Below are 144,179 nucleotides of genomic sequence, written 5' to 3' on the forward strand. Positions count from 1 at the left end.
CCATCCTTTATGTGACGCGTGATTCCACCACGATTAATGATGCAACAAACGACACTTTCAATGCTTCCCTTGCAAACTGGTATGATCTAGATTTTCCAGCTTCACTACATTTTGATGATGCCACTGATGTTTCAACAGCACCAGTCATCCCAGCTTTGTCTGCATACAAGGAAGCTGCTGTAGGCTACATTGCAGGATATGTTGTGAAAATGGCTGAAAGAAGGATTTTATGCCCAACTTGCACTTCTGCCATCTGACAGCAGCTTTATATGTGACTTGATCGCCATAAAAGACAGAGGTGGCCTTCAGAAGCCGTCACATGATGTTGTGACTGTTTGCGAGTCAACAGAAAAGTGTTTCCAACGAATTCTGGCTGCAAACAGTGGAAAAGTGCCTCAAGGAAGAGGAATTGTGGACGTGATTACATCTGCTGTTTAGAATGAGGTAGCTATAAACGCTGTATTTGATTCACTTTACCCTCACATGTTTGACTGCACCCCAGAAAACAATCATGTTTTCAGCCTAATTAAATCCTCTCTAGCTGTTACTGTAAAATCCGCATGCACCACATTGCTAAATCACACACAGAGAGGATGACAGGAGAAAAAGTAAGAAAACAGTTTTTGAAGCTAGTTCTCTTAAACACCAGTAGAATGTGACATGTACAGCTAGGCCTACATGTAACTTTATTGTATTGATTCATTTTTTTATTCAGTTGTATTTGCTTGTTTCTATTGGTGTGTGTTATTATCTTTTTATCATATTATATAAACACGTGTACATTTGCATGTATTACATGTATGTAGCATTGTGCCCTGATAGAAGCTAAGAAAATCATAAAATCAACATTCAAATGTAGCATAAAACTATTGTTGAATAATTTACAAGGCTGATTGTAAAATATTGAATTCATCACAATTGATAAGACCAACTAACTGGTTGATATGTTGTAATTATTGTGTATGAGTTTATTGCATAACAAAAATAAAACATTACTTGAATTTTAAACAAATCTGTTATTATTCATTCTGCATAACCAGAAAACAGTTTCATTGTGCATATAGTACTGTACAGTACTGATTACTGGAACCAAAGCAAGTGTCTGGTTTTTACAGTCTAAGTAGTTCGTTAATTTTTTTGCCTGAAGTTGAAGACATCTCTAATTCTCCCCTCTATATTATTGACATAATTATAATAAGCTAAAGACACGCAGAATTTATTTACAAGAAATAATAGTTGAGGCTGTTATTAAGCAGGCCTTCACATAAAACTAAATGCCTAAGCCAAAGCCCGGGACTCTGCACTACTGCTTATTGGGGGCCGTAGTATGGCTGCTAGCCCAGCCCCGCTTACCTCAAAGTTTAGCTGCCCGCTTAGTCAGATGCAACATCCAGGTTCTATTTATAGATCAGTGGTTTAGACCCACAAAATGCTGCCACCTCCACGCTTCACAACACTAGTCCTATGTGTCTTGATGGCCTCCCTCCATAGTCTCTTTTCTGAGTCTTTAACTCAGACAACCTGGTCTCTGATGAATTCTCTGTTAGTGGATGTTTGAAAGAAGCAACGTTAAACTTTCCTGCTGTGGTTTCTGCTCAGTAAAGATGGAGGCTGCTGCTCTCTGTCTTCATTCATCTCTGATTATTTACAGTTTTTAGAAGATGATTCAACCTGACAGAGAAAATCCCCTGAACTCACAGATCAGTTTCATTTTGACTTCATCAGAAACTAAGGTGTGGTTTATTTGTTTATCTTGGCAGACTGTCAGAGTTCAGAGGCAGGGAGCCAAACAGTGAACAGATGGACTCTAACCAGTGATTTGAAATTCCAAACATTTTAGTGATGTTCCAGAGCTTGTTCTCCTGCAGAGTCACATCAGCTCTGAGTCAGTTTAACATCTCAATAGAAGACTGCTTTTCACACAGTTAATGTAGTCTGAGAACAGAAAACTGCTTCTTCTGTCATGCTACTGAGAAAATGTGACACTCAGGACTTTCCATGATACTCAGGTGGTTTTACTGAATACTACAATCTCTTTACATACAGAATAAAAGACTTCTGCTATTTATCGTGCGAAAGAGAACAACACTTCCTGGTTCAGAACCAGAGGTGGGTAGTAATGAGTTACATTTACTCTGTTAGATTTACTTAAGTACACACGTGGACAAAATTGTTGGTACCCCTCAGTTAAAGAAGGAAACCCCACAATTCTCACTGAAATCACTTGAAACTCACAAAAGTAACAATAAATAAAAATTTATTGAAAATTAAATAATCAAAATCAGCCATCACTTTTGAATTGTTGATTAACATAATTATTTAAAAAAACAAACTAATGAAATAGGGCTGGACAAAAATGATGGTACCCATAACTTAATATTTTGTTGCACAACCTTTTGAGGCAATCACTGCAATTAAACGATTTCTGTATTTGTCAATGAGCGTTCTGCAGCTGTCAACAGGTATTTTGGCCCACTCCTCATGAGCAAACAGCTCCAGTTGTCTCAGGTTTGATGGGTGTCTTCTCCAAATGGCATGTTTCAGCTCCTTCCACATATGTTCAATGGGATTCAGATCTGGGCTCATAGAAGGCCACTTTAGAATAGTCCAACGCTTTTCTCTCAGTCATTCTTGGGTGTTTTTGGCTGTGTGTTTTGGATCGTTGTCCTGTTGGAAGACCCATGACCTGCGACTGAGACCAAGCTTTCTGACACGAGGCAGCACATTTCTCTCCAGAATGCCTTGATAGTCTTCAGATTTCATCGTACCTTGCACACTTTCAAGACACCCTGTGCCAGATGCAGCAAAGCAGCCCCAAAACATTACTGAGCCTCCTCCATGTTTCACCGTAGGGACAGTGTTCTTTTCTTCGTATGCTTGGTTTTTGAGTCTATGAACATAGAGTTGATGTGCCTTACCAAAAAGCTCCAGTTTGGTCTCATCTGTCCAAAGGACATTCTCCCAGAAGCTTTGTGGCTTGTCAACATGCATTTTTGCAAATTCCAGTCTGGCTTTTTTATGAGTTTTTTTCAGCAGTGGTGTCCTCCTTGGTCGTCTCCCATGAAGTCCACTTTGGCTCAAACAACGACGAATGGTGCGATCTGACACTGATGTACCTTGGCCTTGGAGTTCACCTTTAATTTCTTTGGAGGTTGCTCTGGGCTCTTTGGATACAATTCCAACGATCCGTCTCTTCAATTTGTCATCAATTTTCCTCTTGCGGCCACGTCCAGGGAGGTTGGCTACTGTCCCGTGGGTCTTGAACTTCTGAATAATATGAGCCACTGTTGTCACAGGAACTTCAAGCTGTTTAGAGATGGTCTTATAGCCTTTACCTTTAAGATGTTTGTCTCTAATTTTTTTTCGGATGTCCTGGGACAATTCTCTCCTTCGCTTTCTGTTGTCCATGTTCAGTGTGGTACACACCTTTTCACCAAACAGCAGGGTGACTACTTGTCTCCCTTTAAATAGGCAGACTGACTGATTATGAGTTTGGAAACACCTGTGATGTCAATTAAATGACACACCTGAGTTAATCATGTCACTCTGGTCAAATAGTTTTCAATCTTTTATAGAGGTACCATCATTTTTGTCCAGGCCTGTTTCATTAGTTTGTTTTTTTAAATAATTATGTTAATCAACAATTCAAAAGTGATGGCTGTTTTTGATTATTTAATTTTCTATACATTTTTATTTATTGTTACTTTTGTGAGTTTCAAGTGATTTCAGTGAGAATTGTGGGTTTTTCCTTCTTTAACTGAGGGGTACCAACAATTTTGTCCACGTGTGTAGCTTTTAGAAAGAAATATACTTCTGAGAGTAGTTTTTCTCTGTCATACTCTTTACTTTTACTTGAGTAGATTTGTGAAGAAGAAACGCTGCTCTAACTCCGTTACACTGGGCTACACTCGACTCATTACTTGTTTTATTTACCACATTAGATCTGCTTTATTTTGCAGAGAAATGTCTCCAGTAGATCTACCACATGACCGTGTTTCACCAATCAGATGAAGCAACAATAATCACATGACTTAATTTCACCAGACGTCACACTGCGGTCACATGACCTCATACGAACGGTGGCGACACAAACTCTCCACACGTAGCAGACATGGAATGAAAAAAACAGGGGCATTTTAGAGAGATTTGATCTTGCTTTGGAGTCCAAAAACATTAGCATAGCATTAGTGTGGAGATCTCTGTCTTCGGCTCTTGTCTTCTGTTTACCAACACGGGTGAAGTGAAGCGTGATGTCAGCCTTGATAGGTCTGTGTGATACACCGCAGCCTATGAGCATGCAGTCTATCTTGTCACTAGAAGTAGTTTGCACTGTTCAAACATACAAACGTTACCTTACTACAGGAGTTTGTTTCAAAGCTTTATGTTGTGAAAACTGAGATTTGGAAATTTGTGTTTTTTGTGCCTTAACTTGTCATTTTTTAAAGATGTTTATTTTTCAATTAGTTTATTTTATTTTTTGGAAATACCAGAATTTACACATTATTTTATATTTTTGTCTGTTTCATCACATTGTTTCTAAAAATAAAAAATAAATCGGACATTACAATCAAACAGTTACTCAGTACTTGAGTAGTCTTTTCACCAAATACTTTTTACCTCTACTTGAGTGATATTATTTGGAAGTAATTTTATTCTTACTTAAGTACAATTTTTGGCTACTCGACCACCTCTGATCAGAACACAGAGCAGCAAAGCTGTAGTTAACTGGTGTTGTGTCACGCCAGTAACATCATTCTGGTTTTTGTGTTGTTCTATAATTATAGACTAATTAGATTCAACTGATTCCAGGTCAGTGACCAGGTTTACTGTCAGCTTTATTAACCCTCTTATATACAAGAAACAATTGACTAGTTCAAAGTCTGGCTGTGATCATTTTACAGCTCATTTATATCTGGTTTTACATAAAAACTCCTGGTCTGAGTTTGTTGTGAACCAGTTCAACAGGTTGTAGTCAGACATGAAGCAGCAGGATCAGAATCTGGAGAAACAACCTTTATGATCACTTCTGCAGAGAAGAAACCAGCTTAAAAATCTACATATATTTACAGAAATTAGAATGAACCACAGATCACTGATTAGATTAGAGTTTAGTGTCAAAATTGAGGTGCAAAAAGCAGCAGAAAAGTTCCTTATTTCCAGTCTGTAACAGGATAAACAATCATTTCTGTGAAGTAACTCAGTTCATTCTATCAGTAGAAGTTCTGTTTATTCTGTTCAACCTTCACTACAGTTCAGTAGCAAACAATGTTATTTTACTACATTTATCTGCAGATTAACAACTAAACATGATACAGGAGGAAGATCAACATCTGTCCAGCTGCTGCTTCGTCAGGAGGAACCGGGAGGTTTGGATTCTATAGATCAGAAAACCAACAGGAACCACAACAAGCGTCCCACCTATTACTGATCCCAGAATGATTACAGTCTTGTGTCTTCCTTCTCCAGTGTTTTCATCCTTGTCTCCTACAGACAGAGGTATCAGAAATATCAGAGGTATCAGGTGTTTGAACATCAGTCAGATCAGCTGTTTTCTCCAAAGTCTCATCAGCAACATCTTTATAAACCACAAACATCTGATCTGAGACCAAGCAGCTTCATCAGAGACACAAACTGAACTCTCAACACAAACTCACCTGATTCAAGAACTACCAAGGTGATGCTGATGGGTTCAGAACTCGATCTCTTCCTGCGGTTTGTTCCTTTCTGGAAAACCCAACACTCATATGTTCCAGTGTCGTTTTTCATCACATTCTTCAGAATCAGAGAAAGTCTCCGTCCTTCATCTCTTTGTCCTGCAGATCCACCCGGTTCTGATAAGATGGATGCTGGTTGTCTGGATAAAAGCGTCCATCTCGGTAGAAAAGAACATAATATTCTGGATCCAGTCCAGGTCTTCTCCACTCTACAGCTTTGATGATGATGTTCTTGGGAGCTTAACATGGTAGAATGACATCCTTTCCACATTCAGCTGTGATGTTTTCCTGAGCTGAAGAAGAAAGAAGAGAGAAGTTAAAGTTGATCCAGATGAGACGAGTTTAACCACTAAACTCCTCCATGAACTCTGAGCTGCTGGTTTCTTTGTTTTCTTGCATGTGTAGCCCAAAGCAGAGTAAATGATGGTGACTAAATACTCCAGCAGGGATCTGTAACTCACTGAATCATGTTATTCTGCCGATAAGCCAGAATTACTAGTCTTAAAGTAGACCCTAACAGAAAAGAATGAGTGACTTTTTTGTACAGAAGCTGGTTCACTGCTGTAAATGATAGTAACCCCCTGACCCCTGTGTCTTCTGCAACGATGGATTATATGATATATGCAATACTTTAAGATTATAGACACAGAGCCGTGAATGCATATTACAGTGTTTTTGGATTGCTAACACGCATTGGTCAAAACTGAAGTCACATCTTCAAAACTCTTAACAGTCTACAAAACAGAAGTCCATGTGGACTGAACTGTGAATCACTTTCCATTGGTTTCACACAAAATGCATTCAGTGACCACAGTCACCAAAATTCATGAACTCTTTTCTCAGTTTCTAGTTCACCACCTGCAGAACACTAGACTTCTACAGCACATTTTTCAAATGCTAACACACTGTGTTCAAAACAGTTAAAACCACAAAACAGAATGATGGGAAAAAACATGAGGAATTTCTGCTGCAGCCACATTGAAATCTGTTGAAAATCATTTCAAAATATTGAAAATTAAAATAAATGAAAAGATTTGGTAATTACACACAGCTGAGTGTAGCTGTCAGCTGAAACCTGATTCAGGTGATCTGTGTTTGGCCTCATCAGAAACCATAAAAATCAAACACTCCAAAAGGTTCTACCCGCAATGCATCTCCAGAGAAGACATCAGATGTAATGGATGGAAACATGAGGCCAAATGCAGACAACAGGGTGTGAATGTTACAGTTTACATGTGTTGTTGGTTTTTGACTTTTATCTCTTGAGTTCTATTCTGCTCCCTGAATTCTGAGATTCTACATTTTATTTTTGTTTACAGTAAACTTTTTATTTTTTGTAAGGTCCCAAAGTTTCATGTAAAGACACAGTAAAAATACGTCAGTGTTGTTGAAGTAAACTGCTGCATTCCTGATTCATTCTTGTTGCAATATATCACAATAATTTAGAAAACTCAGAGTGCAAAGATCTTATTTTATAATAAAATACTAATTTATCTAAAAAGAAATCATTCAAACTTGAAAGATCTCAATTTATTTCATGTAATGCTCTCTGTTGTTGGTATTTTGTGGTTCAGCGTGCTCAGAGTGACAGCGTTTGTTTCCTAAGTGAGACTATTTTCTAGTGTTGTGGTTGAATGAGCTTATTTTGAGACATGAATGAAGTGTTTTGTTGGTGAGAAATAGTTTTGGGGATGAGATTATCTGTTTAGCTGAGATACATGATGGAAATGCGGGCTGTGTTAAGAGTTTTGAAGATGTGATTTCAGTTTGGACCAATGCTTGTTAGCAATTGAAAGAAACTGTGACACATATACCATAGAGATACCTGATCTGAACTATACATAGTTAATGTTGACCCAGTATAGACCAACATGAGGGACAATGACACACACTGGGGATGTCAACACGGTTTTACCAACTTCTTTATTTATGGCGCTCGCTGTCACTATTCTATCTTCATTACAGTTTTTTTGAATTGCTAACAAGCACGCATACACACAAATTTGGACTCATGAACTGAGGACTGAGCTCACATTCACTCACACACGCCCCTTGCCTCCTCCAAGCCTCCTGCACAAGCTTCCCACTCGTGATCCACAGTGGGCAGGAATCCCGTGCACGCAGCATGCCGCTCTATGGCGCAGCAGCTGCATAGGAGACGGACTACTGGGCTGAGCCACCTGTCCCACTACCCCCCATCCTTATCCCAGTTGACCCTGTCTAACATCATGCTTTGTTTGTTGTGGGGGTTTTTTTTTTCAGGTTCCTTCTCAAATTCTCAAACAATATGAGTAATCACATTATTACATAGCTGGTAAATACATTGATTCCTACAAAATAAGAGCCTGTCCAGCTCCATCAGAGGGAGAATTAATAAATATTATAATAAATGAACTTTAGAACTCACCTTCAGAAGAGGAGACCAGGAAACAGATCAGCAGACAGAATGACACAGATCTAAAAGCTGCCATTTTACTGTCTTCTTCCTCTTCTGATCAACACTTAGTCCGGAAAGAACCTGAGACCCAAAGCTTGATCAGCAGACACAAATTAATATTGTTTACAGATTGTTATTTTTGAGTAGAATTCGTGAGGAGCAGCAGAGTAAAGAAACCGGAGAGGAATACCTCTGACAAACTCTAAACTCTCCAGAGCTGATAGAGCAGCAGGGTGGAGCTTCACTGTCACTGTTTCTTAGTGATCACATGACTTCAGGTGAAACAAATTCAGGAACTGGAGGCGGTCCAACAAACAATTGATTTCAACTGGGCCAGGTTCTCTCTAAATCTGGCGACCTTCCAAGTCCTCCAGGTGACTTCTTGTATTTATTCACCTTTTGTCAGCAGCAACTAGCAATACATCCAGTAACTTTCTCTGGTGCTTTGGAGACTGACATGAAGCTCATATCATTCTGCTGTTACTGAGCCCCTCCCCTCCCAAAGCACTCACAGGAAGTCACAGCAGCCTGCAGCAGGCAGAGACTGTAGAGTACAGATTTTATATAATATATATATTAGACGCATAATATAGAATTATATATTATTACATATTATGTGTTTAATATAATATGTCTATCATGTGTTAAACAGTCTATGGAGGAGACCCACACCACTCAGCATCCAGATGACAAATGAACAATGCATGTGCAGCTCTACTGAACATGTGAGTTGACAAAACATTAGAATTATTCTAAAGTCAACACCTCCCTCTACTGGTCACAGAACACACCTGGGGCCTCATTTATAAAACATTGCGTAGGATCCATACTAAAGTTTGCATACGCCGATAATACGAAATTGGCGTATGCCCTTCACCCCTGATTTATAAAACTTTGCATAAGCACAGCTGCACGCAATTTCTTGATAAATCAGACACCATCTGGAAGATTGCACAGGTGGATCCACCTCACATTCCCCCCACAACACACCCACATTTTACCATGAATGGTCAATGCAAAGTAACTCATGAATGTATCTGTATATAAATAAGCTGCTGATCCACGGCATTTCACACAGCGCCCCCTGCAGTCTTTTCACTGCTGTGCATCAGGATGAATGAATCATGTGTTGATCCAGGCCACCCTGCCACTAAATTTGTTATGATCATGTCCGATGAACAAATAATTTGTAAACTGATTGAATGTACATTTTTTCGGTTCACAGACAAATTCATCTTCACTTGGAGGTTGTGGTGTGAAGCATGTGTGCCTGTACAGAGCTGATTAATGGTTGGACGCTCATCCCATTCGGCCGCATATGGATAAATAAACAAAATTCTTTACTTTTTTGCATTTTTACTGTGGTAGTTGCAGTGAAGAGTGACAGGAAATAGGGAGAAGAGTCTGGGGAAGACATGCATAAAAGTGCCGCGGGCAGGAACCGAACCTGGACCACTGCGTCAGAGACCACCCCTGCAAATGGGTCTTCTGCTTTCCCCGATGAGCCATACAGGCGCCGGGTGATCAGTAAGCAAAATTATTTAATAAAGATCACCGCACCGGCCCCAGATACCGGGCCTTCGGTTAAACGACCGAATGAAATAACGTTCAATCCGCTCCTGTTAATATATGAACATAGTTCTATAAATACAGTCGTCGGCCGAATGACGCACTATAGGAACATCTACAACAATGAGGGTTTATGATTATCCGGCTCTACAAGTCTAATATGTGATAACAATAAAGGTTTGAGATCAATCTGGTTTCAATTCACCACTTCACCCTCTGGCACTGCCGTTCCCTCTGTCTCCAAAATGTGCTTAAGCAAGCATCAAAGTTGGAGCACCGGTGCGCACATTCTCACGTCAAGTTTGTTTTAGAAATCACAACGTACACAGCGTACGCCACTTTCTACGCAAGGTTTGTGATTTACGCCCTGTTTTGTGCGTAAAGAAGCATCAAGAATCAAGGTTGGCTCACTGGTGCGCACATTCTCACGCCAAGTTTGTTTTTATAAATCACAACCTTTGCGTAGAAAGTGGCGTACGCCGCTTTCTAGCACTGTTTTGTGCGTACGCAAGCTTTATAAATGAGGCCCCTGGACTGTGCTTTGGGTTCTCTTTCAGCCAATACTTCATCTGCAGCCCTGGAGGATGTACTGACATGACCGCATGGTAAGAGTCCTTCAAGCTGAAACAACACCACCTACCACCCTAGATGACTGCTAAAATGCACAATTTCTGGTTTTTGAGGCTGATCATAAACAAAATACATTTTAATGATTTATTCAAGGATTATTCCACACAAAGTACTTCTTGATGTCCAAATACTTGTAGTTTCAAAAGTTCTTCAGCTAAAACTCCACTTGTAGTTTTAAAGGTTTAATCCACTCAAACAGTACTTTCTAACAAGTTGTGGAATTAAAGGTTTATGCATGACAAATATTGCTTTATGTACAAGTATTTATATTTATAAATGTTGAATCCCTCAGATTAATACTCTCTAACTAATAAGTTATGGTATTAAGGATTTATCTCAAACTACTACTTTATGTACAAGTACTTATATTCATATAGTTCCATTCTGGAACCTGCGCCTGTGAAAGTGGCTGCAAAGTTTGGTGTCTCTTAACTGTTTTCAGTTTGTGCTGTATTTTTGCTATATTTTTTAAATATGTTGTCGTGTTTTATCCGCTGCTGATGGAGGTTTCTGCTGGGAGAAGAATCTATTCAAGAGAGGAGCTTTTTTCATTGAGACAGAACAAATCTGGACTGCAACATCCAATTCCAGTGGACATCTTGAGGTGTTTTCATGGATGCCGTGCTGGTGCAAAGGTGAAGGCTAGAAAATGGAGATACAAGCCCTTTCTTCCATCAGTCATCATGGGAAACGTGAACTCTTTGCCAAACAAAAGTGACGAGCTGGAGACATTGGTGAAGACGGACAAAACATACCGTGAATGCAGTCTCCTGTGTTTTACTGAGACCTGGTTGAATCAGAACATCTCGGACTCAACTGTGGATCTACCTGGCTTCACCCTCATAAGGTCAGACAGAGATGCTAAAGCTAGTGGCAAGAAGAAAGGAGGAGGTCTGGCTTTATTTGTTAACCAGAGATGGTGCAACTCCTCACACATAACGGTAAAGGAGAATTTGTAGTGTCCACATATTGAACTGTTGGCAGTTGAACTTCGGCCATATTATGTCCCAAAGGAGTTCAGTCACATCATAACAATACTTGTATACATTCCACCCAAAGCAACTGACTTGGTTCCATGTGATGTGTTGCATGATACTGTTGCTCAGATAGAGACTCGACATTCTGAGGCACTTGTACTAATATCAGGAGATTTCAATCATGTCAGCCTCTCCTCTCACCTGACTGGATTTACACAGTTTGTTAACTGCCCTACCAAAGAGAATAAAACCCTAGACCTGCTATATGCCAATGTCAAAGAAGCTTACAGAGCTACTGCCTACCACCACTGGGCAGGTCAGATCATAACATAATCAACAGACTGGAATGTGCTCCTGGAAACAGATGGGGACAGTATGAACATTGACAGACAGCTTGATTGTTTTACTGAATACATCAGCTTCTGTAGAGACACAGTCATACCTGCAAAGACTGTTCGCTGTTTCCCCAACAACAAACCACGGATCACAAGCGACATAAAGGCAATCCTCAACCAGAAAAAACAGCTTTTAGAGATGGTGACAAAGAACGGCTCAAAGAAGTGCAAAATGAGTTGAAGAGGAGACTGAAAGTGGCAAAGATGGAATACAAAAAGAAGATAGAGAGGAATTTTCAACACAGTAACATCCGTGATGTGTGGAGAGGAATTAATACCATCTCTGGACAACAACAGTAAAAAGAGGAGGGAGCCAATAGTGGGTGATGTAGAAAGAGCTGATGAACTCAACTTGTTCTTCAACAGATTTGACACTGTGGACACACCTACTTCCACTGCTGCTCTTCCTTCTTCTCCTCAACATATGGAAATCCCCACTATAGCTCCTCCTTCTTCTCCTCCGTCTCCTACACGTCTCCACAGCTGCAGCCACTTCCATTCCAGCACCTATATCCGTCTCTGTCACAGAGACAGGGGTGATGTTGGAGCTTCAGAGACTTTGCTCTGGGAAGGCAGCTGGCCCAGATGGTGTATGTCCAAGACTGCTCTCCACTGGATCTTCAACCTGAGTCTACAGCTGGGGCGGGTGCCTGCTCTATGGAAAACATCCTGTATTGTACCGGTACCAAAAATCAAATGTCCGGCTGAACTAAATGACTACAGACCTATTGCTCTGACCTCACACATCATGAAAACCCTGTAGCGGCTGGTTTTGTGTCTCCTGAGGCTTGAGGTCAAAGACAAACTTGATTCTCTGCAGTTTGCATACAAAGAACACATTGGAGTGGATGATGCCATCCTCTTCATGCTTCACCGTGCCCTGTCTCATCTGGAGGAACCTGGAGTTTATGTGAGAATCATGTTCTTTGATTTTTCAAATGCATTCAACTCCATCCAACCCACCATCCTCAAAGACAAGCTCACAGAGATGGGAGTGGATCCTTCCTGTGTTTCATGGATCACAGATTACCGGACAGGAAGGCCACAGTTTGTGTTTCTGGGACATTAATGAGTAGTACTGGGGCTCCACAAGGAACAGTCCTGGCTCCATTCCTGTTCACTCTGTATACATCTGACTTCAAATACAGCACTGAGTCCTGCCACACTCAGAAATACTCTGATGACACTGCTATCGTGGCATGAATCAGAAATGGACATGAAGCTGAATACAGAGATCTGAGAAGTGCCTTCAGTGACTGGAGTCACAAAAACTGCCTGCTACTCAATGCCTCAAAGACAAAGGAAATGATCATAGATTTCTGCAGATCCAAACCTCCTCTTCATCCAGTGAACACTTGTGGTGTGGACATCGAGATGGTGACATCATATAAATATTTAGGTGTCCACCTTGATAATAAGTTGGACTGGTCTACAAATGTAGACTTCATCTACAAACAGGGTCAGAGCCGACTTTATTGCCTCAGAAGACTTCGATCACTAGACATGTGCAGTAAGATGCTGCAGATGTTTTATCAGTCTGTGGTAGCAAGTGTCCTGTTGTATGCTGCAGTCTGCTGGGAGGCAGCATAAAACAGAAGGATGCAAGGCGTCTGAACAAACTGATCAAAAAAGCTGCTCTGTGGTTGGAATCAGATTGAACACATTGCAGGATGAGGTGGAGAGATGGGCACTGAGCAAGATGGAGGCCATTCTGACAAACATGGATCATCTACTTCACATCTGCCTCAATGAACAACGAAACATCAGTGGACGGCTCCTATCCCTGCGCTGCAAGACCGAAAGATTTAGGAAATCTTTCTTGCCATCAGCAGTCAGGCTATTCAATTCAAAAATTAAACAGATAAGAACCCTGACAACTGAATTTCCCTTCGGGGATGAATAAAGTGATTCTGATTCTGATTCTGATTATAATTATAATTTGTAAGGTTTATTCCCCCAGAATAATAATCTCTAATAAGTTATGGTATTAAGCATCTATTTTAAAATACTACTTTCTGTAATTTAACTTGGTTACTAAAAGTTGCATTTGGACAAATTATGTACTTAGTATACTTACGTTATTATCAGGTAAAGTGGGATTTTGTGGTCTCCAGATCTCAAACGGGAGGGTTTCAGATGTTGGAGAGAGATGTCTGGAGTTGTGTCTGGTGTGGTAGACCTTAGCTATGGACCTTTTGCTGTCTTGATTAGTGTCACCATTACTGGGTCGTAGTTGTTTCATCCTGGATAGTGGTTCTGATGATCACTAGTCCTCAGCCTTCTTCTTCTTTGTTTACAGTCTTGGATGCTGGGCTTGGAGTTAAACCCTTCCTGCATTGTGAGAAACTTCCTTGTTGCTCCCTTCAGTGGTGATCATCTTGCCCCACTTTGAAAACATCTGACCACACTTGTCCAGTCTGAATAGCATCCTAACGTTGTTGCTGTAGGTTCTGGTTTTATGGATCAGTGAGTCAATGTCTTGTTGTGCTGGCCTACAGCCAGGGGTGAAAGTAAGATAAGATTCTGGCAGGAACTGTGCCACTCAAAAAAAATTTTTAGTTTGTGCGCAAAGCGTGCAAGCATCCTACAAGACAGATGTTGATAAATTCTGCTCTTTTCTGACTCCTGTCCACATCCTTGAGTGCGTAATGTAAGATGTTAGACACATAATTTAATATCTGGCAAAACATTTATTTTCTTTAGGGGAAGTCGGGGAGATAACATTAGAACAATAATAACATTATTAGTAGTGCAGTAGCATTACTCTGTGACACCAGCAGGTGATAGTGCTAACCAATGTTTTCCCTGGCCTTTATCTGTTATTTGTACACAAAATAACAGATTGTTGCATTTACGGCACTGTGCCTCATAAATGATAACATGGGAAACGGAATTAGAGATTTCCACAGAGGGCTGTAGTAGTTGTCTTCCTTTTCTTTATAGTGCCAAGCCATGTCTGTAGTTGAGATGGCTGCTTTCCTTCCCTTGGCCAGCCATGTCTTCACATAAGGCATCGGACCCCAATGTCAGAGTTATTAGCCTGCTAAAATTAGACTTCTGGCCTATTTAACACATTTATACAAAAAAAGCAGAAAAATTGTTTATGTAAAATTTTAACAGCAGTGTTTGTTAGTGGCTTTTTTGGCCTTAATTGTATGAAAGGGAGAAAAAGATCAAATCTGATGGTACACAAAAACTAACAATGCATCAAAGTCAGTTTTGTTACAAATCTTTGTTATATCCAACACTGTGATAACAGGTAAAAAAATCTCCAGGCTCCAATAATTTTTTATATTGAAAATCAGTCATTTTGTGTGTTTTTCCCAAAATCAGTGACACCACTTATAAAATTGGCATTTAAAATATTTAAATAAAAAAAAATACAATTAATGTTTAGTTTGATCAAACTGCAGTAAATTAACACATTTACGCAAAATAGAGAAAAAAAATATTTATCTTATATATTTTTACAGCAGTTTTTGTTGGTGGCTGTTTCTGGCCCTAAAGAAAGGATGGGAATTGGAACAGTACTCAAGGGTTAATTCAGTGTTACAAAAAAAAATGTAGGCTATCTCATGCTGCAGCAGGTTAGCTGAGAGCTGCACAGCTGGCTTACAGCCGAGGCCCACAGTGAATGTAGGCTACACAAAAAAAAAAAAAATACAGCCTACTTTTGTGTTCTAGTCTAGTAACATTGTCAGCCATTTTTGACAGAATGACAGATTTCATGGTCCTCTCTGGTCTACTGCATAGCCTACCTGCTCCATGTGCTTCCTCTGCACTTTCCGCTCTCTTTTCCTCAACCTGCCTGTCATCCCTCTTCCTCTTGAAAATATTGTCAACTTTTCTTTGCATTTTTGACTTGTCCTGGTTGTCTCGAGAGGCGGGGATGGGGGGGAAGGGGTACTTACATCACCTAGGCAACCAGCCATCCAATGAAAAGAACGCATTGAGTTTACCTCACTTCCACGTGTGCTTGTTTGCGGAAGGAGTGATGCTGCTCGCATGACAGAGAGACGGAGAGTATTTCACGACACATGAAACTTCACAATTTATTACTTGTGGATTTATGTTTTGTTTATTTTGCAAAAATGACTACCCTGTTGTCTGCAAAAAACACACAACAGTGGACATTGGATTAACGTTACACTACAGCGAGTGACTGCCTACTACAAGCTGCAACCTATCACGGTAAGCGAGTACTGTATGGTACATATGATAGCCTAGTGCTCGTCAGGCGCATTAACCTTGTTCAACACGTCACAGAAGATGTAGTCTGGAGATGAGTTTTATGTATTCATCAATTTTACACTTATTTCGGTAAAATGTTGCTTGAAAAAAGAAAGGGCTCACACACGGGCGTAACCACCATCTCAGAAGTGAGGGGGACAAATTTTTCAGAGCGATTTATCATTCTCTTACATTTAATTGCACCGTCCTTAGTGGCTAAAGAACCACATAATCCCTAACAGCCACAGTACAATACCAGGGGACCAACTAGGCTGGTTCTTTAAACTATAAAGTATAAAACTTTAAACTATAAAATCTAAAGTTTTAGTGGCCAAACTCTAGTTGAGTTGACAACAATGTCCCTTGAACATCTACTGGACGAGTAGCCAAAGGTGCCAAACACTGAACATGAAATGATCAGTACTGCCTGGTTTCTCCCTGCAATAGATATCTTATTTTCAGGAAGTTATAATCTCTCCTTACCTGTAAAGACCCTACATCCTTGTCCCTGCTGCTGTCCTCTGATCCATCTCCTCCCTGACTCTGCTCTTTCTGTTATGGCAATAAACATAAAAAATGTGGTAAGAAAAATTCTGAAATAGCATTAGGAAGTGTAAAAATTGCAGTAGAATTTAACCTCAAAATCACTTTAACCCATAGATACATATTTTTTTCTCAGTCACTTCTATATTTTTTCACCTCTGCAGACCCTGCATGGTCAACATTACTGCTGGCCTCTGGTCCATCTCCTGCCTGACTCTGCACTTTGTTATGGAAATAATCATTAAAAAATCTAAAACTCAAAATTCTGAGATAGAATTTGAAAGAGAAGCAGTAAAAATAGTTGTAAATTTAACCACTTTTATACCATAGATAGCCTATTCTTTTTTCTCCTCCCTGACTCTCCTCTTTTGGGACCAAAAGACTTAAATACATGGAGAGCAATTGTGAGCACATCTTCTGCCCAGAAATGAAAGAGGACTGGGTTTATTCCAAGAATAAACTAATTAGCAGTAATGTAACAGAGGCAACCAGATTTAAATTATTGTTAACTAGCTTAACATATTGATATATTGCCACGTTTTACCTTGTCATCATTTAGCTAACAAGTCTAACATTGTTTGCATCCAACAAGGTCACACAACTTACACGGTTTGTTTGGAAAAAACTGTAAAGTTTTTTGCTTCTTGCTGGCTCTGGCTGGTTTGCTAAACATTACTCCAGACGTACGTTCAGCACTGCTCAGCACAGCAGCACGTCTCCTGTGGAACACTAGCATGCGCTCATGGTGCATTCAAAGACGGCTCGGGAAAACACGTTACTCGACGCTAATAACGGGTTTAGCTGTTGTAACGGCTGAAAAAAGTGCGGGGGTCAGAGGGGACAGATGTGGAAAGTGCGGGGGACATGTCCCACGCGTACCCCGCGTCCGTTACGCCCATGGGCTCACATTGTATGCATGAGTGAAAGTTGCTTTTCAGAGGCGTTCCGGGGCGTTCCGGTAGAAGAGGCCAGTATATTTCTTACCGGCACGGCGTTCCGGTGCGTTCCGGCTTACTTTCACCTGTGCCTACAGCTTGATGTCTTCCATATAGAGGAGGTGGCTGATGGCCTTCCCACTTCAGAACTGGCCTCTGAAGCCCCTCTTGGTGACGGTCTGGCTGAGGGGTTCAGGCCTCTGCAGAGCAGCAGGAACACAGAGCATCTCCTTGGTATATTCTGCACTAAATTCTAATCCATACAGTTTTCCTTGACTGGCCTCTAGTGTTGTTTTGCACAGTTCCACTGAGTTCTTAATGAAGGATCTTAGTGTCATGTTGATGTTATGCAGCTCTAAATAATCCAGAGTCCATATGTGTGGCAGATATTAGCCATGTTTTCCTCTGCTTCAGCTCTGAGACCATCCCTGCTGGTTCCATCTGCCTACTGCTGAAATCTCAACTCCTGCTTTCCAAGTTCCAACCTGGTCAGCTTCAATCCATTCACCTGATCCTCTACCTGCATCCTCCACCTGCCAAGACACCTTTCCTGCCGTTCCTCTGCCATCTGCATTCACTCTTTCTATCTCCCTGTCAGGCTGTGTGCCAAGTTCGCCTTGCTCTCTCTTGGTACACCATGAGGCGTAGTAGTTTTTCATGTCAAGCACTTTGTGAAATCTTCCAGTCTAGTCTTGCCTTTTAACTTTCCAACCTTGATTATACCAAGTCCTGGTTGGTCAGCCTCTGAAAATGGATCAGACAAATTGGAAATTTGTCACAGCAGTGGCAGTGCTCTCACCCTCTCTTCCCTGAGAAAGAGCGTTAGGTGCAGATGTGCTGGAGAAGGCAGGTTACACATCTGAAATCAGCTGATTGGCAGGGAACAAGTGGGATTGGCTCATCGTCTGTGAACCAGCCACAGTCAGTCTCAGACTCTCATTTAGTTTAGCTCCTTGTGTTTTGGCTCTTTTAGTAATGGTTTTGTTTCTGTGCTCTTCCAGCCTGGACCTCACCTGCTCCCGTTTATGCCTGGATCATCCTCCACTGACCACAATACTCTCCAGCTATCTGAACCCTGGTCCAGTCTGGTTTGCATTCCATCATGCCATTCTGGATCCTGTCCACCATGTGTTGAACCCAGTCCTCTCCAGAATTCCTCCTTACGCCACGCCATCTGCATCAGCTTCTCACCACAACATCCCTATTTGTCTTGCTTGTCAGCTAAGTTTCCCCAGTTCTGAGCTATTTATGTTGCTGTTTATAGTTCTTTGTTTGAGTTCAGTGTTGAGTTCTGTTGCTGTAGATTTTTTCCTTATAGTTTTCTGCCATTTTCAGGTATAGTTGTCGCCAAAGTATCGGCTTTCGGCAACTTTAGAATTGTATTGTAGTTTGCATTGCCAGCCGTGAGAAATAATCTGCAGCAGCTGAATCTGTCCTTGTTTTGGGTCATCAATGGCTAGTTTAGATGTTTGAGGACAGTTTCATGATGCGTGGGATCTCCACATGTGGCATCAAATTTGCGTAAAGTAGAAATCTAGTCTACTTTAAGCAAATGAGCTGCAGCCCTCTTTGGGTAAACACACCAGATCACAGCTGGAAATGCGCCGCAACCGGACCAGCATGCAACATGTGGTGAGTGTGGTCTGACTTTCCCTCTTCCTGGTTCTAGTGGAATACAGTTCCTGGATGGAGGGCCGGGGGCTCCGATGTTCTCTGCAGTCTGTACTATGCCCTGTAGTCTGTTTCTGTCCTGTGTGGCTGTTACATACCACACAGAGATGCACAAGACAGATTCAATGACACTAACATCGACACTCAGCTCTGTCTGCAGACGAGACTCTCCAGGACAAACTGAAGATCCTTCACTGTCCCTCAGCATTAGAACTGTTCCAAAGCAAACAGCTCCCTCTGCTGGCCACAGAAACACACCTGGAGAACAGAGACAGGGAACAGGATGCAGACTGGTTTATAGTTAATCATCTGTGTTCTGATCAACAAGGAAATGATGCCAATAAAACAGTAAATTTATTTGTTCATGAAGAAAACAGTGGTTTGTTAAACTCAGAGTAAAGTTTCTACCTGATGTTCCATCTGTGAAGGACCTGAGAAATGTCTGCTGGCAGGAAAGGGACTTTAAATGTAAGATCCAGGAGAGAAATAACAGAATTATCTTGTTTAAAGCTCAGATTCTAGTAAAACTGCAGTTATGTCGACATAGTTATGTCTATTAGCTAGACTAGAACTTTGTAAGTAAATACTTTCTGAGGCTGATTCTGGACTTCATTTGATGGTGATGGATCAGAACATGGGCTGCTCAGTGGTGTAGTGGTTAGCACTTTCGCCTTGCAGCAAGAAGATCCCTGGTTCGACTCCCGGGGTGGGCCTGGGATCTTTCTGCATGGAGTTTGCATGTTCTCCCTGTGCATGCGTGGGTTTTCTCCGGGTACTCCGGCTTCCTCCCACAGTCCAAAAACATGCTGAGGTTAATTGGTTACTCTAAATTGTCCGTAGGTGTGAATGCGAGTGTGATTGTGTGTCTGTATATGTAGCCCTGTGACAGACTGGTGACCTGTCCAGGGTGTCCCCTGCCTTCGCCCGAGTCAGCTGGGATAGACTCCAGCACCCCCCATGACCCTAATGAGGATAAAGCGGTGTATAGAGGATGGATGGATGGATGGATGGATCAGAACATGAATTATATTTTTTATATAATTTTAATTTTTATAAAACATTAATTATATTTAATATTAGTTTAACTAAAAGCTTGAATCTCCTTGTGTCTTAGTGAGAGAGGAAGAACAAACAGAGAGGAAGAGGGCGGGCTTTACATGGAGTCACATTAGAATAAAAACCATCCCTCAGACAGCTCAGTAGCACAATGGAGGAAACGTCTGTACGATGTCTGCTCTGTAAGTAGAGAATCTGTTTGATTTTACTGATGATGGAGGAGGAAACATGAAAGGTCTGCAGAGGAACTTTAACCATTAACAAGGAAAGTGGACACAAAGAAACAGACTGGGATGAACTTAGAGCCATAAAATGTGTCTGCTTTATACTTTTACTGCTTTATACATCCAGTAACTGAAGACCAGCTTCTAATCTCACTTTTTAAAGCAGAATTGTAGAAATTCAATGTTCAGTCAGGTGCTATATTTACTATTAGAAGATTGTTCTGATCTATAGATGACTGCAAAGTAGCACATGGGTCAGCTTTAGGAATGTTCCTTTGTAATCAGTCCATGATCAGAGTGATCAGGAGGCTCTGAGGCTTCTCTGTCCACAGTTATGTTGACGACACTCAGCTCTATGTGTCTGCAGACGAGCCCAGACTGACTGAGCGAGTGTTAAACTGGATTTTAGATAGAAAGGCCTGGATGGAACACATCAGTTTACTGCTGGAAGTTTGGATCAGAGAGAAACTGAGAGAAACTGACCTCCAGACTAGAAACACTCAGACTCAGCTGAAGCTGAGATGGAAGAAGTTTGGGAGTTTAGTTTTAAACTCTATTATTTATACTTTATTTATACTTTAGCATCTAAACTTTGAATCTGTTATTGTTTTATTCAGTTTTAGTGTTAGTGTTTTAAAATGATGGATGCCATTAAAAGTGGATCAAAGTGTCTTCAACTAACAGAAGATGCTTTTAATCAGGATTGTGCTTCAATACTAACAATGTAGGGAAGAAGAAAGCAGATAAAAAGCACTGAAGTGACTTTAAAACCTCAGAGAGATTCTCAGTGGGTATGAGCCAGAGTGTAAATATAAATACTGAAGTGTGCTGATGAAGTTCTAGTTCCCTTTTCCTGACCATTTTAATTGTGTAAAAAAAAAATCTGTTTTTATCAGTTTATAAATAAAGACACCAGACTACTGCCAGAAGACGTCTCTGAGTTCTCTCTCCTTCTTCATGATGTTCTGGTTCCACAGAGCTGCAGGACTTTAGATTAAAAATGAACCACAGTGAAGAAAAATGAGACAGAAGTTGTCATTGTTTCTCTCTCTGGTGTCCATGATGTGCAGGTGAAGGATGTCCGTGACACTGACTTTCTTTATAAGTATTTTATTAAAAGAAAGAGCAGCATCAGTACAGACAGAACCTGCCTGGAAGGAGCCGGCCAATTGAATCCTCCTTGCTGACAATGACCAGCAATCAGGTTTTATAGGTTTTCAACATATACACACGTGGACAAAATTGTTGGTACCCCTCAGTTAAAGAAGGAAAAACCCACAATTCTCACTGAAATCACTTGAAACTCACAAAAGTAACAATAAATAAAAATTTATTGAAAATTAAATAATCAAAATCAGCCATCACTTTTGAATTGTTAATTAATATAATTATTTAAAAAAACAAACTAATGAAATAGGGCTGGACAAAAATGATGGTACCCATAACTTAATATTTTGTTGCACAACCTTTTGAGGCAATCACTGCAATTAAACGATTTCTGTATTTGTCAATGAGCGTTCTGCAGCTGTCAACAGGTATTTTGGCCCACTCCTCATGAGCAAACAGCTCCAGTTGTCTCAGGTTTGATGGGTGTCTTCTCCAAATGGCATGTTTCAGCTCCTTCCACATATGTTCAATGGGATTCAGATCTGGGCTCATAGAAGGCCACTTTAGAATAGTCCAACGCTTTTCTCTCAGCCATTCTTGGGTGTTTTTGGCTGTGTGTTTTGGATTATTGTCCTGTTGGAAGACCCATGACCTGCGACTGAGACCAAGCTTTCTGACACTAGGCAGCACATTTCTCTCCAGAATGCCTTGATAGTCTTCAGATTTCATCGTACCTTGCACACTTTCAAGACACCCTGTGCCAGATGCAGCAAAGCAGCCCCAAAACATTACTGAGCCTCCTCCATGTTTCACCGTAGGGACAGTGTTCTTTTCTTCGTATGCTTGGTTTTTGAGTCTATGAACATAGAGTTGATGTGCCTTACCAAAAAGCTCCAGTTTGGTCTCATCTGTCCAAAGGACATTCTCCCAGAAGCTTTGTGGCTTGTCAACATGCATTTTTGCAAATTCCAGTCTGGCTTTTTTATGAGTTTTTTTCAGCAGTGGTGTCCTCCTTGGTCGTCTCCCATGAAGTCCACTTTGGCTCAAATAATGACGAATGGTGCGATCTGACACTGATGTACCTTGGCCTTGGAGTTCACCTTTAATTTCTTTGGAGGTTGCTCTGGGCTCTTTGGATACAATTCCAACGATCCGTCTCTTCAATTTGTCATCAATTTTCCTCTTGCGGCCACGTCCAGGGAGGTTGGCTACTGTCCCGTGGGTCTTGAACTTCTGAATAATATGAGCCACTGTTGTCACAGGAACTTCAAGCTGTTTAGAGATGCTCTTATAGCCTTTACCTTTAAGATGTTTGTCTATATTTTTTTTCGGATGTCCTAGGACAATTCTCTCCGTCGCTTTCTGTTGTCCATGTTCAGTGTGGTACACACCTTTTCACCAAACAGCAGGGTGACTACTTGTCTCCCTTTAAATAGGCAGACTGACTGATTATGAGTTTGGAAACACCTGTGATGTCAATTAAATGACACACCTGAGTTAATCATGTCACTCTGGTCAAATAGTTTTCAATCTTTTATAGAGGTACCATCATTTTTGTCCAGGCCTGTTTCATTAGTTTGTTTTTTTAAATAATTATGTTAATCAACAATTCAAAAGTAATGGCTGTTTTTGATTATTTAATTTTCAATAAATTTTTATTTATTGTTACTTTTGTGAGTTTCAAGTGATTTCAGTAAGAATTGTGGGTTTTTCCTTCTTTAACTGAGGGGTACCAACAATTTTGTCCACGTGTGTAGGAGGGGTTAAAACAAATGGTTCTTTATTGCCTACCATATGGGGAAAGCAGAGAGCATCCCCAAACAACTCCCCCTTGTCTACAACAGCTGAAGAATCCCTAAATCAGTATTTTAGACAGAAGAACCCTCATAAAAACACCTCCAGCAGGGCTCTGTAAACAGGAGAACACTTTCCCATGGCATGGGTAGAATATAATGCAGGTTCCATCTGTGGTCAGAGACACCAGAGCAGACGTTGCATATAACAAGCAACTCATATCAGATACTAGAACAAACAAAACAGATTCTATACTACTAACTTAATAAGTAATACATGTAACAGATCAGATACCACAAAGTTAAAACACAAAGAATCTGCTGCATGGAGATCAGACATTATGAACTACAGACCTTAGAATTACCCTGGAATGAAGCTTCCTCACTGATATTTTACATTCTGACTGATTCATTTCAGGTTTGTTTACTTTGTTTGTGCATAAATCTTTTTTATATTAAACTCTGATCAACCTGAGTGTGATTTCTCTTTAGTTCTGCTCTCACTGATGAGCTGCAGAACAAACCAGGTGAAGCTGAACCTGAGTCCAAACAGATCTCAGTTTTTTAAAGAAAAGTCTGTGACTCTGAGCTGTGAGGATGAAGACAGATCTGCTGGATGGACTCTGAGGGGAAACACCACCAGAGGAACCAGAACTCAGTGTGGAGATGGATGGGGAAGACCATCTGGTTCCAGCTGCATCATGACCTACATGGTTCCACAGGACAGTGGAGTTTACTGGTGTGAGTCCATGGAGGCAGCAGCCAGTCAGAGCATCAACCTCACTGTTTCTGGTAAGATGAGCTGTGCAGTCAGTGCTGATGAAGCTGTGTGTGAATGGATGAAATGCTGTAGTTTGTCTCTGTGTTGAGGTGGATCAGTGATCCTGCAGAGTCCTGTCCTCCCTGTGATGGAGGGAGATCCCCTCACTCTGAGCTGTCAATCAAACCCCGCCTCCCGCCTCCCAGCTGCTTTCTATAAAGATGGCTCCCTCATCAGGACTGAGCCCGGAGGTCACATGACCATCCTCCATGTTTCCAGGTCTGATGAAGGCCTCTACAGGTGTAACATCAGCAGTCATGGAGAGTCTCCATCCAGCTGGATCTCTGTCACAGGTGAGGACAGGTGTTTTCTGCACCGACTTCAGCAGGTTTCAACATTTATGTGATAATAAATATTAATTATCTCTTCAGGGAAATCCACCACCACCTCTCCTCCTACATCCACCTCTCCTCCTGGTTCTCCTCCTACATCTATCTCTCCTCTTGTCCTGCCTGTTGCATGTGTTTTGGTTCTGCTGGTTTTACTGGTTCTACTGGTGAGACATCGTGTTCTCAGGAGACCTAAAGGTGAGACAAACTCAAAAACGATGTCATCAATTAATTGTTCATGAAGATTCTTTCAGATTAAATTCTGTCTCTTTGGTTGATTTCAGCTGATGGAGGAGAAGCTGGAGGAGATGACATCACATACAGTGACATCAGAGTATTACATCATCAACAGCAGCCAATCAGACGGCACAGAGGTAGAGTTTCACATAGATATGAAGAGTAGATGCACCAGCCCGCTGTAGCAGCCTGTAGCAGTTCTCATTCAAAGCAATGCATGTACATTGAAAATATATCATAATTTGTTCATTTCTCAACCGATTTTCGTGTGGTCTACTTTATTGTCAACGTCAAAACATGTACTATTAATAGAAAATATGTGATCTAAAAAAAACACTGAAAAAGGCTTTCTACACATGTAATCTGCAATTTTAGTTATTATATTATTTAGGTCCAGAGGCCAGGGACTCGTTTCAGTTCAGCCATTACACATAAATGTAAATGCCTGGATACACAGAAAATGTTTTGAGATCAAGAGATGTAATTGTAAATGTAATCTATTTATTTATTTCTTATTAAGGTTAATTGATTATTATTTATATATATATATATATATATATATATATATATATATATATAGGCTATTACACACGTGGACAAAATTGTTGGTACCCCTCAGTTAAAGAAGGAAAAACCCACAATTCTCACTGAAATCACTTGAAACTCACAAAAGTAACAATAAATAAAAATTTATTGAAAATTAAATAATCAAAAACAGCCATTACTTTTGAATTGTTGATTAACATAATTATTTAAAAAAACAAACTAATGAAACAGGCCTGGACAAAAATGATGGTACCTCTATAAAAGATTGAAAACTATTTGACCAGAGTGACATGATTAACTCAGGTGTGTCATTTAATTGACATCACAGGTGTTTCCAAACTCATAATCAGTCAGTCTGCCTATTTAAAGGGAGACAAGTAGTCACCCTGCTGTTTGGTGAAAAGGTGTGTACCACACTGAACATGGACAACAGAAAGCGAAGGAGAGAATTGTCCCAGGACATCCGAAAAAAATTATAGACAAACATCTTAAAGGTAAAGGCTATAAGAGCATCTCTAAACAGCTTGAAGTTCCTGTGACAACAGTGGCTCATATTATTCAGAAGTTCAAGACCCACGGGACAGTAGCCAACCTCCCTGGACGTGGCCGCAAGAGGAAAATTGATGACAAATTGAAGAGACGGATCGTTGGAATTGTATCCAAAGAGCCCAGAGCAACCTCCAAAGAAATTAAAGGTGAACTCCAAGGCCAAGGTACATCAGTGTCAGATCGCACCATTCGTCGTTGTTTGAGCCAAAGTGGACTTCATGGGAGACGACCAAGGAGGACATCACTGCTGAAAAAAACTCATAAAAAAGCCAGACTGGAATTTGCAAAAATGCATGTTGACAAGCCACAAAGCTTCTGGGAGAATGTCCTTTGGACAGATGAGACCAAACTGGAGCTTTTTGGTAAGGCACATCAACTCTATGTTCATAGACTCAAAAACCAAGCATACGAAGAAAAGAACACTGTCCCTACGGTGAAACATGGAGGAGGCTCAGTAATGTTTTGGGGCTGCTTTGCTGCATCTGGCACAGGGTGTCTTGAAGGTGTGCAAGGTACGATGAAATCTGAAGACTATCAAGGCATTCTGGAGAGAAATGTGCTGCCTAGTGTCAGAAAGCTTGGTCTCAGTCGCAGGTCATGGGTCTTCCAACAGGACAACGATCCAAAACACACAGCCAAAAACACCCAAGAATGGCTGAGAGAAAAGCGTTGGACTATTCTAAAGTGGCCTTCTATGAGCCCAGATCTGAATCCCATTGAACATATGTGGAAGGAGCTGAAACATGCCATTTGGAGAAGACACCCATCAAACCTGAGACAACTGGAGCTGTTTGCTCATGAGGAGTGGGCCAAAATACCTGTTGACAGCTGCAGAACGCTCATTGACAAATACAGAAATCGTTTAATTGCAGTGATTGCCTCAAAAGGTTGTGCAACAAAATATTAAGTTATGGGTGCCATCATTTTTGTCCAGCCCTATTTCATTAGTTTGTTTTTTTAAATAATTATGTTAATCAACAATTCAAAAGTGATGGCTGATTTTGATTATTTAATTTTCAATAAATTTTTATTTATTGTTACTTTTGTGAGTTTCAAGTGATTTCAGTGAGAATTGTGGGTTTTTCCTTCTTTAACTGAGGGGTACCAACAATTTTGTCCACGTGTGTATATACATATAACAAGGAGCTAGACTAGAACAGGATAGTTTATAAATTTTTACAATAAACAACTTAAGTATTAATATTAATTAATTTTGATTTAATTATTTCTTTCTCTCTCGAGGCTAAGAATGAGATTAGAACAAGATAGAGGCAGACTGGAACAGAATATAGCTTATTTACATTTACAATACACCGGTACTCATCAAATGTTTAAAATGTTTAAAACTCATCAGGTTTAAATGTTTGCTGCAGAGCACCGACTCATCACTTGAAGCAAACCCCACTCTCCTCAGAGCTGCTTCCACTTCCTCCTCAGCCGAAAGTCTTTGGGAAACCTACATGGAGTAAAGAAAAAGTAGACAGAGAAGTAAATAAGTCTGTACACAACAACATATTTATAAATAAATCATGCTAATAAATTAAGGACAAAGAACAGAAGTAGCCAATATACTGGAGACCAAAGTTACTTAATTTGATCAGTATAACATAGTTTAGTAACATTTCAATTATGTGAGAGCAGTCCTAAAGAACTGGCTGTAATAACAATCATAAAATGGGTTTGGAGGAAGAACATAGATGCTAATCTGGATATATATGAGTTAGGCTTTATAACTACTATTGGTAGTATTGGTGGTATTAATAGTAATGCTACTACTGGTGGTAATACACCAACTACTGCTGCTGATACTGTCACTGCTACTACAACTTGTAATACTAGTACACATGCTGATACTACTTCTACTACTCTAACAGCTACTTATACTACTACTGCTGCGTGTACTTTTAGTATTACTATTACTGCTTGTACAGCTATACTACAGCTACTATTAATCGTCTGGTGTTTGGTTGTCCAGCTGTTAGCTTGCGTTAGTGTTTTGCTAGCGGCTAACTGGTTAGCTCTCATAGACTCTGAACAAGATTTAACAATGAAAAAGAACCAAAAAAATTCTTACCTATGGAAAGTTATTCCAAGTTTCCTTGTCTCCAACGTTCGACGGAGTGTGCAATTAAATGCAGCGCAATGAGCCGGCATTGTTCCTTTTTTTGTTTTCGCCCCATATACATCAATGGAAAATACTGCAATTTTGACCCGACTAGCCTTGTGTCTCTGTAGGAACGCCACTCTGAGGGGCGTCGTATCTACTCCTCATATCTATGGAGTTTTATATCTTGAGTGTGTTTGTACTTCCTTAAAAAGATAGGAGTTTAAGGAAGTCACAGACTGCAAAGCATTCTGGTAGTTGTAGGAATTCCCCCTCAGACCCTCTTCTTTGTTGTCTCTGCTCACAGATCACCAAGATTTAAACTTATTGCAGCTTTAATCCTCCACATCTTTAACAGAACAGTTTCTACGTCTGATGATTTATTTTCAGTGTGTTCTTGGTGTGCTGGACTGTGTGTTGTGTCTCCTGTGGTGAGTCTGTTAAAGGAAACCAGTAGCTCTGTGGTCGTCAAGGTTCCTGTTTCTGATCAGAACTCTTTGTGTTCCACTGCAGGCTGCTCTAAAATATGTTAACTTTCAGTATAATTCACATTTTTTCTTTCAACTTAAACAGAATTTAACCTATCTCCGTACCTTTGTTAAAATTCAGGATCTGACTTTGATAAATTTAATAATTTTATAGTTTTCCTGATACATCGGCCTGTTGACTCATTGATGCATTCATGATGTGGTGAATGTGTGATGATATTATCTGTTAGCTTTAGTCACTATTTTATTCTCTGTTGTGGGAGGAAGTCAGAGCACCTGGTGAGAACCCAGCAGGGAGAACAGAGAAACTCCACACAGAAAAATCCCAGAACCAGATTCAAACTCACTGCCACCTGGAGTAAAAGTTGAAAATGTAAATACTAAATATCTGTAGCATATAGACAGAGGTAAAACTCATCTCCATCAAACTCATCAGTCAAAGCAGATCACCATATAGAGAGAAAACAGGTCAGTTTCACACCACAGCTCACTGGAACCAACAGAAGGAAGCTGCTGCTGTGGTTTTTACCTCCTGAGTTAAATTATTCTGAGAATCCAGCAGCTTTGTGGTCGTCTTCTTTACTGTTTCACACGAATAATGTCCAGTTGTATTTGGGGTGTTAGTCATGAACAGCAGAAGAAGAAGGAAAACAACATTTATAAAGCTCCTAATGAGTCTGATTATAAAGCTACATGGAAAATAATTAGTTTAATACTGTAAAATAACCGTGCTGGTGTCACTGAACTGATGTATTTTCTGTGTTTTATTGTACAGGCGGTGTTTCAGTTGCAGTTTACTCAGTAGTGAGAACAGAAGAAACCAGCTATGGACAAATAGTCATCAGACCAAACAGGAGCAGAGGTACAGCTGATCTTTATTATCTAGTTTAGAAAGAAAGAAGAGAAATGTTTCCTGAAATGTTGAACTGTTCCTTTAAAGTCATCAGGGAGAGAAACCACAGGGATGTCCACGAGTACTCAGACCCTTTAGTGACCTTCAAGAATCAATGCCACACTTCAAAAACATTCTGTCACAGTTTCATCATTTAAAATAATGCTTGGAAAAGTACAGGAGTATTATCTGCAGTATCTGATTATTAATTCTGATGCATCAAATATTCAGCAGTGTTTTACTATCTGAGCTGTTTTAACTGATCAGCCACAACATTACAACCAGCTGTAGAACATCATGCTGCAGGTCTGAGTTTATTCAGACTCAGTTCCAAAACAAAATGCATCTGAAACTAGTGGGGACACTAGAAATAATCGTCAACCACCACAGACTGTTTACCCCCATCTAATATACAGCTGCTTTTACCTGGATATGGTTCACAAAGAATCAATAACTGATACTGATGCACAAAGGAAATGAAAACCTGAACATTGGTGAACAAAGCAGAACAAAAATCTGGATATAAATGCAAAAAATGGTCAACAATTGTTATATAAATTCATAAAAATATTAATAACCTTGGATATAAATGCACAAAAACAAAAAATAAAACAAAACTTGATATCAACCATAAAGATACTGAGCTCTGACATGTTAACAAGGTTTTTACTTCCTGTGGTCATTTTGCTGCATATTAACATGATTGTGTTGTTTTTGTTCAGAGCTGCTTGTTCTCATTCTGTTTTCTCTGTTTGTGTTCAGAGTTTCCACTGGAGCCTCAGGTCATCTACTCATCACTGAAGTAGTCCACCAGGCCAACCAGTGAGCTGCTGGCCTCTAACTGGTCCACACAGCCAGTCACAACACAGTACATTCACTTTTTATGGAGATTTTTAAATGTTCTCACTCAATTAGATTCATACAAAAGAGTGAAGAAACTGCAGAAACTAAAAGACTAAAACCAGAACATCTTAAATGTCTCCTGTTGAACAGAATGTAATGGTAACTAGTCGTTCTGTGTTCTGTTATTTTTATCTTATTTATGCAGCAGTGATCAGGTTTCTCTGCAGGATCAATAGTTTGCTTGATGTTCTTCTCATGTGGTTCTGCAGGTTTCAGAGATGTTGGATGGAAAATTTGACTGGTTCTGGTTGGTTGTGGCTAACCGATGTGTGTGTCTGTTCAGTGTAGATAGCAAAGGACACACCTACAGAAACCACAACCGCAGATTATAAACAGCATCACTCTGAAGCTGAAAACTCTGTACAGAAGTGTTTTTTCTTCATGTGTTTGAAGAGTTTTGATTGTTTAGTTGATGATACATCTCCTTGTTTAGTTCAGAAGCTGTTCAAACTGAGAACGTTCCTGTCAAGAGAAGCCGTAAATGAGCTTCTTATCATGTATAAAATATCCAGAATAGAATAAAACAACACTGTGCAGTTTGATGTTTGTGGTTTTGCTGTGAGGTCTGTTGAGCTCATCATCAGGACGTCTGCTTTAGTCATCCTGAGAACATTCAGAGACATCAGCATCTCAGCGTTCACACATTTATTCCAGTTAGTTTACTGTGATCTTTACAGACAGTAGAAAAGACCATCATCTGCATAGAATGAAACGGTAAATTTAAAAGTTAGACAAAATAGCTACTTCCATGCTTCTTTGCTTTTTTTGTAGAATTAGGTTTCATAATATAACTATTGTGAGTTTGTAGTACTTTTTTGAGAAACATCTTCTGCCAATCAGTGAAAATATTTGGTACAAATAGGAAAGAAAAAGCCTTATATCACTGTTACTGTTACTACTCTGTGTGTAGATAGGTTGTGTTGGTGTGTTTGTCTCTGTTGTTGCAGCTGATGCATCCTGGGAATCCACCAGATTCTCCTATTGACACTCAGTAATCCACCTGGAGTGTAAAATCCAAAGTGTCGTCATGGTGGACAGTGGATCATCTAGCCAGATAGTGAACTTAGATGGTGTTATTGATTCTCGTCTCAGCCAGGAATACGGTGCTTTTCCTGAACTACACATCATTTTTGAGTTTTGTTACTTTATCTGTTTCCTCTTTCTTTAACCTCGTTCATATCAATTGTTTTTTTTCTTCTTCTTTTTTAACTTCTTGCATCCATTAGAGTCACAAGGAAGTAACACATTTAGGACCCTTGTGTAGGATTTCTTCTTAAAGTAGATCAGGAAACTGGTCATTGTTTTATTGCTACATACATACATACATACATACATACATACATACATACGTTTGTGTTTAGTTATCTATTTGTCCCTGGAACTGAAATGGGTTTTGAGCTGCTCCTCTTCACCAGAGCTTCAGATCCAGTGTTCCTGTCGATGGTGTTGATCTGATCATGGAAAATGACATTGTTGGTGTTAAAGTCTCTCCTGTTGTTGAGGTTGTTGATGTTCTGATTTCTGAGTCTGTACAGGACCAGTTGGCTCATAGTGACCTGGACGTATTCACAGTGAGTGTTCTGACCAGAGTTTAGGCAGAACCAGGACGTTGACTTGTGTGACTCACTGCTTGCTTCTGTTCTGTCTGAGGACAGGCTGCCCCCTGTTGGTCAAACAGTGAACTGCCCTCCAAAAGAGGTTCCAGCACCAGTTCCAGACTTGAGAGGGTCTCCTTAGAGAAGTGATCCATCAGTGGCTAAGTATTCCGTTTCAGCTGGTGAAGCCACTAGTGAGTGTAATAAAAAGTCATTCTTCTTTGATAATGGTATGTTAATGGATAAGTGGGTGTCACAGTTAGACAATGCAGCATCTATTCAGGTGAGGACTGGATACAGTGGATCAGACAGTTATCTGACTTTGGAACAGGAGATCAGTGGTTCAAATCCTGGTCAGGGTCCAGTTGTCCAGTGGGGACCCTTCAGCAAGGTCCTCCCTCTTGTTGTATCTACTCTTAGATGTACGTCTCTTTGGATAAAAGCTTCTGCTAAATGAATAGTAAATTGTAATGTGCTGCAGTTGGACAGTTGTCATGAACATCTGTGGTCTGGTTATCAAGGTGTTTCCAAACATATCGCTGAATCCTTCAACATTTCTTCTGATCAAGCATGAAGGCTGATGTACTTTGTCAGAATTTCAGCACTTGTCAGGTTGTGGTAAAACCAGATCAGGTGATGCCCCTCTGAGCCTTTGTTCCTGCTGCTGGTGAGGAATTTGTATTGTAGACCGAATTGGTCAGTTACCCAGAACAAAGTCTGCTAACCAGATTACGTTTGGCCACTAGGTGTCTCACAGTCAGTATCCAGAGTTTATCAGCCAGAGTCACAAGAAGCAGCCGAACGCTGGCATCAAACCTTAACGTCTATGTGAAGGAAATCCTGTTGTCATACAGGGAAAGACTGGGAGGAAGGTTTGCCTTTAGTCCTTCTTGTCATCCCAACAGGATTCTCTGGGGTTCATTCCAGCTGAACTCTGTTAATTGTGAATAAATAACTCTTTGTTTTCCATTTCTTTCTCCTTTTACCTGATTTAAATGTGAGGGTTTTACAAAGAAGTATAAACATGTTGAGCAGAAACAAACCAAGATGAAAGACAACACTGAACTTCTGTTATTGTAATGTAATAGAACCAAACAAACAGCGGTCAGTGGCGCCATCTGCTGGTGTTTTAACGCTATTACACCACATTCTGACTGCAGTCCTTCAGTCACATGATCAAACCGTGTTGTTGATGTTCAGTTGATGTTTGGATCAGAAATCACATTCATTGGTCTGATTCTGTGCTTTTGGTCATTTAACTGGTAAAAGTCATGAAATAAATCTGTTCCTGAAGTAAACAAACAAGAACATTTTCATGGTTTATTCTCTTTTGTAATGTTTTTGTTTTCTGAAGTTTCACTGACTTTTCTGAATGCTTTGTGTCATTTTAATGTTGGATTGTGTTTTACTGTCTTTTCTAATGTTTCATTGAGTTTTAAAGTTTTATTTTCTCTTTCAAATGTTCAATAAACAACCGATGAATCCTGATCAAATTAGATCTCAGCTCTTATTCACATCAGTTTGGATTTTAAGGGGCCACTATTCCATTTAGGAGGATGCAGATAATGTTCTTCTAGTGAATGGTTCTGATTGACTCCAGCTGCTGACTTCTCTGAGCCAATTTAAACAGAAATATGGAAGACTAACTCATCTGGTCACATCCATGTGGTGATTATACAGCATCAAAGCAGACGTCTCCCTCTGCTGGACACATAAAGCTCCTGCAGGCTCCAACATAAATGCTTCCAGGTAACCATCAGACTATTGAACTGTGATTAAACTGGTAAATGGACACGTTCATTGACAAAATCACTGACTGTGGAGACCGGAGTAAACTTTCCACAGAAGTGGAGGCCTGATTTATTAGATTCTGTTTTCATTTGTGAATAATGTGAGAAAATAAACTGACATGAAATAAAATACAGGTTGATAATTTTGATGTGGTCATCTTGGTTAAAGTCAAATGATGTTTAAACAAACATACGTATGTTTTCTAACTTATGAGCCACAATGGACATTTTATATAAGTCCATGGTCTTGTCTTGTTTATTTGTGCACGTTTCAACAACAGGGAAAATCCAAGTGCTTCATTGACAAAATGCACTGTGGTGAGTTTATGATCATATTTTTATTTGTATTTTTTAGTACAGTCATATTTTTACAGTTTATTGGAGCGAAAGATTGTCTGAGCAGTTTAAACAGACAGGTAGACAGTTTTATGTAGAAATAATGATATACAGTCAAGCCTGAAATTATTCATACCCTTAGCAAATTTTTGACTTAAAGTTATTTTTATTCAACAAGAAAGGCTTTTTTTTAAATTGGAAATGACACAGTTGTCTCCCAAAAGATAATTAGACAATATACTAGAGCTATCATTGTGGAAAAAAATATTTCTCAGCTTTTATTTTATTTACATTTAAACAAAAAGTGGCATGTCCAAAATTATTATCATTATCAATAACAACAACAGGTCACAGAGTGCAAGAAAATACCATCCCAGACTGAAACTGTACACTTATAAGAAGTGTGGGAAGAGTGTTACTTTGCTGAGTGCTTTGAAGAGGTATAGAATCATCCACACAAAAGAACGAGAGTACAGACAGTACAGAATTCACAGTAGGGAGAAACCTCGTAAGTGTAAACAGTGTACAAAAACAACAAATTTAGTGTTGTACCACAATGCTCAATAAACAGACCCACATGAGAGAGAAACCCTACAGCTGTGTGATGACTGGGAAGAGAAAGAATGAATCACTGACACGCAAAACAACCACACAGAGACACAACATTAATTCAAAAACACAAAAATAAGAATCACAAAATAACCACAGAGAAACAAAGCAACCACTAATTTATGACTACAAAGAGAAGAAAAGTGGACACTGACCAAAAAATTGCAGGAGCAACACATAACATAATCCCAATAATCCCTGATGGTGACATATATGAATGTGAAGTATGTTGGTATTTTTTTCTTCAGCAATGGCGAAGTTTGACACAGCCGGTTCGGCGGTTCGGGTGCGGTGGGCCCAACGTGACGGCAAAAACAAAGCGCGCAAACACCTACGGTACCATCACACGCGCGTAGTAGTACCGTTACATGCACAGATAAGAGTTCAAAGTGCTGCACTGTTATGCTCTAGTATAAATATACACACAAACTGTTAAAATGGAATTAAAATTACACATAAATTACACATGTACTCTGGATATACTGACGTGCATGTCCTCTTTGTACATTGGAATACATGTACTCTGTATGTGTGCAGTAATGTACATGTACTCTGTGTGTGTGTGTAGTAATGTACATGTACTCTGTGTGTGTGCAGTAATGTACATGTACTCTGTGTGTGTGTGCAGTAATGTACATGTACTCTGTGTGTGTGCAGTAATGTACATGTACTCTGTGTGCAGTAATGTACATGTAGTCTGTATGTGTGTAGTAATGTACATGTACTCTGTATGTGTGCAGTAATGTACATGTACTCTGTGTGCAGTAATGTACATGTACTCTGTGTGCAGTAATGTACATGTAGTCTGTATGTGTGCAGTAATGTACATGTACTCTGTGTGCAGTAATGTACATGTACTCTGTGTGCAGTAATGTACATGTAGTCTGTATGTGTGCAGTAATGTACATGTACTCTGTGTGCAGTAATGTACATGTTCTCTGATTTATTTCCATAACTATACTAACAGACTGTTTCCCTCCAGGAGGCTGTGCAGCATCAGAACCAGAACCTCTAGACTCCATCTGCCTCTCAGTGAACATACTCTTCTATTAGAACTCTGATTCCTTGTCAGGAGTTTAACTTTTACATTTATACAGCCTCACTGATGTCCTCATCTTCTCCTCACGTATAATACTTATTAACTTTCACTACAACTAATACTACTACCAGTACTATTCATATTATTACCAGTACTACTAAAACTACTTTCAATGTACCACTCCTCCCTCAGTAACCCACTTTACACAGATGCTATAAATGCTGCTGTTTATGTGTGTTTATGTTGCTGTTATTTTTATTGTTCCAGTTTATTTCTTTACTACTCTACTTTACTTTTAGTTCTTAGTTTATTTCCCTGATTACTGCACACAGGGCTGAGACTCAGAGTTACATTTCTCATTTATGTGTAAAAACTGGGCCAGTAAAGTTGATTCTGAACTGAGTGATTTCTTTTATCTACTGTTTTATTTCATGCTGTGTTTTTGATTTATTCTTGCTGGAACCAGAACTAGGACCTGTCCAACATGTTGTGCACTGACCTTCAGACCTCATGTTGCAGCTGATAGATCCTGATGATCAGGTTGACCTTTGTGTTAACGTGTTTTACTGAGCTGCTGAAGACGCAGGATTTTCTTTTATTCATGATCATGTCAGACAGAAGAACCAAACAACAAACTGTCATAAATCAGAATCTGTCTTCAGCCTCCAATGTCTGAACTGAAAGGCCAACAGGCTGGTTTTAATGCAGAAGGTTCCAGCAGCTTCATGGAGATCTTTATACTGGGACACAATCGGCAGGAATGCAGTGGTATCAACAAGAATTCAACTACTGGATGCCTCAGTGATTTCTGGATGTTCTGATGGTTCTGATGGACCCAGCAGAACATCTGCTTCAAATGCTTCATAATAAATACACACATTCCCAGTAATAATAATAAAAGACAGCATTTTTTTGACACCAGTAGGTTAATTAAAGCAGAAGAAGGCAGATATATTGATCAGTGATCAGGTTTTTAGCTGCACATGAACTGATCCTGATCAGAAAGTCTATAATTATTAATATTAATAATAATATTCATGTCATGTGGAGCATTAACATGTAATCAGACGCTGAATAAAAGTATTTAACAGCTTTAATTTATCTGGTTTTAACAAGACAGTGTCTATGTATATTATTATACGTTGGTACTGTGGCGAGCGCAGTAGCAGCTAGGAGGGCTAACTTCTAAGTGGAGCTTGACAACGCCACCTTGGGGAGAGAGAGCCCCCAAGGAAAGTCTTTGCCTCTTAAAAGCACGTTGAGGCACACAGGTCCATATATCATGAAACGAGAGACGTGTTGTTCCCGTACAATAATCCAATTTTATTTACACCACTAATTAAAATCAATTAACACATGATAAAATAAGGATAAAAGGGGTGCAAAGGGTCAGAGGTCTGCTTACCATGTGGCGGTGTGTCGACGGAGGGGAGGAACAGGGCCCAGGGAGAGGTCACCAAGTGAATAAAGAAAAAAAATAAATAAATCACACACACGTGCAAAACTAAACCAAAAAACCAGGGTTCACACATCACACGGGGAGGGGGACTACCACCGACGACACCACGTCCCGACCACAGGTACACAGCCTCTGGAACATAGAAGGGAATCAGTGGAGAACACAGAAACAAAAAAAAACTAAACTAATAACCAAATCAGAATGAATATTTTAACCTAGAAAACAAATATCCAAAAAAACAAATAAGGCTCAGAATAAGAACAGAAAAAAACAAATCAATACTAGCTGGACATTAAACCAATAAGGGGCATAAGGCAAAACAGAAAAACAACAAAACCCAACTAATGTCCAACGAATAACACTGTGTCCCCCACTGTGGGCGCAGATAAAAAAAACAGACAAGGCAACAATTAAAATCACAGAGCTAAACACAGTTAAAAATAACCCAGTTCATAACTTGCTTGGTCCAAACCCGGCTGACACCGGATAGAGGTAGGCCAAGCGAGTGAGGCAGAGAGATAACAGCAGCTAGCCCCGGTTAGCCGTATAGCAGGCCACAGATACACGGCCGGGCGAAGCGAAGCACAGCGGTACACATGCAGTACACAAAGCAGCGAGCAAAGCAGCAGTCAAGCAAAGCAGCAGCGGGTCCTTGGTGCTGCCACTAAACAGCATGGGAAAACAGAAGGGCGGTGTTACAAACAGGACAATTAGTTCTGCTCAACACAAAAGAAACTGAACCTACCTCTGTTACAGCAGCGTGACGCGCACACACACACACACACACACAGGACAAGGAGAGCACGTCAGAAGCCGGTCCAGCCGCTATGGCTTCCTACAATGGTAAAAACATTTACCATACAGGCAGGCTCCTGACCGTAATAAACCAGACAAGAGGTAAAGACCCTACCTTTAGCAACCCAAATGTGGCTACACAACACCAAGCAGAGTAACGCGCCGAATGTTTTGAACGCCGGTGAGAGCAGCAGGGCGAGCAGCCGGAAGGGGCGTGTCTTCAGCCTCAGCAGAAGATAAAGAGAGAAAGAGTACAGGGACCCCTCTCAGCTTTTATAGTGGGTGGGCGTGTTCCCATTGGCCCACAGCCCAGCACGACCTGAAAGGACACAAAATGTCCTTAAGCAGAACTCATCCTGCTACAGTACATTAATAAAACTGCAATTAATATTAATTTATTAACTCCACAGTGATTGTTAACATTATTTTACATCTTTACACATTTAATTCACCACAGCAGGTTAAAAACACACAACAGGAAAGTTAGTCTGACTGTTGTCTGTCATAAACTTTAATTCTGTGCAGTTATTTCCTTAAAAAGAGAGAAATAAATGTGTTTAAATACATAAAGTAGCGTCAGTGGGCCCATTTGAACTGCCTTGGTGGTGTTAGGGAAGTCCCAAGTCATGTGACCTAGTTGGAACAACTGGGCTATCCTATTGGTTGCCAAAAACTTGACAGTAGAGATTGGAACAAGCGAGCGACGCAATTGGCCGAGCATTCGCAGCACTTGGAACAAGTGGGAAGCGATGCGAACGGCACCAAGACAGAGGAGAGGAGGCCTGGAGGCAACTTGAGGTTTGTTAAACTAATGGACATTTCTCACCATTTTCAAATGTCAACTATCAAATCATTGGTGATTTATCTATAAGACAAACAATCTTCAGTTACCTGTTGTCTTGCAGGTAGAAGATCAGTTTCTAACCACTGTGGAGACTTTATGCAGCAAAACCTTTTCCATCAAAAAAGCAGCTCGTCTGTGTAATTGGTTTAAAGTTAAAGTACCAATAAAAAGTATTCACCCTCCCCAGATTTTGACCCTATTAGTTTTTGAACATTAAATCATGAACAATTAAATTTTTCTGACAAGAATTTCCAATAAAAAAGACTGTCATGTTAAAATAACAAGTGATATCTACAAAACAATGTCAATTAAGGACAAAATATAGTTCAAATTGCAGAAATATTCATGTCCCAGCCTTAGCCTGAGATCTTTCTGCATGGAGTTTGCATGTTCTCCCTGTGCATATGTTCATTTTCTCAAGGTACTCTGCCTTCCTCCCACAGTCCAAAAACCTGCTGAGGTTAATTAGTGATTCTAAATTGTCCATAGGTAAGTATGTGAGTGTGATTGTTTGTCTCTGTCCCTGTAACAGACGGCTACCTGCCCAGGTTAACCTGACCTTCACCCTAAATCAGCTGGTAGAGACTCCAAACCCCCTCAACCCTAATGGAGATTTAGTGATGTATAGATAATAGATGGATAGGACTGATTCCATCTCAGCTGTTCTGAGTAAATGTTTACAGGAGGGGCTGTAGTTTGAATGTACCTGTAAGTGTCTCTCTCCCTTTCTTCTATATCTTTCTAAGGGATCTATAACTGTGTCCTCTTATACTGAGGGTCATGTGTGGATGTCTAATAACAGGTCCCCAGATGGTAGGCCGTGTGTGTGTTTGTGTGCGTCAAACTCAACAACCACTCAAATTAAATCAATTCACTTTATCGTACACAGAAAAGGTAGTTAACAAGCAACCTATCTTGAAGAGACAAAAAGTCAAAACAGAACACAATGTTAGAGGTAATTAACTGTGCTCCACCATCCAGTTAAATATCAGCGAAACTTCCTCAGTAGAAGTTTAGAAGAAACCAGAGAAATGAGACAAAAACATTTCTGTCATTAAAGATGCAATTTTGTGGAAAAAAACACAAATTATTCTCTGAGACTATGAACTCAAAATTGTGAGAAATATTGAACAAAAAATAGGATTCATCTTATCATTTCCAATTTTATCTCAGAGATATTCCACTGTTTTATGCTTAAAATTTCAACATTAATCTCTTTAAAAAGTGAGAGCTCACTGTCTAACATAGGAAACCATTTGGTTTTCAATTAACTCACTGTTCAAGATTCCAATTAGCAAAGAGAGATTTTTTTTTTTGATTGTGTGGAAGGAGCTAATTAGCCAGCAACAGTAATTGACCATTTAAACTTGCTGCCATCACCAGGAATCCAACACCAAGTATTCAGTGAGAATGTGGAGTTTAACTTTTCAGAGTGATTCACAGATCTGACTGTCACACTGGAGACCACCAGCTCTCTTTAAATTCATCTCAACTCATAAATTGATGCCACAGTTGGGAAATTTTTAGAAATACTTCATAGTAATACTGTGTTGGAAATAACAAGGACAAGAAGATTTTGAAGAAGTATGCCACAAAAAGTGTATAAAGAACACAATGCGCTGACTGGAAGTACGAGCTGTGAAGGATATTAATATAAACAAGGAGAATCCATTTGGAGAATACCAACAGTATATTCAGATGTTTCTGTTCCCTGTTTATTGTTATAAACTTTGCACAAAATAAACAAAAATAGCTAAAAAATTCTCTAATATTGTTCAAGAAGCTCACCTTTTCAGCAGAGTTCGTCTGTCCAAATGTCTTTCTACGGAGTCTCTGAACTCACTGAGTGCTTTTCACTGGGATTTGGTTCATATATATAAACATTAATATGTGCGTGTTCACAGCAGGTGTGAGCAGGACGATGAAGGTGTTTTGTATGAGAACCTGAGGCAGATTTTCTGATTGTTTCATGATAAATTACAACAGACAAATCTGCTAATGAGGCTCCTCTGACATGACGTGTTTTCTCTGCATGATTTTATGATGAATGTACTCATGGATGAACATCAGAGATCACACAACCAAAACACAGACATTTACCTTTATTATGATGTTTGATTACATTAAAATTAAAACACATCACACCAATTGATCCATACATTACATCAACACACCAGCTGATTTGAATACAGTATTTAAATCACCAGTTTGCTGTTTTTATGGGTTTTTTTGCTATCATTTTGAGGACCAGCATACACCGTTGTGGTGAGGACAGACCTGCACTATGAGGACATTTTTGCAGGGCCTCAGAAATTTAATGATCTTGATGGTTAGAAAGTTAAATTTCAAAACAGGTACTTATCATACTAAAAACACACTGCACGTCAGCAAACTGAAAAAGAGAAATCACCATGACAACCTTAGAAACCAGCTAACATCAATTGTACAGTCATCAAAACTACCTGCAAACACTCAACAAAAGACTGTTTTAAAATCAAAATTTTGTTACATTAGTACCTCTCTAACATCAGATTTTTATCACTTTTCATCCAATCATTCTGATTTACTCAAATTTAACCGTCGTCTTCACTCATTGTTTAACAGAAACATGACAGTTTTCCTGTCCTGTGTAGGTACAGCAGAGGTGACACCAAACTGCTGGGAAGATTCAAACAGCCAATCATCATTGCCAACAAACATCCGGCACTGTTTCCCAGCTGAGGTAACATGTTCACACCAAAGGAAATAAGGAGTCCGACAAACCCCAACCACACTGTGACTGATATAACTGTGATGGTGTAGAAAGCTCTCTGCTTTGATTGGTCAACACGACCCTTTTTTCCACTTCCATCACCAGGACCTGGACGAATCAGAACACAGAGAACTGACAGACTGCAGAAAGACATAACTATGATGGAAAAAAACAAAACACACAACAGTGGGTAGAGAGTGGGGTTTGGTAACATTACAGCTGTAACACTGATCAGTCCAAAGCTCAGCAGCCAAACACAGCCAATACAGATGTTTCTGATTCTGACCCCACCAGCATTTCTCAGCCCCATGTAGGTGATGGGGTGAACAACAGCCAGGTAGCGCTCCACACAGCTCAGGACATGAAAGAAACTCTCTCCATATAATGCAATGGTAGTGACACAGATCCCTACTCCTACCATTGGGAAATTATTTGTATATGAGCCACCAAAGTAGCAGAAACTCCCCAAGACAAAGATCAGCTCCATGGCAGCCATGTGGTAGGTGAAGATGTCAGAGTGAGTCGCTGTTTTAGAGGAACGCTGCTGTTTCCATCGATGGTGACCCAGGTAGAGGATGAAGGTGGAGAGAGGGAGGAGGAGGAGGACTCTAAATGCAGTGATGGAAGTCGACATGTAAAAGCTAACTTTGTCAGTGACACAGTTGTAGAGCTGGAGACTGTTTGATGGTGATGAGATGTTAACGGACATATCTGCTGCATATACTGTAGATCTGAGGGAATAAATAAAATAGAACATGTAAAGAAACAAGAAGTACAGACAAATATTTACAAATTTTCTAAAGAATTCTTGTTCACAGTTAATTTATCTGTTTATATCACAGCATCAATTCATATTAAAAACAAGATTTGTAAACTAAGCTCATCTTCAAATTCCAAGAGAGTTACACACAAAGCAGCAACAAATCAGCTGAGAGAAACTACAAACATGGAGGCAGCAGCTGACATTTACAACAGCTACTGTAACAGGTGATTTGGATGGAACCACATCAGTCTCTCATGTTGCCGTCAGAAGGAATGAATCAGTTCAATACGACAGAAAAAACACTTATGACGAAAACATCATATATTAAAATGTCTGAAAACACAGTAAGAGTCAGCTGAAGTTAGTTTGTAGCGGAGGCTGTTCTAATGACATCAGTTTAGAAAATAGACATAAATGTTTGTAGAAAAAAGTGCATTTTAAATCTGTAAAGTGAAAATTAGTAAGTTTTTAAAGATCACTCACTTTGTCTGCAGTGTTGTTTCAGCTTGTCCTGAATTCCTCGTCTCAAACTCTCTGACTGCTGTTCACTCCAAATGTGCAGTGATGTTTCTGCCTGTGTTGAAGATGCTCATGTGTCCCAGCAGCAGCACTGTGTGGGATTTTGATATGATGCAATACAAACAAAGGATCCTGTGTGACTCTATTACTGTAAACCAAAGCATGCAAATCCATCCATCCATCATCTGTCTCTGCTCCACAGAGAATCATAGAGTGTCTGAAGTCTGTCAGCTGATCCTGGCTGAGAAGCAGGTACACCTGGACAGGTCACCACTCCTTCACAGGTCCATCAGACAGACCAGCAGTCAAACCAAACTCTTACTTACAACCAGATTAGAACCAGCTTCTTTCCAAACATGCCTATCTTTTGACTGTTGGAGGAAGCAGGAGAAACAGTTTACAAAATTCAGCAGGAAAATTTTCTCACATATTCTCCTCCAACTCATGAACCAGAGCACAGTTTACTGTCTTGCTGCAGGACATATCAACAGTTTCTAAGCTCAATGGACACTTTATACACCAAAAACGTTTTGATCCAAATATGCAGCTAGTTTGTGTAATTGGTTTTGAGTTAAAGTACCAATTAAAAGAATTCACCCTCCTTGTAAGTTTGACCCTGTTATTGGTTTTAAATCATGCTCAATTAAAAAAATTTTGACAAGCATTTACAACAAAATACTGTCATGTAAAAATAATCAGTCAAATCTACAACATAATGTCAATCAATAACAAAATGCATGATCCATGATGAAGTTCACAAACACGGAAATATTTGCATCCTTACCTGGGAATTTTCTGCATGAAGTTTACATGTTCTCCCTGTGCATACATGGATTTTCACCCAGTTCTCTGACTACTTCCCACAGTCCAAAACCATGATGAGGTTAATTGGTGATTCTTAATTGTCCATAGATGTTAATGCAAGTTTGATTGTTTGTCTCCATGTGTACCCCTGTGATAAACTGTTCCCTGTCCAGGTGTCCCCTGTCTTCACCCTAAATAAGCTGAGATTGGCTCCATCCCCCCACAATCCTAATGAGGATTAAGTGGTGTACAGATCATGGATGGATAGTCCTTTATTCCATTTCAACTGTCCTTAGTAAATGTTTACAGGAGGGGGCGCTATAGTTTAAATGTGCCTGTAATAGTGTCTCCTTTTCCTCTAAAACTTTCTGAGTGATCTATAACGTGTCCTCTTATACCAAAGGTTGGTACACACATGGGTATGGACATCTATGGACAGGTCCCAAGATGGTCGGTTTGTCAGACTAAATGCACACATTTAGGTTGTGAAGGAGTATTAGTTCCTTCCTGCAAAACGGGGACCTAGTGTGTGTGTTTCTGTGTGCTTGACTTGCTATCGCTATCTTTCTGAGGCCCCATTTAAACCATCACAGTGAGAACACATCTGCACTATGAGGACACTAACTGATTACGCAGATTTAATGTTGAGCACAGTCATGAGGACTTTTTACTCTGGAGTGTTGGAGAGTGCACTGACTGGAAGCATCACCCAGTGGTCTGGGAACAGCACTGCTCATGACTGACGAGCCCTGCAGAGGGTGCTGAGGTCAGTAGAACGTATCTGGGTACAACTAACCCCACCCTCCAGGATATCCACAGCAGGAGGAGCCTGGGCCAACAGGATCATGAAGATCCTCTACACCCTCACAACAAACTGTTTCAGTGGCTGCACTCTGGCTGACACCTTCGCCTTATCAAAGTGAAAACAAAGACTCAGGAGGAGCTTCTTCCCTCACGCTGTCAGGACTGTCACCTCTGACCTCCAGTCAGCCCCTCACAAACAAGGACCATAAACACATAACTGTAAATACTGCAGCATTGCACATGCACATCACACAGACTGCACATTCCCTGTATGAATGCACATCCTCATTTTTGCACACCTGCTACATTTTGTACTGTGTGCATTCCATAAATATGTCAGTTTTACCTGTCTGTTTTTCGTATATTTGTATTTTTTGTATTATATAGTTTTTAAATCTATTTTAACATTTTACATTTCTAGATTTTGGTGGAGATGATTTATTGCAGCTGCAGTCATGATAAAGAACTCATTGTTTCAGCTTCAGACTTGATCCTTGGATTTCTCAACGATTAAGGTGACTACTGAAAGAAGTCTATAATACATCTGGACTGGAGTTCATCAGAAGGCATGTGGAAACTCTGATGTAACCTGTGTGAAGGTTCTTTAGCCTGACCAGACCAAGATCCAACATACTAGATGTTATGTTTGGTGGACACCAAACTCTGGACATCAAGCACGGTGGTGGCAGCATCATGATGTTCCTCAGCAGCAGGTCCTGGAAGGCTGGTAAAGGCAGAGGGTAAATGAATGCAACAAAGTCCAGAGAGTTCCTGGACAACAACCTGATTGATTGAATTAATGAGATTTTAACAGTTTTGTTTGAGTCGATTCATGATTCAGCCCAAATATTATTTAATGTCAAAACATTCAAAATGGGAAAGTCAATTAATTCTCCTTTCAGTTTTTCAATGAAATGAGTCTTGGAATGTCATTTAATTTCAGCTCAGCTGTTAAAAAAAATTCACTTCTGTTCATTGCTTCTTCTGCAAACTGTTCAGTGTTATAGAGAAACATTCAATTTAAAATCCATGTTTGCGAGTAATGTTTTAGTTTGATTTGGTTTACACAGTCCGGTTTAACAGGTAACTCATATGTCACAGTGTAGAAAGCTGTGTCAATCAAATTTTCCAGATTCATCTTCTCGTTTTAGCAACAGAACTTGCATGTCAAAAACTCTAGGACCAGGGACACAAAGCAGAACTCCGCAACACAGTAACAGGTGTGCTAAAATCAGCAAAACTTTCCCCAAGAAACACGACAAAGAAAGAAGGAGAAGCCATCAACTCACTCAGAAATGACATCACCATCACTATCCTGCTGGCTGACAAAGGAAGGACAACAGTCATCGTGGACACAGAGACAGATGAAAAACAGTTCAGAACCACGCTAGAAGACAAGAACACACAATAAGATAACACAGGAAGCATATAACCCTCTGATATCCGCAGCCAATGTTACCTTCTGGATGATACATGGAACACCAAAAACACACAAAAAAAGACACACTACTGTGCCCCATAGTATACAGCATCAGATCAGTCATCTACAGAAAACCACTGCAAGAACTTAAAACAACCGGCACAAGATCTCAACAATATTACAGGAGAAAAAGATGAAATCCTCACATCACAAAATGTCATGTCATTATTAACAACAACAACAAAAAAACGTTGACGTCACACTACATATTTTTCAGGAACGACTCAAGAAGGACAGGACACTGAAAAAACACACAAACCTTGCAGTAGATGACATCATCGCATTACCAAAGTGAATTACCAAATCCACCTACACACTGCAGACACACACTCTGGAAAAGGTACATCGACAACATCGTGGAAATCATAAAATCTGGACACCCAAGAACTTGTTGGCCATGTGAACAACATGGACGACACTGGCAGCAGACAATTCACACATGAACAGGAAATAAACTGGATCATGTCATTTTTGGACATGAACATTTACAGGAAACCTGCTCACACGGACCACACGGACCAGGACCTCCTCTGGACATCAGAACACCCACAAAGGTTTGGTCGTCAAACTCCACAAATTGATCAGCATCACAATGAAAAAGACAGACAGGAGGAGGAAAAACACATGAAGAATGCACTCATACTCTGTCAGTATCTGAAATGGAGCATAAACTAAGGAAAACAAGTCAGCAATAAAGAGAAGAAACAAAAAGAAAACAAAATAAAACGCAGGAAAACCGGACAATAAAAATAAAGACATAATCACCATTCCATATATCAGAGAGATACCAGAACCCCTTCAACGGACATTGAAAAAACACAACATCAACACAGCAGGAAAACCAAACACCAAACTCTGACAGTTATTAATAAACCCAAAAGATAAAATAGAACCAGACAACTAATGCAACATCATTTATGAAATACTGTGTAGATCATGCAAGAAAACATACACTGGAGAAACAGGAAGATCATTCAGTGTCAGAAAAAAGGAACACCAGACAGAATGTGAAAAACAGACCACAGAACTCACAAGAACACTGAAAGAAAAAGCTGATGAAGAAAACAAAAAATCAGCCGTCATGGACCACTGCAAGAGTAACGATCACATTATGGACTTGGATAAGGAGAGGATTTTAACATCGGAGACTAACAAGCACAAGAAGTGGATAAAAGAAGCCACTGAGATCAGGAAGCGGGACAACGATTCCATGAACCGGGATGAGCGGGTTAAAACCGTCTCTCGTACCTGTAACTGCAGAAACCACTGGACGATGGAGGATGTGGCCTCTCTGAAGGATTCTGACAGATTGGTCACCTGATGAAAAGACGCATCATGAAACGTCAGATGATGCTCTGAGGAACACGGCAGACGTAGTCGAAACACGTCAGCGAGGTAAATTACTCATCTTTACTAACTTTGTCAGAAAAAAAACAGGGAATGGAATGACAGTTGTGATGGCCGTGGCCACAGCCACACAAAAGGTTGCAGCATTCACTCACCCACAAACACCACTGTCACATGTTTAGTTACTTTGAGCTGCCGTCACTTAAATTATAACACACAGCTGTTTGAAATTGATTTATTAGCATGCACATTCAGTTTTCATATGCCATCATTGTGCTGTTTGTTTGTAGTAATTCATTTCTCCTTTCTTTGAGCTACCTGCTGCTGCGTGGCATTTCCTGCTTGGACAAACCAAAGATGGTGCTGAGGGCGGAGCAGGGCTTTATGCTGAAGGCCCGCTCATGGACCAAACCAAGAGCGATTACATCATAGGGGGGATCAGGGTTTCATTTAGTTGGTTTTATTTGTCGTGTATATAGTTTCCCCCTGGGTATTTAATGTGGTCTGGTCCATTACTATATAAGTTGTCCCAGTGTCTCATTCTGGTAGGTCTGTTGTTTGAGTTGATGTCTCGGTTCTGTCAGTCTTATTTTCAGTAGAGTTGTATTTTGTTGACCTCTTTTAAGGGCCTTATAGCTTTGATTTAATTAGCTTTAGTTATTTGTTTTGTAAGAGTTGCTTTTGGAAAATAAATTCTTCTTTTTTCATCTTTAAACCTGTTATTTTGTGCTTGACTGCTTGGCCCACGACAGCAGTGATTTGACTGATAATAGTGTCACCTGGGGTCACACAAACTAAAAATAATGAGCTGCTACCAAACTTCTCTGTGTGAACACAGTCTGAGTGACATTGCTTCATTTGAATGAACATCCATCTAATGTGACAGATCATTTGAATCCTGTCACATGTAATGGACTAATGAAGTGAATGAATGTTGTCCAGCTGTCAGACCTGTGATGGAGTGGTGACCTGTCCAGGTGTACCTGCCTCTCAGTTTACAGTAATAGAGTCACACAGGATCCTTTGTTTGTATTGCATCATGTGAAAATCCCACACAGTCCTGCTGCTGGGACACATGAGCATCTTCAACACAGGCAGAAACATCACTGCACATTTGGAGTGAACAGCAGTCAGAGAGTTTGAGACGAGGAATTCAGGACAAGCTGAAACAACACTGCAGACAGAGAGTGATCTTTATAAACTTACTGATTTTCACTTTACAGATTTACATTGCACCTTTTTTTCTAGAAATATTTCAGTCTGTCTATATTTTCTAAACTGATGTCATTAGAACAGCCTTCACTGCAAACTAACTTCAGCTGACTCTTACTGTGTTTTCAGATATTTTTGTTTGTTAAGTTTTAGTCAGAAATGTTTTCTGTCGTATTGAACTGATTCATTCCTTCTGACGGCAACATGAGAGACTGATGTGGTTCCATCCAAATCACCTGTTACAGTAGCTGTTGTAATGTCAGCTGCTGCCTCCATGTTTGTAGTTTATCTCAGCTGATTTGTTGCTGCTTCTGTTCTAGCTCTCTTGGAATTTGTGTTTACTTTTTTTGAATTTTGAGTTTAGTTTATGAATCTTGTTATTAACATCAATCCTTCCAGGATGGTGTTTTTCGAGATTGTTGTGACTGTTGTGATTGTTGATATCTTTGAATTTATGAGGCCCTGAAATGTCCCCACAGTGCACATCTGTCCTCACTATGACGGTGTATGCTGGTCCTCAGAATAATAGCAAAACAAACACATACACACAAAGCAAACAGGTGATTTGAAGACTGTATTAAGATTTGCTGTTGTGTCTGTGTAATGTATTGATCTGCTGGTGTGATGTGCTTTCATATTTCTACAATCAAACATCACAATAAAGGTAAAGTCCGTGTTTTGGTTGTGTGATCTCTGATGTTCATCCATGAGTACATTCATCATAAACTGTTGCAGAGATGAGACGAAACGTAGTTAGTAAGTTTGCCTGTTGAAATTTACTGGGAAATCATCAGAAAATCTGCTCCAGCTTCTCATACAAAACACCTTCATCGTCCTGCTCAAACCTGCTCTGAACACGCACATATTAATGTTTAAATATATGAACCAAATCCAGTGAAAAGCACTCAGTGAGTTCAGAGACTCCGTAGAAATACTGTCGGACAGACGAACTCTGCTGGAAAGGTGAGCTTCTTGAACAATATTGCAGAATATTTAGTTATTTCTGTTTATTTTGTGTAAAGTTTATGACAATAAACTGGCGACACAAACATCTGAATACACTGTTGGTATTTTCCAAATGGATTGTCCTTGTTTATATTAATATCCTTCACAGCTCGTACTTCCAGTCAGCATATTGTGTTCTTTATGTATATGCTTTCTTGTTGCATATTTCTTCTTGTCCTTCCCGGCCGTGTGAGTTGAGGTTTATTTAAAGAGAGCTGTGGTCTCCAGTGTGACAGATCTGTGAATCACACTGAAAAGTTAAACTCCACATTCTGACTGAACACTTGGTGTTGGATTCCTGGTGATGAATTCAAGTTTAAATTGTTAGCTACTGTCGTTGGCAAGTTAGTTCCTTCCACACAATCAAAAAATCTCTCTTAGCTAACTGGAATTTTGAACTGAGTTAATCAGAAATCAAATAGGTTCCTCTATGAGAAAATAAACTCTCTCTTTTTAAAGCGGTTAAAGCTGGAAATTTGAGGACAAAACAAACTTGGGGCTGCTCTGGGGGTTCATATGGGTTCTGTAAAGAGTCTTGAGACAATTTTACATGTAATTGGAGCTATATTAATAAAACTGAATTGAACAGTATTAAACAAGGAAAGTTTATTCATCAAAATCTTTAGTCAGGTAAACCCAAGATTACTTTTTCACCCAAAAATACATGTTCAAAGCAGCACAACTGACATCAGACTGAACTGTCACATGATTTTTAGCAGCCTTAATGGAGCACTTCAGTTCAAGTTGTAGATTCAAACTGCTCTTCATGCTTTTGGCCAGCAGATGCCACCAAAGAGGACTGTGTTGAAAAGCTTCAAGTCATGAATCCTTTTTCCAATACAAGCTTTAATGCTGCAGAAAGCTTCATTTGGCCATCACTAGAAATAAAGTCAGAAAATCATCACCTGTCAGAGTGGTGGTGGTTCTTGTCCTGCAGCTTAAAGAGGAAACAGACCTCTACAGCTGCTCTCTTATCGTCTATTGTGACGTGACTAAGCAGACCAGTTGTCTCCATGTTGGTCTGTAATCTAAATCTGACCTTCTCCCAACTCCAATATAAAGCCAAAGATCAGAGAGAATCCTCAGAAGTGCTGCTGGCATTGCTTGCATGTACTGCTGCTCTGTTGGTGTCACTTCTCCTAATATCAGTAAACATTACTCACAACCTAAGTCATCTGAGTCTCCAGTGTGTCTCTCTGGATCTGCCTCCACATCACTGAACTTCAGCAACAAGAGTCCAGTGAATGTTCTTCATTGTGTGGTTTTTAAATATCTACAGATCTGTAGCTGACTTGTATCTGTTCTTTGTGTTAAAACTGTTTTTGCAACTGTAATCATCATAACGATTTCTGTTCATTATACTGGTTTGGTTTTCAATAAAGTTTTGTGACAATAACAAACATTATCATCAGTTGTATCCTTTAAAATGTAAATGAGACTTTTCAGTTTAATCTGAATCTTTATTTAAATATCCAGTCATGCTTTAAACCCACAACTCTTTCTGAACCTGCTTCTGAACCTGTCACGACTCCCTCTTCTCCCTCTCCCACCTGGCTCCCCCAAGACCCTCTCCCTCCTCCTTATTTTCTTTTCCTCCCTCGTTTCTCCCTCTTCCTCTCTCCCTCCCTCCTTCCCTTCCTCACTGTCTCCTCTGCAGGGCGTGATACGGAGTACGGCCACCAGCTGCCTCCCATCAGCCTAATCAGTGTTCCCTGGAGTCCGGACAGCTGACAACCATATCACTAATCACCTACCTGGCAATAAAAGACCGGCTCTCACATCCATTCTCCGCCAGATTGTTGCATTAGACTCATGAGTCAGTTGCTGTCTAGCCACTGTAAATTCTGTTGTATTTTGAGCTTCAAGTTAACGTGTTTTTCTCCTCTGCCTACCTCAGATCTGCTGTCTGGACTCCCATACCTGCCTATTCCCCCCAGAACTGTATGGACCTCGTTACCCCTGAGCTCCCTCCTTGGTTTTCCCCAACCCTCCTGGCCTCCTGGACCACCGAGGATCTGTAGCCGTCAGGGATCCATCCCCAACACCTGTTGCTGCACTCTGCTCCCCTCCAGAGCCTCTACTGCCACTGATTCCCCGGCTTCCTTCTACCAGAACCCTCACCCAACTCGCCGCTCCTCTGAACCCATCTCCTCGTCCACCTCCATCCTTACAATAAAACCAGTTACAACTTCACTTTGCCTCGGTAGCGTGGTTCCCTGCTCGAGTCCTGACCTGCCGTGTGTGACAGAACCAGCTGAGCTGCTACATGAACTCTGGCATGAAGGAAAATATTTACAATCAGACGCAATGAGTCATAAAAGTAAATATAACAAAATATTCACGTGTGAAAATTAAAGTGTCGTTCACTTCACAGTTAACGATTTCATTTAAATGAAGACTGAATGGTTTGAAAGCCTTTTTCTCATGATCTCTTTGGTTAATGAAAAGACAAAGAAATTTAAAACTGAACAAGACAACAAGGACAGAAGCAAAGTTAAGATGCTAAAGTATAAATGAAGTAGAAATAATAAACTTTAAAACTAAATGACTCCCAAACTTCTTCCATCTCAGCTTCAGTTGAGTCTGAGTGTTTCTAGTCTGGAGGTCAGTTTCTCTCTGATCCAAACTTCCAGCAGTAAACTGATGTGTTCCATCCAGGCCTTTCTATCTAAAATCCAGTTTAACACTCGCTCAGTCAGTCTGGGCTCGTCTGCAGACACATAGAGCTGAGTGTCGTCAACATAACTGTGGACAGAGAAGCCTCAGAGCCTCCTGATCACTCTGATCATGGACTGATTACAAAGGAACATTCCTTTTTTTTTGTGTGTGTCCTGTCCGGCAACAGAGCAGACAGAATGAGGATCTGGCTGCTGCATTGTGCCATACAAGTTTGCTTTTCCAAGGGGAGTTCGTAAGTATAAGACTCCCCTTGATACTGTACAGTAATTTATTTAGATTGAATACTTGTTGATTAGTTAAATATACATAAATTTGCCGGACCTGACAGGGGAAAGGCAGGAAGAGAGAAACGAGAAGAGAGAAAGAAAAAAAACAACAACAAGAGGGGATAGTGAAGAGAAAAGGAAAAGTGCAAGAATACAATTATCTTTCAATTGAAACCGACACAACAGATAACAAGCTAGTACACCTTAACAAAGACACACCGGAACGCATCCTACGGGTTTTGTTAGGAAACACAGCTAGTAATTATTCAGATCATCTATGTGAAACACACAAACTGAGGAAACATGTCTTTTGATATTTTGGCACCAGGACAAACTTAACACCCCCCAAGACAACATGGTTGCTATGTCCACATGCAGAGTACGGTGCAATTGTGACTGTGATCATGCAACTATGACCTCTGACCTCCGTGAAGGCCAGAAGCGGGCCCGAGAGCCCACAAGACCCAGGCGAGCCGGCAGCGATCCCAGAGCAGAGATCCGAGCCACCAAACCACGAGGACGACCACGGATCGGCCCGGAAGGGGGCAGAGGGAGAACCCGGCCAGGACCCCCAGCGTCCAGCGGGGCCGGGCCCCAGGCGACCAAGATCGGCGGCCGCCGACCCCGCCAGGGGCCGGAGGCCCAGGGCGGACCCAGCACAGGATCCCGGGCCCCAGGCGCCAAAGAGGCAACCCCCGCCCCCCCAGGCAGAGGGTCAATTTGGCTTTCCAATTTATAAGGATAGTTTTCTTTGCGATGCATAGGCTGGTGAGAACCATACATACAGAGTTAGATCCTATGTTGATTTCACCTAGGTCACCTAATAGGCACAATGCGGGACTTGCAGTAATGTTGCATTTAAACCATAATGACAGGTCTTCACATACCTCAAGCCAGAACCTTTGCACAGGTGCGCAGGACCACATGGCATGGAGGTAACTGTCAGTCATGTTATCACTGCAGTGTGAGCAAATATCCGAATGGGACAGACCCATCCTGAACATCCTTTGTCCTGTATAATGAACTCTGTGCAGAATTTTAAATTGTATAAGTTACATATTTGAGTTCTTTGACATTTTAAAGGTATTTAAACATATTTGTGACCATGCATTTTGATTAAGATTACTGGATAGGTCAGCTTCCCATTTTGCTGTAGGAAGAAAGATTGTATCTTCTGACTTTGATAATATTCTATATAGTTTTTATAATAGCTTTGGGGGACGAAAATTTAAGAATTCTTCTACTCTACGAGGAAGCTGCCAGTGTAATTGGTTGAGAGTGTATTTTTTTCCTATAATCGATTTAAGTTGGTGGTATTCTAAAAATTTTGTGTTGCTAAATTTCATATTGTGAAGTGAGTGTGTGAAATGACAGAAAGTTACCATCTTCTATGATATGTTCTGTTTTATCCCTTGGTTTCTCCAGTGAGTAAAATGTATCATCTTTTTATTTTGTAGAATGTCAGGGTTATTTCAGATTGGAGTAAATTTACATGGAATGACTGAAGACTTACTTGATTTTAGAAATTCCCACCAAGCCATTAAAGAGGAGCTGATATTAATGTTTTTGAAACACTGATGAGATTTAATAGTTGTGCTGATACACACGTGGACAAAATTGTTGGTACCCCTCAGTTAAAGAAGGAAAAACCCACAATTCTCACTGAAATCACTTGAAACTCACAAAAGTAACAATAAATAAAAATTTATTGAAAATTAAATAATCAAAAACAGCCATTACTTTTGAATTGTTGATTAACATAATTATTTAAAAAAACAAACTAATGAAACAGGCCTGGACAAAAATGATGGTACCTCTATAAAAGATTGAAAACTATTTGACCAGAGTGACATGATTAACTCAGGTGTGTCATTTAATTGACATCACAGGTGTTTCCAAACTCATAATCAGTCAGTCTGCCTATTTAAAGGGAGACAAGTAGTCACCCTGCTGTTTGGTGAAAAGGTGTGTACCACACTGAACATGGACAACAGAAAGCGAAGGAGAGAATTGTCCCAGGACATCCGAAAAAAAATGATAGACAAACATCTTAAAGGTAAAGGCTATAAGACCATCTCTAAACAGCTTGAAGTTCCTGTGACAACAGTGGCTCATATTATTCAGAAGTTCAAGACCCACGGGACAGTAGCCAACCTCCCTGGACGTGGCCGCAAGAGGAAAATTGATGACAAATTGAAGAGACGGATCGTTGGAATTGTATCCAAAGAGCCCAGAGCAACCTCCAAAGAAATTAAAGGTGAACTCCAAGGCCAAGGTACATCAGTGTCAGATCGCACCATTCGTCATTATTTGAGCCAAAGTGGACTTCATGGGAGACGACCAAGGAGGACACCACTGCTGAAAAAAACTCATAAAAAAGCCAGACTGGAATTTGCAAAAATGCATGTTGACAAGCCACAAAGCTTCTGGGAGAATGTCCTTTGGACAGATGAGACCAAACTGGAGCTTTTTGGTAAGGCACATCAACTCTATGTTCATAGACTCAAAAACCAAGCATACGAAGAAAAGAACACTGTCCCTACGGTGAAACATGGAGGAGGCTCAGTAATGTTTTGGGGCTGCTTTGCTGCATCTGGCACAGGGTGTCTTGAAAGTGTGCAAGGTACGATGAAATCTGAAGACTATCAAGGCATTCTGGAGAGAAATGTGCTGCCTAGTGTCAGAAAGCTTGGTCTCAGTCGCAGGTCATGGGTCTTCCAACAGGACAACGATCCAAAACACACAGCCAAAAACACCCAAGAATGGCTGAGAGAAAAGCGTTGGACTATTCTAAAGTGGCCTTCTATGAGTCCAGATCTGAATCCCATTGAACATATGTGGAAGGAGCTGAAACATGCCATTTGGAGAAGACACCCATCAAACCTGAGACAACTGGAGCTGTTTGCTCATGAGGAGTGGGCCAAAATACCTGTTGACAGCTGCAGAACGCTCATTGACAAATACAGAAATCGTTTAATTGCAGTGATTGCCTCAAAAGGTTGTGCAACAAAATATTAAGTTATGGGTACCATCATTTTTGTCCAGCCCTATTTCATTAGTTTGTTTTTTGAAATAATTATGTTAATCAACAATTCAAAAGTGATGGCTGATTTTGATTATTTAATTTTCAATAAATTTTTTTTATTGTTACTTTTGTGAGTTTCAAGTGATTTCAGTGAGAATTGTGGGTTTTTCCTTCTTTAACTGAGGGGTACCAACAATTTTGTCCACGTGTGTAAATGGCAAGTCAGAAACGGCTATGTCCTCACATATTGCTTGCTCTACATCTAACCATAACTCATCTACATTACTAGGTTTAGCCATTTGGAAATATACTGCTACTTACTAGCTAGGAAGTAGTGACTGAAGTTGGGTAAATCCAGTCCACCTCTATCTTTAGTCTGTTGTAGAGTCTTTAAACTGATACGTGATGGTTTGTCTTTCCAAAGAAATTTGGATATATATGAGTCTAGTGATTTAAACCAACAGGATGGTTTGGATGGTATCATTGAGAATACATAATTAACTTTAGGTAAAACCATCATTTTAATAGTGGCTACTCTCCCCATGAGTGATATGGGTAAGTCCTTCCACCGTATAAGATCATCCTCTATTGTTTTCAACAACTGAACATAATTTAGTTTTGTAAGTTCTGATATCCTGGGAGAGATATTTATGCCTAAATATCTGAGGTTTCCAGACTGTATTATGATGTTAGATATTCTTGGTATGTCACAATTAATAGGCATGGCTGTAGTCTTTGACCAGTTGATAGAATAATCAGATATCAATGAAAATGTATTAATAAGCGTAATTGTCTGGGAGATAGATGATTTGGAGTTATTTAGGAAAAGTAATACATCATCTGCATAAAGACTTATTTTATGTTCTATATTGTTGGCTTGGATTCCTCTGATGTCTGTATTTTGTCTTATGGCAGCTGCAAGAGGTTCAATAAAGATGGCGAAGAGTGATGGAGAAAGTGGGCAGCCCTGCCTAGTGCCTCTCTGCAAACAGAAACTTGGAGAAGTCTGGTCATTGGTCTTAACACAAGCAGCCGGGTTATTATAAAAGATTTTTATCCAGTCTATAAAAGATGGCCCAAAACCAAATCTGTTTAATGTTGCAAACAGAAATTTCCAATTTACTCGATCAAATGCTTTTTCTGCGTCTAACGAGATGATTGTGGATTCTAAATGATGTATTGTGGAATAATCTATTATGTTAATTAATCTGCGCATATTAGTAGAGGAATGTCTCCCTTTAATAAAACCTGTTTGATCAGGATGTATTATAAGGGGGGTTACTTTTCTATTCTACTGGCGAGAGCTTTGCTGATAATTTTGAGATCTACATTTATTAATGAAATTGGACGGTAGCCAGATGGAAGTGTGGGGTCTTTTTCTGGTTTTAATAACAAAATAATTCTGGCTAAGTTCATATTTGAAGGTATTTTTTGTTTGTTTTTAATTTCTGTTACCATTTTATGAAAGGTGGGAGCCAACGTTGTCCAAAATTCTTTATAGAATTCAACTGGATAGCCATCTGGACCGGGAGCTTTATTGTTCGGCATATGCTGCAGAGATTTGTGAAGTTCTTCGACTGACAGAGGAGAATCCAACACCAATCTATTTTCATGTTGTAGTTTCGGTAGAGCAATTGAACTAAAGAACTGATTAATGTCCTCTTCTGTTGTCTTTATATGTGATTTGTATAATCCTTTATAGAAATCTCTAAAGGTATCATTTATCTTATCTGAGTCATGGCTGATGTTTCCATCTGGGTCTTTGACAGCAGAGATTGTCGTTTTCTCTTTGTTTACTTTTAATTGATTGGCCAGAAATTTACCAGATTTATTGCTATGTTCAAAGTTCTCTAAGCGAAGTCTTTGCACCATGAATTTAGTTTTTTTATCTATAATTTCATTAAGTTCAAGTTTAGCTTGTCTTATATCCTTCAGCGTGTGCTCTTCTGGAGAAACACGATAAGAAAATGAAGAGAAAGATATTATTTTTCCTCTCAAAACTGCTTTTCCTGCTTCCCACAGAACACACGCTGATGTTTCTGACAAGTCGTTATCTTCTAGATATATAGACCATTCTCTTTTAACGTAGCTGATAAAGTCGGGATCTTTAAGTAGTGATGTGTTAAATCTCCAGTTTGTAGATGGGGGTTTATTATTCTTATTTTTAAGGGTAAATAATACAGGTGCATGATCACTAATGGTAATGGGATGGATTTTGATTTCTGAAATGTCATTCATCAGCGTGTTGCTAATTAAGAAATAATCTAGTCTAGAGTAAGAACGATGAGCTGAAGAAAAGAATGTATATTCTCTTACGGTACGGTGATGAGAACGCCACGCATCACAAAGACCAAAATCCTTCATATATTGTTGAACTGTTTCTGAGGATCGCCACACTCGCTGGTTTCCTGTGGTACTGAGCCTGTCCATTCCCGGGTCACACACCATGTTGAAGTCCCCTCCTATAATCAGTGCGTTATTTGAGTGACCATCAAGTGAAGTGAAGAGAGAGTGAAAAAAGGAGGGGTCATCAACATTGGGACCATATATATTCACAATGCACAGTTTAACATTTTGGATGGATAATACCACTATAATAAATCTGCCTTGTGGGTCTGCAATTGTGCTATCAATACCAAAGGTTAGTCTTTTATTTATAAGGACTGCTACTCCTCTTTGCCTGGAATTATAACAGGCTGAGTACACATGTGGAAACTGTGCTGATGGAAGAAGAGCCAATGATGAATTTGATAAATGAGTTTCCTGCAATAAAACAATGTCTGCTTGTAAATTGCTGCTGATTGATTTTCAGTCTCTTTTCCCCTGTACCAGCTCCACGCACATTCCAAGTGACAAACCTCAGGGCGTTCATGACTGAACAACTAAAGTAAGTGCTACATGCATATTAGCAGAGCTTATACACACGTGGACAAAATTGTTGGTACCCCTCAGTTAAAGAAGGAAAAACCCACAATTCTCACTGAAATCACTTGAAACTCACAAAAGTAACAATAAATAAAAATTTATTGAAAATTAAATAATCAAAAACAGCCATTACTTTTGAATTGTTGATTAACATAATTATTTAAAAAAACAAACTAATGAAACAGGCCTGGACAAAAATGATGGTACCTCTATAAAAGATTGAAAACTATTTGACCAGAGTGACATGATTAACTCAGGTGTGTCATTTAATTGACATCACAGGTGTTTCCAAACTCATAATCAGTCAGTCTGCCTATTTAAAGGGAGACAAGTAGTCACCCTGCTGTTTGGTGAAAAGGTGTGTACCACACTGAACATGGACAACAGAAAGCGAAGGAGAGAATTGTCCCAGGACATCCGAAAAAAAATGATAGACAAACATCTTAAAGGTAAAGGCTATAAGACCATCTCTAAACAGCTTGAAGTTCCTGTGACAACAGTGGCTCATATTATTCAGAAGTTCAAGACCCACGGGACAGTAGCCAACCTCCCTGGACGTGGCCGCAAGAGGAAAATTGATGACAAATTGAAGAGACGGATCGTTGGAATTGTATCCAAAGAGCCCAGAGCAACCTCCAAAGAAATTAAAGGTGAACTCCAAGGCCAAGGTACATCAGTGTCAGATCGCACCATTCGTCGTTGTTTGAGCCAAAGTGGACTTCATGGGAGACGACCAAGGAGGACACCACTGCTGAAAAAAACTCATAAAAAAGTGAGACTGGAATTTGCAAAAATGCATGTTGACAAGCCACAAAGCTTCTGGGAGAATGTCCTTTGGACAGATGAGACCAAACTGGAGCTTTTTGGTAAGGCACATCAACTCTATGTTCATAGACTCAAAAACCAAGCATACGAAGAAAAGAACACTGTCCCTACGGTGAAACATGGAGGAGGCTCAGTAATGTTTTGGGGCTGCTTTGCTGCATCTGGCACAGGGTGTCTTGAAAGTGTGCAAGGTAAGATGAAATCTGAAGACTATCAAGGCATTCTGGAGAGAAATGTGCTGCTTAGTGTCAGAAAGCTTGGTCTCAGTCGCAGGTCATGGGTCTTCCAACAGGACAACGATCCAAAACACACAGCCAAAAACACCCAAGAATGGCTGAGAGAAAAGCGTTGGACTATTCTAAAGTGGTCTTCTATGAGTCCAGATCTGAATCCCATTGAACATATGTGGAAGGAGCTGAAACATGCCATTTGGAGAAGACACCCATCAAACCTGAGACAACTGGAGCTGTTTGCTCATGAGGAGTGGGCCAAAATACCTGTTGACAGCTGCAGAACGCTCATTGACAAATACAGAAATCGTTTAATTGCAGTGATTGCCTCAAAAGGTTGTGCAACAAAATATTAAGTTATGGGTACCATCATTTTTGTCCAGCCCTATTTCATTAGTTTGTTTTTTGAAATAATTATGTTAATCAACAATTCAAAAGTGATGGCTGATTTTGATTATTCAATTTTCAATAAATTTTTATTTATTGTTACTTTTGTGAGTTTCAAGTGATTTCAGTGAGAATTGTGGGTTTTTCCTTCTTTAACTGAGGGGTACCAACAATTTTGTCCACGTGTGTATCTGAAAGGGGCCACAGACGTGCATACATGCCAGCTAAGTGTGCATTCTGAATCACCCTGTTTAATATTTTCAAACGTGGTTGTGCTGTTCCAACAAGCTTTAAGTAAATGTGTTTATGTGAGCTGTGTATAGTGCTGATGTGTGTCAACAAATTCCTATTCTCATGTCTGTGTGTGAGGTTTAAGTGATTATAACAGGTGAAATAATGGTGAACTGTGAAAAGGTGAGAAAGAAAAAGAGTGAAAAGTGAAACGAGAAACAGTGAAAAAAATAAAATATGATTTAAAAAGGACATTGGTGCTGTGAGCAGTGCAGTGAAGACGGGAATTAACTTTAGTATTAATTATTTTATGGCAGTGTTGTGTATAATGACATTGTGAGTGAGATCAAGCACTTCACCAGACATCAGAAGAGCCATGGAGTGGTGTTCCGGTCGCGGTACAGTTGACCGTTGATAAATAGTTTGTCCACCGCGATGACAGCACGAGAGCTTTCAGCTATAGCTTTCTTCCTGACGGGAAACAGGGCTCTGCGCCGATCCAGGATCTCTTTAGGGAACTGATCGTTACGCCGAAGTTGGTTCCCTTCAGCTCCCGGCCCTGACGCTTCACCTGCTCCTTCTGCTTGTAGTTAGCAAACTTTGCTATGATGGGTCTCGGCCTGTGCCCTCCGGGTCGTTTCCCTCCGAGACGGTGCGCTCTGAGGAAAGCGATGTTTTTAACGGTTTCCTCCGGGAGCTTCAGGTGAGTCTGGATGAAATTCTTCACCGTCGACTCGGGGTCTTCCTCCATCTGTTCCGGGATTCCAGAGAAGACCAGGTTGTCTCTCATGCTCCGGGACTGGAGATCAATCACAGTTTCTTTGATTTTTTTATTTTCCTCTGATAGTCGGATGAACCCCTCGGTGAGGGATTTTACCGACTCTCTGAGGCTCGTGTTCTCCGTCGTCAGCTTCTCCACCTGCTGCTGGCTGAATTCCAGGGACTGGCGTATAGCTTGGAATTCCTGATGGAGCACTTCCAGCAGGCTCAGACGGGCGTCGAGACTGGACAATTTCTTATCTATAGAGAGAAGAACATCCGTCGAATCGTTCCCAGGTGGAGAAATAGCTTCAGATGAATTATCATCCCGGAGCCTCTCAGCTTTAGCTCCGGCAGGAGTTGAGGTTTGGTTTGGCTTCCCCATGACGAACGTGTGGTAGCAGCGATCTATGAATTCCGTCAGGCTGGCCAAATCTTCCTCGCTGTGCTCCAGAGTGGATCTGAAAGACACTTACTTCCACTTTCTACCGATTATTATTGTTATTATTATTTTAAAGTTGAAGGATTAGGGGAAGTAAATCCGCAAGCAGATGTGTGAGCGCGCTTTGTTTGAATTATCCGTCTTACAGAAAGTGCGTCACTTACCACATCCTACGTCACGTCCTCCCTCAAGACAAGAAATGCACTCTGCCTCACTCCTTAATTAGAGATGTAAACGAGATGCCATATTCATTCAATATTCATTACGGTACTGGATGGTGTAAAAAAAAACAACTTTATTGCAGTATGTCAGTGAATAAAACAAACAATGAACACTGGACCATGATGTATGGATTGTACTTTATTTCATGAGGAAAAAAGTATTTAATAGGCTGCATAAACACACCCACCAGGAAATTACGTCAATTTGTTGATTCTCTAATTAATCGAAATCCAAAATATTAAAAAAAAAGTGATGCAATGTGTCTTTATTAGTTAAAAGACAGGACATTGTAACTGTAAGATGTCATTGATTTACACCTGCATTTTGTGCTTCATGGCGCTAGGTGTGCTGTTTGCATGTTGGACATTGTTTTACACAGACACCACCGAAGAAGAAAGGTGCCGGAAGCGCAGCTTTCACTGCACGTTGTTATGTTGTTGTTCAGAAGAATGTGTTAGCCGGTAAAGACTGCGCCAGAAGAAACTGTGATAAGTGGAATAATTTAATGCACCGTTCTTCAGTAAATAAGAAAGACTGCCCCATTTGGTTTAGCCCGTGGATGCAACCACCACAGCAATGGTGGAAGCGTCCTTAGCAACCACCATAGCAACGGCTAGATCGCTGTGCACTGACTGGTGTATGGATGAGCTCAACAAATGATTGCGGTAAAAGCACGTTCATGGAAATAAATACAATGCAACAATATAAAAATAAACACACCACTTGGTTTCGTCTGTGGTTTCGTCGTCCTACTCAACCAGTATAACGTACAAAATGTGACACTGTCACAATTTAATGCCGTGACGTGAAATTCAGCTTAAAAACAAACCAAACCAAAGATCATTTCCAATAACTGAATGGATAATGTGAAAGTGTTATATATATTTTTTCGCTAAAAATGTCATCAAAATGTTTTTTCTGTCCAAACTATCTTAAAATAATGCATTTTCCACGGAAAATAAAAGGAATAGCCGTCATGTTTTTATTTTGAGAAGCCTGCAGCAAGCAGTCACGTGACCCTTCGTCAGACCAATACAAAAGAATTGGGGGAAAAAACGTGAGCATCTCACAATTTTCAGGGCCAAATTGTGAGATTGTAACGTTTTGCATTGTGGACCAACGTGATTATGTCACAATTTGATGTTCAGGTTTTTGTATTAACAATTTAAAAAGATAATATTCTGAATAAAGCTTCTAAACGGCGTGGGGGAAATGAGCTCTATAACGTACCTGCTGTGCCTACTGGGCATTAATAGCATTGGATCAACTAAATGAATAGGTAATCACAACCTACTGTACCTACTAGTAGGTACAGTAGGGACCTACTGGCCCATTTTTGTGGGATGATTGTATCAGGATTGAGCCTATTCAATAGTATGACAGAACATATAGATTCAAGATGGCGTCGTAAGTGAGGCAGCTGACAACTCTCTCCACCAAAACTCTATTTGCCCTTATACTAACGCACCAATATTGATGAACTTAAGCACTTAACCTGCTGAACTACTGATTTAATACAGACTTCGATTTCTGTGGGGAAAATGACCAAACCAAGGAGCAAAACTCGTGACGTATCAGAGGTTTGCAGTGCTACAAACCAAGCTGCTTGTGAGAGTCACGAACAAACTTCTGTTTCCATGACTGACGCTCTTCTGAAAAGCATTTCAGCGGCGGTTGCAGAAGAAGGACAGCGCATACTTAAGTCCGTAAATGAGTCTATGTGTAAACTTGAGGCTAAGGTGGACAACATGGCTAAACGCATTGATGAAGCAGTAGCCACTACAGCGTCACTTGTCGCCCGTCTGACTGAAACCGAGGCCCGCATTTCCCGGTTGGAGGACGATGTCGCTCCGTTAACAAAGCGACTGGATGCCTTGGAGAAAACTTGCAAGCAACTAAGAGAAAAAGTTATGGATCAGGAATGCAGACAACGCAGAAAGAACATCAGGCTGCTTAACCTAAAGGAGTCTATGGAGGGGAGCGACCTGCTTATGACTTTTGAGGGATTCATTCCCAAGCTACTGAAGTTACCTGTCTCTTCTGTGCCTCTCGATCGTGCCCATCGGGGCTTTGGACTACCGGACGATGGACATCCGCGCCCAGTCGTCGTAAAGCGGCAACACTCCAGGGATATTTCCGTGATAATGGATGCGGTAAAACGGCTTGGAGCTCTCCAGTACGAGGGACGCCCAGTACGGATTGTCCGGGACCTTCCTCCTGATGTCCGGGCAGCAAGGCGAGCATTCAACAAAGATTGCGCGGAGCTTATTAGAAGAAACATACGCTTCAGAATGGCTTATCCAGCCACCTTGTCTTTCAAGGCAAATGATGCGCAAAAAACCTTTAAAGACTCCAGCGAAGCTGAAGCTTTCCTTTCTGCTAACCCGGTAAAGTAATCTGTGTGTGTTTGTACCTTGGTTCTGTTGATAAGTGCTTACAAAGGCCCCTGGACTTATTATATGACTGCTAAATTGTATGGCATTACATTGGGGCTCTCTTTACTTGTCTTTATAGGTGCTACCAATATATGTAGAGAGTTGTAATGGTAACTGATTGGTATGAGTGGCAGTGCTACTCGTTTTATTTTCTTTATTTCTTTTCATTCACTACGTGTTTTTGTTAAGGAAGACAATATTGTCTGTGGTTTGATATACGTTAATGACCTGTACAATCTAATGCATAATATTACAATGAATAAATGGGAATAATTGATGTAAATTGCAGTAAGGAGTATGAGGTATTTAAACAAAACCTTCATATGTCTACCAACATAACTTGTAGTTATTTTAGTCCAGAAGACCTGAAATTAAAGAATGACTTTTCATTTTCCCTAATGCACCTAAATGTTTATAGTCTTAAGAAACATTTTGATGACTTTGTTTCTTTACTTGCTTCCATAGTGACAGTTTTGACATAATTGGGTGCAGTGAAACTTGGTTGAATGAACAAACATATACTGATATTTACAATTTAAAGGGGTATTCAATGTATTCAAAAAACAGGTTGGGGAAAACTGGAGGAGGAGTATGCCTTTATGTAAAAACTAATTATCAAGTAAAAGAGAGAAATGATATTATGATAAATGATGGTGAATCCGATTCATTGTTCTTAGAAGTAATAACAGGTAATTCCAAAAATGTTCTCATTGGAGTAATATACCGACCACCCAGCTCCAGTTATGAAACCTTTAAAGTCCATTTTGATAATCTTCTCCTCACTATAAATCAGAACAGTAAAACTTGTGTTATTATGGGTGACTTTAACATCGACATTTCAAAAAAGGATACAAGAGTTAAGGACTTTTTAAACGTCCTTTACTCTTCTTCATTTCATCTAACAGTTGATAAATATACACGTGTTAAAGGAAAAAGTAAGTCAGTCACTGATAACATAATAACTAAAATTGAAAACATTGGTTGTGAATCAGGTGTCATTATATCTGACACTTCAGATCACTACCCTATTGTATTTTTTTTACAAATTGGGCTAAAAGAGTCCAGAATCCACGTGTAAAGAGGAAAGTAAAAATTCTTAAGAATAAAATCCTGACAAACTTAAATCAACATCTTCTAACTAAAAGTTGGGATGCAATATATAATACCACTGACCCCAATTATGCTTATGATTATTTAATTGATGAAATCATTGACTCTATAAACATAATTATTCCTGAAAAGAATATTAAGCAAAACAAGAAAAAACATCCATGGATTACAAAAGGAATTCTAAAATCTATCAAACACAAGGACAAACTGTACAAACAATATAGGATGGATCCAAACTCCATTAATAAAATGACATACACAAAATACAAGAATAAACTAACAAGTTTAATAAGTTCTAGTAAACAAAACTATTTCACTTACCAACTCAAAAAAGCATCTGGGGATCAGAAGAAATCGTGGAAGGTGTTTAATGAAGTTCTTGCCCATAATAACAAATTGCCTCTTATCCCTGACATTGTAGAGCAACCCCAAACAGATAATTACAATAAGTTAGACTACATAGCAAATGACTTCAATAATTTCTTTGCTACGGTTGGAAAAAAACTATCCCAACAAATTCAGCAACCCAGAGGAGGAACTTATAGAGATTACTTGCAAAATTCTTATTCTGGCTCATGCTACCTCAAACCCACCTGCAAATATGAGATAATAAACATCATTACAAAAATGAAGAGTTCCTACACGGCTGGTGCCGATGGAATCAGTAGCATGATTCTTAAAGCCATTGTGAACGTCATAGCCGAGCCACTAGCACACATTATTAATTTATCATTACAACATGGTATTGTTCCTACTCAGGCCAAAGTGGCAAAAATTATACCAATATACAAGTCTGGGGATAAAAACGACATTCAAAATTATAGACCAATATCAATTTTGCCAACCATGTCAAAGGTACTTGAAAGAGTGGTATACTCCAGACTTGTAAGTTACCTTGATAAATATAGTATATTAACTTCCTCACAATACGGCTTTAGGAAAAACAGAAACACAAGCATGGCTATTTTAGATCTTGTTGAAAAAATTAATGATGCTTTTGAGAGAGGCAAAGTTGGTGTTGGTGTATTTCTCAATCTCTCAAAGGCATTTGACACTATAGATTTTTCAATTTTACTCGGTAAATTATTGCACTATGGTGTCAGGGGTATTGCTCTTCAGTGGTTCAAGGACTATGTCTATGGAAGACAGCAATATGTAAACTTAGAAGATACTAACTCTAAAATGGCAAATATAGAATATGGTGTCCCTCAGGGCTCCATTCTGGGACCTTTATTGTTTATTGCTTATGTTAACGATTTTGTAAACTGCTCAACTGATATTCATAAAATCCTTTTTGCAGACGACACAAATCTTATTGTGTCACATGAGGACATTAACCAGCTTGAAAATAATTTAAATAGGGAATTAGCGAAGGTTAACACCTGGTTTAAATGTAATAAGTTATCATTAAATGTCAGTAAGACCTTTCACATTGTCTTCCGTTCTAGCAGTCGAGTAGAAGATTATGACATGAACATAACTATTGATGGCAGAGCTATTGCTAAAGTTGATTCCATTAAATTCTTGGGAGTTTATATTGACCAATTTATAAAATTTAAAACACATATAAATGAACTTGCTGGTATTTTTTTCAAAATTAGACACTTACTTCCTTTTGATGCTCTTTTATCATTGTATATATCTTTGTTTGAGTCTCATTTGATTTACTGTAACTTTATCTGGAATAATACACATCCTACCTATACAAACAAACTCCTAATATTACAAAAGAAAGCTGTTAGAGCAATTACATGGTCTATGCGAAATTGTCCCTCAAATCCTCTCTTCCATAGATGTGGCCTATTGAAGCTTCCTGAACGTAACATCTATAGCATTGCTTGCACAATGTATAATGTTGTCCATGGATTGAACACTGATTTATGTAAACTCATTCCCATTCACTCATCCTCACACCCATATGAAACCAGAAATAAGCATCTTTTACATGGTAAGGATAGAACAATGACCTGTACTAAATACAGTATATGTTACAATGGTCCACAAATATGGAATGAGTTGGATAACAATCTAACCAATCTAATCTAATCTTGTCTCTATTGTTGCAGCTGAAGCATCCTGGGAATCCACCAGATTCTCCTATTGACACTCAGTAATCCACCTGGAGAGTAAAATCCAGAGTGTCATCATGGTGGACAGTGGGTCATCTAACTAGATAGTGAACAAAGCTGGTGTTCTTGATTCTTGTCTTAGCTAGGGATATTGTGCTTTTCCTGAACTACACATCATTTTTGAGTTTTGTTACATTATCTGTTTCCTCTTTCTTTAATCCCGTTCGTATCACTTGTTGTTTTTCTTCTTTTTAACTTCTTGCATCCTTTACATTCACAAGGAAGTAACACTTTAGGACCCTTGTGTAGGATTTCTTCTTAAAGTAGATCAGGAAACTGGTCATTGTTTTATTGCTACATACATACATACATACGTGTGTGCATATTTATCTATTTGTCCAAGGAACTGAAATGGGTTTTGAGCTGCTCCTCTTCACTAGACCTTCAGAACCAGTGTTCCTGACGATGGTGTTGATCTGATCATGGAAAATGACATTGTTGGTGTTAAAGTCTCTCCTGTTGTTGACGTTGTTGATGTTCTGATTTCTGAGTCTGTACAGGACCAGTTGGCTCATAGTGACCTGGACGTATTCACAGTGAGTGTTCTGACCAGAGTTTAGGCAGAACCAGGACATTGACTTGTGTGACTCACTGCTTGCTTCTGTTCTGTCTGAGGACAGGCTGCCCCCTGTTGGTCAAACAGTGAACTGCCCTCCAAAAGAGGTTTGAGCACCAGTTCCAGACTTGAGAGGGTCTCCTTAGAGAAGTAATCCATCAGTTGCTAAGTATTCCATTTCAGCTGGTGAAGCCACTAGTGAGTGTAATAAAAAGTCATTCTTCTCTGATAATGGTACGTTAATGGATAAATGGGTCTCACAGTTAGACAATGCAGCATCTATTCAGGTGAGGACTGGGATACAGTGGATCAGAGTTATCTGACTTTGGAACAGGAGATCGGTGGTTCACATCCTGGTCAGGGTCCAGTTGTCCAGTGGGGACCCTTCAGCAAGGTCCTCCCTCTTGTTGTATCTACTCTCAGATGTACGTCTCTTTGGATAAAAGCTTCTGCTAAATGAACAGTAAATTGTAATGTGCTGCAGTTGGACAGTTGTCATGAACATCTGTGGTCTGGTTATCAAGGTGTTTCCTTTTTTTTTCTTTTTTTTGTCTGCAAGTCTGCTCAAAAATGACACCAACCAACCATGGTGTCATTGCTTAAGCTTCATGCATTTTTTTTCTTCTTTGTGACTGTGACCATCACCGGCCCTCATGGCAAATTAACCTATCATGTTTATTTCAAGCTGTTTCCTACATTATGCCATTGAGGGCTGTGCACACCCAAGTGAAACATAAAACAAACACAGGACAGACAGAAAGGTGAGGCATAGACAGTGTTCTAAGAGAAAAGGTGCATTTTATTTGTTTGTGCTCTTTAATTCACACCTTAAAACCAGTTACAAATCTAAGACCCTTCTCAAACACCAAATACGACAAAGTCCCAACTGGATCAATCATGAAGATGTCAGGAGACAACAAGAAAGATAGATAAAGCAGAGTGAGATCCACAGACACTAACCCAGCAACCTTCACCATTCTTGAAAGATCACTGAAAGATCTTCACCATTCTTGAGCCTCTCCGCGACTCTGTGGACGGTCATCTGGCTGATGTTCAGCTGCTTGGCTCTGTCAGACTTGTTGTGGCCAGCATGAAGGAGAGCAGATATCTCAACTCTTTTGACTTCCATCTTGATACAACTTCACAGGAGAAAAAAATTGTATTAAGGACACCTGCCTATAAGGTAGAACTTTCAGTTTGTTTAATGGAATTTTTCACTCCGACATGTAAACGTCTCTAAAGATCACGAAACCGTGTAACAGAACTTTTGCAAAGCCCAGTATATATACATTATTTTATAATAAATAAACAAAGCTCTTTTATTTCTCCAGCACTGATCAGAACAGCCAGGGAGTGGTATTGGGGTCCCAGTACAGTTGGCCGTCGATATAAAGTTTATCTACAACCAAAGTAGACCGTTTACCCTTCTGTCTGCTCTGTTTCAGTATGGGAAACAATACCTTCCGCCGCTCGTTGATCTCTCTCGGGAACTGATCGTTCATATCGAAAGAGGTCCCTTTAAGCTCCCGTCCTTTACTTTTAACTAATTCTTTCTGTTTAAAATGCTCAAATTTAGCGATAATAGGACGGGGCTTGTTGCCTCTACGGGCTCCGAACCGGTGGACTCGGTGAAGGAAATATTATTCACCGTTTCCTGGGGGATTTTTAATGCCGCTGTCATGAACTTTTTGATTTCTGTCTCTGGATTGTCTGTGGAGCTTTCGGAAATGCCTGAAAATATTAAATTGTCCCGCATACTACGGGATTGGACATACAGTACAGTCTCTTTAAGCATTTTATTCTCCCTTTTAATCGTCTCCAACTCGGACGTAACAGCTGAAAAGGAAGAACGTAGTTCAGCGTTGTCCCGCTGGAGTTCACTTACCTGCAGGTATGCGTTCTTTAAACTTACCTTCAAGTCCCGGATTTCATCGCGAAGAACGCTGAGGACGTCTAGTTTTTTATTTATGTACTCCAGGATATTAACCGGGATGTCCGCTGTAACTAAGTCTTCCGTATCAGTAGAGGAATCATTCTTCCTCTTTTTAGACGGATTGTCGCGGTTCGGGTCTTCCATGACGGAGCTGTAAAAATATCTGTCAATAAATCGCTCGAGGTCCTCCACGCTGGATGGTACTCCAAATCCGCAGTTTTAGCGTGAAAATATAAATGAGTAAACTCAGGTAATACGGTGATTGAATTAACTTTTGTTTAGAAACAAGAGCTAAGAAGAGCGAATTCTTCTTCAGCAGCAGGGCGCTGCCATGTTGTCTTCCGAAATCTCAAAATCTCACTGGCAGTCTCACGATAGTCACAGCATAGCAGCTCTCCTCCGCCCTATCAAGGTGTTTCCAAACATAACTCTGAATCCTTCAACATTACTTCTGATCAAGCATGAAGGCTGATGTACTTTGTCAGAATTTCAGCACTTGTCAGGTTGTGGTAAAACCAGATCAGGTGATGCCCCTCTGAGCCTTTGTTCCTGCTGCTGGTGAGGAATTTGTATTGTAGACTGAGTTGGTCAGTTACCCAGAACAAAGTCTGCAAACCACATTATGTTCACTGTAATTTATGTTTCCACCTGTTTTTCCTGAGTTCATCCCTTTATGAAAGATTACTGCACCTGCTATTACAAAAGCACTGACCAGGTTCTTCACCACCTTTGGTCTGCCAAACGAACTCAGGAACCAATTTCTGGTCCCAAACATTTCATCAGACTTTTGGCCACTAGGTGTCTCACAGTCAGTGTCCAGAGTTTATCAGCCAGAGTCACAAGAAGCAGCCAAACGCTGGCATCAAACCTTAACGTCTATGTGAAGGAAATACTGTTGTCACACAGGGAAAGACTGGGAGGAAGGTTTGCCTTTAGTCCTTCTTGTCATCCCCACAGGATTCTCTGGGGTTCATTCCAGCTGAACTCTGTTAATTGTGAATAAATAAATCTTTGTTTTCCATTTCTTTCTCCTTTTACCTGGTTTAAATGTGAGGGTTTTACAAAGAAGTATAAACATGTTGAGCAGAAACAAACCAGGATGAAAGACAACACGGAACTTCTGTTATTGTAATGTAATAGAACCAAACAAACAGCGGTCAGTGGCGCCATCTGCTGGTGTTTTAACGCTATTACACCACATTCTGACTGCAGTCCTTCAGTCACATGATCAAACCGTGTTGTTGATGTTCAGTTGATGTTTGGATCAGAAATCCCTTCATTGGTCTGATTCTGTGCTTTTGGTCATTTAACTGGTAAAAGTCATGAAATAAATCTGTTCCTGATGTAAACAAACAAGAATATTTTCATGGTTTATTGTCTTTTGTAATGTTTTATTTTTCTGATGTTTCACTGACTTTTCTGAATGCTTTGTGTCATTTTAATGTTGGATTGTGTTTTACTGTCTTTTCTAATGTTTCTATTTTCTCTTTCAAATGTTCATTAAACAACCGATAAATCCTGATCAAATTAGATCTCAGCTCTTATTTTATTTATTTATTTATTTTATTTGTTTATTTTGAGCAGACATTTGTTAAGTTAATAGGGCGAGTTCACATCAGTTCACATCAGTTTGGATTTTAAGGGGCCACTATTCCATTTAGGAGGATGCAGATAATGTTCTTCCAGTGAATGGTTCTGATCAGTGATGGGAATAACGGCGTTAAAATAAACGCCGTGACTAACGGCGTTACTTTTTTCAGTAACGGGTAATCTAACTGATTACTTTCTCTACTGTTACAACGCCGTTACTGTTACCAACACGCTGTTTATGCGGTACTTTATTGAAGCTGTCATCCGACTTATCTTTTTTTTCCCTCCTTTGGTGATGGTGGGAAGGGAGGGGCACGATAACTGCCTTCGTAATGATGATTGGCTAAGGTAGAGTAAGAATTCATGTTCAGCCAACCAGAGACATCAGGTGGGCAGGTGCTGCTTTACTCACAAACCCAGCAGCACATAGCAGCACACATACACACACAAACTATGATGAGATGGCGAGTCTGGAGTTGGGAGGAAAGACGACGTTTTCAAGATGAAAATACAGACACTACTTCAACCTCATCGAGGTAAAAGGCAAAAATGTACATGTTGAGTGTACATTATGTCGTCCCAGAGTAAAGAGTTTGTCAACGTCCAATAAAAGCAACTCAAATTTAATGAAGCACCCCTCGACTGCACACGCTTCTACTACGCTAGTGGCTAAAAACACCGTTGACCCCGCTAATGATGGCAGGCCAGGTGCTGTTACCGTGAGCTCCGCCAACGAAGGACACGGAGCCGTCCGAGCAGCCAAAGCTGGATTTTTCTGCCCCAGCTCCACAGAAACTTGTGACACAGATGGAACTTAACGAACTGATAGGCCGTTAATGTTGCTGAAAACATGCTGCCGATGTTTTTGCTGTTCCATTCTGTGCACCCGGCTTATGAAACCCGCTCTGGGTGGGGGGATGTGCAAATTCTTTGTTGTTAAACTTAAAACAAAAAAGTAACGTAATAATTACTTTCCCTGGTAACTAGTTACTTTCATAGTGGAGTAAGTCAATTACTAACTCAGTTACTTTTTTTGGAGAAGTAACGAGTAACTATAACTAATTACTTTTTTAAAGTAACGTGCACAACACTGGTTCTGATTGACTCCAGCTACTGACTTCTCTGAGCCACTTTTGACATAAATATGGAAGACTAACTCATCTGCTCACATCCATGTGGTGTTTATACAGTTTCAAAGCAGACGTCTCCCTCTGCTGGACACATAAAGCTCATGCAGGCTCCAACATAAATGCTTCCAGTGAACCATCGGACTATTGAACTGTGATTAAACTGGTAAATGGACACATTCATTGACAAAATCATGGACTGTGGAAACCGGAGTAAACTTTCCACAGAAGCGAGGCCGGATTTTTTTAGATTCTGTTTTCATTTTTGAATGAAGTGAGAAAATAAACTGACATTAAATAAAATACAGGTTGTAGAAAAGGCCCCAAAGTTCATTCATGTTCTCACTATGTTACGTTTCTTTCAGCTATTCTGTGTCATTGGGGTCTTTAAGGGGCAGGGCATTGCCCATGTGAAACGAGCATGATGAGTGATGTCATGTGATGGTATGCTGCATGATAGAGGAGTGAGTGATGCATGAGAGTATGGCTTATGGCAAGCCGTTTTAACATTTAATGCCTAGATTGCACTATCCGGAACTAAGACTGCGGATATCCACAACTCCATTCTGACTAGGCGTTAATGAATTTTGGATATCCGGAATTTTTGTTAAAGATATCCATAACGTAATTTTGACTATCCGAAAGGACAGATAGAGATATCTAAATCTCAGTTTCACCTAGTGGAAACTGAATTACGGATATCTCTAATGACGTAACTGAAACGTCATGAAACGCGTCACATATCCTAAATGAAAATTACAGATATCTGTAATTCCGTTTTCACTAGGCGAAATGTAAGTTAAAGATATCTTAAACGTCACTATGACTCGTCAGAATAACATTGCTCTATTTTAGGCCGAGGCGGATTGAACGTTATTTCATTCTAACGTTTGACCGAAGGACCGGTCCACATCTGGGTCGGTGCGCTGGTATTTATTAAAGAATTTTACTTACAGGGTATCTGGTAGCTCCATGTATAGCTCATTGGGTTAAGCAGGCGCTCCATGTGCAGCGGCTCAGGTTCAATTCTTAACTGCGATCCTTTTCTGCATGTCTTGCCCCTACTCTTCTCCCTTTTACCTGTCACTCTTCACTGCCACCATCACAATAAAAAGGCAAAAAAGTTATAAAAATAATTTTGTTTATTTATCCATATGCGGCCAAATGGGATGAGCGTCCAACTATTCATCAGCCCTGTACAGGCACGCAGGCCCACATGCTCACACCACAACCACGCTCATCCCATGGGGAGATTGCAGTGTTAGGTAAAGGTAAAAATGAAAACATGATACATAGATCGATCAAACCTGTCCATCAGGTTGATACTTTATTGATCTCCAAGAGAAATTGGCATTTACAGTAGCTCAAAAAGGGGAGAGATAAGTATAGTAAAGACGCATGCAAGTTTTAAACTACATGAAGATATAGAGTACATTATAAAGCAAAATGGAAATACAAAACTTACATTTCCTATACATTGAAGATGTGCATAGTGACAGTGTGCACCATACAGTGGTGCAAAGGGCAGTTCGTACACAATTAAAAGACATTTATATAGATGTGAATGTAACCCACACAGTAAACCAGCAACTCATAGAACGCATGTTACTGTCCCTTTAAGACGCTAGACGCAGCACCTAGGCAACCGCAGAAACAGAGACCTGAGGGAGAGAGCAGAGAGCAGAGATCGGGAACTCTGATTGCTATTTATTGAATCAATTATAGCCAGAAAATGAAATGAATTTAGCCGCGCTTTTGCTACTTTGCTAGTTCGGTGGTATGTAGCCTATGCTGGCAACACTTACTCCGAAGGAGTTGGGGTTGACGGCAAAATAGCCGTCTCGTTGCATCCACAATATTATCCGTGTCTCTTGCTGCCAGTTCCTGTCGAGCACGGGTAGTTGTACTGAAAAGTCTGTCAAAAAGGGAAACGTTGTCCAGCCGGGAGGCCATGGTCGCGACAGACAAAAAAAGTCGGCAAAAAAAGGCGTCAAAAGTTCAAATCCACCGCTTTCCGCCTGAAAGTGGGAGGACTAATAGCACGACATTACAGATATCTGCAACGTCAGACAGTCAGAACTGTCATTCAAGATATCTTTAATTATATTTCGCCTAGGCAGAATTGTAATTACAGATATCTCCAGTTTTAGATATGTCTATCAAAATTCATTAAAGAGATCGCTAACGTAATTTTAGATATCTACAATCAAGTTTTGTCTATCCGTAATTCCCATTTGAGATCTCTAGAACGTCATTTTGACTAGGCGTCACTTTAATTTAAGATATCTACAACGAATTCCGCCTAGTCAAAACTGAGTTATGGATATCCATAAAGAAACATGTAGATATCTGTAATAGAGGAGGGGTTGGAGATATCTTGAATTGGAATTTTGACTATCTGTAATTCAGTTGTAGATATCCGTAACTCATATTGCGGATATCTACAACTGAATTATGGATAGGCGCAATGAAGTAACCCATAGACATGAATGGCAAAAGTGACGTCATTTCTCCTAGGAAGAACGTATTTGTGGATATCTGAAATGATAATTACGGATAGGAGACATAGAGTTGTTGATATCTCTAACGTTCTTTTCAACTCGGAAGAACTGAATTACAGATATCTGTAGCGAATATCCTGTCTGGGCATTAAATGTTAAAACGGCTTGCCATATGAGAGAGCAGTTGGGACTGGGAGAGTCAGCTCGTCAGACGTGGTTGTGCGTGCATGTAAAGTAAGTATTGTCTGAGTGATATATGTGATGTTGTGTCTAGTTAATGTTAGTGTCAGGTTCATTTTCTGTGTTTATTCCTTGATCCGAACACTGTCCTTCGTTAAGTTATGCTTGTGACTGGAAGAAGTGTATTTTCGCCATCTGATGTTGTAGCGTCAAGTTGCTGCTGCGCTGAGCGCATCCGTGGTACTTCCGGTTACACAATAAGAGCACGTCTATGTATATATATTAAGGATATTTTATTTTGAAGGCCAAAGAGGAAGTAGTTTGTTAATATATGCCGAATAGCGGCACTATGTGTGTTCGAAGATGATTGTGGATAAGTTTATAGATATAGAGCTTTAGTTTAGATTTCTGTTTCTATTGTTTGTGTATTTAGGTATAAACCATCAAGATGTGTTCATTATTATTATTATTATTTCTTGTAGAAAACCACAACCACAACTAAAGTTCCAGTAAGTAACAGTCAACGATGTCTCTGTGCCTTTTATTCATACTCTGAAGAAACCTGGCCTTAAGTGGTGTTCTGGCCATCACCTGTGTGAATACGGTGATAACACAGAACCAGTGCTGAATCCAAGTCAGTTTAGGAAATCTCCCTTGCACAGGTTGATAATTATGATGTGATCAACTTGGTTTTAGTCAAATGATGTTTAAACAAACATCACTCGTACGTTTTTTTTAACTTATTAGACAGAATGCACATTTTATATAAGTTCTTGGTCTTGTCTTGTTTATTTGTGCACATTTCAACAACAGGGAAAATCCAAGAGTTTCATGAGAGACAAAATGCACTGTGGTGAGTTCATGGTCATGTTTTTATGGTCATGGTGATGGCAGCGTCATGATGCTGCCTCCACCGTGCTTTACAGCAGGAGTCATATGTGTCTTGGTGTCCTCCTTCACTCGTCTTTTTTCTTGTGTCTTTAACTCAGACAACCTGCAGCAAATCTGGTCTCTGATGAATTCTCTGTAAGTGGATGTTTGAAAGAAGCAACGTTAAACTTTCCTGCTGTGGTTTCTGCTCAGTAAAGATGGAGGCTGCTGCTCTCTGTCTTCATTCATCTCTGGTTATTTACAGTTTTTAGAAGATGATTCAACCTGACAGAGAAAATCCCCTGAACTCACAGATCAGTTTCATTTTGACTTCATCAGAAACTAAGGTGTGGTTTATTTGTTTATCTTGGCAGACTGTCAGAGTTCAGAGGCAGGAAGAAGACAAAAGACGGGGAGACGAGACGAGACGAAACGTTGCATCCTCATCAACATTTAATGAGGTTCCAGAGCTGGTTCTCCTGCTGCACAGATCTGTGTGATCAATAAAACAGTCTTTATCCAGCAGAGTTAATGAGGTCTGAGAACAGGGAACTGCTTCTTCTTGTTTGTGTTAAAAACTCAGAGCTGAACTACAGGAAGATGAACTAATGTCATATTTAACCTGTTGTATTGAAGTCTGGGGAAATTGTTATAAGAGCAACTTAATGCCTTTAATTGTCCTACAAAAGAGAGCAATAAGAACTGTACATAGAGGTCAGTACTATGATCACACTAATCCACTTTTTTTAGTCATCTGCTCTAAAACTGATCTAGTAGACTATAAAACAGCAAAGATAAAGTTCAAGGCCTCTAAAAACTCTCTTTCTGCAAACATACAGAGCCTGTTCCATGACAGAGATGCTCATCACATTTATAATCTTAGAGGAAGTAAAAAACTTCATCAACCAAAAGTAAAATCCACCTTAAAATCCATGTCAATGTCTGTCCAGGGAGTTAAATTATGGAACGGGTTAACAGAGAATGACAGAGCTTGTCCAAACATTTATCAATTTAAAAAAGCATTTAAAAAAATGTGAGGTTGAAATATTTGCAGCAGAGAGACTGATGTCCTCAGCCGTTTGTGTGGAACAGCTGTTACAAACACACACATGATTAGGGATCAACATTCTTTATAAACTGAAATCTGCTTAAAAATATTGTTATTATTGTTCATATTAGTTAAAAACCAAAGGGCTCGTACTGCCCGGTGTGTTTGATGGAGAGGGGTTGGTTTGGGGTCAGAGAAGGTGGACCTGTCTGTGTGTCTGTGTCTTCTTGTTGTTATTGTCTTTATTTTTTTATTGTGTTGTAATGTGTTATTTAATGTGTGTAATGGTGAGTGGGGGGGATTGGAATTTTAAAAGCTTTTGCTTCATCCATCCCCTTTCAATGTCATGTTGTTTTACTGTTTTGTTAAATGTAGTTGTGTGGGAGTTTGAAATAAACTTTCTGAATCTGAAATCTGAACTTTCATAATAAACCTAAACTCTCTTTATCTTTAGCATGGTGTGTCCAGAGGGACATGATCTGTGTTCAGACAGACTGTCTCTAAAGTCTCTGGTTGTAGAAACAGATTCTACAGAGCAGCAGGAAGTTCTGGTAAACTACAGTCTGGATGTTTTCTACACTAATCAGATCTATGGAGAAACACAACAACCAGTCACACATGGTCAGTTCAACCATCAGCAGAAAAGTGGAGTCAGACGTTTCTGCTGTTTCTTCTTCTATTATTAGTGGTTTTCTAGAATCTATTAGAGAAACTCCTGGTCTGAGTTTGTTGTGAACCAGTTCAACAGGTTGTAGTCAGACATGAAGCAGCAGGATCAGAATCTGGAGAAACAACCTTTATTATCACTTCTGCAGAGAAGAAACCAGCTTTAAAATTCTACATAGAAATTATAATGAACCACAGATCACTGGTTAGACTCAACTTTATTGGTATTGTTCAGAAGACAAGTTAGTACTAGACAATGTAACAGTTTAGAATAAAAGCAGAAGTGAAAAAACAGCAGTAAAATGAATTCTTTACTGTAAAATTCATTAGTTCCAGTGTGTTATAGGGAAAACAGTCAATCATTTCTGTGAAGTAACTCAGTTCATTCTATTAGTATAAGTGTTTACATGTTAAATAAGTGATGATATGGTACAATGTTTACCCTGATGTTTCTGGACCAGTCTGCCAATAGAAACCCTAGCAGGAGCTGAACTCCAGACAGCAGAGCTCCCAGCATCCTCTGAGCTCACAAACCCTCCACCACCATAAGGTGGCAGCTAAAGGAGAGACCACATGGTTGGTCCACACCTGGATTCTCTTAGTTCTGCTGCTGCTGCTTCCATCAAAGTTACACAAGCTCTGGTTTGTTCTGATGCTGTTCAGAAAAACTTTCATGTCTTTGTTTCATAACATCTTTTCAGCTGCTGCTTCATCAAGAGGAACTGGGAGGTTTGGATTCTTCCTCGTGTGTCGTCTATTGATTGAAAAACTCAACAGAAGCCAACACAGCAAGAAGAAGAAGTGCCTCAGTCACAACGACACAATGTCCTCTACTGTTTCTATCCTTGTTTCCTGCAGACAGAAGTATCAGAGGTATCAGGTGTTTGAACATCAGTCAGATCAGCTGTTTTCTCCAAAGTCTCATCAACAACATCTTTATAAACCACAAACATCTGATCTGAGACCAAGCAGCTTCATCAGAGACACAAACTGAACTCTCAACACAAACTCACCTGGTTCAAGAACTACCAGGTTGATGATGCTGATGGGTTCATTATTTCCTCCCTGGAAAACAAGACACTCGTATGTTCCAGTGTCGTTCTTCATCAGATCCGTCAGAACCAGAGAAACTTTTCCATCCTTCATCTCTTTGTCCTGCAGATCCACCCGGTTTTTATAAGATTGATGCTGGTTGTCTGGATCAAACTGTCCATCTCTGTAGTAAAGAACATATTCTGGATCCTGATCAGGTCTCCTCCACTCTACAGCTGTGATGTCGTCATTGTTGGGAACTTCACATGGTAGAGTGACATTATGTCCAAGATCAGCTGAGATTTTTGCCTGAGCTGAAGAAGAAACAACAGAGAAGTTAAAGTTCTACCATATACAAAAAGTTTAACCACTAAACTATTCCAGGAACTCTGAGCTGCTGTTTTTACCAAGAATAATTGTTATGTTGTTGTCTGACTTCAGTATAATTACAGTGAAGCTGCTACAACTAAAAGTATGGACTCTGATGATAGTTATAGTGTCAAGGAGGAAACTATTTCAACATCCAGGCACAAACTAAAAATGTAGAAAACCCCTGTATTATACTATATATGTACTATATCCCTGTATTATATTATTAATGTACTGTAACCCGTTTACTATACTATATATGGACAATACCCCTGTACTATACGAAATATGTACTAAACCCCTGTACAATTCTACATGTGTACTAGACTCCTGTACGATGCAATATATGTAAAATACGCCTATACAATCCTATATATGTACTATACCCTTGTACTATACTATATATGTCCAATACACCTGTACTATACTATGTATGTACTATATCCCTGTACTATTCTACATATGTACTAAACTATATATGCACTATACCTGTGTACTATACGGCATTTGTGCAATACCCCTGTATTATACTATATATGTACTATACCCCTGTACTATACGATATATGTACAAAAACTCTGTACTACGCTATATATGTACTATACCTCTGTACTATACTATATATGTACAAAAACTCTGTACTACGCTATATATGTACTGTACCTCTGTACTATACTATATATGTACTATACCCCTGTACTATTCTATATATGTACTATACCCCTGTACTATACTATATATGTACTATACCCCTGTACTATACTATATATGTACTATACCCCTGTACTATACTATATATGTACAAAAACTCTGTACTACGCTATATATGTACTGTACCTCTGTACTATACTATATATGTACTATACCCCTGTACTATACTATATATGTACTATACCCCTGTACTATACTATATATGCAGAGATGGGTAGTAAGGAGTTACACTACCAGGCAAAAGTTTGGACTCGCCCCTAATTTTGCTGTATTTTTGTCAAAACAGCCCAATTAAGAGCTAACTTCAGCAATTTGTTATTTCTAATTATTGCAAGAACATTCATGAGTATGCTATGAACAAAATTTAATCAAGTATGGCACTCAAGTAGGGATACTCATAAGCATTTATTGATGAAAGTATTACTTGAAGGTTTCGGTAGCAACAATACCCTATCTTTTGTTTGGTTAAAACACTTAAAATATCTTTACAAAGGGTTGCATGTCCCCTGTAATAACTATGCTGTCGCAATAGAATGTTTTTCACACCTTGATTCACAGTTCTTTACACTGTTCACAAATATTTTGTGTTACCTTTTTTGAGTTGATATTAAAGACTGACAATTTCTGGAATTAGGAATGTCTTTAGCTAAATGGAAAGATTTAGAAATCTGAAGTAGCACAAAAATGGCAAAAAAACCACCTCAGTTAAGCAAAGATAAAAGGATTGAAATTCGGGTTTTGAAAAAGAAGGCTATTCTACAAGATTGCTCAGAAACTTAGTCTCACAAAGTGGAGTTGCAAAACCATAAAAGAGATATGAAGAGAAACAGGTTGACATGAAGACAGATTTGGTTCTGGTAGAAGCAGAGTCACGTCTAAAGCTGAAGATAAGTTCATCAGGGTCACCATCCATCCATCCATCCATCCATCCATCCATCCATCCATCCATCCATCCTCTATACACCGCTTTATCCTCACTGGGGTTGCGGGGGGTGCTGGAGCCTATCTCAGCTGACTCGGGTGAAGGCAGGGGACACCCTGAAAGTGTGAATCTGGTCTGAAAGGCAGGGTAGATACTAGGAAACCACTGCTAAGAAAGCAGAACATGAAGAAGAGACTTCAATGGACAAAAGAACACAGAAACTGGACTGTAGAAGAATGGAAAACTGTTCTGTTTACAGACGAGTCAAAGTTTGAAATATTTGGATCAAAACGGCGCAAGTACGTTCGACGTAGGGTTGGAGAATGCTTGACTCCTGCGTGTGTTGTTCCCACAGTAAAGCATGGTGGAGGTAGTGTGATGGTCTGGGGCTGTTTTACAGGGCGTCAGACTGGTGATCTACAGAAAGTCTCAGGAATTCTAAATCAGCATGGATACCACAGTATCTTACAGAGGCATGCCATTCCCTCTGGGCTGCGTTTAGTGGGACAGCCATTCACACTACAACAAGACAACGATCTAAAGCACACCTCCACACTGTGTCAGAAGTATTTGGCCAAGAAAGAAGAGGAGGGGAAGCTAAGGATTATGACTTGGCCAGCTCAATCCCCTGACCTTAACCCCATCGAACTTCCATGGGATGAACTGGACAGAAACATCAAGAACAAGCAACCTACAAGTGCTGCAAACCTTTATGAGACGTTGGCAGAAGCATGGGAGGAAATTTCAAGTGATTTTCTCCTGTCACTGATTGCAAGAATGCCTCGAATTTGTCAAGCAGTTATCAAAGCTAAAGGAGGCTATTTTGATGAGTCACAGATTTAGACAGTATATGAACAGTATTTTATGCTCGATGCTTCAACTTTGTTTTCAGTGTTCTTATCGATAGTTCTACTGTGATTCGAAATGAAACATGGCTAAATGTAGGCATTTTCCAAAAGGCCTCTGGAATTCCTGAGGCATGACAAACTCAGATAAGCTCCCTCCAATGCTGGACTCCTTTTACCCATTCCTACAGGAAGATTGGGACAGTGAATTTCTATATGTTTTCATCCACAGGAGGATGGAGCTCCTGTGAACATTGAACACCTGGAGGAACCTTTTCTTTCTGATGGACAAGGATTCTCAATTATATGCTATGGATGTCTTGTTAATGAACTTTCATGCTAAAATCCCTTTTCAGCTTTAGGAGACCCTCAGCCGGAGACGTCTCTGCATTCCACGGATCAGATAACAAGTCATAAAAACTTTATGGCTGAAAGCTGGAGTCACCCTCTCACTCTCTTTGACCGAAACAAAGAGACTGGAACTGAACTGAAACAAAAGAACACTTGCCAAATTAATATTTCTGATATATATTTGGTTTTTCCAGATTTACCACAGTTACTCACAGTGTTTCATCTATGACATATTCGAAAATCACATTTACATGTCTTATAGAATCAATTTATTAATTTGTGATGTTAACCATTTCTTCCCCAGGATACTATGATTTTGGAATGAATTCCAGTATTAATCTCTGAATTTCCTCTCTATTTAGGTTGAATGATGACCATTGTATTTACCTGTTACCAAATCTCTGACTTGTTGTTATATTTTCACTGTGATACATATTTTTAATGTCATAAACATAAACATGTAATTATGAATGAAATGATTCACATAATATGAACATATGTATTAATCTACACATTTAGGAACATGTGTTTCACTTTCACACAACTGAAATATGGTGGGATAGACAGATCGTTTACCGTTCTAACGTCACATACTCTTTATCCATTTTGGATCATTTCCTTTTTCTGGCGCTGAAAGTTTCTTTCTCCACCTCTGACCTTTATAAGCCTAAGCAGCCCCCACCTTCGCTCTCTTCTTCTTCTTTCTGCCCTAGACCACACGTCAGGGCCTCTCATTATTTCTCTTATCTAAAGCGCGTTTTTACCTATCTTTTGAAGTTCCTTCATTATCAAAGTTTAATTATTTTATCCTTTGATTTTTGTAACTTAATTTAGACCTTTTGCTCAATTTTAAGCTGACTTTACTCGTTTTAATCTGAAGAACAGATTCAGAACCAGCATTTATTTTCCTTAATCTGAGCAGTTTTCATCAACACCCGTTTTTCTTGGCTAAGCCTGACAGCCATCATTTTTAAATCAAGCAGCATTCAACCCCGGCGCCATTCAGCTGTGACCTCCGTAGACCTGTTGGACCAGGTCCATTTGGGCGGAACCGATCAACCAATAGCAGGACAACGAAACGGTGCCAGGAGACCATACCACCTTCGGGAACCAAAGATGTCCAGAGGCGTGGTACAGCGTTACAGGCTCGTATAGTCCCAGCTCAAGACGGTTCCACTTCAATAACTCCAGCTGAGTTTGCTCTGATTCCATTCTATGGGTGATGTACTAACCGCTTGGTAAATTAATTCATTTAATCAGTTTATTCGTTTACAAATGATTAATTCTTAATCCAAATTACCGATTACCTCGTCAGGTTAGCTCTGGCTAATCCTCACCATATTTCCTTCTCTCTCACACCTACTTCCACATCTTTCACACACGCACACACCACACACACACTCCCACATTCCACACATGCACGCACACACACATGTAGTCCTGCACACACACACACACACACACACACACACACACACACACACACACACACACACACACACACACACACACACACATCATATCTACATTGTATATAGTTCACTTGTCATTATTTTCATAGAATAGTTAATAAATACTTAATTTTAGATCAAACTACAGTTTTAAGTGTTTCTTTGTGTAGAATGTGGTCAATTTAACCGAGGATTCAAGACTTTTTGATATGAGATTGATCAAAATTTTTATGAATATTAATAATTTTATTAATGTTAATTAATAAATGTCCTAGCAATTAGAACGCTAGGTGGTGCCCCAATTATTAATAACGAGAGCTATAAAATCATAACGTAGTACCGCTACATAAACTGCACTCAACATAATTTAGGTAATAGGAACCAATCACAGAAAAATTAGGGGCGAGTCCAATCTTTTGCCTGGTAGTGTAAATTTACTTGAGTAACTTTTTGGAAAAAAATGTACTTCTGAGAGTAGTTTTTCTCTGCCATACTTTGTACTTTTACTTGAGCAGATTTGTGAAGAAGAAATGCTGCTCTTACTCCGTTACACAGGACTACACTTGACTCATTACTTTTTATTTTACCACATTAGGTCTGCTTTATTTTGCCAGAGAGATGCCCCCAGTGGGCCACATGACTGTGTTTCACCAATCAGACGAAGCAATAATAATCACGACTTCATTTCACCAGACGTCGCACTGCAGTCACATGACCTCATACCAACCGTAGCAGCATAGCGGCACAAACTCTTTATACGTAGCAGACAAGGAATGAAAAAAAACGGGGGCATTTTTGAGAAATGTGATCTTGCTTCGGTGTCTGACAACATTAGCACAGCATTAGCATGGATATCTTCAGCTGTTGTCTTCTGTTTACTAACACAACTGAAGTGAAGCATGACGTCAGGCTTGGTAGCCCCACGTGATACAGCGGGGGGAAGGAGAGGGGGGACTACAGCATGTAGTATATCTTGTCACTGGAAGTATTCTGCACTGTTCAAACACAAAACGTTACCTTACTACAGGAGTTTGTTTCAAAAGCTTTATGTTGTGAAAAACTGAGATCTGGAAACTTGTGCTTCTTGTACCTGAACTTCTCATTTTGAAAAGATGTTATTTATTTTGCTATGTTTTTTACATTATTATTTGGAAATACCAGAATTTGCACATCAATTTACATTTTTGTCTGTCTGATCACATCATTTCTAAAAACTAAATCGGACATTAGAATGAAACAGTTACTCACTACTTGAGTAGTCTTTTCACCAAATAATTTTTACTCTTACTTGAGTAATTTATTTGATGACTACTTTTACTTCCACTTCAGTGATATTATTTGTAGTAGCATTACTCTTGAGTAAAATGTTTTGCTACTCCACCCACCTCTGTATATATGTACTATACTCCTGTGCTATACTATATATGTACAATACCCCTTTCCTATGCTATATATGTATTGTACCCCTGTACCATACTGTATATTTCTTATACCTCTGTACTCTACTTTATATGTCCAATACCCCTGTACTATACTATATATCAAAGTCATGGAATTGCGCATACGTGGTGTTGCAGCACATGAACAAAGGCGCTACATAAGTCTGGAAGATAACAAAATATATTAAGGTAACTACTGACTTTGTCTGTACAAAAATCAGTCTGACGTCGGTGTAAAATATGATGGGTAAAAGTCACCGCTCCACTGTCTACAAGGCTGAAAGAAAAGAAAGAAGTTGACAATAACGACATGAATGCCATCATGGCGGAACTCGGGTTGCACCATGAAGCGTTTAACACACTTCAATCACAGAGTGACTCTCTCAAATCGTAGATAAACGAAGTGCATACCTGTCTAGAAAAACTTTTGGACTGCAAAGTGGGATGCATGGAGCGCCTTGGACAACAAAGTAAGGCAAATCCAAGACAATCTTAACCTGGATGTTGGACAACTTTTTGCTAAACGGGAAAGGCTGGAAGCAAAGTTGGAGGAAGCTAAACGCACAGCCTTTGGATTCCACTTTGATGTGTCTGTTATCAGTGTCGGCCCTCCGTTTTATTGATGGAGATATCCTCCTGCAAAGAGTGAAATCTTTACTGTTGGAAGGGCTACACTGTGACCCTGTACCGGAGATTGTTAATGCTGAGCGTATGAAACCAAGAGGACGGGGGCCAGGTGTGATTAAAGTGGAGCTGCGATCTCAACAAGATAAAGTGGCTGTGCTTCGTCAGAAAGGGTCATGTGTGGGGAAAACCCACACATGACCAGGGAGAACATGTAAACACATGTAAACTCCGAATGAAGCAAGATGGCGGCAGGCAGGTCGGGTGCGACAGGAGCTCTCCTAACACTGTTAACTTTTGGACTCATTTTAAATCTAAACCCTCTCGACATGGGTCCTTTGTTTCACCCTGAGGAAAACGTAGGCAATCTCACAGTTAAGTTATGGAGCAATAGGAGTGCCAAATCAAAATATAAATAAATAAATAAATAAATAAATAAATGTGGAAATATAAAGATAAATAAATAAATAAATGTGGAAATATAAAGAGAAATAAATAAATAAATAAATAAAAGGAAAAAACAGAAAAGGTAAAAGCAAAGACAAAATTTTCCTTTTTATTTATTTATTTATTTATTTCTCTTTATATTTCCACATTTATTTATTTAATTATTTATTTCTCTTTATATTTCCACATTTATTTATTTAATTATTTATTTCTCTTTATATTTCCACATTTATTTATTTATTTATTTATTTATTTATTTATTTATATTTTGATTTGGCACTCCTATCGCTCCATAAACAGTGACTAGGCCAAACACTTCGGGTACGGCAAATATAGGACATAATGTGCGGGTGACGGTTGTTTCCAGCAGGGCTGTCTGTCGAGCGGACGCCGGTGACCGAGGACCTGCCTGACCAGCGGCTACCATCTTCACGAGGCCTCATGGGCCTGCTACCTGAGCAGCTGATATCAGCAGCAGCAGCTGAAACAACAGCCAGGCTGCGGCAGCAGTCCTTCCGAGGGTACATGCCGATGGCAGAGTGCAGAGCAGCTGGTGGATCAGCAACTGCTCTTGCTGGCACGCTAGCCGAGCAGCTAGCTCCCGCACCGATGGCAGAGTGTGGAGCAGCAGATGGAGCCCCCAGGAAAACGCAAGTAAAGACATACTGCATTAACAAAGCTATAGCCAAGCACCGGGAAAGGAAGGTTTTTAATACAGTAAATAACTCTAGACTAGTTTGGGATCCTCACAGCAAACCCAAAGGACTTCTAGGTGGACATATAAACATTAGAAGTATCCTCTCTAAATGTGAGCAAGTACAACATCTACTGTATGAATCTAATGTGGACTTCCTCGGAATGTCTGAAACTTGGTTAAATGGAAACTCGCCAACAGCCGGTTTGAATGTGCCTGGCTTTAACAATTCTAGAAATGATAGAAAACAAGGAAAATGTGGTGGGGTTCTCTGCTATGTAAGGGACACAATTTGCTGTAATGAGATTAAGTTTGCAAATTGTGAACTGGAATGCCTTGGTTTAAATATGGTACTGTCGTCATCAATGTCATTCACTCTTATAGTGATTTACCGTCCCCCTTCAGCAAATGGTAGCTTTTATGAGAAGTTTAGAGAACTATTACTTCAATGTAATTTTAACAGAGAAGTTCTCGTAATGGGTGATCTAAATGTTAATTGGCTAAACAGATCCACAGGGAACCATTTGAAACAGGTTACTGATAGCTTTAATCTAAAACAAATAATCGATGGACCCACTAGGCTCACCAATTCTTCCTCAACCCAGATAGACCTTCTTTTTAGCAATAAGCCTGAAAGAATAAGCAACTCATACAATCTTCTAACAGGGCTGTCTGACCACAATATGATTTTAATGACTCAAAAACTACATAGAAGGATCTCTAATGCAAAATTGAATTTAGAATGTATAAAGATACCAAATAACAACAGGGAAGATTTTAAAAATGCCGTAAAGGATATTAATTGGGATGATCTGTTTGTATCCAACAATTTGAAGTATACTAGTGAGTGCCTTACAGAAAGACTAAATAAAACAATCAGGGACTTTTCAAAGAAACTTAGAAGTAAATATAAAAAGGCCTCTCTCCCATGGATAAACCAGAGTTTAGATCAATATATGAAGGAACGAGATCGGGCTCTAAAAACAGCATTGAAATCAAAGCTGACAACGGGCTTAAATTCACATCATTAAGAAATCAAACGACCAGAGAAATTAGGAAAGCCAAGGCAAATTACTTTCTGGAAATAATAGAGAATTCTAGAGGAAACCCCAAAATCATATGGAAAGAAATTGAGAAACTAATTAGACAAAATAATTTAAGAAAACAGATCGAATTAAGGATTGATGATAACGTAATAAGTAAACCGTTTGTGGTGGCTGAATCTTTTAATGAGTACTTTGTTGATTCTGTAGCTGGCATTGCCAGCAGCTTTTCAAATCCTTATATTTACAACATCACTGCTCCAAACCCAAAGCAAAATAGCTTTAACCTTGAAAAGGTGACAGAATCACAAGTGCAAAAATTAATTGACTCGCTTAAAACCAAAAAATTTAGAGATGTGTATGAAATGGACTCTGCTATGATCAAGGACTTGTGCCCTCTGGTGAAGAAACAGATAACCCACATTGTAAATATTTCACTTTCAGAGAGTCAGAGTGGTTTCCCAGAACACTGGAAACCAGCTGCTATCGTTCACATCCTCAAAAGTGGCGACCCTGAATTAGTATCGAATTATAGGCCCATAAGTATACTTCCTGTTATATCTAAGGTAATTGAAAAATTGGTGGCAGAACAATTAATCTCTCATCTTAATACTTATCAACTATTATGTCATATGCAGCATGGCTTAGTGCCAATCACTCCACAGAAACTGCAACTGTTTACTTCGCCGAGAGGGTCAAATCCTTGATCGTCCGAGGTGGTGTAGTTGGTGCTGTTTTTCTTACCTTAGGAAAGCGTTTCACACAGTCAGTCATACTGGCTAAACTAAGTCAATTTAATTTTTCTATATTCACATCTACTTGGTTTAAATCATATCTCTCCAATCGAACTCAGTGTGTTAAAATCCATAATTCAATGTCCAGCTATAAAATCATTATGTCAGGTGTTCCACAGGGATCAGTCTTAGGCCCAATCCTTTTTAGTCTTTACATCAATGACCCTCCATCCGCGTGACAGGACTGTGAAATCTTCATGTACGCGGATGGCACGGTCATTTTTGTAAAAGGTAGAAACCACAGAGAAGCTGCTACACTACTCACAAATACCATGGTCACAGTAAGTGAGTGGCTGAACAACTGTTGCCTACAACTCAACACTACTAAAACAGTTGCTATGTTCATCGATAAAACAAAAAAGCATATGTAGAACCTGAAGTGTTATTTGCTGGACAGAGAATACAAATAGTAAAGGAATACAAATACTTAGGCATTGTGATTGACTGTAATCTCACATTTAAAAATCTTGTTTCCAAGATCTGTAGAAACATAAGGTCTGCTTTGGCAAATTTTCGTCATCTTAGAAATCATATGACTACCAAAGCTGCAAAAATGTACATGTTCTCTCTTATACTATCCCATATAAACTACTGCTTATCCACTTGGTTCACTGCTAACAGCACTACCTTAACACCAGTCATGTCTCTATATAAACAAGCTCTCAAAATCTTGGATAAAAAACCTAGAGAATACCATCACTGCACCATATTACACAAATACAGACTGTTAAGCTGGGAAAATCTCATTATCTTTAAAAATTGTTGCCGAATGTTCCAGATACATCAGTGCTCTGCACCCCCTCCGCTCTGTGATTTAATACACTTTCGATCCACAACAAACATTGTAACGAGAGGAACAGTCAGAGGTGACTGTAAAATTCCTCTCCGAAAGAGTTCATTTGGACAGTCTGTGTTCTCCTACACGACAGCCCAAGAATGGAATAAGATCCCACAAAGCATCAGGGGGTATATGTACTATACCCCTGTACTACAGTGCCTATCATAAGTATTCACCCCCTTTGATGTTTTACCCTTTTATTGCTTTCATAAATCAATCATGGTCAATAAAATTTAGCTTTTTTAACAAAAAAAATTATTGGAAAAAACTCTTTAATGTCAAAGTGAAAACAGATTTCTATAAAGTAATGTTAATGAAAGAAAATTATATCAATGAAAATAATTGTTTGCATAATTATTCACCCCCTTCAAGTCAGTATTTAGTAGATCACCTTTGGCTGCAGTCACAGCAGTGACTCTGTGTGGATCGGTCTCAATCAGTCTGCACATCTGCCCACTGCAATTTTGCTCCATTCTTCTTTGTAAAACTGCTCAAGCTCTGTCAGGTTCTGCGGGTATCGGGCATGAACAGCCCTTTTCAAGTCCAGCCACAAATTCTCTCCAGGACTGAGGTCTGGGCTTTGACTCGGCCACTCCAGAACATTTACCTGGTTCTTTTTTAACCATTCCTGTGTAGCTTTTGCACTATGTTTTGGATCATTGTCTTGCTGGAAAATAAATCTTCTCCCAAGACGTAGTTCTCTTGCAGACTGAAAAAGATTGTCCCCCAGGATTTCAGTGTATTTTGCAGCATTCATTCTGCCCTCTATCTTTACAAGCCTTCCAGGTCCAGTTGCTGAGAAACATCCCCACAGCATGATGCTGCCACCACCATGCTTCACAGTGGGGATGGTGTGTTTTTGGTGATGTGCAGTGTTTGGTTTCCACCAAACATGACATCTTGTCTGATGGCCAAAAAGCTCAATTTTGGTCTCATCAGACCAAAGAATCTTCTTCCACTTGACCATGGAGTCTTCCACGTGCTTTTTGGCAAACTCTAGTCCAGATCTAATATGACTTTTCTTCCACAGTGGCTTTCTCATTGCCACTCTCATAAAGCTTTGACCGGTGAAGAACCCGGGCAGCAGTTGCTACATGCACAGTCTCTCCCATCTCAGCAGCTGAAGCTTGTAACTCCTTCAGAGTAGTTGTAGGGGTCTTGGTGGCTTCTCTCACTAGTCTCCTACTTGTAGGTCACTCAGTTTATGAGGGCGGCCTGATCTAGGCAGATTCACACAAGTGCCATATTCCTTCCATTTCTTGATAATTGATTTCACTGAACTCCGGGGGATGTTCAGTGCCTTGGAAATGTTTTTGTAACCATCCCCTGAATTGTACTTCTCAATAACCCTTTCCCTGAGTTGCTTAGAGTGTTCTTCTGTCTTCATGGTGTAATGGTAGCCAGGAATACTGATCAACCACTCTCTGGACCCTTCAGACAGCTGTTTTACAACTCAATCACTTCAAACACACCCACACCACTCAGCTGATCTTCATTTCACTAATTGTGAGACTATTGGCAACAATTTGATGGACCTCTATTGAATTAGACCATTAAATTAAAAAGGGGGTGAATAATTATGCAAACTACTATTTTTATTTATATAATTCTCTTTCATTAACATTACTTTATAGAAATCTGTTTTCACGTTGACATTAAAGAGTTTTTTCCAATATTTTTTTTGTTAACAAAGCTAAATTTTATTGACCATGATTGATTTATGAAAGCAATAAAAGCGTAAAACATCAAAGGGGGTGAATACTGATGATAGGCACTGTATACTATATGTACTATAATATGTATATACTATACTATATATGTACGATGCTGTATGTACTATACTATATATGTGCTACACTATATATGTACTATACCCCTGTACTATACTAAATATGTACTATACAATGTATGTGTTGTACTATATGTATTATACTGTATATGTACGAAAGTATAAATGTACTATATTATAAATGTACTATACTATGTGTATTATACTATATGTGTACTATAATTTTCTGTACTATACTATATGTGTAGTATATTATAAATGTACTATACTGTATCTGTACTATCCTATAAACCTGTTAACTCTGAGGTTTAGTTTTTGTCGACTCACACATAGAAAGTCTGACTGTTAAACTGTCTTCATAGTTCAGCCTCTGATCTGATAAACGTTGTAAACACTAGAAAAGCTGCTCTGGTTAAAACAGAAGCATCAGATTTAAATTCCACTCATCATTATTGATTATAGATCTGGGTCTGTATAGATTGTAGACATCAGAGACAGTTAGTGACCTGGGGCCTCATTTGCGTACGCCACTTTCTACGCATTGTTGTGATTTCTAAAACAAACTTGGCGTGAGAATGTGCGTACCGATGCACCAACTTTGATGCTTGCTTACGCACATTTTGGAGACAGAGGGAACGGCAGTGATGGAGGGTGAAGTGGTGAATTGAAACCAGATTGATCTCAAACCTTTATTGTTATCACATATTAGACTTGTAGAGCCGGATAATCATAAACCCTCATTGTTGTAGATGCTCATATAGTGCTCCATTCGGCCTACGACTGTATTTGCAGAACTACGTTCATATATCAAACTTCCATCTTCAAATGATATAGAGCGGTGAGTGGCACTGATTGATTACTAATTTGGAAAAGGCCTGTGACAATCAGTCCAATCGCTGATCAAGCGGATAAATAGCGGGTGACAGCCGTGCGTAATGTGGCACAATGGATGAGCTGGCATTGCTGGAAGATCACGTTAAGAATGGAGAGAGATTTTAGGGATCATGGGGATTTCCTGGACGATGACTGGCTAATAAGCCTATTCAGATTCCCTAGAGCAGTACTCTTGGATCTATGTGCTGAACTGGGCCGTCTTAGACCGACCCACCCGCCCAAACCACGCCATCCCGGTACAGACACAGGAGCTGACGACTCGGGGGTTTCTGGAGACACCGGCTCCTTCCAGCGTTAAGTGGCCGACAGGTATGTGTTTTATATGAAGAATATATGAGGTTACATTTGTTGTCTAAATCCTATCTGGGTCTGATAAACAGTTAAATGATGTCCTTTAGGTCTGGGATATCACAACCATCCCTCAGCGCAATAATGCCAGCTGTTTTGGATGACATTATAAACATGACCAGTCAGTACATCAGGTTTCCTTACACTGTGGGTGAACAGGCCAACATTAAACGGAAATTTGCAGCGATGTCCGGTTTCCCAAATGTAATCGGTGTAACTGACTGCACTCATGTTGCTGTAAGGGCTCCGAGTGAAGATGAATTTGTCTATGTGAACCGAAAAAATGTACATTCAATCAGTGTACAAATTATTTGTACATCGGACATGATCATAACAAATTTAGTGTCAGGGTGGCCTGGGTCAACACATGATTCATTCATCCTGACGCACAGCAGTGAAAAGACTGCAGGGGGCGCTGTGTAAAATGGATCAGCAGCTTATTTCTATACAGATACATTCATGAGTTACTTTGCCTTGACCATTCATGGTAAAATGTGGGTGTGTTGTGGGCGGAATGTGAGGTGGATCCATCTGTGCAATCTTCCAGCTGGTGTGTGATTTATCAAGAAATTGCGTCCAGCTGTGCTTACGCAAAGTTTTATAAATCAGGGGTGAAGGGCGTACGCCCATTTCAGATTTTCAGCGTACGCAAACTTTAGTATGGATCCTACACAATGTTTTATAAATGAGGTCCCTGGTCTCTAGGATGGAATGGATTAAACCAAACCTCCATTCAGAGAAATTAGCCTCCAGGAATTTTAGTCATTGAATTATTGAAATAACCCGAGGGATCGTTTCAGTCCTAGTGAAGAAACAAAGTTACACTACAAATGAGTCTACTTGGATGTTTACATTTACAGATCTAGAAATCATAAAAAATTCTGAGTCAGTAGAAGTTGTTACATCCTTAACACAGACATGAATACATCCAGTTGTTGATTTCTACAAAATAAGAGCCTGTCCAGGTCCATCAGAGGGAGAATTAATGAATTTTATAATAAATGATCATTATAACTCACCTGTACAGGAACAGACCAGGAAACAGATCAGACAGAAGAACTCAGATGTTCCAGCAGACATTTTACCGTCTTCTTCCTCCTCTGATCACGCTGGTAGTCTGGTACAAATATCTGACAAAAAACAAAAAATTCAATCAGTAAATGCAAACTGATGTCATTTACTAAATATCACTTCAGAAAAGAATCTGTAAAGCGAAAAGAAATGGGAGAAAAATGGCCCTGAATCTTGTTAAACTCCACCTCAATAACGGAACTTCTCTATTTCCAGTATATCACTGACGTCAGACCGCAGACAGAACAGGAAACAGAGCAAACAGCTGAATGACGATGTTTAACCGTATTCTTCTTCTTAATATTATTATTCAGTTCTTAGTTTGATATAAATATCTAACATAAAAGGTGAACTAGTAAACTCCAGTTCATATCTGATCATTACTGAAGCTGTTCAGAGAAATAGTTTCTGTGTTTCTGCCTGAGGGTGGAGTTTGTGCGCTACATCTTTAAGAGTGGAGCGCATTTTAAGGTTCTAAAGACTGCAGTCAATTGTTTTCATATAATTCAAAGCGAAAACTCATGATTGTGTTTAGTGGTTATTTCATTTTGTAGCCCTGCTGCTTTGTAAGTGGCTCACCGGTTCAGTGCCTTCCTGTCTGATCATCCGCTGTGCTTCAGCTGCACTTCTCCTTTTATAGCTTCTTCCTCAGTGTTACACATCAGGGAGGAACACACTGACAGAGACACAGAAGAAATTACAGTTGTACTTCCGCCACGATGACATACAGCGATGGTCCTCTGACACTCGAAGCTTTGACACATGCGCAGTAGCTCATAAAGCACATATATCAAACCACTATGCTGAGGCGTGGTTTGGTCACATGATTTGTGACATTTGATGCACTTGAGTGATGTTTGTCAATGAATCACCTGAACCCGCTCTGCCAAAATCCATGATAATCTGTATTTGCTACAGCCCAGAAGATTACATCAGTATGGACTTGTCGAGCACATCTTGTCATGTAAATGTTTCATAGCACAAAATATAAGTGGAGAGTATATAGAGTTACAAACAGACACGCCAAATAAGACACATGCTCTTCAATAGTTATTGTTATTATTATCACAATCATCATTATTGTTATTATTGTATCCACTGGTAACCATACAGTCATCTAGTGTAGTCCAACATGAATGTGCATGGTGAATCAAATCCATAAAAATCCATGACCCAATTAACATGTCTCCTTTGCATTTCATTTTGTTGACCACTAGATGTCCTACTGAAGCACTGTGTGTCACTGGACCCTCGAGTTATAAACCATATTTTGAATGAAGTATTGAAGCTTCAGCAAATCCTTGATCAGCCATCAATAGATATAGCTGCTGAACCTGTCTGCCTGTTTGGCACCGCTGAGTCACGTGACGTGCAACATCCAATCACAAGAGTGAGGAGGAGCCAGGGCCATTTCTCAATAGTAAGAATGGAACTGAGAAGTGTGGCTGTGTCCCATCATGCACCAGGATGAGTCCTGAAATGACAAACCCTGGTTCACCTCGAAACTCAGACAGTTCAAGCTGCAGAAAGAGGAGGTGTTCAGGCAGCTTTGAGGAACTAAAGTTCAGGTTTATGGAGGCGCTGATGGAGGCTAAACCACTCTGCTTCTGTCTGGAGGAGCTCAGACTGATCAACTATACATCAAAAACTCCACCTGAACCAGTTCTGCTGTAGCTCTGAAAGACAGTGGAACAGTCCTGTACCCCAGCGACCGTCAGCTCCACCTCATGAGCAGTGATGTAGTCCAGGGTATACGGCGGTATACGGCGTATACCCACTTATTTTTCAGTTAGCATTGCGTATACCCACTTCTAATGCTCCCTGGTGCGCATCATTCAGTAATATCTGTGTGCCAGGTAGCCCTCTTTGAAGCCATGAACAACCCTCCTCTGCCTGTAATTGGCTGGTACATGCTACCTTCACTGATTCGATTGGTTAACTTTAGGGATGAGCCAATCAGAGGCAGAGTAGGGCGGGCCATACAGAGGAAAATTTTGCTAACACCTCTGTGGCACTCCAGTTGATTGACAAGTCTGCTTGAAAGATGCGCGGAAATGCGAGAAAGTCAGAATAAACACCTTTCAAGTGAGTGACACGTATCGAGCGAACCTACTTTCATGAACGATATAATTCTCAGGTAAGTTTTAAGGTGGTTTCCAAATGAATCATTGTTTTAAACTACTGGCAACATGACTGCACATTTCAAGGAGAGGATATTTTGTCGCCAGTGGTTAAAGCTACAGTCAATTCCAGCCATTTTCAGTACAAAAAAATCGCTAATATTCTATTTGTAAATAAAAATATGACGAGAAATACAGGGAATATTGGACGCGCATCGCAAGGTGCATTTCCTCGAAAACGACCTATTCGTGGATCATATACCGACTTCAAGACATGTTTTGGACAAAATAGTTTACTGGCTTGTGTTGTCTGGATGTAAAAGGTTGGATTATGGCCGTTTTTATGTGGAATATTTTCATCTGTGTGTAATAATGAACCTGCAAATGTGAGTCGCGCTGTGTACATTGAAGCCGTGTACAGAGAACGGATGGATGGATATTCGTTGTTTGTTGGACAAATGTGTTTATATTACCCGCTGTGGTAATCGCATCTGAAAGTGGTTTATACCGGCGGATTCCTGAGAATCTAAGCTTTCCATCGGCGTATAGTGTTTGTATAATCGCGTTTGCAGTTTTAGACATTTAGCAAATTGCTTATGCAGATCTCAAAGTGTACCGCGGGCGGGACACTGAAGCGCAACTGAAGCGCAACGGGTTAAACTGAGTGTCGGGCCGAGTCTGACTAACGTTTTGAAAGGCTAACGTTATTGGTTGATGCTAGAGGTACGGACCTGTACCGGTAGCATCTGTACTAGAGGTACGGACCCGTTAAGGTCACTGAAGAGCTGGCGCCGGTTAACTACTATTTGCTGCACATTACAGGCAGTTTATATGAATGACTTTGACGGCGAACATTGTATAATTTAACCAAAAATACACCGTCTCCTCTCACACTTTAGACATTGCAGTTTTTACGCTTTTAGACGCCGTGTCTAAATTGTTTGAAGTCCAGTTCCTATTAATTAGTTTACCGCGTTCAGTGGTGGAAGCGGCTGACGAACTCCATTGCAAATGTTCCCATTTAATTTCGGACGCTAATTTACAAGATAAAATTAAGGATGTCGAATATGAAACAAACACTCGTGAATGGTGAGGAGCAGCTCTTTAATTCGGCTTGAATTAAAAAAACCACAAACTCGATTTACTGTGATATTGTGAGATTTGTTTGTGGTTATGTAACTTAGCCATTCAACAGAGTCCGCTAACATTAAAGTGACTGACGTGCAGTGTCTGTGTTGCCAGACGTAGAAAATACGTCAGGGTTTTGTTTAGGTTGTTAATATGTAATAGTCTGTCGCTACTTTTGAAGGTAAAAAAATACTTGTAGTTTGCTGGCTGTTAGTTCCGCCATTTGTTTTGTTTGCTGTCTGTGCTTTATTAGAACAGGGTCACGTGAATAAAAAGTTTTGCTGTTTTTAATAGTAGTGCTGATTTCAACCCCCAAATGTCCATGAATAAGACTGACATGACAGGCTCCGCACGCAGATTCACCTCGAATCAGGAAGCGCCTTCATCAGCGTAGCCGGCTCATTAATATTTATGTCCGTCGGATTACCAGCCAATCACGAAGCGCGTTCATCAGCCGGCTCATTAATATTCATGTTCGTCTCATTAATATTTATGATAAGGGAAAGTGCCGTATCCGTAGGCCACAGGCTGTGGGTACGGGTCCGTATCTGTAGACACTACCAACGTTATTCTAACGTAAGTCTGAAGCTAGCTAGATTGGGATAATGTGGGAAAACCTCTAGGCTGGTAGTTGATTTTAAAGTAAGTAAAAACACAAGAATGGGGACAGGTAGTTTAAGATTCGACCTAAAACAATATTGAGGTTTTATTCATGATGAAATATGAACAAGGATGCACTGTCAACTTCATATTTGAAGTATTTTATTTAAATAAATGTTCAAAAGTAACTGAAACACCATGTTTGCCTCATGATAAATACATGTTACATTAATCCAGTTTGCTTGTGTGACCAGTAATAACGACAAACTGCTCCTAATGAAGTCATGATAATTTTATAATAGTGGGCAAGTAGAAATGACTGAATAAATTGAATAGAGTAGTCTTCTATGTCACTGTTTCTAAAACAAGGCGTTTTTCTGGACTAATTAAAAAAAAGGTGAAAATTAAGAGTATACCCACTTCTCCAGGGACCACTACACCACTGCTCATGAGGAACCTGGACACCTCCACAACATCCAGGCCAGGACTGGCAATCGGGAGAGGCGGGACTTTTCCCGGTGGCCTGCCTCCTTATTGGCCTGCCTGGACAGGCCAGCCACGGACTGGCAGGCCAATGAAAAAAAGTTGATCGGCTTTTTGACAGACAGGCCAGAGACAGCAGCGCTAGAAGCCTTACAGAGTACACGCCCACCCTCCTGTCACTCACACTAAGCAAGTGCTCTGAGCTCTAAATCAGAAGGATAGGGATTGGTCAAAGTGACATTTTTTTAGAAGAAACGTGCCATGATTGGTTAGTTGCTTTATGGCCCGCCCCTTCATAGCGAGAACGGGGAAGCAGCACTGCAGAGCGGTGAGGCCAGAGAGTGGAAGGAGTGAAGATTATGGAGCACCCTGAGAAAGCTGGCGGCAAAAAACGAGAAAAGACGAAGAGAAAAGGTGGACATGAGAGGGAGATGGAGAAGAATAAAAGGTTGCTGGAGGAGGAAGGGGCAAAGTGTTATAAAATAACACACGTTTCATCAACCCCCGCCCAGGTCCAGCAGGGTACAGTTGAAAATAAATGATGCTGCTACTTCAAGTAAGTTTACAAACGGTCGGTTCTTCTCACAAATGCATCATCAGACTTCAAAGGCCAAAATATAATAAAAAATGTCTGGCCCAAATAAGCTCCACAGGTGTCAGGTGGGTTGCAGGAAGCCTGAAAACGTTTGAGACCCCCTCTTCAGGTAGGATAGGCAGTTGACTTACAATTTTCAGTTATAAAATGAACATTGGTGTTTGCATATACTATTAGCTATGACCAGCTGACATCTAAATGATTTGCTGACAAAATAATAGATATTTTTTAATTCCACGTTATATAAATAATAGGAAAAGGAAAACATTGTAAAAATTGGTGAGGGTAGTGAAGAGATTACAGAAGAGAAAAGTTCTGGACTGTATGGAGCTGTCGTTATGGTTGTGTTTAATAGACTTACTGTCTGTTTAGTAGTGTTGTAATTGCTATAACATAACTGTAAAAGGCATATTTTTGGAAGGAAAAAAAACAAAATTTTGGTCCATTATCCCACGTGACACAACCCTTGCGGTGGCAGAAGTGGCCTGACTGATTGGAAATCTCCCAGCCTGAATTTCGTTCCCAGTCCGGCCCTGACAACATCTCACCTCAGACTCCGTCCTCCACCACAGAGACTCTTCTCATATCCTGGACAGAGACGTCAACAGACTCTTCTAGAGACAGAACCCTCACAAAGCAGCCACATTCTGTCTCCATCCACCTTGAAGAACTGTTCTGACCAGCTGTCTTCAGATATCTTCACCTTGTTAGCCTGCTTCAAGACCTCCACCATCAGCCCCTCCCAAAGAACCCAAAGACCACTGGACTGAACGACTACAGACCTGCTGACCTCTGTGGTGATGAAGTCTTTAGTTAGACTTCATCACTTCATTACAGCCAACAGGTTTGTAGACAGTGCTGTCAGTGTAGCTCTGAACTTCTGAACTATTTCTAGCTGTTCCATTACAGACTAAGTAACTTTGTGCGCACGCACACACAAATTTTGAACACACCTTCTCATTCAATGGTTTTAATTTATTTTAATTATTTTCTACATTCTTGATTAATACTGAAAGCATCACAACTATGAAAGACCAAATGACCACACACGTACGCACACGCACACACACACACACACACATATATATATACACCAAGGTCAAGGTGTCTTTATTGGTCAAATTTGTCTTAGACAGAGGGGCAACACAAACTACTCATACAATAAAATGTACACATGGGTAAAATAAAGATCCAGAATAAGAAATAAATAAATAAGTAAAATAAAAGCACAATACATTATCACGTTGGTTAAAAATAAAAGTGCAATGTGCAAACTCAGCATTATCTATATAAAAATACGACAGATACACCCTTACACTGTTACACACAGTTATCTGGATGACCTGACTAACTTCCTGTCCTGTTCATCTTAGATGATCTGCTCATTGATGAGCTTCACTGACAGGGGGATTAATGAATGTTTGTACCGGTTGTGTCTACATAGTAGGACTCTGTACCTTCTTCCTGAGTTTAGTAAAAGGTATTCAGGGTGCAGTGCATGAGACGTGTCTGATAAAATATTTTCTGCTTGTCTGAGGGCAGTTTGTTCCAACAGGTCTTGAGGGGTTAGAGGTGCTGGACTACCAATGAATTTCGCTACTGTTTTTAACAGGTGACGTACCTGCGTTTTTGACTTTACGGTCAATTTTTCCAAACCAGCTGGTGATTCCATACCGTAACACAGACTCAATGGTGGCGCTGTGTAAAAAAAAAAAACAACAAAAAAAACAGCATAATATTTTTACAGACACCAATCAGTCTGAGTCGACGGAGGAAATGCATGAGCTTTTGGATTTCAGCACAGACACCTGACACATGCATGTTCCAATTTATGTCATTGTCGATCCTCTCACCCAGGTATTTATATGACCTGACCTGCTCAATGCTGTATCCATGTATGGCCACAGAGCTGTGATCTCCCGTTCCCAGTGGCATGCACAGACATTTTAGGGGACAGGTGCTCAGTGGAGAAAAAAAGGGCACCTTGTGCAGCATGTAAAACCACTGGCTGCCATAATATAACGGTGTGAGATTTGAAAAAAAAAATCAGGAAAAAATTTTCTGTAACAGCATTTATATTAATATCTTAACATACAAAGGGTCAATAAAATATTGCACCATAACAGTGTAAATGACATGTAGTTCCCTTTCTTTGTCTCTCTTGATCCTTTCCCTTTTGGGCATGCTGCAATTGGTAAATGAAAAGAGATCGATAATATCAAGACTGGTTCCTGACATGAGGCTACAACAAGGCAGAAAGCTGCTTTTTCTTTTTGTTATTTCACAAATAAGTCACAGCAAGTGTTGCCTCTACCTAATGTAGGCTAATAAACTACACAAACTAAATATTCAGTTATAGTACACTGATCATATGCTGTACCAATTCACCAAATAACATTGGTTGTGTGGTCATCACATTATGTCCATTAACTGATTATTATGGGGAGCTCGTTAAGCAGGCGGGCTAAAAAGGAGAGAGGGTCTCCAGGTGGGCGGTTTCAGAGTGGAACAGGTATGAGGTGTTCTGGTTAGAGAACAGGCAGCCAGACTTTCCAGGCTATTGGTATTTATTGCTGCATAACTCAAAAGGCTGTTGTACTATAGACAGCTGTGACAGATAGTTGTGCTGTGACTCCTAAATATTACAAACAGGAATAATAAATCAGTGACACATTTGCCAAAGGTACAGCCACAAATAATATACTGAGAAATAACATAAAATGCACATAAACACAACAGCATAAACTGCAAAATATTGTGTATGGCTTAGCATTTCAATCACATTAATTCAGATAACCTCAGCAACACAACCAGACACGCTGATAGTCGACAACGTGATGGGCTAAAGGCTAAGCTAATGTCAGTCACAAAGTATCAATAACAATCAACAGGTAACCAAGAACAGTGAACGCTCTACACTGGGGAAACACAAGACCACTCACCTTTGGTCATTTACACAGCAAGTAAAAGGGAAATGCAACATGTCAACAAACTGCAGCTATAGAAAAAACACTGCACTTGAGGTGCGTTCAGGGACATTACAGGACATTCGATTAACTCAGCAAAAGAGGAAATGCACATATATAACAACCCAGACAATATTCCGATAAAAATATGAGGGTTTTCTAACAAAGGCAGTTGGCTAATTTTGTTACAGCGGATATAGGAGGCTCAAAAGGAGGAAATGAGTGCAGGACATAAGAGTAATGCAAAGCTTCTTTATTACCAAGACAAGTAGTAACACAATAAACTACAAACAGAACTAACTCAGGAAATGGGAATCGCAAAAGGCAAACTCTGAACTCTAGTGGCGGGGAGGACTAATGAAAACCTAGGAGATAAACAGTTAACCCACTATTGATAAAACCAAGGTAGGAAAACAACAAAACCAAGGGAAAAACAAAAACCTAAACCTAGCCTACACTAAAATTGAAAAATCCAGAACAAATCCCAAGGCCTCACTAAACCTGGGTGTCAGCTTCACTTTAACAGAGGGGATATAATTCCTGGGCTGCCCAATGGAGTAGTGGTTAGCACTTTGGCCTTGCAGCAAGAAGATCCCCGGTTCAAATCCCAACCTGGGTCTGGGGTCTTTCTGCATGGAGTTTGCATGTTCTCCCTGTGCATGCGTGGGTTTTCTCCGGGTACTCCGGCTTCCTCCCACAGTCCAAAAATATGCTGAGGTTAATTGGTTACTCTAAATTGTCCGTAGGTGTGAATGTGAGTGTGATTGTGTGTCTGTATATGTAGCCCTGTGACAGACTGGTGACCTGTCCAGGGTGTCCCCTGCCTTCACCAGAGTCAGCTGGGATAGACTCCAGCACCCCCCATGACCCTAGTGAGGATAAAGCGGTGTATAGAGGATGGATGGATGGATGGATGGATGGCATAATTCCTCTCCTTCCAGCATCCAGATTGCTCCACAAGGGGTTTGGCATCCAGAGGATCTTCTTGGGAGTGAAACGGGCCAAGGTGGAAAGGCGACTTCCCGAGAGCCAACAGGTGTTTTAGGGTTGGTAGGTGTTAAAGGCAAGTATCCTTGGTCACCGAATCCAGGTAGCAGACAACCGAGCAGGAGGAACCGGGACACCAACAGCAGGCGGAAGTCAGCATTAAAAAAATAACAAACAGAATTATAAGGCTAGGACTGAATGGCACAGACTACTCGACACACAGAACTAACTGTGGGACGAAGACGGTCCGGCAACAGACAACGACTGGAGCCCACTTTTAAATGACGCCAGAATGGATGGCCTGCTGGCTTCCACCTGCCGCTAATTAATCGTCTACACCTGGTGCTCATTAGGAAGCCCCACACCTGTGGAGAGAGAGAGAGCATGAACGGAGGAGGAGAGAGCACTGCCACAGCCCACAGCTTAAGCTGTGGCCATGACAAATTTAGGAACGGTTGTTTAGCGCTGCATGAGACAGGCTACTTCACAACAGAGACAAATAAATGCACCGTGTGGCAACCAAAACTTATGAACAATACACTTGATTCATTTACGTGTTACCTGGTTGGTGGCTACAGTCAGGGTGGAGATGCCTGTGGGCTGTGCAGCTGCTGCCACACACGTGTCTGCTCCTCATATTCACGTTATGAGATGGGAGAGGGAGAGTTGCGACACAGCACTGGTCGTGTGTGTGTTTAAATCAACTTTGTTTATATAGCACTTTTCATATAGTTAAAAATGCAAAACAAGGTGCTGTACAACATTTAAAAACATTTAAAAAATAAAATTAAAAAAACAAAAGGCTGGTTCAGAAGCCGGCAGTCTGGCGGCACAGCAAATGCGCAGCGGAGAAAGCTCCGGGAGTGAGCTGGGGTCTCAAAAGAGAGAGTTCCAAGAGAGTGGCCGGTCAGGACCGAGCAGACCTGGGCAGAGCGGCTGGCAGGGAGCCAGCAGAGACAATGGACCAGCGGCGGCTGGTCGGGTGAATTGGGCTTTAAATGCTGCTGATGACTGATTGGACAGAGCTGCGCTCTCTCCGCAGCTGTGTCCAATCGACTGGGATCGTCCACTTGCCAGGGGCGCAGTATCGAGGAAAGAGGGACCATGGCATTTCCACTGGTTGTCCTGTGTTGATCTGCAGTTGGTGGGCATCACACCAGTTCACAAACCCATCCACTCCAGATCTGTGGCTGCTTAAGTTGTCACTCGTTTTTAGCAGACTAAGTATCAGTGTCTTCTGACAATTTCATCAAGTACTGGTGCTGCTGGGAGCTGACACAGTCATTAGTGAACAGTGTAAATAAAAATGGTGAGCTGACATCCCCAATGGGCCCCAGTGCTGCTGAGTGCAGTATCAGAGAGAACAGAGTTAATTTTTACCTGTTGTGGCCTGTTAGACAAAAAGGAGTGATACCACTTGAATATAAAGGGGTTCACATCCAGCTGAGTCAGTTTTTTAAGAAGGATGTGTGGTTGAATACAATTAAAAGTAGAGCTAAAATCGATAAAAACTAATCTGGTATATGCAGAGGGACTCTCAAGGTTTTTTAAAACCAGGTGCATTACAGTTAAAATGGCATCATTTGTACTCTTGTTCCTTTTATATGCAAACTGATACTGATCCAGATGTGGCTCCACCTCCATACCAAGCTCCTGAATGAACAGCTTCTCCAGTGATTTCATGACATTGGAGAGCCACTGGCCTAAAATCATTGTTCCCCTGGGGGCATGCTTTCTTAGGTACCAGAATGATGATTGAGCTTTTCCATAGCTCTGGTACTGCATGAGTGTCAATGAAGAGCTGGAAGTGTTGATGCCAAGCAGGAGTGAGTTCCTCTGCAAATGTTTTTCAAAGAAAAGCATTTTTTTTAAAAAAAAAATTCTGGCCCTGCTGCTTTGTTAGTTTGTGATGATTTAAAAACCTGAGTAACTGATTGTGGATCAGTGAAAATTCTGTTCTTGTGCTCATTAAAACTGACCCCCTCTAAAATTTCTCTGCATTGCTCCTGATGATTCATTTCAAAACGTAGATAAAAGTCATTGGAATGACTTATTTCATCTGCTGCCTCTGCGACCTGGTGCCAGATCAGTGGAAGAAAATGGATGGATTTTCTTTTTCTTTTTTCAGTTTAGGCCATACTTTTTTGTACTTCACATTTTAAGTTTTTGCTTAAAATCTGAAGTACAAAAAAGGACTGTGGTGTTTTTTGTATTCACTTTTTGCTCCTTAAATACCTGCTGTTTGCATCTGCATTTTGGTCCTTCATTCATTTATTTATGATTTGTAATTTAAAAATAAAGCTTGAATCTCCTTGTGTCTTAGTGAGAGAGGAAGAACAAACAGAGAGGAAGAGGGCGGGCTTTACATGGAGTCACATTAGAATAAAAACCATCCCTCAGACAGCTCAGTAGCACAATGGAGGAAACGTCTGTACGATGTCTGCTCTGTAAGTAGAGAATCTGTTTGATTTTACTGATGATGGAGGAGGAAACATGAAAGGTCTGCAGAGGAACTTTAACCATTAACAAGGAAAGTGGACACAAAGAAACAGACTGGGATGAACTTAGAGCCATAAAATGTGTCTGCTTTATACTTTTACTGCTTTATACATCCAGTAACTGAAGACCAGTTTCTAATCTCACTTTTTAAAGCAGAATTGTAGAAATTCAATGTTCAGTCAGGTGCTATATTTACTATTAGAAGATTGTTCTGATCTATAGATGACAGCAAAGTAGCACATGGGTCAACTTTAGGAATGTTCCTTTGTAATCAGTCCATGATCAGAGTGATCAGGAGGCTCTGAGGCTTCTCTGTCCACAGTTATGTTGACGACACTCAGCTCTATGTGTCTGCAGACGAGCCCAGACTAAAAATTATGCTTTTACACTTTGTACTGTGGGTGAATTTTTTTGATTGATTCTTTTCCATGTAAATAATGTTGACTGTGATAAGTAATTCTTCTTCATATGCTGCAGATTTCTACTCTTTAATCCTCTGAAGACCAAAACCTGCTGGTGGCTTTCAAACTTCATGTTACCTTTAAAATGAAAACAATGACATCATTTATCAGCAGAACAGAAGAAATGTCAGATTTTTACCTTTGTGACTTAGGTTTGAGCAAACATCTAGAACACACTGTTACATGAGAAAACTTCCCTGAATCTGAGATTAAAATTGTGGCGTTACATTGTAAGGTCTTATTTTTTTAAATTCGCAAAATAATCCATTTACTCCTACCTGATTCTGTAAAAAACAAAACAAAAAAAAACATCTGTTTTTATCAGTTTATAAATAAAGACCCCAGACTACTGTCAGAAAACATCTCTGAGTTCTCTCTCCTCCTTCATGATGTTCTGGTTCCACAGAGCTGCAGGACTTTAGATTAAAAATGAACCACAGTGAAGAAAAATGAGACAGAAGTTAAAACACAAAGAATCTGCTGCATGGAGATCAGACATTATGAACTACAGACCTTAGAATTACCCTGGAATGAAGCTTCCTCACTGATATTTTACATTCTGACTGATTCACTTCAGCTTTATTTACTTTTCTGTACATAATTCTCTTTTATATCAAACTCTGATCAACCTGAGTGTGATTTCTCTTTAGTTCTGCTCTCACTGATGAGCTGCAGAACAAACCAGGTGAAGCTGAACCTGAGTCCCAACAGATCTCAGTTTTTTAAAGAAAAGTCTGTTTCTCTGAGCTGTGAGGATGAAGACAGATCTGCTGGATGGACTCTGAGGAGAAACACCACCAGAAGAACCAGAACTCAGTGTGGAGATGGATGGGGAAGACCATCTGGTTCCAGCTGTAACATCAGTGTGTTACGCCAGTGGGACAGTGGAGTTTACTGGTGTGAGTCCATGGAGGCAGCAGCCAGTCAGAGCATCAACCTCACTGTTTCTGGTAAGATGAGCTGTGCAGTCAGTGCTGATGAAGCTGTGTGTGAATGGATGAAATGCTGTAGTTTGTCTCTGTGTTGAGGTGGATCAGTGATCCTGCAGAGTCCTGTCCTCCCTGTGATGGAGGGAGATCCCCTCACTCTGAGCTGTCAATCAAAGCAGGACTCCCACCTCCCAGCTGCTTTCTATAAAGATGGCTCCCTCATCAGGACTGAGCCCGGAGGTAACATGACCATCCTCCATGTTTCCAGGTCTGATGAAGGCCTCTACAGGTGTAACATCAGCAGTCATGGAGAGTCTCCATCCAGCTGGATCTCTGTCACAGGTGAGGACAGGTGTTTTCTGCACCGACTTCAGCAGGTTTCAACATTTATGTGATCATAAATATTAATTATCTCTTCAGGGAAACCAACCACCACCTCTCCTCCTACATCCACCTCTCCTCCTACATCCACCTCTCCTCCTGGTTCCTCTGCTTCTCCTCCTACATCTATCTCTCCTCTTGTGGTCCTGTCTGTTGCATGTGTTGTGGTTCTGCTGGTTTTACTGGTTTTACTGGTGAGATGTCGTGTTCTCAGGAGACCTAAAGGTGAGACAAACTCAAAACAATGTCATCCATTAAATGTTCATTAAGATTCTTACAGATTAAATTCTGTCTCTTTGGTTGATTTCAGCTGATGGAGGAGAAGCTGGAGGAGATGACATCACATACAGTGACATCAGAGTATTACATCACCAACAGCAGCCAATCAGACGGAGCAGAGGTAGAGTTTTATGTGCTGAGTGTCCAAAGTTCTTCTCACAAGAATTTACAAAGAAAGGTCAAAGAGAAAACAGATTTCTACAATGACAATGAATTAAAAATATAAAACCTAAAATGAACGATGCATCAGTATCCACTGTGCTTCACCACCAGCAGAAGGCAGGATCAGTGTTTCAGCCAATCACAGAGCTGAGGAAGCAGGAAGTAACAGACTGCAAAGCATTCTGGTAGTTGTAGGAATTCCCCCTCAGAGCCTCTTCTTTGTTGTCTCTGCTCACAGATCACCAAGATTTAAACTTATTGCAGCTTTAATCCTCCACATCTTTAACAGAACAGTTTCTACGTCTGATGATTTATTTTCAGTGTGTTCTTGGTGTGCTGGACTGTGTGTTGTGTCTCCTGTGGTGAGTCTGTTAAAGGAAACCAGCAGCTCTGTGGTCGTCAAGGTTCCTGTTTCTGATCAGAACTCTTTGTTCCACTGCAGGCTGCTCTAAAAACTGTTAACTTTCAGTATAATCCAGTTTTTCTGTCAACCAGCACAACATTTTATATTGAACCTATCTCCATATCTGTGTTTAAATTCTCAATCTCAGCTTGATAAAGTTAATCATTTTCTGATTTCCTCACACCTCGGCCTGTTGACACGTTGATGCTTTCATGTTGTGGTTGAACATGTTGATTAAATCTAGCAGCTCTGAGGTCAGTGTTTCCATCCTGTACAGCAGCAGAGGTGTTAAAAAGATAAAAAAAAAAAACTGCTAACATGTGACCTGTACTTCTTTTGTGGTCACTTGTGTCTGCGGTTCTGAACTGATTTTCCATTCCAGCCTCTATGCAGAGGATCATTGTGTGTCTTGGTTCTGTTCTGGTATCAGCTGTAGAACCTGCAGTGATCTGGATCTATCTGACTTTACAGAGAGCGATCCAGCTGCAGTCTACTCGGCAGTGAAAGGAAGAGAAGACGTCACTTATGGACAGATGGTCTTCAAAGACGGTGGAGGCCGATCAAAGAGCAGAGGTACAGCTGCTCTTTGTCTCCATGGTGGTTCAGCTGCAGAACAAGAGTCCAACAGTTGTAGAGACGACCAATAGAGGACACTGGTAGCTTTATTCACAGCTCAGAAACACAGCTGCAGCTGGGTTTTTGTGGTTCTGGGAAAAGTCTGTCATCAATAACCTGAACTTAAATGTAATTAAGTGTTGAAAACCTGGATAATAATTCACAGAAGTGTCCAAAACTGTGATCCTATCATACACAAGTATAAAAACACCTGGATATTAATGCATGAAAATGTCAAAAATCTCAATATTGACAAAAACCTGAACTTAGGTGCACATTTTTTTTCATTCTTTATTTTACCAGGTAAGATCAGTTGAGAACAATTTCTGATTTACAATGATGACCTGGCAAGAGGCCCCAGCAGGAATAAAGATAACAAATTTACAAGTACATATATAAAAACTACACACGTGTTTTAAAGAGAAATTTAAAAAAACCTAAATAAATGTTGAAACATTGGATAATAATTCACAGAAGTGTCCAAAACTATGACACTAACATGCAATAATATAAAAGCACCTGGATATTAATGCATGAAAGTGTCAAAAACCTCAATGTTAACAAAGGAAAGTCTTAAAAACCTGTATATTAACCCTTTACGCTTCAGTGTACCGCCGGCGGTACACCTACTAATTTGCATAGGAATTTCAAGAATGTCCGACGGGTGCAAACGCGATTATACAAACACTATACACCGATGGAAAGCTTAGATTCTCATGAATCCGCCGGTATAAACCACTTTCAGATGTGATTACCACAGCGGGTGAGAAAAACACATTTGTCCGACAAAAACAAATATTCATCCATCCGTTCTCTATACACGGCTTCAACGCACACAGCGCGACTCACATTTCCGGGTTCATTATTATACACAAAAAAAAAGATTCCACAAAAAACGGCCATAATCCAACCTTTTACATCAGATGACACAAGCCAGTAAACTATTTTGTCCAAAACATGTCCTGAAGTCGGTATAAAATCCCCGAATCGGTCATTTTCAAGGAAATGCACCTCGCGATGTGCGTCCAATGTTCCCCGTATTTTTCGTAATTTTTTTATTTAAAAATAGAATATTAGCAATTTTTTGTACTGAAAACGGCTGGAATTGACTGAAGCTTAAAGGGTTAATCAACAAAAGTGCCAAAACCCTGGATATTAACACACAAAGACATAAGATGTCATGGTTCAGGTCTGAACCCAAAGTGCAGACACTCAGCAGACAGAAATGGGTTAAAGTTTTTTTGGCCTTTTTGTGGCTTTATTTGATAGGTTAGTAGAGAGACAGACAGGAAAGTAGGCAGAAGAATGGGGGGAAGACCTGTAGTTAAGGGCTGTGAGCTGGATTTGAATCCAGGCTGCTGAATCGGGGACTATAGCCACTGTTCATGGGTCACCTCCTCAACCAGTAGTTGAGCTATCTGGGCACCCAAAACAAGTTTAAGTTTAACAAAGCTTTTATTTAACAACCAACAAAGAAACAAGCTGAACAGTGACTGGTTCAAATAACCAAGGTCAATACAAAAAACAAGGAATTCACTCTACAAACCAAAACCTAGACTTTAACTTGGAACAAAGCGGGACTAAAAATACCAAACGCTAGCTTAACTAAGAATCAGTAAAAGGCCAAACTTACAAAACTCATAACAAGCAGGGCGAAGGGGTCAGGCAGGCCTGGGGGGTCAGTGTCCAGGGAAATGGTGTGCCAGTGTGGGCAAGAGGGTCCACTGTGGGTGGAGAGGCAGAGGACTGGGGCAAAGAACAAGCAGCAGCCCCACATTCAGGCAGAGGCCGTGAATTTGACCAGAGAACCGGGGACAGCAGGCAGGTAGTGGGCAGAGCAGACCGATGGGAGATGACTGAGGCTGCTGACGTCATGAGCTGGCGAGGAGTGGAGAGACGAGCCAGACTTCATTGGATCAAAGATCAGATGCAGGAGTCTCCACAGCTGCTTCCAATGAGTCCTGATCACCAACAGCCAGGAACTCAGTAAGAGGAGGGAGAGAGAGGAAGAGAAGAAGACAGAAAGCGGGGGCCAGGCAAGAACCCTAACAGTACCCTTCCTCCTCTATGTGCTCCTCCTGGTTCACAGCTAGGCCGGTCAGGTTGCTGGTGGAGAGTCCCTGATGAGGAGGGGGAGTCTAGGGGCAGGTGGAGGTCAGACTGGTCGGGGAACCGGAACCGTCTGGTGGACGGCCAAGAGGCTGGTCAGGAAGGCAGGGCCAAGGGTTGTAGTCCCCTAAAGGCCAGGCTGTGGTCCACAGCGGTGGAGGCGGAACCCCTCTGGAGGCCGGACTGGGAACCAGTGAAGGCCAGGATGTAGATCAGATACAGGTGTTGGTTGGCAAGACCTCAGCGGAGCAGTGAGGTCAGTGGGAAAGGAGAGGCCAGGCAGAGATCCTGACAAAATAATCTGGATGTTTCTGAAGAAATGTGTGAAAAACCTGGATATTGATGTCCAGAAGTACCTAAAGGAATCTGTGGGTTTTTCTTTTCCTGACAGTCATCTGGCAGGCAGAGCTTGACTCTACTGATTTATTCACAGATGTTTGTGTTTAATTTTACTGTTTTTGTGGTTTTGTTGAACAGACAATCTAGATATCAGCACCTTTGCATAAAAATGTGATTCTAAGACGATGTAAAAGAGCAGAAGGACCGATTCTCAAACTGGTCTGAACACAGAAAGAGTAAAAACTCATCTGATACCAGACAGACCAACAGAGAGTCTCAGAATAAACCCACAATCATCAGCCAAAGCAGACCACACTGTAGCTAGAAAACAGAACAGTTTGACACCACACCTCACTGGAACCAACAGAAGGAAGCTGCTGCTGTGGTTTTATCTGCTGAGCTGAATTATTCTGAGAATTCAACAGCTTTGTGGTCGTCTTCTTTACTGTTTCACACGAATAATGTCCAGTTATATTTGGGTTGTTAGTCATTAACAGCAGAAGAAGAAGGGAAACAACATTTCTAAAGCTCCTAATGAGTCTTATCATAAAGCTACATGGAAAATAATTAGTTTAACACTGTAAAGTAACCGTGCTGGTGTCAGTGAACTGATTTATTTTCTGTGTTTTATTGTGCAGACAGAGATCCAGCTGCAGTTTACTCAGCAGTGAGAACAGAAGAAACCAGCTATGGACAAATAGTCATCAGACCAAACAGGAGCAGAGGTATAGCTGCTCTTTATTCTCTACTTTGGAAAGAAAGAAGAGAAATGTTTCCTGAAATGTTGAAGTGTTCCTCCCCTTAAGCCGCACGGGCCCGTATTCGGACCCAAAATGGCCGGCTGAAGTTTAACGGCAAAAGCATTTTTAGCTGCAAACGCGATGATAGAAACACTATACATCCATGGAAAGCTTAGTCTCATGAATACAAACCACTTTCAGATGTGATTACCACAGCCGGTAATATAAACACATTTGTCCAACAAACAACAAAAGTTTAAAGGGACACATAAAGGGCATAACTTACCTTTGGACAGTCTGTTACCGGTCAACGATAAAATAATCCACAAAAACCGGCCATAATCCAAGAGTAGTCATCCAGACAATACTAGCAAGTATCATATTTTGTCCAAAACATGTCTAGAAATAAGTAAATAATCCACAAATAGCTCAGCTCCGTGCGCGTCCACGTGGCGCATGGTGGCGCTGCGCGTTCCATAAGTCACTGCATTTTTGTCCATATTTTTATGAAGCATTCACATATCCACGGGGTCTCGGACTGAAAATGGTGACTGAAGCCTAAGCTTTCGATCCCAACCGCATTTCAACCAATCAAGTGACTCATTGCTGCCTCCGAAGCCGGAACAGCCAGCCGTTGCTGAGACCGATGGATCTGGACGTTCCTTATATCATCAGTAAATTCTGAGCAAATCACGTCGGAGGAAACGTTTGACTGACAGGGCATGTAGCCAATGAGCTTGCTGAATAGCCGAGAGGCCTCTTTTAGCGGCCCTGTGTGACTTTTCACACCTCCGGCTCTCCTGCTGCAGCTGCTTTTCTCTGTCTCCGTCTGAGCCTCTGATTCAGATCAAGATCCACACTGAAGCTTATCTGAAGTGATTTTTTGAGTTCTTTATGAGTTTTTGGAGTGAAAATAATGTGAAAAAGGGCTAATAAACGACCATATGCCATTTTTGCAAAGGGTGTATATAGGGTGTCCAAAATTGACATAATTGGGCATATTAGTACAAAAACATGTGTAAAACACTCATTTCTTGTAGCATTGCTCTGAAATTTTGACCTGAACTATGTAAGACCCCAGGCTGTTGCCTTTTTGTCTTTCAAGCTCTTACAGTGCTGCCACACTAATTTTCAGGTGTTTTATTAGGGAAAAATTTAGGCGAGAATAAAAATAATCCTAATTCAGTGTGTTCCAACATAAATAACTCTGTGCCAGTAGCACCTAGAGTAATTCTGACTGCACTGGGTGACAATGCAGGTTGTCAGCTTTCAAAAGAGACCCCAACCATGCCTGTACTCCAAACAGTTCAAGAACAGCATTCAATTTACTTTCTGTACATCTTCAGTAGAAATTTCAGGCGAAAATTGACTGCAGCTTATAGTCATCAGGGAGAGAAACCACAGGGATGTCCACGAGTACTCAGACCTTTTAGTGACCTTCAAGAATCAATACCACACTTCAAAAATATTCTGTCACTGGTTCATCATTTAAAATAATACTCAGAAAAGTACAGGAGTATAATCTGCAGTATCTGATTATTAATCCCGATGCATCAAATGTTCAGCAGTGTTTTACTATCTGAGCTGTTTAAACTGATCAGCCACAACATTAAAACCAGCTATAGAACATCATGCTGCAGGTCTGAGTTTATTCAGACTCAGTTCCTAAACAAAATGCATCTGAAACTAATGGGGACACTAAAAGTCATCTTCAACCACCACAGACTGATTATCACCAGTTAATATACAGCTGCTTTTACCTGGATATGGTTCAAAAAGAATCAATAACTCTGATACTGATACACTCAAGAATAAAAAAACTGGACATTAATGAACAAAGCAGAGCAACAATCTGGACATAAATGCAAAAATGGTCAATAATAGGGATTTTAATTCATAAAAAATATCAATAACCTTGGATATAAATTCACCTATCCTCCAGAAAGATACTGAGCTCTGACATGCCAATTAATAAAGTTTTTATTTGGTGTGATTATTTTGCTGCATATTAACATGATTGTGTTGTTTTTGTGCAGAGCTGCTTGTTCTCATTCTGTTTTCTCTCTTTGTGTTCAGAGTTTCCACTGGAGCCTCAGGTCATCTACTCATCACTGAAGTAGTCCACCAGTCAAACCAGTGAGCTGCTGGCCTCTAACTGGTCCACACAGCCAGTCACAACACAGTACATTCACTTTTATGGAGATTTTTAAATGTTCTCACTCAAGTAGATTCATACAAAAGAGTGAAGAAGCTGCAGAAACTGAAAAACTAAAACCAGAACATCTTAAATGTCTCCTGTTGAACAGAATGTAATGGTAACTAGTCGTTCTGTGTTCTGTTATTAATGTCTTATTTACACACGTGGACAAAATTGTTGGTACCCCTCAGTTAAAGAAGGAAAAACCCACAATTCTCACTGAAATCACTTGAAACTCACAAAAGTAACAATAAATAAAAATTTATTGAAAATTAAATAATCAAAATCAGCCATCACTTTTGAATTGTTGATTAACATAATTATTTAAAAAAACAAACTAATGAAACAGGCCTGGACAAAAATGATGGTACCTCTATAAAAGATCGAAAACTATTTGACCAGAGTGACATGATTAACTCAGGTGTGTCATTTAATTGACATCACAGGTGTTTCCAAACTCATAATCAGTCAGTCTGCCTATTTAAAGGGAGACAAGTAGTCACCCTGCTGTTTGGTGAAAAGGTGTGTACCACACTGAACATGGACAACAGAAAGCGAAGGAGAGAATTGTCCCAGGACATCCGAAAAAAATGATAGACAAACATCTTAAAGGTAAAGGCTATAAGACCATCTCTAAACAGCTTGAAGTTCCTGTGACAACAGTGGCTCATATTATTCAGAAGTTCAAGACCCACGGGACAGTAGCCAACCTCCCTGGACGTGGCCGCAAGAGGAAAATTGATGACAAATTGAAGAGACGGATCGTTGGAATTGTATCCAAAGAGCCCAGAGCAACCTCCAAAGAAATTAAAGGTGAACTCCAAGGCCAAGGTACATCAGTGTCAGATCGCACCATTCGTCGTTGTTTGAGCCAAAGTGGACTTCATGGGAGACGACCAAGGAGGACACCACTGCTGAAAAAAACTCATAAAAAAGCCAGACTGGAATTTGCAAAAATGCATGTTGACAAGCCACAAAGCTTCTGGGAGAATGTCCTTTGGACAGATGAGACCAAACTGGAGCTTTTTGGTAAGGCACATCAACTCTATGTTCATAGACTCAAAAACCAAGCATACGAAGAAAAGAACACTGTCCCTACGGTGAAACATGGAGGAGGCTCAGTAATGTTTTGGGGCTGCTTTGCTGCATCTGGCACAGGGTGTCTTGAAAGTGTGCAAGGTACGATGAAATCTGAAGACTATCAAGGCATTCTGGAGAGAAATGTGCTGCCTAGTGTCAGAAAGCTTGGTCTCAGTCGCAGGTCATGGGTCTTCCAACAGGACAACGATCCAAAACACACAGCCAAAAACACCCAAGAATGGCTGAGAGAAAAGCGTTGGACTATTCTAAAGTGGCCTTCTATGAGCCCAGATCTGAATCCCATTGAACATATGTGGAAGGAGCTGAAACATGCCATTTGGAGAAGACACCCATCAAACCTGAGACAACTGGAGCTGTTTGCTCATGAGGAGTGGGCCAAAATACCTGTTGACGGCTGCAGAACGCTCATTGACAAATACAGAAATCGTTTAATTGCAGTGATTGCCTCAAAAGGTTGTGCAACAAAATATTAAGTTATGGGTACCATCATTTTTGTCCAGCCCTATTTCATTAGTTTGTTTTTTTTTAATAATTATGTTAACCAACAATTCAAAAGTGATGGCTGATTTTGATTATTTAATTTTCAATAAATTTTTATTTATTGTTACTTTTGTGAGTTTCAAGTGATTTCAGTGAGAATTGTGGGTTTTTCCTTCTTTAACTGAGGGGTACCAACAATTTTGTCCACGTGTGTATGCAGCAGCGATCAGATTTCTCTGCAGGATCAATAGTTTGCTTGCTGTTCTTCTCATGTGGTTCTGTGGGTTTCAGAGATGTTGGATGGAAAATTTGACTGGTTCTGGTTGGTTGTGGCTAACCGATGTGTGTGTCTGTTCAGTGCAGATAGCAAAGAACAAACCTACAGAAACCACAACCACGCAGACTATAAACAGCATCCTCTGCTACTGAAAACTCTGTACAGAAGTGTGCCCCCCCAGTACAGAAAATGTGTTTAAACAGTTTGTTTAGTTGATGATACATCTCCTTATTTAGTTCAGAAGCTGTTCAAACTGAGAATGTTTCTGTCAAGAGAAGCCGTAAATGAGCTTCTTATCATGTATAAAATATCCAGGATAGAATAAAACGACTCTGTGCAGTTTGATGTTTGTGGTTTTGCTGTGAAGTCTGTTGAGCTCATTATCAGGACGTCTGCTTCAGTCAGCCTGAGAACATTCAGAGACATCAGCATCTCATCTTTTACACATTTATTCCAGTTCATTTACTGTGATCCTCACAGACAAGTAGAAAAGAGCATCGTCTGCGTAGAATGAAACAGTGAGTTAAAAAAATCGGACAAAAGACCCATTTCCATGCATCTTGGCTCATTATGCAGAATCATATCTGATAATATAACCGTGGTGTGTTTGTAATTCTTCTTTAGAAACATCTCCTACCAATCAGTGGAAGTATTTGGTAAAGATACACCGATCAGCCACAACATTTTGACCACTGACATTTTAATCCCATTCATATCACGTCTTTTTCTTTTTTGTTTTACTTCTTGCATCCATTAGATTCACAAAGAAGTAACACATTAGGGCAACTGTGTCGGAGTTCTTCTTCAAGTAGATCAGAAAACTGGTCATTGGTTTATAGTTTATTGATTAGTAGTATTTCAAAGACCAGTTTTCTCTGTGAGTATTGGTGTTTGGTGAACTGTTCAGCCTTCCTCAGACTAGAGAGGTGAATATCCAACTGAGGGGCTTCAGCTCTTCCACTTGCAGTCTTTTGTTATTTTATTTTTTCTGGGATTAATCCTGGGTGGGGGTAACAGCAGGGGTCCGTTTCTAAACAGCCTTAAGGGTGGGACTGGTTCATAGTAAGTCTTCTACAGTCCAGTCAACTAAAAGTGTCTGATGACTGTTTTAAATCATTCATTTTCTAAGGTTTTGCCTCTCTTATAGTACAGGTTGAGGACCCTGTAATAATGTTATGTGACTCTGTCTGTTTACAGTCATTCATCCTCTCTGGAGTTTTGCTGTTCAGTGCTGAGTCTTCCTGTAATGTAAATGTGGTGGTGAGAGGAACTGAAATGGGTTTTGAGCTGCTCCTCTTCACCAGACCTTCAGATCCAGTGTTCCTATTGATGGTGTTGATCTGATCATGGAAAAGGACGTTGTTGGTGTTAAAGTCTCTCCTGTTGTTGAGGTTGTTGATGTTCTGATTTCTGAGTCTGTACAGGACCAGTTGGCTCATAGTGACCTGGACGTATTCACAGTGAGTGTTCTGACCAGAGTTTAGGCAGAACCAGGACATTGACTTGTGTGACTCACTGCTTGCTTCTGTTCTGTCTGAGGACAGGCTGCCCCCTGTTGGTCAAATAGTGAACTGCCCTCCAAAAGAGGTTCCAGAACCAGTTCCAGACTTGACAGGGTCTCCTTAGAGAAGTGATCCATCAGTGGCTAAGTATTCCATTTCAGCTGGTGAAGCCACTAGTGAGTGTAATAAAAAGTCATTCTTCTCTGATAATGGTATGTTAATGGATAAGTGGGTCTCACAGTTAGACAATGCAGCATCTATTCAGGTGAGGACTGGGATACAGTGGATCAGAGTTATCTGACTTTGGAACTGGAGATCGGTGGTTCACATCCTGGTCAGGGTCCAGTTGTCCAGTAGGGACCCTTCAGCAAGGTCCTCCCTCTTGTTGTATCTACTCTCAGATGTACGTCTCTTTGGATAAAAGCTTCTGCTAAATGAACAGTAAATTGTAATGTGCTACAGTTGGACAGTTGTCATGAACATCTGTGGTCTGGTTATCAAGGTGTTTCCAAACATAACGCTGAATCCTTCAACATTACTTCTGATCAAGCATGAAGGCTGATGTACTTTGTCAGAATTTCAGCACTTGTCAGGTTGTGGTAAAACCAGATCAGGTGATGCCCCTCTGAGCCTTTGTTCCTGCTGCTGGTGAGGAATTTCTATTGTAGACTGAGTTGCTCAGTTACCCAGAACAAAGTCTGCTAACCACATTATGTTCACTGTAATTTATGTTTCCACCTGTTTTTCCTGAGTTCATCCCTTTATGAAAGATTACTGCACCTGTTATTACAAAAGCACTGACCAAGTTCTTCACCACCTTTGGTCTGCCAAACGGACTCAGGAACCAATTTCTTGTTCCAAACATTTCAGCAGACTTTTGGCCACTAGGTGTCTCACAGTCAGAATCCAGAGTTTATCAGCCAGAGTCACAAGAAGCAGCCAAACGCTGGCATCAAACCTTAACGTCTATGTGAAGGAAATACTGTTGTCACACAGGGAAAGACTGGGAGGAAGGTTTGCCTTTAGTCCTTCTTGTCATCCCAACAGGATTCTCTCGGGTTCATTCCAGCTGAACTAGTGTTAACTGTGAATAAATAAATCTTTGTTTTCCATTTCTTTCTCCTTTTACCTGATTTAAATGTGAGGGTTTTACAAAGAAGTATAAACATGTTGAGCAGAAACAAACCAGGATGAAAGACAACACTGAACTTCTGTTATTGTAATGTAATAGAACCAAACAAACAGCGGTCAGCGGCGCCATCTGCTGGTGTTTTAACGCTATTACACCACATTCTGACTGCAGTCCTTCAGTCACATGATCAAACCGTGTTGTTGATGTTCAGTTGATGTTTGGATCAGAAATCACCTTCATTGGTCTGATTCTATGCTTTTGGTCATTTAACTGGTAAAAGTCATGAAATAAATCTGTTCCTGATGTAAATAAACAAGATCATTTTCATGGTTTATTGTCTTTTGTAATGTTTTTGTTTTCTGAAGTTTCACTGACTTTTCTGAATGCTTTGTGTCATTTTAATGTTGGATTGTGTTTTACTGTCTTTTCTAATGTTTCATTGAGTTTGAAAGTTTTATTTTCTCTTTAAAATGTTCATTAAACAACTGATGAATCCTGATCAAATTAGATCTCAGCTCTTATTCACATCAGTTTGGATTTTAAGGGGCCACTATTCCATTTAGGAGGATGCAGATAATGTTCTTCTTGTGAATGGTTCTGATTGACTCCAGCTGCTGACTTCTCTGAGCCAATTTAAACAGAAATATGGAAGACTAACTCATCTGCTCACATCCATGTGGTGTTTATACAGTTTCAGAGCAGACGTCTCCCTCTGCTGGACACATAAAGCTCCTGCAGGCTCCAACATAAATGCTTCCAGTGAACCATCAGACTATTGAACTGTGATTAAACTGGTAAATGGACACGTTCATTGACAAAATCATGGACTGTGGAAACCGGAGTAAACTTTCCACAGAAGCGGATGCCTGATTTTTTAGATTCTGTTTTCATTTGTGAATAATGTGAGAAAATAAACTGACATGAAATAAAATACAGGTTGATAATTATGATGTGGTCATCTTGGTTAAAGTCAAATGATGTTTAAACAAACATACGTATGTTTTCTAACTTATGAGCCACAATGGACATTTTATATAAGTTCTTGGTCTTTTCTTGTTTATTTGTGCACATTTCAACAACAGGGAAAATCCAAGTGTTTTATGTGAGACAAAATGCACTGTGGTGAGTTTATGATCATATTTATATTAGTATTTTTTAGTACAGTCATATTTTTACAGTTTATTGGAGCGAAAGATTGTCTGAGCAGTTTAAACAGACAGGTAGACAGTTTTATGTAGAAATAATGATATACAGTCAAGCCTGAAATTATTCATACCCTTAGCAAATTTTGACTTAAAGTTATTTTTATTCAACAAGAAAAGCTTTTTTTTTCTTGGAAATGACACAGTCGTCTCCCAAAAGATAATAAGACAATATACTAGAGCTATCATTGTGGAAAAAAATTTCTCAGCTTTTATTTTATTTACATTTAAACAAAAAGTGGCATGTCCAAAATTATTCATATAAACAGACCCACATGAGAGAGAAACCTTACAGCTGTGTGATGACTGGGAAGAGAAAGAATGAATCACTGACACGCAAAACAACCACACAGAGACACAACATTAATTCAAAAACACAAAAATCAGAATCACAAAATAACCACAGAGAAACAAAGCAACCATTAATTTATGACTACAAAGAGAAGAAAAGTGGACACTGACCAAAAAATTGCAGGAGCAACACACAACATAATCCCAATAATCCCTGATGGTGACATATATGAATGTGAAGTATGTTGGTATTTTTTTCTTCGCCAATTGTGAAGTTTGACACAGCCGGTTCGGCGGTTCGGGTGCGGCGGGACCGACGTGACGGCAAAAACAAAGCACGCAAACACCTACGGTACCGTCACACGCGCGTAGTAGTACCGTTACATGCACAGATAAGAGTTCAAAGTACTGCACTGTTAAGCTGTAGTATAAATATACACACAAACTGTTAAAATGGAATTAAAATTACACATAAATTACATATGTACTCTGGATATACTGACGTGCATGTCCTGTTTGTACATACAGAGTACATGTACTCTGTGTGCAGTAATGTACATGTACTCTGTGTGCAGTAATGTACATGTACTCTGTATGTGTGCAGTAATGTACATGTACTCTGTATGTGTGCAGTAATGTACATGTACTCTCTCTGTGTGTGCAGTAATGTACATGTACTCTCTCTGTGTGTGCAGTAATGTACATGTACTCTCTGTGTAGTAATAGAATAGAATAGAATGCATTTTATTGTTCACTATACACAAGTACAATGAGATTTAGAGCATCTCCGTCAGTGCAAGATACATGTAATAAAAATCACAAAAAAGGATAAGTTAAAACAGTTAAAAAGGATAAAAAGTGCATGGTCAGTGTGATATTGCACATTAGAATAGTCCGTATTGCACAGTAGACGGTTATGAGGTAGTCTTGGGGGGGGGGGGGGGGGGGGGTTGGGATGTCAGTGCATGTTTGAGTTCAGAGTGGTGATGGCTTTTGGAAAGAAACTGTTTTTGAGTCTGTTTGTTTTGGTTCTGATGCACCTGTAGCGCCTTCCTGAGGGCAACAGGACAAACAGGTCGGAACCAGGGTGGAAGTTGTCCTTGATGATGTTTCCTGCCCTTTTAAGGCAGCGGGAGGTGTAAATGTCCATCAGGGAGGGGAGGGGGCAGCCGATGATTTTCTGTGCTGTCTTAACAACCCTCTGAAGCCCCTTCCTGTCTGCCATGGTGCAGCTGCCGTACCACACTGTGATGCAATAAGTCAGCAGGCTCTCAATGGACGAGCGATAGAAGGTCGTCAGCAGGGTGGGGTCCAAGTTGTGTTTCTTGAGAGCCCTCAGGAGGTGGAGTCGCTGCTGCGCCTTCTTAATGATCGCCGTGGTGTTGTCCATCCAGGAGATGTCGGAGGAGATGAGGACGCCCAGGAACCGGAAGCTGTGGACCCTCTCCACACACTCACCGTTAATGTAGAGGGGAGCTAGGTCGGTGCCGAGCTTCCTGAAGTTGACAATGATCTCCTTTGTTTTCTTGGTGTTCAGAGCCAGGTTGTTTTCTGAACACCAAGCTGCCAACTTCAGGACCTCCCCTCTGTAGGCTGTCTCGTCTTCTCCTGAGATGAGTCCGACAACTGTTGTGTCGTCAGCAAACTTCACGATGAGGTTGCTGTTGTGGGCCGGACGACAGTCATGGGTGTAGAGGCAGTACAGGAGGGGGCTCAGCACACAGCCTTGTGGGGAGCCGGTGCTCAGTGTCCGCGTGGAGGACAGGTGGGGGCCGAGTCTCACAGCCTGGGGCCGGTTGGTGAGGAAGTCCTTTATCCAGGCACATGTGAGAGGGGGGAGGCCGAGAGTGACCAGTTTGGTGATGAGAATGTCCGGAATGATTGTATTGAAGGCAGAGCTGAAATCCACGAAGAGCATTCGGACATAGCTCTGCCGTTGCTCCAGATGTGACAGCGCGGAGTGGAGAGCTACAGCGATGGCATCCTCAGTGGATCTGTTTGCACGATATGCAAACTGGTAGGTGTCGAAGTCTGGGGGGAGATGGTCCTTGATGTGCTGGAGGACCAGTCTCTCGAAGCACTTCATGATTATCGGAGTGAGGGCCACAGGACGATAATGTACATGTTCTCTGATTTATTTCCATAACTCTACTAACAGACTGTTTCCCTCCAGGAGGCTGTGCAGCATCAGAACCAGAACCTCTAGACTCCATCTGCCTCTCAGTGAACATACTCTTCTATTAGAACTCTGATTCCTTGTCAGGAATTTAACTTTTACATTTATACAGCCTCACTGATGTCCTCATCTTCTCCTCAGGTATAATACTTATTAACTTTCACTCCAACTAATACTACTACCAGTACTATTCATATTATTACCAGTACTACTAAAACTACTTTCAATGTACCACTCCTCCCTCAGTAACCCACTTTACACAGATGCTATAAATGCTGCTGTTTATGGGTGTTTATGTTGCTGTTATTTTTATTGTTCCAGTTTATTTCTTTACTCCTCTACTTTACTTTTAGTTCTTAGTTTATTTCCCTGATTACTGCACACAGGGCTGAGACTCAGAGTTACATTTCTCATTTATGTGTAAAAACTGGGCCAGTAAAGTTGATTCTGATTCTGAACTGAGTGATTTCTTTTATCTACTGTTTTATTTCATGCTGTGTTTTTGATTTATTCTTGCTGGAACCAGAACTAGGACCTGTCCAACATGTTGTGCACTGACCTTCAGACCTCATGTTCCAGCTGATAGATCCTGATGATCAGGTTGACCTTTGTGTTAATGTGTTTTACTGAGCTGCTGAAGACGCAGGATTTTCTTTTATTCATGATCATGTCAGACAGAAGAACCAAACAACAAACTGTCATAAATCAGAATCTGTCTTCAGCCTCCAATGTCTGAACTGAAAGGCCAACAGGCTTGTTTTAATGCAGAAGGTTCCAGCAGCTTCATGGAGATCTTTATACTGGGCCACAACAAGAAGGAATGCAGTGGTATGAAAAATAATGTAACTACTGGATGCCTCAGTGATTTCTGGATGTTCTGATGGTTCTGATGGACCCAGCAGAACATCAGGTTCAAATGTTTCCTAATGAATACACACATTCCCAGTAATAATAATAAAAGACAGCATTTTTTTGACACCAGTAGGTTAATTAAAGCAGAAGAAAGCAGATATATTGATCAGTGATCAGGTTTTTAGCTGCACATGAACTGATCCTGATCAGAAAGTCTATAATTATTAATATTAATAATAATATTCATGTCATGTGGAGCATTAACATGTAATCAGACGCTGAATAAAAGTATTTAACAGCTTTAATTTATCTGGTTTTAACAAGACAGTGTATATGTATATTATTATACGTTGGTACATTAATAAAACTGCAATTAATATTAGTTTATTAACTCCAGAGCGATTGTTAACATTATTTTACATCTTTACACATTTAATTCACCACAGTGGGTTAAAAACACACAACAGGAAAGTTAGTCTGACTGTTGTCTGTCATAAACTTCAATTCTGTGCAGTTATTTCCTTAAAAAGAGAGAAATAAATGAGTTTAAACACATAAAGTAGCGTCAGCAGGCTGATTTGAACTGCCGCGGTGGTGTTAGGGAAGTCCCAAGTCATGTGACCTAGTTGGAACAACCGGGATATCCTATTGGTTGCCAAAAACTCGACAGTCGAGATTGGAACAAGCGAGCGACACAATTGGCCGAGCGTTCGCAGCACTCGGAACAAACGGGAAGCGATGCGAACGGCACCAAGACAGAGGAGAGGAGGCCTGGAGGTCCGGGGGGGAAACTGGAACAATTGGAACAGAGAAGAATGGGAATCGATAGGCGCAAAGACCATATTCAGTATTTTGGGTTCTTAAACAGACAGGACATGCTACAAGATGGCAACTTGAGGTTTGTTAAACTAATGGACATTTCTCACCATTTTCAAATGTCAACGATCAACTAAATGATGATTCATCAATAAGACAAACAATCTTCAGTTACCTGTTGTCTTGCAGGTAGAAGATCAGTTTCTAACCACTGTGGAGACTTTATGCAGCAAAACCTTTTCCATCAAAAATGCAGCTAGTCTGTGTAATTGGTTTAAAGTTAAAGTACCAATAAAAAGTATTCACCCTCCCCAGATTTTGCCCCTTTTATTAGTTTTTGAACATTAAATCATGATCAATTAAATTTTTCTGACAAGAATTTCCAATAAAAAAAAGACTGTCCTGTTAAAATAACAAGTGATATCTACAAAACAATGTCAATTAAGGACAAAGTATAGTTCAAATTGCTGAAATATTCATTTCCCAGCCTTAGCCTGAGATCTTTCTGCATGGAGTTTGCATGTTCTCCCTGTGCATATGTTCATTTTCTCAAGGTACTCCGCCTTCCATCTTTAGTTCAAAACATGCTGAGGTTCATTAGTGATTCTAAATGGTCCATAGGTGTGTATGTGAGTGTGATTGTGTGTCTCTGTCCCTGTAACAGACAGCTACCTGCCCAGGTTAACCTGACCTTCACCCTAAATCAGCTGGTAGAGACTCCAAACCCCCTCAACCCTAATGGAGATTTAGTGATGTATAGATAATAGATGGATAGGACTGATTCCATCTCAGCTGTTCTGAGTAAATGTTTACAGGAGGGGCTGTAGTTTGAATGTACCTCTAAGTGTCTCTCTCCCTTTCTTCTATATCTTTCTAAGGGATCTATAACTGTGTCCTCTTATACTGAGGGTCATGTGTGGATGTCTAATAACAGGTCCCCAGATGGTAGGCCGTGTGTGTGTTTGTGTGCGTCAAACTCAACAACCACTCAAATTAAATCAATTCACTGAATCGTACACAGAAAAGGTAGTTAACAAGCAACCTATCTTGAAGAGACCAAAAGTCAACACAGAGCACAATGTTAGAGGTAATTAACTGTGCTCCACCATCCAGTTAAATATCAGCTAAACTTCCTCAGTAGAAGTTTAGAAGAAACCAGAGAAATGAGACAAAAACATTTCTGTCATTAAAGATGCAATTTTGTGGGAAAAAACACAAATTATTCTCTGAGACTATGAACTCAAAATTGTGAGAAATATTGAACAAAAAATAGGATTCATCTTATCATTTCCAATTTTATTTCAGAGATATTCCACTGTTTTATGCTTAAAATTTCAACATTAATCTCTTTAAAAAGTTAGAGCTCATTGTCTAACATAGGAAACCATTTGGTTTTTAGTTAACTCACTGTTCAAGATTCCAATTAGCAAAGAGAGATTTTTTTTGATTGTGTGGAATGAGCTAATTTGCCAGCAACAGTAACTGACAATTTAAACTTGCTGCCATCACCAGGAATCCAACACCAAGAAATTAGTGAGAATGTGGAGTTCAACTTTTCAGAGTGATTCACAGATCTGACTGTCACACTGGAGACCACCAGCTCTCTTTAAATTCATCTCAACTCAGAAATTGATGCCACAGTTGGGAAATTTTTAGAAATACTTCATAGTAATACTGTGTTGGAAATAACAAGGACAAGAAGAAGTATGCCACAAAAAGTGTATAAAGCACACAATGTGCTGACTGGAAGTATGAGCTGTGAAGGATATTAATACAAACAAGGAGAATCCATTTGGAGAATACCAACAGTATATTCAGATGTTTCTGTTCCCTGTTAATTGTTATAAACTTTGCACAAAATAAACAAAAATAGCTAAAAAATTCTCTAATATTGTTCAAGAAGCTCACCTTTTCAGCAGAGTTTGTCTGTCCGAAAGTCTTTCTACCGAGTCTCTGAACTCACTGAGTGCTTTTCACTGGGATTTGGTTCATATATATAAACATTAATATGTGCATGTTCAGAGCAGGTGTGAGCAGGACGATGAAGGTGTTTTGTATGAGAACCTGAGGCAGATTTTCTGATTGTTTCATGATAAATTACAACAGACAAATCTGCTAATGAGGCTCCTCTGACATGATGTGTTTTCTCTGCATGATTTTATGATGAATGTACTCATGGATGAACATCAGAGATCACACAACCAAAACACAAACATTTACCTTTATTATGATGTTTGATTACATTAAAATTAAAACACATCACACCAGCAGATCAATACATTACACAGACACACCAGCTGATTTGAATACAGTATTTAAATCACCAGTTTGCTGTTTTTATGGGTTTTTTTGGTACCATTTTGAGGACCAGCATACACCGTTGTAGTGAGGACAGACCTGCACTATGAGGACATTTTTGCAGGGCCTCAGAAATTTAATGATCTTGATGGTTAGAAAGTTAAATTTCAAAACAGGTACTTATCATACTAAAAACACACTGCACGTCAGCAAACTGATAAAGAGAAATCACCACGACAACCTTAGAAACCAGCTAACATCAATTGTACAGTCATCAAAACTACCCGCAAACACTCAACAAAAGACTGTTTTAAAATCAAAATTTTGTTACATTAGTACCTCTCTGACATCATATTTGTATCACTTTTCATCCAATCATTCTGATTTACTCAAATTTAACCGTCGTCTTCACTCATTGTTTAACAGAAACATGACAGTTTTCCTGTCCTGTGTAGGTACAGCAGAGGTGAAACCAAACTGCTGGGAAGATTCAAACAGCCAATCATCATTGCCAACATACATCCGGCACTGTTTCCCAGCTGAGGTAACATGTTCACACCAAAGGAAAGAAGGAGTCCGACAAACCCCAACCACACTGTGACTGATATAACTGTGATGGTGTAGAAAGCTCTCTGCTTTGACTGGTCGACACGCTCCTTTTTTCCACTTCCATCACCAGGACCTGGACGAATCAGAACACAGAGAACTGACAGACTGCAGAAAGAAATAACTATGATGGAAAAAAACAAAACACACAACAGTGGGTAGAGAGTGGGGTTTGGTAACATTACAGCTGTAAGACTCATCAGTCCAAAGCTCAGCAGCCAAACACAGCCAATACAGATGTTTCTGATTCTGACCCCACCAGCATTTCTCAGCCCCATGTAGGTGATGGGGTGAACAACAGCCAGGTAGCGCTCCACACAGCTCAGGACATGAAAGAAACTCTCTCCATATAATGCAATGGAAGAGGCACAAACTCCTGCTCCTAACATTGGGAAATTATTTGTATATGAGCCACCAAAGTAGCAGAAACTCCCCAAGACAAAGATCAGCTCCATGGCAGCCACGTGGTAGGTGAAGATGTCAGAGTGAGTCGCTGTTTTAGAGGAACGCTGCTGTTTCCATCGATGGTGACCCAGGTAGAGGATGAAGGTGGAGAGAGGGAGGAGGAGGAGGACTCTAAATGCAGTGATGGAGGTCGACATGTACAAGCTAACTTTGTCAGTGACACAGTTGTAGAGCTGGAGACTGTTTGATGGTGATGAGATGTTAACGGACATATCTGCTGCATGTGTTGTAGATCTGAGGAAATAAATAAAATAGAACATGTAAAGAAACAAGAAGTACAGACAAATATTTACAAATTTTCTAAAGAATTCTTGTTCACAGTTAATTTATCTGTTTATATCACAGCATCAATTCATATTAAAAACAAGATTTGTAAACTAAGCTCATCTTCAAATTCCAAGAGAGTTACACACAAAGCAGCAACAAATCAGCTGAGAGAAACTACAAACATGGAGGCAGCAGCTGACATTTACAACAGCTACTGTAACAGGTGATTTGGATGGAACCACATCAGTCTCTCATGTTGCCGTCAGAAGGAATGAATCAGTTCAATACGACAGAAAACATTTTTGACTAAAACTTAACAAACAAAAATATCTGAAAACACAGTAAGAGTCAGCTGAAGTTAGTTTGTAGCGGAGGCTGTTCTAATGACATCAGTTTAGAAAATAGACAAATGTTTGTAGAAAAAAGTGCATTTTAAATCTGTAAAGTGAAAATTAGTAAGTTTTTAAAGATCACTCACTTTGTCTGCAGTGTTGTTTCAGCTTGTCCTGAATTCCTCGTCTCAAATGCTCTGACTGCTGTTCACTCCAAATGTGCAGTGATGTTTCTGCCTGTGTTGAAGATGCTCATGTGTCCCAGCAGCAGGACTGTGTGGGATTTTTACATGATGCAATACAAACAAAGGATCCTGTGTGACTCTATTACTGTAAACCAAAGCATGCAAATCCATCCATCCATCATCTGTCTCTGCTCCACAGAGAATCATAGAGTGTCTGAAGTCTGTCAGCTGATCCTGGCTGAGAAGCAGGTACACCTGGACAGGTCACCACTCCTTCACAGGTCCATCAGACAGACCAGCAGTCAAACCAAATTCTTACTTACAACCAGATCAGAACCAGCTTCTTTCCAAACATGCCTATCTTTTGACTGTTGGAGGAAGCAGGAGAAACAGTTTACAAAATTCAGCAGGAAAATTTTCTCACATATTCTCCTCCAACTCATGAACCAGAGCACAGTTTACTGTCTTGCTGCAGGACGTATCAACAGTTTCTAAGCTCAATGGACACTTTATACACCAAAAACGTTTTGATCCAAATATGCAGCTAGTTTGTGTAATTGGTTTTGAGTTAAATTACCAATTAAAAGAATTCACCCTCCTTGTAAGTTTGGCCCTGTTACTGGTTTTGAATCATGCTCAATTAAAAAAATTTTGACAAGCATTTACAACAAAATACTGTCATGTAAAAATAATCAGTCAAATCTACAACATAATGTCAATCAATAACAAAATGCATGATCCATGATGAAGTTCACAAACACGGAAATATTTGCATCCTTACCTGGGAATTTTCTGCATGAAGTTTACATGTTCTCCCTGTGCATACATGGATTTTCACCCAGTTCTCTGACTACTTCCCACAGTCCAAAACCATGATGAGGTTAATTGGTGATTCTTAATTGTCCATGTATGTTAATGCAAGTTTGATTGTTTGTCTCCATGTGTACCCCTGTGATAAACTGTTCCCTGTCCAGGTGTCCCCTGTCTTCACCCTAAATAAGCTGAGATTGGCTCCATCCCCCCACAATCCTAATGAGGATTAAGTGATGTACAGATCATGGATGGATAGTCCTTTATTCCATTTCAGCTGTCCTTAGTAAATGTTTACAGGAGGGGGCGCTATAGTTTAAATGTGCCTGTAATTGTGTCTCCTTCTCCTCTAAAACTTTCTGAGTGATCTATAACGTGTCCTCTTATACCAAAGGTTGGTACACACATGGGTATGGACATCTATGGACAGGTCCAAAGATGGTCGGTTTGTCAGACTAAATGCACACATTTAGGTTGTGAAGGAGTGTTAGTTCCTTCCTGCAAAACGGGGACCTAGTGTGTGTGTTTCTGTGTGCTTGACTTGCTATCGCTATCTTTCTGAGGCCCCATTTAAACCATCACAGTGAGAACACATCTGCACTATGAGGACACTAACTGATTACGCAGATTTAATGTTGAGCACAGTCATGAGGACTTTTTACTCTGGAGTGTTGGAGAGTGCACTGACTGGAAGCATCACCCAGTGGTATGGGAACAGCACTGCTCATGACTGATGAGCCCTGCAGAGGGTGCTGAGGTCAGCAGAACGTATCTGGGTACAACTAACCCACCCTCCAGGATATCCACAGCAGGAGGAGCCTGGGCCAACAGGATCATGAAGATCCTCTACACCCTCACAACAAACTGTTTCAGTGGCTGCACTCTGGCTGACACCTTCGCCTCATCAAAGTGAAAACAAAGACTCAGGAGGAGCTTCTTCCCTCACGCTGTCAGGACTGTCACCTCTGACCTCCAGTCAGCCCCTCACAAACAAGGACCATAAACACATAACTGTAAATACTGCAGCATTGCACATGCACATCACACAGACTGCACATTCCCTGTATGAATGCACATCCTCATTTTTGCACACCTGCTACATTTTGTACTGTGTGCATTCCATAAATATGTCAGTTTTACCTGTCTGTTTTTCGTATATTTGTATTTTTTTATATATATATTTATATTTTATATTTTGTATTTTATTTTTAAATCTATTTTAACATTTTACATTTCTAGATTTTGGTGGAGATGATTTATTGCAGCTGCAGTCATGATAAAGAACTCATTGTTTCAGCTTCAGACTTGATCCTTGGATTTCTCAACGATTAAGGCGACTACTGAAAGAAGTCTATAATACATCTGGACTGGAGTTCATCAGAAGGCATGTGGAAACGTTGATGTAACCTGTGTGAAGGTTCTTTAGCCTGACCAGACCAAGATCCAACATACTAGATGTTATGTTTGGTGGACACCAAACTCTGGACATCAAGCACGGTGGTGGCAGCATCATGATGTTCCTCAGCAGCAGGTCCTGGAAGGCTGGTAAAGACAGAGGGTAAATGAATGCAACAAAGTCCAGAGAGTTCCTGGACAACAACCTGATTGATTGAATTAATGAGATTTTAACAGTTTTGTTTGAGTCAATTCATGATTCAGCCCAAATATTATTTAATGTCAAAACATTCAAAATGGGAAAGTCAAATAATTCTCCTTTCAGTTTTTCAATGAAATGAGTCTTGGAATGTCATTTAATTTCAGCTCAACTGTTAAAAAAAATTCACTTCTGTTCATTGCTTCTTCTGCAAACTGTTCAGTGTTATAGAGAAACATTCAATTTAAAATCCATGTTTGCGAGTAATGTTTTAGTTTGATTTGGTTTACACAGTCCGGTTTAACAGGTATCTCATATGTCACAGTGTAGAAAGCTGTGTCAATCAAATTTTCCAGACTCATCTTCATGTTTTAGCAACAGAACTTGCATGTCAAAAACTCTAGGACCAGGGACACAAAGCAGAACTCCGCAACACAGTAACAGGTGTGCTAAAATCAGCAAAACTTTCCCCAAGAAACACGACAAAGAAAGAAGGAGAAGCCATCAACTCACTCAGAAATGACATCACCATCACTATCCTACTGGCTGACAAAGGAAGGACAACAGTCATCGTGGACACAGAGACAGATGAAAAACAGTTCAGAACCACGCTAGAAGACAGGAACACACAATAAGATAACACAGGAAGCAGCCAATGTTACCTTCTGGATGATACATGGAACACCAAAAACACACAAAAAGACACACTACTGTGCCCCATAGTATACAGCATCAGATCAGTCATCTACAGAAAACCACTGCAAGAACTTAAAACAACCGGCACAAGATCTCAACAATATTACAGGAGAAAAAGATGAAATCCTCATATCACAAAATGTCATGTCATCATTAACAACAACAACAAAAAAAAACGTTGACGTCACACTACATATTTTTCAGGAACGACTCAAGAAGGACAGGACACTGAAAAAACACACAAACCTTGCAGTAGATGACATCATCGCATTACCAAAGTGAATTACCAAATCCACCTACACACTGCAGACACACACTCTGGAAAAGGTACATCGACAACATCGTGGAAATCATAAAACCTGGACACACAAGAACTTGTTGGCCATGTGAACAACATGGACGACACTGGCAGCAGACAATTCACACAGGGACAGGAAATAAACTGGATCATGTCATTTTTGGACATGAACATTTACAGGAAACCTGCTCACAGGGACCACACGGACCAGGACCTCCTCTGGACATCAGAACACCCACAAAGGTTTGGTCGTCAAACTCCACAAATTGATCAGCATCACAACGGAATATAAAGACAGACAGGAGGAGGAAAAACACATGAAGAATGCACTCATACTCTGTCAGTATCTGAAATGGAGCATAAACTAAGGAAAACAAGTCAGCAATAAAGAGAAGAAACAAAAAGAAAACAAAATAAAACGCAGAAAAACTGGACAATAAAAATAAAGACATAATCACCATTCCATATATCAGAGAGATACCAGAACCCCTTCAACGGACATTGAAAAACCACAACATCAACACAGCAGGAAAACCAAACACCAAACTCTGACAGTTATTAATAAACCCAAAAGATAAAATAGAACCAGACAACTAATGCAACATCATTTATGAAATACTGTGTAGATCATGCAAGAAAACATACACTGGAGAAACAGGAAGATCATTCAGTGTCAGAAAAAAGGAACACCAGACAGAATGTGAAAAACAAACCACAGGACTCGCAAGAACACTGAAAGAAAAAGCTGATCAAGAAAACAAAAAATCAGCCGTCATGGAAAGAGAAACGATCACATTATGGACTTGGATAAGGAGAGGATTTTAACATTGGAGGCCAACAAGCACAAGAAGTGGATAAAAGAAGCCACTGAGATCAGGAAGCGGGACAACGATTCCATGAACCGGGATGAGCGGGTTAAAACCGTCTCTCGTACCTGTAACTGCAGAAACCACTGGACGATGGAGGATGTGGCCTCTCTGAAGGATTCTGACAGATTGGTCACCTGATGAAAAGACGCATCATGAAAGGTCAGATGATGCTCTGAGGAACACGGCAGACGTAGTCGAAACACGTCAGCAAGGTAAATTACTCATCTTTACTAACTTTGTCAGAAAAAAAACAGGGAATGGAATGACAGTTGTGATGGCCGTGGCCACAGCCACACAAAAGGTTGCAGCATTCACTCACCCACAAACACCACTGTCACATGTTTAGTTACTTTGAGCTGCCGTCACTTAAATTATAACACACAGCTGTTTGAAATTGATTTATTAGCATGCACATTCAGTTTTCATATGCCATCATTGTGCTGTTTGTTTGTAGTAATTCATTTCTCCTTTCTTTGAGCTACCTGCTGCTGCGTGGCATTTCCTGCTTGGACAAACCAAAGATGGTGCTGAGGGCGGAGCAGGGCTTTATGCTGAAGGCCCGCTCATGGACCAAACCAAGAGCGATTACATCATAGGGGGGATCAGGGTTTCATTTAGTTGGTTTTATTTGTCGTGTATATAGTTTCCCCCTGGGTATTTAATGTGGTCTGGTCCATTACTATATAAGTTGTCCCAGTGTCTCATTCTGGTAGGTCTGTTGTTTGAGTTGATGTCTCGGTTCTGTCAGTCTTATTTTCAGTAGAGTTGTATTTTGTTGACCTCTTTTAAGGGCCTTATAGCTTTGATTTAATTAGCTTTAGTTATTTGTTTTGTAAGAGTTGCTTTTGGAAAATAAATTCTTCTTTTTTCATCTTTAAACATGTTATTTTGTGCTTGACTGCTTGGCCCACGACAGCAGTGATTTGACTGATAATAATGTCACCTCGGGTCACACAAACTAAAAATAATGAGCTGCTACCAAACTTCTCTGAGCGAACACAGTCTGAGTGACATTGCTTCATTTGAATGAACATCCATCTAATGTGACAGATCATTTGAATCCTGTCACATGTAATGGACTAATGAAGTGAATGAATGTTGTCCAGCTGTCAGACCTGTGATGGAGTGGTGACCTGTCCAGGTGTACCTGCCTCTCAGTTTACAGTAATAGAGTCACACAGGATCCTTTGCTTGTATTGCATCATGTGAAAATCCCACACAGTGCTGCTGCTGGGACACATGAGCATCTTCAACACAGGCAGAAACATCACTGCACATTTGGAGTGAACAGCAGTCAGAGAGTTTGAGACGAGGAATTCAGGACAAACTGAAACAACACTGCAGACAGAGAGTGATCTTTATAAACTTACTGATTTTAACTTTACAGATTTACATTGCACCTTTTTTTCTAGAAATATTTCAGTCTGTCTATATTTTCTAAACTGATGTCATTAGAACAGCTTCCACTACAAACTAACTTCAGCTGACTCTTACTGTGTTTTCAGATATTTTTGTTTGTTAAGTTTTAGTCATAAATGTTTTCTGTCGTATTGAACTGATTCATTCCTTCTGACGGCAACATGAGAGACTGATGTGGTTCCATCCAAATCACCTGTTACAGTAGCTGTTGTAAATGTCAGCTGCTGCCTCCATGTTTGTAGTTTCTCTCAGCTGATTTGTTGCTGCTTCTGTTCTAGCTCTCTTTAAATTTGTAGATGAGTTTAGTTTATGAATCTTGTTATTAACATCAATCCTTCCAGGATCTCACGGGTGTTTTTCGAGATTGTTGTGACTGTTGTGATTGTTGATATCTTTGAATTTATGAGGCCCTGAAATGTCCCCATAGTGCAGATCTGTCCTCACTATGACGGTGTATGCTGGTCCTCAGAATAATAGCAAAACAAACACATACACACAAAGCAAACAGGTGATTTGAAGACTGTATTAAGATTTGCTGTTGTGTCTGTGTAATGTATTGATCTGCTGGTGTGATGTGCTTTCATATTTCTACAATCAAACATCACAATAAAGGTAAAGTCCGTGTTTTGGTTGTGTGATCTCTGATGTTCATCCATGAGTACATTCATCATAAACTGATGCAGAGATGAGATGAAACGTAGTTAGTAAGTTTGCCTGTTGAAATTTACTGGGAAATCATCAGAAAATCTGCTCCAGCTTCTCATACAAAACACCTTCATCGTCCTGCTCACACCTGCTCTGAACATGCACATATTAATGTTTATATATATGAACCAAATCCAGTGAAAAGCACTCAGTGAGTTCAGAGACTCGGTAGAAAGACTATCAGACAGACGAACTCTGCTGAAAAGGTACGTTTCTTGAACAATTTTAGAGAAAGTTTAGTTATTTCTGTTTATTTTGTGTAAAGTTTATGGCAATAAACAGGCGACACAAACATCTGAATACACTGTTGGTATTTCCCAAATGGTTTCTCCTTGTTTATATTAATATCCTTCACAGATCGTACTTCCAGTCAGCATATTGTGTTCTTTATGTATATGCTTTCTTGTTGCATATTTCTTCTTGTCCTTCCCAGCCGTGTGAGTTGAGGTTTATTTAAAGAGAGCTGTGGTCTCCAGTGTGACAGATCTGTGAATCACTCTGAAAAGTTAAACTCCACATTCTGACTGAATGCTTAAATTGTTAGCTACTGTCATTGGCAAGTTAGTTCATTCCACACAATCAAAAAAATCTCTCTTAGCTAACTGGAATTTTGAACTGAGTTAATCAGAAATCAAATAGGTTCCTCTATGAGAAAATAAACTCTCTCTTTTTAAAGCGGTTAAAGCTGGAAATTTGAGGACAAAACAAACTTGGGGCTGCTCTGGGGGTTCATATGGGTTCTGTAAAGAGTCTTGAGACAATTTTACATGTAATTGGGCGGGCCGTTTTTTTATCGGTATACGCTTTTTTTAAAATAGAAGGACACTGCAAACACGATTATACAAACACTATACACACATAGAAAGCTGAGATTCTCATGAATCCACCGGTATAAACCACTTTCAGATGTGATTACCACAGCGGGTAATATAAACACATTTATCCAACAAACAACAAGTCAAGTAAACGTGCACAGCTCACCTGTCGACGCAGTTTGGACGCTCGTTTCTGGTCATAAAAGAAGATAATCCACAAAAACCGGCCAGAACCCAAGCTTAGCCATCCAGAGGAAACAATCCAGTATAATACTTTGGCCAAAACATGTCTCGAAATAGGTAAAAAATCCAGAAAACGATCGGCTCCGTGCGCGTGCACGCGGCGCGTGGTGGCGCTGTGCGTTTCATATTCACTGCATCTTTCTATTATAACTTTATCATACACGGTCGAATTCCCTTTGTTCGCGATTCAAAATGGATACTGGAGACTTCTCCTCTGTTTCAAACCGAACTTCAACCAATCAGGTGACTCGTTTCCGCCTACTTCGGCGATTTAGCCAACCATGGCCGAGTCTGACAGATATCGATTACATCACTTGATTGACTTGTTTCTCAGCAAATCACGCCGGAGGAAACGTTAGATTGACAGGCCTGGTAGCCAATGAGCTTGCTGAATGGCTTGAATATAAATCCCGCCTCTGCCAGCGGCTTTATATGATATTTCATTCGTGAGCTCCGGGCTCCACCTGCTGTTTCTCTGTATTCCTCTCAATCTGTGTGTGTGATCGACACTGAAGCCTATCTGAAGTGATTTTTTGAATTCTTTATGAGTTTTTGGAATGAAAATGAAGTGGAAAATGAAGTGAAAATGAATTTATACCATTCTGTAGAGAGTGTGCACAGTGTATAAAGATTGTATCCAACATTGACAGGGGCGGAGCATATCAGTACAAATACATGTGTGAAACACTCATTTCTTGTAGTATTGCTCTGAAATTTTGACCTGAACTATGTAAGACCCCAGGCTTTTGCAATATTGTGTTTTCAAGCTCTTACAGTGCTGCCACACTGATTTTCAGGTGTTTTATTAGGGAAAAAATGTAGGCGAGAAAAAATTCATCCTAATTCAGTGTGTGCCAACATGAAATACTCTGTGCCAGTAGCACCTAGAGTAATTCTGACTGCACTGGGTGAAAATTCAGGTTGTCAGCTTTCAAATGAGACCCCAACCATGCATGTACTCCAAACAGTTCAAGAACAGCATTCAATTTACTTTCTGTAAATCTCAGTAGAAATTTCGGGCGGAAATTGCCCAAACCTTAAAGGGTTAAAGAGGTTAAAGCTGGAAATTTGAGGATAAAACAAACTTGGGGCTGCTCTGGGGGTTCATATGGGTTCTGTAAAGAGTCTTGAGACAATTTTACATGTAATTGGTGCTATATTAATAAAACTGAATTGAACAGTATTGAACAAGGAAAGTTTATTCATCAAAATCTTTAGTCAAGTAAACCCAAGATTATTTTTTCACCCAAAAATACATGTTCAAAGCAGCACAACTGACATCAGACTGAACTGTCACATGATTTTTAGCAGCTTTAATGGAGCACTTCAGTTCAAGTTGTAGATTCAAACTGCTCTTCATGCTTTTGGCCAGCAGATGCCACCAAAGAGGACTGTGTTGAAAAGCTTCAAGTAATGAACCCTTTTTCCAATACAAGCTTTAATGCTGCAGAAAGCTTCATTTGCCCATCACTAGAAATAAAGTCAGAAAATCATCACCTGTCAGAGTGGTGGTGGTTCTTGTCCTGCAGCTTAAAGAGGAAACAGACCTCTACAGCTGCTCTCTTATCGTCTATTGTGATGTGACTGAGCAGACCAGTTGTCTCCATGTTGGTCTGTAATCTAAATCTGACCTTCTCCCAACTCCAATATAAAGCCAAAGATCAGAGAGAATCCTCAGAAGTGCTGCTGGCATTGCTTGCATGTACTGCTGCTCTGTTGGTGTCACTTCTCCTGATATCAGTAAACATTACTCACAACCTAAGTCATCTGAGTCTCCAGTGTGTCTCTCTGGATCTGCCTCCACATCACTGAACTTCAGCAACAAGAGTCCAGTGAATGTTCTTCATTGTGTGGTTTTTAAATATCTACAGATCTGTAGCTGACTTGTATCTGTTCTTTGTGTTAAAACTGTTTTTGCAACTGTAATCATCATAACGATTTCTGTTCATTATACTGGTTTGGTTTTCAATAAAGTTTTGTGACAACAACATCAATTATCACCAGTTGTATCCTTTAAAATGTAAATGTGACTTTTCAGTTTAATCTGAATCTTTATTTAAATATCCAGTCATGCTTTAAACCCACAACTCTTTCTGAACCTGCTTCTGAACCAGCTGAGCTGCTACATGAGCTCTGACATGAAGGAAAATATTTACAATCAGATGTAATGAGTAATAAAAACAAATATATAACAAAATATTCTTGTCTGAAAATTAAAGTGTCGTTCACTTCACAGTTAACGATCTCATTAAAATGAAGACTGAATGATTAGAAAGCCTTTTTTTCATGATCTCTTTGGTTCATGAAAAGACAATGAAATTTAAAACTGAACAAGACAACAAGGACAGAAGCAAAGTTTCGATGCTAAAGTATAAATAAAGTATAAATAATAAACTTTAAAACTAAACCACTCCCAAACTTCTTCCATCTCAGCTTCAGTTGAGTCTGAGTGTTTCTAGTTTGAGGTCAGTTTCTCTCAGTTTCTCTCTGATCCAAACTTCCAGCAGTAAACTGATGTGTTCCATCCAGGCCTTTCTATCTAAAATCCAGTTTAACACTCGCTCAGTCAGTCTGGCCTCGTCTGCAGACACATAGAGCTGAGTGTCGTCAACATAACTGTGGACAGAGAAGCCTCAGAGCCTCCTGATCACTCTGATCATGGACTGATTACAAAGGAACATTCCTAAAGCTGACCCATGTGCTACTTTGCAGTCATCTAGAGATCAGAACAATCTTCTAATAGTAAATATAGCACCTGACTGAACATTGAATTTCTACAATTCTGCTTTAAAAAGTGAGATTAGAAACTGGTCTTCAGTTACTGGATGTATAAAGCAGTAAAAGTATAAAGCAGACACATTTTATGGCTCTAAGTTCATCCCAGTCTGTTTCTTTGTGTCCACTTTCCTTGTTAATGGTTAAAGTTCCTCTGCAGACCTTTCATGTTTCCTCCTCCATCATCAGTAAAATCAAACAGATTCTCTACTTACAGAGCAGACATCGTACAGACGTTTCCTCCATTGTGCTACTGAGCTGTCTGAGGGATGGTTTTTATTCTAATGTGACTCCATGTAAAGCCCGCCCTCTTCCTCTCTGTTTGTTCTTCCTCTCTCACTAAGACAGGAGCAGATTCAAGCTTTTAGTCAAACTAATATTAATCAAATATAATTATAACATAATTCATGTTTTATAAAAATTAAATTTTACGAGTTCATTTGCAAAAACAGATAACTCCGTTTTGATAAATTTTCAGAAAACTTTATCGTTTACTTGAGATAATATCAATCAAACTGAAGTTGAGTGGATTTGACTCGGTAGAAAAATACATGAGAAAATAGAGAAAAATAAATTATTAGTGTTATTATTATTATTATCTCAAGTAAACAATAAAAAAAATGAGTTTTCTGAAAATGGAGTTACTTGTTTTTGCAAATGAACTCTTTATTCATATAACAATATAAATCATGTTCTGATTCATCACCATCAAATAAAGTCCAGAATCAGCCTCAGAAAGTATTTAATTAGAAAGTTCTAGTTCAGCTAATAGACCTAAAAATCTCGATATAACTATAATTTCACTAGAATCTGAGCTTTAAACAAGATAATTCTGTTATTTCTCTCCTGATCTGATATTTAAAGTCCCTTTCCTGCCAGCAGACATTTCTCAGGTCCTTCACAGATGGAACATCAGGTAGAAACTTTACTCTGAGTTTAACAAACCACTGTTTTCTTCATGAACAAATAAATTTGCTGTTTTATTGGTATCATTTCCTTGTTGATCAGAACACCGATGATTAACTATAAACCAGTCTGCATCCTGTTCCCTGTCTCTGTTCTCCAGGTGTGTTTCTGTGGCCAGCAGAGGGAGCTGTTTGCTTTGGAACAGTTCTAAGGTTCACTTGTAACCAGGTCCATCACCATGGAAACCGATGCTGAACACCTGAGCTGCTGTGGAGAGAAGATGATGGTCCAGATCACCTGGTACTGACCAATCAGCTCCTCAGTCTACAGAGCTCAGACAGTCAGAGGGTCTCTGAGGAGGGCAGGACCTTCCTGTTGTTCTTTAGGTCTTCATACATCAGTAAATAAAAACCACTCCTGGCAGCAGTCAGTGGGTTCATTCAGTCACAGTCAGAGATGATTTTATTACCAAGTAGGTTTTCACATATGAGGAATCTGACTTGGTGTTTCAGTGCAGAACAACAAACAATAAGATGCAGATTTTAAACTGTTCATGTCAGATTAGCAGAAAGTGTAATAAAGGACGTATAAAAAACATGAAGCATTAGAAATACTTCCAGTGTGAGGGAATGCATAAAGTTACATTTTCTGTCATGGAAACATATTGAAAGGTGATGAAGGATGGCAACAATCCTATTTAAAGGCAAAGTGTTAAGCTGCAGATAGAATCATCCCCACCAGAGATGAGTCCAACTGTGTCCTCTCAGACCTTCAGGAGTTTGACTCACTGGTGATGGGAGGTGGACCTGTTGGTGTACAGGAAGTAGAGCTGAGGTAGAAGGAGATCAGAGTCAGAAACCTGTTTCCCAGCTTCACCTGCTGCTTCCTGTCAGACAGGAAGTCAGAGATCCACCTGCAGCTGGCAGAGCTTGTCCTGCAGCAGAGTTTAGATGATTGTATTAAAGCAGAGCTGAAATCCACAGAAAGGGTCCTGGTGTAGGTTCCTGCAGAGTCCAGATGCTGGAGGATGGAGTTCAGATCTACGTTGACAGCATCGTCTACAGACCTGTTGTGTCTGGAGGGACCTGCAGGGTCCAGGAGTGGGTCTGAGATGGATCTGAGACTGGATAAAACAAATGACTTCATCACCACAGAGGTCAGCAGGTCTGTCGTCGTCCAGTCCAGTGGTCCTTGGGCTCTTTGGGAGGGGTTGATGGTGGAGGTCTTGAAGCAGGCTAACAAGTTGAAGATATGTGAAGACAGCTGGTCAGAACAGTTCTTCAAGGTGGATGGAGACAGAATGTGGCTGCTTTGTGAGGGTTCTGTCTCTAGAAGAGTCTGTTGACGTCTCTGTCCAGCATATGAGAAGAGTCTCTGTGGTGGAGGACGGAGTCTGAGGTGAGGTGTTGTGGAGGTGTCCAGGTTCCTCATGAGGTGGAGCTGACGGTCGCTGGGGTTCAGGACTGTTCCACTGTCTTTCAGAGCTACAGCAGAACTGGTTCAGATGGAGTTTTTGATGTATAGTTGATCAGTCTGAGCTCCTCCAGACAGAAGCAGAGTGGTTTAACCAATGACGTATATATATATATATATATATATATATATATATATATATATATATATATATATATATATATATACCGCTCACTGGCCGCTGAGAGGTGGTAAATAGGAGCTGACTTCCGGTAGTGGCAAGAAGTGGTTTCAGAGTGGAACGCCAGCACGGTATGTGACTTTGTGTTTCGTGATTTACCAAGGTACAGTAAACTTCTGTGTTGGAATCAAGTCACAATGCTTGAAATACGTTGAGAACACCAGGCTAGGAGCCCCTAGACCAGCACTGGCAGGGTTTTTCAGTGACTGCAGCTGAGCAGACTCTCCTCAGGAGAGTTCCCCAGTTCGCTGTCATGCTCATGGCTCGCCATTCCCCCTGTTCTGTGGTCTCACTCTGACCTGGTGACGGGTGACAAGGCTATTTTTGTCATCAGAAAATATGTGTTAATGAACTAGAAATCTGTTTGAGAAGGTGAACAGCACGGCACGATCATATCTGACACTGACAGTGCATACGTCACTGCATAGCACTTAGCAGTTAGCACTTCTGCTAGCTCCTTCAATGCTACCAGTTTTGTGATTCCTTCTCTGGAATGTAAGTGAAAGGAAACGTGTTGACACTCACCTTGCAATCATCACATCATGAACCTGTTAATTTAAGTGTGTCTGTTGTTATGGTTTCAGGTGGATGTGGCTAATATCTGACCATGGTGAAATCATGTGCTGCCATCTCCTGCACCAATCGATTTGTGTGTGGCTGTAATATTGTCTTAATATTATAATAGTAATATTGTGAGTGTCTGTGAGGAAGTCCTTTACTAAAACAGTTCTATTTAGAAATCAGTGGCTTCCCAATATCCTTAGTATTTCCAGCAATGCCTATAAATTCCTGTATTTTGTGCAAAAACTCCTGTATATTTTGAAGCCTTTTGACGCACTGAAAATTAGTAATTTGTTCACTTTGTGAAAATTATGTGGAAAAGTACACTTTTGGTGAGATTTTTAAAAAGCCATGCATTTCATATTGTTGCTTTTCTCGAAACAATTTTGGCTATTTCTGGGAAAATAGGCTACTTCATAAGTTTCAAACTGAAACATTTTGTTTTTGCCCTAAAGTTGGCGTTTTATAGCAAATTGTTCATGGAATTTAATTGTGAAATATCTATTTCCTACAATACTCCTATATTTTCTCAGAGAAAACTTTTATATTCTCATATTTCTATCTGTCAAGTGCACTTGATACCCTGTCAGTATTTTATTGGAACATAGATATTTGCAACTGAACCTACAAATGGTGTAGCTATTGTAATGCAATTTAGCAACACAAACTTTTGTCTAGGTGGTGTATTTTATATTTTATCAGCGTCTCCATAAACCTGAACTTTAGTTCCTCAAAGCTGCCTGAACACCTCCTCCTTCTGCAGCCTGAACTGTCTGAGTTTAGAGGTGAACCAGGGTTTGTCATTTCATCCTGGTGCATGATGGGACACAGCTGGAGGAAAGTCTCTGTTCTGACCCACCAGTAGCAGATAGGACACACATGATGGAAGTTCTATCATCCACATCAGAGAGGAAGTGAACAGACGGTCCCACAGAGACTGTCCATGAACCAGGAGAACCAACAGAAACGTATCAGACCTTCATAGATCATCATGATTCTTTGTTCACACACTGAGCTGCTGCAGAGGTCATGAACAGTCTGACTGCTAAACAGGAAGCTTCAGACCTCAGGAAGGTTTCATGTTTCAGCAGCTACAAGCTCCACCTTCAGGCAGAAACACAGAAACTATTTCTCTGAACAGTTTCAGAGATGATCAGACATGAACTGGTGTTTACTGCTTCAACTTTTATGTTGGATATTTCTACCAAACTAAGAACTGAAGAAAAGAAGAAGACGTTAAAACATGGTCATTCTGCTGTTTGCTCTGTTTCCAGCTGTCTGAATTCTTCACATGATAACTGGAAACAGACCAGAAGCTCCATCACTGGGGTGGAGTTTAACAAGTTCCAGCATTGTTTACTTTAATGAGTCTCAGCACCACTCCTTTTTTCTCCTGTTTTTTTGAGCATCACTGATTCTTTTCTAAAACGATATTCAGTGAACGACACCAACTTGTGTTTACTGGTTTGAGGTTTGCTGGTTAAACTTTGAGGTTTTTGTCGGATATTTGCACCAAACTACCAGTGAGATCAGAGGAGGAAGAAGAAGAAAATGTCTGCTGGAACATCTGAGTTCTTCTGTCTGATCTGTTTCCTGGTCTGTTCCTGTACAGGTGAGTTATAATGTTCATTTATTATAAAATCCGTTAATTCTCCCTCTGATGGAGCTGGACAGGCTCTTATTTTGTAGGAATCAATAACTGCATGTATTCATGTTTGTTTTCAGGATGTAATAACTTCTAGTGACTCAGAGTTTTCTATGATTCAAACTGAGGCAGGGAGACATGATGTTTATTTTAGTGAGGACACAGTTGATAAAATAAAGTGGACTCTGTCTGTTCAGATAAAGCTCTGGAGGGTGTGGAGCTACGATGTGTTCCAACACTACTTTATGCTGACAGAGGGGGTTGGAAATAATCTAGACAAGTTGGGACTCCTGTAGGATTTGGTAGCTCCAACTTTCAAGACTTGATCAACCTCCACTGCTGCAGAACGGCTTTAAGTTTTAACCCATTACTGTTACCTGATAAAGGCCTTTTTGCATAATTCTGAAATTTAAATTATTTTTCAATTTTGGATAACTATACCTTTTTTTAAACCTCTTGTAGTTCACCCCTTATCTTTCTACCATCTCAAGCTCTTCATTGGACTTCAACTAGTTGAATTTCAATTAAAAAAAAATAAAAATTGGGGCATTCTGAAACTTCTGACTGATGGTGTTTGTGAAAAAACATGATTCCTCTTCATCAACCTGATGGATCCACTGATGACTAAAAGAACAGAAGCAGCAGCTCAGAGTTCATGGAGAAGTTCAATTCAATTCAGTTGAATTCAATTTTATTTGTATTGCACCAGTTACAGGTCAAAGTGTTTCAAGACACTTTACAGTACCCATATGAACCCCCAGAGCAGCCCTAAGGAGACAGAGAAAAACAAGAAAAACACCCTCTTAACGGGAAGAAACCTTGAGCAAAACCCGACTCTTTATGTGGGGGGAGCATGTGCTGCTGGAAGGAGGGTTGAGAAGGACAGAAGAGGTAGAGGTAGATGGGTTAAACTCTTCTCATATGGATGAACTTTAACTTCTCTCTGCTTTCTTCTTCAGCTCAGACAGCTTATCTCGGACAGAATGTCACTCTACCATGTAAATTTACCAGCAACAAACACAACAACGTCACATTGGTTCAGTGGCGCAGAATTGATCTGGGACCAGACAGCTTCATTCTTCTGTATAAAGATGGACGCTTTCATCCAGACAAGCAGCTTCCGTCTTATAAGGACCGGGTGTATCTGCAGGACATGGAGACGAGGGACTTTTCTCTGATTCTGATGAACGTGACGATGGAGGACACTGGAAGATACGAGTGTGATTTTATAGAGGAAGGACGGCATGAAGCCAGCAGAACCACCTCCACCATCAACCTGAAAGTTGTTGAACCAGGTGAGTTTGTGTTGAGAGTTCAGTTTGTGTCTCTGATGAAGCTGCTTGGTCTCAGATCAGATGTTTGTGGTTTATAAAGATGTTGCTGATGAGACTTTGGAGAAAACAGCTGATCTGACTGATGTTCAAACACCTGATACCTCTGATATTTCTGTCTGCAGGAGACAAAGATGGAGGGAACACGGCTGGAGTCATTGGAGGACATTTTGGATTAGTGGGTTTCATATTTCTTCATATTCTGGTTTCTGTTGTGTTTTTTAATGTATAAACGACACATGAGAGAATCCAAACCTCCCAGTTCCTCCTGATGAAGCAGCAGCTGAACAGATGTTATGAAGCAACAACATGAAAGTTTTTGTGAACAGCATCAGAACAAACCAGATCTTGTGTAACTTTGATGGAAGCAGCAGCAGCAGAACAAAGAGAATCCAGGTGTGAACCAACCATGTGGTCTCTCCTTTAACTGCCACCTTATGGTGGTGGAGGGTTTGTGAGCTCAGAGGATGCTGGGAGCTCTGCTGTCTGGAGTTCAGCTCCTGCTAGGCTTTCTATTGGCAGACTGGTCTAGAAACATCAAGTCCTCCCAACATCTCCATCATCCAGATTGATCCTGTGGATTGTTGCTGCTGCTGCTGGTCTTCATCAACTTTTCTGCTCTGTTGCTTTGTCTGGAAATAAATGTGTTCCAAAGCTCTGCATGTTAGAACCTGATGAAATGTTGTGGATGTAAAGTGTTCTGTCAGATGAGATCAGAAGCAGATAGAAAAGTTCTGATTGTCCAGAATGAAGCAGAACTGATGAACAACTTTAGACTGAACT

General features: G+C 40.1%; 2 protein-coding genes and 2 long non-coding RNA genes across 4 annotated transcripts in view; 2 read left to right on the plus strand and 2 right to left on the minus strand.

Annotated features, from left to right (window-relative positions):
• The first annotated feature begins 23,722 nt into the window (after positions 1-23,722).
• LOC127532605 (high affinity immunoglobulin gamma Fc receptor I-like) lies at positions 23,723-113,151 on the plus strand. The gene is made up of 7 exons (XM_051944575.1): positions 23,723-24,073; positions 24,152-24,394; positions 105,590-105,889; positions 105,968-106,210; positions 107,565-107,666; positions 110,795-110,881; positions 112,973-113,151. The coding sequence occupies exons 1-7, from the start codon at positions 23,788-23,790 to the stop codon at positions 113,014-113,016; spliced, it is 1,305 nt and encodes a 434-aa protein (XP_051800535.1). The 5' UTR covers positions 23,723-23,787; the 3' UTR covers positions 113,017-113,151.
• On the minus strand, positions 33,854-38,132 carry LOC127532630 (uncharacterized). The gene is made up of 2 exons (XR_007940153.1): positions 37,888-38,132; positions 33,854-37,812 (listed from the first exon to the last, which is right to left on the minus strand). It is a non-coding gene; the product is annotated as an uncharacterized LOC127532630 (long non-coding RNA).
• On the minus strand, positions 77,548-93,839 carry LOC110971800 (uncharacterized). Its single transcript, XR_007940165.1, has 4 exons — positions 93,680-93,839; positions 93,049-93,159; positions 78,452-78,784; positions 77,548-78,290 (listed from the first exon to the last, which is right to left on the minus strand). It is a non-coding gene; the product is annotated as an uncharacterized LOC110971800 (long non-coding RNA).
• A 28,257-nt stretch (positions 113,152-141,408) lies between the features above and the next one.
• The window catches only part of LOC127532623 (sodium channel subunit beta-3-like), a 3,221-nt gene continuing 450 nt past the window's right edge, over positions 141,409-144,179 (plus strand). Inside the window, exons 1-3 of the mRNA XM_051944602.1 lie at positions 141,409-142,032; positions 143,025-143,360; positions 143,522-144,179. The exon at positions 143,522-144,179 is cut by the window's right edge and continues 450 nt beyond it. Of these exons, the coding sequence (XP_051800562.1) occupies positions 141,972-142,032; positions 143,025-143,360; positions 143,522-143,628 (504 nt within the window). The 5' untranslated portion in view covers positions 141,409-141,971 and the 3' untranslated portion in view covers positions 143,629-144,179. The remainder of the gene's footprint in view (positions 142,033-143,024; positions 143,361-143,521) is intronic.

The sequence above is a fragment of the Acanthochromis polyacanthus genome, chromosome 24, assembly GCF_021347895.1.
Source record: "Acanthochromis polyacanthus isolate Apoly-LR-REF ecotype Palm Island chromosome 24, KAUST_Apoly_ChrSc, whole genome shotgun sequence".
NCBI lineage: Eukaryota > Metazoa > Chordata > Actinopteri > Pomacentridae > Acanthochromis > Acanthochromis polyacanthus.

Coding starts and splice junctions, on each gene's coding strand:
- LOC127532605 (XM_051944575.1), top strand. CDS start 23,788: ATGAGCTGCAGAACAAACCAGGTGAAGCTGAACCTGAGTCCAAACAGA. Junction 105,890..105,967: donor CATCAACCTCACTGTTTCTG/GTAAGATGAGCT, acceptor CTCTGTGTTGAG/GTGGATCAGTGATCCTGCAG. Junction 110,882..112,972: donor CAGACCAAACAGGAGCAGAG/GTATAGCTGCTC, acceptor CTTTGTGTTCAG/AGTTTCCACTGGAGCCTCAG.